At 46.0% G+C, this 128939-nt stretch overlaps 2 protein-coding genes and 5 non-coding genes across 7 annotated transcripts; 2 read left to right on the top strand and 5 right to left on the bottom strand.

The window, feature by feature from the left end:
• Positions 1 to 14410: 14410 nt before the first annotated feature.
• trnai-gau (transfer RNA isoleucine (anticodon GAU)) lies at positions 14411 to 14484 on the bottom strand. Its single transcript has one exon. It is a non-coding gene; the product is annotated as a tRNA-Ile (tRNA).
• A 508-nt stretch (positions 14485 to 14992) lies between these two features.
• trnaf-gaa (transfer RNA phenylalanine (anticodon GAA)) lies at positions 14993 to 15065 on the top strand. The gene has a single exon. It is a non-coding gene; the product is annotated as a tRNA-Phe (tRNA).
• Positions 15066 to 15416: 351 nt separating this feature from the next.
• Positions 15417 to 15489, bottom strand: trnaf-gaa (transfer RNA phenylalanine (anticodon GAA)). The gene has a single exon. It is a non-coding gene; the product is annotated as a tRNA-Phe (tRNA).
• An 807-nt stretch (positions 15490 to 16296) lies between these two features.
• trnan-guu (transfer RNA asparagine (anticodon GUU)) lies at positions 16297 to 16370 on the bottom strand. The gene has a single exon. It is a non-coding gene; the product is annotated as a tRNA-Asn (tRNA).
• A 10254-nt stretch (positions 16371 to 26624) lies between these two features.
• On the bottom strand, positions 26625 to 26698 carry trnan-guu (transfer RNA asparagine (anticodon GUU)). Its single transcript has one exon. It is a non-coding gene; the product is annotated as a tRNA-Asn (tRNA).
• Positions 26699 to 55057: 28359 nt separating this feature from the next.
• Positions 55058 to 120399, top strand: LOC147111305 (transmembrane prolyl 4-hydroxylase-like). Its single transcript, XM_086002066.1, has 9 exons — positions 55058 to 55513; positions 58372 to 58453; positions 82001 to 82191; positions 89683 to 89779; positions 93954 to 94116; positions 98544 to 98729; positions 103459 to 103549; positions 107492 to 107615; positions 113075 to 120399. The coding sequence occupies exons 1-9, from the start codon at positions 55076 to 55078 to the stop codon at positions 113284 to 113286; spliced, it is 1584 nt and encodes a 527-aa protein (XP_085858192.1). The 5' UTR covers positions 55058 to 55075; the 3' UTR covers positions 113287 to 120399.
• On the bottom strand, positions 59678 to 74347 carry LOC147111306 (secreted frizzled-related protein 5). Its single transcript, XM_086002067.1, has 4 exons — positions 73662 to 74347; positions 70193 to 70362; positions 66792 to 66881; positions 59678 to 60079 (listed from the first exon to the last, which is right to left on the bottom strand). The coding sequence occupies exons 1-4, from the start codon at positions 73982 to 73984 to the stop codon at positions 59757 to 59759; spliced, it is 906 nt and encodes a 301-aa protein (XP_085858193.1). The 5' UTR covers positions 73985 to 74347; the 3' UTR covers positions 59678 to 59756.
• Positions 120400 to 128939: the final 8540 nt, after the last annotated feature.

A 128939-nucleotide genomic window follows, 5' to 3' on the forward strand; every position in this document is an offset into this window, starting at 1 on the left:
CAGGAAATGGAAGCAGGTTTGGGGGCTGGGAAAAGGGGGAGGGGATGAAAGAACAAAAGGGAAGGTCAGTGATAGGATAGAAAGCAGGAGAGATTAAGAGACATTGAGAGACATTAAGAGATATTCAAGGTGAGAGGAGGTGGTAATGGGGCAGGTTAAGGAATTAAGGATGGCTCTAGATGGGGTGTGAGTTGCGCTGGCAGAATGAAGGACAGCTGAAGGGAGCGAAGAAAAACAAAAAGTGTGGATAAAAACAAGCGAAGAAAATATATATATGTGATAGGGGCCGAGGTTATGATCTGAAATTGTTGAATTCTATGTTGAGTCCAGAAGGCTGTAGAGTGTCTAATCGAAAGATGAGGTGCTGTTCCTCGAGCTTACGCTGAGCTTCCGTGGAACAGTGCAAGAGGCCGAGGACGGTGAGGTGAGAGTGGGAATGGGGCGGTGAATTAAAGTGACAGGCCACTGGGAGCTCGGGGTCCCCCTTGCGGACTGAACGGAGGTGTTCCGCAAAGCGGTCGCCCAATCTGCGTTTGGTCTCCCCAGTGTAGAGGAGGCCACATTGTGAGCAGCGAATACAGTATACTAGATTGCAGGAAGTACAAGTAAATCGCTGTTTCACCTGGAATAAAAATATTGGAGATGGGTAGAAAAAGCTGTTTGACTGAAAGTCAAGAATCATCCAATCAGGTAGCGAAGAGTTTGTTCGCTTTCCGATTGGCCGTGGGAAGGTGGAGCCCCGCGAGGATGGACATGTTGGGCAGTCAATGGCAGAAGATCGTGGGGGCGGGGCAGTTGGAGGTGAGAGGTTGTGTAACGAAATCTCCAGGAATACGTCCAACCAGAGTTGGTGACCCGAGCTACCCCACCCCACCAACCCCCCGCCCCGGAGAAATAAAAACGTGGGAAGCGCGCCCCTGAATTGCTGATACGCATCCCCAGCGCACTGCACTGAGGTAGCTAATATCAGAATAAGACAGTCAGTCATTTCTTGCTGGGGGTTTGTTTTTGGCCTGACCTTCAGATAACCCAGCCACTCCCCGAGCAACAACAATTAGCTTGTAATTGATTTCAGGATCTGGCCACTTAGGCCACTTTCCCAAAGGAAGTACCTAAGCAATGGCCTTAAAGGGACAGGCCAGGCTCCACACAACTAAACATTACAACCATGCTGCAGGCATTTATTAAATATTCATTCTCGGGGTTTGGGCGCCACTGACAAGTCCCGGCACTTACAGTGCCTGCTGTGGCTCAGTGGGTAGCGCCCTCGCCTGAAGATTGTAGGTTTGAGTCCCACTCCAGGGGCTTTGAGCGCAAAAATCTAGGCTGACACTCCCCAGTGCGGTGCTGAGGGAGCGCTGCACTGTCGGAGCTGCCGTCTTTCGGATGAGACGTTAAACCGAGACCCCCGCCTGCCCTCTCAGGTGGACATAAAAAATCCCACAACTCTATTCGAAGGAAAGCAGGGGAGTTCTCCCCGGTGTCCTGGCCAATAGTTATCCCTCAACCAACATCACTAAAACAGATTATCTGGTCATAATTGTAATGTATATACCCTTAAGGGGGGAACTACTTTCTACAGCTCATGTATACTGTAGTACCGGCAGTGACCACACCTGTATATAAGCTGAGTAGTAATCTGTTGTTTCAGTTGCAGTTTGAACCACCTTGAGTAAACACCTGTTGTACCGTTCTCTGCAGTCCTTTTCTTATTATTACACGGACGTAACAGTGGCGACGAGCAAGTTCAAACCTACCTGCAACTCTGCATCACCTCCCAGGGATTTGCTCCCGGAGAACAGTGGAAGGAGGTCGAGTCCAGAAGCACGGGCGTCGACCCTGGGCAACCGCCCAGTCATCCAGCGGAGATTTGAGCATCGCAGGGGAGGCTGTCGAGAGCCAGGCTTGGCTTTCCAGTCACGGTGGTCCAGCGAAACAGGCTGGCAACAGGTACTGCGCAGACCCTTCCCGGACAGCGACGGGTTAGAGCCCGACTGAGCGGCACAGAAAAAGGCCGAGCAGCGTCGACGGGGGAGAGAGAGAGGGCAGAGCGCACAGGGCGCAGCCGGTGTTCAGGACCGAGCGACGTCAATGGGGGAGAGAGGCGAGAGAGAGCAGAGCGCAGCCGGTGGTCAAGGGCCGAGCAGCGTCAACGGGGGAGAGAGGCACGCAGGAAAACGCGAGGCGCTGCCATTGCCATGAGGACTGCAGAGAGCGGCGTTGGCAGCAGTGCAGGAGCAGCGCACGAAACCCACAGGGCATCACCATTTGCCACGAGGACCGCCGAGAGCGGCGTTGGCAGCAGCGCGGGAGACGCCATTTTAAGCCGCAGCGGGGAAGAAAGGAAAGCGCGGGAGACGCCATTTTAAGCCAGTCTAACCACACCCAAAAATGCCGAAGAGTGGCAGTATCACAGCGTTCGACAATGAAGTCGAACATTGGACGACATATGTCGAACGCATAGAAGTATACTGCAAGGCGAATGAAGTGCCAGATGACAAGAAAGCACTGGTATTGTTGAATTCAATGGGTGCAAAAACGCATGGCTTACTACAAAACCTAGTAACCCCAGAGAAGCCAGTAGAAAAGGATTTTGAAAACATAGCGTCAATCCTACAGGACCACTTAAATCCCACACCGCTGCTGATAGCAGAAAGATTTAAGATTCACAAAAGGAACCAGCATAAAGATGAAAGTAATGCTGAGTATTTAACGGAACTGCGCAAGCTATCGAAACACTGCCAGTTTGGAACGGGACTAGCAGATACTTTAAGGGACAAGTTTGTGTGTGGGCTTCAAAGTGAAGGAACCCAGAAACGGCTTCTATCAGAAAAGGATCTTACGCTGGACAAGGCTTTCAGCATTGCAGTATCACACGAAGCAGCAGCACGGGGCACTGCAGAGATACAACGGAGACCGCAAGAATATGGCACAAATGAAATGTCATACGGAACAGTGAAGTGCTATCGCTGCGGCAGAACAACACATGACCATAATGATTGCTGGTTCAAGGACAAAGTGTGCAGACAGTGTGGAAAAGTAGAACACATAGCAAGAGTCTGCAGGTCGGGAAAGAAAACCAGCAGCAAGAAATCTCCACAGAAGTACAAGAAGGTACATAAGGTGACGGAGAGTAGTTCAGCCGAACAGAAGAGTGATACAGACTCCGGAAGCAAGGAGCTGGGTTGTCTGAAACTACATAATGTGATCAAAACGGAGGATCACCAAACTATCTGGGTCACGCTCAAGATAGCAGGAGTCCAAGTGAAAATGGAATTGGACACAGGATCAGCCCTAACAGTCATAAACCAAAGGGACTACAAGCGGCTATTCTCACATATACCCTTGAGAGATACAAAGATTGTCTTGAAGACGTACACGGGGCAAAAAGTCTACCCCAAAGGAAAAATAAGGGTGAACGTTATATATAACGACAAGGAAACACCAAAAATGGACCTGTATGTATTGCCAGATGGAGGACCACCACTACTAGGACGTGAATGGATCCGGAAGATACAGCTAGATTGGCATTCCATACAAGCACTGATTGTAGATGCCAAAAAGGATGACGACGTCACACCTGGACGACTGTCAAAAATGCTAACTGACGCACAAGAAGTGTTCCAGGAGGGACTCGGAACACTAAAAGGCATAACAGCGATGAGCAAAATAGAGGAAAATGCAAGCCCAAAGTTTTTTAAGGCCAGACCGGTACCTTATGCGATCCGCCCAGCCGTCGAAGCAGAGCTGCAAGGTTTCGAACATTCAGGAGTACTGTCCAAAGTGGACTGGAGCGAGTGGGCTACACCCATCGTTCCTGTAATGAAGAGGTCGTTGAGTAATACGCCTGGGGAACCAAAGAAGGTTCGCATCTGTGGGGACTTTAAGGTGACAGTGAACCCAGTCCTTCACACTGTACAATATCCGCTTCCGCGGATTGAAGATATTTTCGCCTCGCTATCTGGAGGGAAACGCTTCACTAAGATTGATCTGGCCCAGGCGTACCTGCAAATGGAGGTAGAAGAAGCCTCGAAACAGTACCTCACGATCAACACTCATAAAGGTCTCTACCAATACAACCGGCTGGTGTTCAGGGTAGCATCAGCTCCGGCTATTTGGCAAAGGGCAATGGAACAAGTCCTGCAAGGGATTCCAGGGACCCAGTGTTATTTGGACGACATCCTGGTCATGGGCGAAAATGACAGTGATCACCTCGCCAACCTGGAGCAGGTGCTCACTAGATTGAAGGAATATGGGCTACGAGCTAATCGCCACAAATGCGAGTTTTTCCAGAAGCAGATCTCGTATTGTGGCCACGTTATTGATAAAGAGGGGTTACATAAGTCCCCTGAAAAGATTGAGGCAGTAGTCAAGGCTCCAGCACCGGAAAATGTGTCACAACTGAGGTCATTCCTCGGGCTGGTGAACTACTACCATAAGTTCTTGCCGAATTTGTCTACTGTACTACACCCACTGAACACCCTACTGCAAACGGGGGTACCATGGAAGTGGAGTGACGAATGTAAATGAGCTTTCCAGAAGTGCAAAGAATTGATCACATCAAAAGAGGTGTTGGCTCATTTCAACCCAGCACTACCAATTCGGTTGGCGTGTGATGCATCACCCTATGGCATTGGAGCGGTGCTGTTGCACAAATTCCCGGACGGCTTGGAGAGGCCAGGAGCGTTTGCGTCTCGGTCACTAACCTCAGCTGAGCGTAACTACGCTCAGATTGACAGGGAGGCCCTCAGCCTAGTGTGGGGAGTGAAAAAGTTCAATCGCTATCTGCACGGGCAGAAGTTCACCTTGCTGACTGACCACCAACCACTTGTCTCCATCCTTAATCCAAAGAAGGGCGTTCCGGTGATGACTGCGCAACGGCTACAAAGATGGTCCCTTTTTCTAGGGGCGCACCAATATGAAATCGAGTATAAGGGCACGAAACAGCATGGAAACGCTGATGGGCTATCACGCCTGCCACTGCCTACTGCGGAGGAAGCACCAGCAGTGGATCCTGTCGAAATATTTCATTTGACTATAATTGAATGCTTGCCAGTAACTAACGCTGGTATAGAGAAGGAGACCCGAAATGACCCGACACTGTCTCGGGTATATGATTTGACGGTGAAGGGATGGCCAGCACATGGCGACTCACTGTTGCCAGCATTCTCATCCAGAAGAGAACAGCTGTCAGTATGCCAGGGGACCTTGATGTGTGGATCCCGAGTGGTAATTCCACCCAAGTTAAGGGAGAGAGTGCTCAATGAGCTTCACGAAGGTCATCTGGGAGGGCTGAAAATGAAAAGCCTTGCTAGGGCTTATGTGTGGTGGCCGGGGATCGATCAGCAAATCGAGGACCTGACAAAGAGCTGCTCAGGATGCCAGAAGGTCCAAAATGCATCACCACATGCCCCTCTACACCCATGGGAGTGGCCCTCATCTCCATGGCAACGGGTGCATATTGATTTTGCTGGTCCATTCATGGACTCAATGTTTTTAATAGCTGTGGATGCGCACTCGAAATGGCCTGAGGTGATCAAAATGTCCTCCACCACCACGGAGAAAACTATTGCAGTCCTACGGACCATTTTTGCCAGGAACGGCTTGCCAGAGCAGATTTGCTCTGATAACGGACCACAGTTTGTGTCCGAAGAGTTTCGAAGATTTATGAAAAGGAATGGGGTAAGGCATTACACATCTGCCCCGTATCATCCAGCCACAAATGGATTGGCTGAGAGGTTCGTACAAACCTTTAAAAAAGCAGTAAGGGCCATGTGCGATGACGACATTCCACTGCAGCATAAGGTGGACAATTTCCTGTTAGCCTACAGAAATGCGACACATGCAGTCACCAACCAGGCCCCGGCCATGATGTTCTTTAACCGAAGGTTGAGATCTCGTCTGGATTTGCTCAGACCAAATGTACGAAGAGATGTTGAGAGTAAGCAACTCCAGCACATCAATGAGAAGCCGACAAGGAACTTCAATGTAGGGCAACCAGTCTTGGCCCGCGACTACCGAACAGAGAAATGGCAACCAGGAACGATATGCACACTGCAGGGGCCACTAATGTACACAGTGGACGTTGGGGAGAGCATCGTGAGACACCATGCTGACCAGATCCTAGAGTCACAGGAATGAGTCAACCCCATGCCTCGCCCATACGTACCTGGTGATGAACCCGACGTACAGGTAGCATCTACCCCAGAAACAGTAGCATTGGAAGCTGATGAACCAACCGACGACAGGGGGCCAGAATCGCCTCCGCATCAAGAGCAAGACACTCGGGAAAGGCACTATCCAGAAAGGATCAGGAAGCCTCCCCAAAGACTGAATATATAAATAGACTATTTTCAGCTAATGTTGCATGTTAAAAGTGTTAATTGTAATTAGTTTGATATTTAATTGTTAAATGAGTGTTATGGTACTGTTAATCTAAAAGGGGAGGAATTGTAATGTATGTACCTTTAAGGGGGGAACTACTTTCAAAGCTCATGTATACTCTAGTACTGGCAGTGACCACACCTATATATAACGCTGAGTAGTAATCTGTTGTTTCAGTTGCAGTTTGAACCACGTTAAGTAAACACCTGTTGTACCGTTCTCTGCAGTCCTTTTCTTATTATTACACGGATGTAACAACTATCACATTGCTGTTTGTGGGAGCTTGCTGTGTGCAAATTGGCTGCCGCGTTTCCTACATTACAACAGTGACTCCACTTCGAAAAAAAAGTACTTCATTGGCTGTAAAACGCTTTGAGATGTCCGGTGGTCGTGAAAGGCGCTATAGAAATGCAAGTCTTTCTTTCTTTTATTACACTCCCCAGTTGCCCTGAGAAGGTGGTGGTGGGCCTTCTTCTAGACCCCTTGCAGTTTACAGCGGTTTGATCCAACTGAGTGGCTGGCTTGCTCACTTCAGAGTCAACTCGGGGGCATAGTTTCAGAATAAAGGGCCGCCCTTCTCTCAGAGGGTCGTAAATCTGTGGAATTCTCTGCCCCAGAGAGCCGTGGAGGCTGGGTCATTAAATACATTTAAGGTGGAGATAGACAGATTTTTGCAAGATAAGGGAGTGAAGGGTTATGGGGAGCGGGCGGGGAAGTGGCTTTGAGCCCAAGATCAGCCATGATCTTATTGAATGGTGGAGCAGGCTCGAGGGGCCAAGTGGCCGACTCCTGCTCCTATTTCTTATGTTCTTATAAACACGTTGGTGTAGAACCGGAGATACGTACAGGCCAGACCGGGTAAGAATGGCACGTCTCCTTCCCTAAAGGACATTAGTGAACCAGTTGGGGGTTATTATGACATTCCAGCCGCTCTCGAACCCCCCATGAGTAATACAAAAAGGGGTATCGGCTATTTTTAGATTCAAAACATTTTCTGGGGATCTCTATATTTTCTGATTCTGCTTTAGAATCCTAAAGGAATTCAATCCCCAGCTGGTTTCTGGTGGGCCGACAAACTGCCCCATAAAATGTCAGTAAACCAATGGAACTGGTGCAACAGGGTGGGGTTAAAGCACATTTTTAGGCCAGAAAGAAAAAGAAAGACTTGCATTTCTATAGCGCCTTTTGTGACATCCCAAAACACTTTACAGCCAATGAAGTACATTTTGCAGTGTTGTTGTAAGAAACGCGGCAGCCAATTTGCGCACAGCAAGCTCCCACAAACAGCAATGTGATAATGACCAGATCATCTGTTTTTGTGATGTTGATTGAGGGATAAATATTGGCCAAGACACCAGGGATAACTCCCCTGCTCTTCTTCGAAATAGTGGCCATGGGATCTTTTACATCCACCCGAGAAAGCAGACGGGGCCTCGGTTTAACATCTCATCCGAAAGGCGGCACCTCCGACAGTGCGGGACTCCCTCAGCACTGCACTGGGAGCGTCAGCCTGGATTGTGCTTAAGTCTCAGGAGTGGGACCTGAACTCATGACCATCGTGACTCAGGCGAGAAGTGAGCTTTGAAAGCAGCTGCCCGATTTAGCCTCACGCCCCAGCTTTTTCGGCACAACCCTGCAAATTAGTCCTCTTCAAGTGCCTGCCCAATTGCCTTTCGAAAGTACCACATTTTTGCAAAATTTTTTTAAGGTAGCACTTTGTTGCGTATCTTTTTGTCAATTGGTGGGCTTTCCAATTTTTAAATGGCCAGTCCGCTGCCCTCAGCAACGCTTCACGTAAGAAATGCACAGACGTCCCCTTTGCTTCAGGTGTTGCGAGGGGCCAAATTATGTAAATTATGCTGCGTAGCACATTTCCTGCATTTGCATAGCATTTGAATTAGCCCCCCCGCCCCCCGCTGATACTCTGTGCAACCCCCCCTGCCCAACCCCCCTCACCGCCCCCATCACTTTGGGTGGGAAATCCCGGAGGTAGCGGGAACAAGGATGGGTTTGGTTCTCGGATATACTCGGCCAATGCGTGCACCTCCATTTTAACAGCATGCACAAGGGATCTTGCAGCATTTGGCAAAACCCCAGAGTATTACAGAAGGCAGCATGAGGGTGGTTAAGTGCTGTAAACAAGCTACAGCTATAGAGAAATCTCTCTGAGTGGCTGTTAATCCCTTAAATACACACGAGACTGATATAATCTACGTGACCTAAAAAAGAAGCCAACCATCCCATGTGCGTGTTAAACCCAAACCGTGAGCATAGCTGTGCCATGTAAGGTTGCCAACAATGTTCCCGTTAGGCTGCGCAGCCGCATGGCGGTCTGGAGGCTCCGCTCAACAGCTGGTGGTTAAGAAGGCAAATGGCATGTTGGCCTTCATAGCGAGAGGATTTGAGTACAGGAACAAGGATGTCTTGCTGCAGTTATACAGGGCCTTGGTGAGACCACATCTTGAGTATTGTGTGCAGTTTTGGTCGCCTTATCTGAGGAAGGATGTTCTTGCCATGGAGGGAGTGCAGCGAAGATTCACCAAACTGATACCTGGGATGGCAGGAATGATGTATGAGGAGAGATTGGGTCGATTGGGCTTATACTCGCTGGAGTTTAGAAGAATGAGAGGGGATCTCATTGAAACTTATAAAATTCTGACAGGACTGGACAGACTGCAGGAAGGATGTTCCCGATGGTCGGGGAGTCCAGAACCAGGGGTCACAGTCTAAGGATAAGGGGTAGGCCATTTAGGACAGAAATGAGGAGGAATTTTTTCACCCAGAGAGTGGTGAACCTGTGGAATTCTCTACCACAGAAGGCAGTAGAGGCCAATACATTAAATATATTCAAGAAGGAGTTGGATATATTTCTTAAGGCTAAAGGGATCAAGGGGTATGGGGTGAAAGCAGGGACCGGGTACTGAATTTGGATGATCAGCCATGATCTCATTGAATGGCGGAGCAGGCTCGAAGGGCCGAATGGCCTACCCCTGCTCCTATCTTCTATGTTTCTATGTTTCTATGTTTTAAGTGGGGAAAACCCCGCGTGCACGGAAATTTGAGTGGGCCGCGCAAGCCCGTTAAAGGGGCCACGCACCCGGAAAAAATTAGCGGGAACACAGTTTGCCAACCCATCCAGGATTGCCCTGGAGTCTTTAGGAATTGAAGACCAATCTCCCGGGACACTGCAGCGAGCAAACACCCTGCAGAAAAATCATAGGGACTGACGTAAGAAAACTACTGGGCACTTGGTCTGAGTGTTAAACAGGGCTTTAATCAATTGTTTTACAACACGGAGATCTAGTTGTGTCCTTCACTAGTTCCTGTTAAAGAATGTCCTGCGCAAGCTGGGCCCGTGCCCGAGTATTTATACTCTCCCTGGACAGCGCCACCAGCAGGCCGCCCAGTATTATTTCATAAGTCATTTCCACATGAATGGCAAGATTCATGTCAGGGACGTTTCAAAAACAGGTGTGTTTTTATCATTCTGTTTGAATACTTCTGGCAGTGAGTTCCAAATCCTAGCCACTCATTGCACAAAAAACATTTTTCCTCACGTCGCCTCTGGTTCTTCTGCCAACCACCTTAAATCTCTGCCCTCTGGTTATCGGCCCTCCAGGAGAAACCTCATTACTCAAAGAGTGGAACTCGCTACCACAGGGAGAAGTTGAGGCGAACAACAAAGATGCATTTTAAGGGGAAGCTGGATAAGCACATGAGGGAGAAGGGAATACAGGGTTATGTTGGTGGGGTGAGATGAAGTAAGGAGGGAGGAGGCTCGTGCGGAGCATAAACACCGGCACGGACCAGTTGGCCTGTTTCCGTGCTGTAAAATTCTTTGTAAATCTAAGTTTGTGGTGCAGTACTGTAATTTGCAAGTCAGAAAGCTAGCTGACTGTGCACACATAACCTGCAGGATCCCTTCTCCTGCCTGCAAGCTGGCTTTCAGCCGGAACGTGCAAGACTCCATTCCTCTTCCTTATTCGATTCAGTACCTAGAGTCTGTTTGAAAATGGGAAAGGACGATTAAGCTTCACAATAGCGGAGAAAGCCACGACAGCTGACACCGCAGCTATTGCATCAGGGTTTACGACTGTGCCCTCATAAACTGGCTTGCGTCAATGATCGAAAGAACAAGGTGCTTCCTGAGCTGGCATTGCGCCAACTTAATTGGCCTTTATCGAGAGGATTAGGCACAGAGGGTACGATCACTTTGAAGCAAGGTAGAAGGAACAGATTGGAGCTTTGCAGCGAAGGTTGTTGAAGCCGTTTAGTGATGCGGCTGTTTGTTTAAAGAAAAAAAGAAAGACTTGCATTTCTATAGCACCTTTCATGACCACCGGACATCCCAAAGCGCTTTACAGCCAATGACGTACTTTCTGAAGTGTAGTCACTGTTGTAATGTAGGAAATGCAGCAGCCAATTTGTGCCCAGCAAGCTCCCACAAACAGCAATGTGATAATGACCAGATAATCTGTTTTTGTTGTGTTGATTGAGGGATAAATATTGGCCGGGACACCGAGGAGAACTCCCTTGCTCTTCATCAAAATAGTGCCACGGGATCTTTTACGTCCACCTGAGAGGGCAGACGGGGTTTCGGTTTGACGTCTCATCCGAAAGACGGCACCTCCGACAGTGCACCGCTCCCTCAGTACTGCCCCTCCAACTGTGCAGCACCCGCTCAGTACTGCCCCTCCAACTGTGCAGCGCTCCTTCAGTACTGACCCTCTGACTGTGTAGCGCTCCCTCAGTACTGCCCCTCTGACAGTGCGGCGCTCCCTCAATACTGCCCCTCCGACAGTGCGGCGCTCCCTCAGTACTGCCCCTCCGACAGTGTGGCGCTCCCTCAGTACTGCCCCTCTGATAGTGCGGTGCTCCCTCAGTACCGCCCCTCCGACAGTGAGGCGCTCCCTCAGTACTGCCCCTCCGACAGTGAGGCGCTCCCTCAGTACTGCTCCTCCGACAGTGTGGCGCTCCCTCAGTACTGCCCCTCCGACAGTGCGACGCTCCCTCAGTACTGCCCCTCCGACAGTGAGGTGCTCCCTCAGTACCGCCCCTCTGACAGTGCGGCGCTCCCTCAGTACTGCCCCTCCGACTGTGCAGCGCTCCCTCAGTACTGACCCTCTGACTGTGCAGCACTCCCTCAGCACTGCAATCTAGGCTGATTAAAGGTCCGTTAACCCAAAGCGCTAACCCAGTTTTCTAGTTGCACATAACTGACACCCTGGGGGGGGGGGCGACTTTAACCTAGGCCGCCGGTCGGGACACTGAGGGGATCGGGTGTGAGACAAGTTTTACACCGCTGCTCGATTTTACTCTGATTGAAGCCATTGGGTGAGGTGTAAAACTGACCTTCCACCCGTGGGTTTCCCGCCCGGTGGGTTAGATTAAAATAATCCCCACCCCATCAATGTTCCCTTTAATTTTGTTTGGGGTGCGCGGCCCCTTTAACGGGAGTCGTGACCCATTCAAACCTCTGGGCATGCACCGTTTTTTTTGCATTGGGAAGCCGGCAAGCGGCCTGCGCGGGACCTCGAGACACCTGCGCGGCCACATGGCTCAACGGGAACGTTGTCCCCCACCCCCACCCGCCGCATCCATTTCCACCATTTTCTGTTTCAAATCTGCAGAGATTGCAGAGTTTATTACTTCTGATGTTGTTGGACGGTTCATTTTCGAAACCAACCCTGTAAAATAAGCCTTGAAGTTTTCCTGATGTTAGGAGTGAGCACACAACCCAGGGGGCCAGGATTGTGGTGCAGGGATCCTTGCTTTAAGAAACATTGCGGCCTGGTGATGGAGTCAAGACCATGTGCAGAAGCCTGAGTGTGGTGTAGACAGACTCTGCGGGCAGTGCAACACAGCTCTGCGGATTAAAAAATCGGCAGGTCTCTGTGGCGCAATCGGTTAGCGCGTTCGGTTGTTCGAGCCCACCCAGAGACGCACATTTTATGAAATGTATCAACAGTATCCGCTGAAATAGCTCAGTTGGGAGAGCGTTAGCGGCACGGCAAGAGAGCCCCAGGTGGGCTGAGGAAATGCTTCAAGGACACCCTCAAAGCCTCCTTGAAAAAGCGTAACATCCCCACCGACACCTGGGAATCCCTGGCCCAAGACCGCACAAAGTGGAGGAGAAGCATCCGGGAAGGGGCCGAAAACCTCGAGTCTCTTCGCCCGGAGCAAGCGCAGGCAGCGCAAGGAGCCCCACCTGTGACAGAGACTGTAGGTCCTGCATCGGACTCATCAGTCACCTGAGAACTCATTTTTAATGTGGAAGCAAGTCATCCTCGGTTCCAAGTGTTTCAAGAGACTGGTCCTGGCTCACATCAAAGCCAGTGTTCCCGCCTCTCTTGACCAACACCAGTTTGCCTATCGTGCAAACAGATCAACGGAGGATGCAATCACAACTGCTCTACACTCGGCACTGAATCACCTAGATGGTAAAGAGACCTACATCAGAATGCTGTTCATAGACTACAGCTCAGCATTCAACACTATCGTCCCCAACAAGCTGGCCACCAAACTCTTGGCCTGAACACTTCCCTCTGCAACTGGACCCTGGACTTCCTAACAAACAGACCCCAGTCTGTCAAATTAGGTAACCACACCTCCCCCCCCCCGACCCTGAACACGGGGGCCCCACAAGGATGTGTGCTGAGCCCCCTCCTCTACTCCCTCTTCACCCACGACTGTGTGGCTGTTCATGGTTCCAACACCATCATCAAGTTTGCGGATGATACCACGGTAGTAGGCCAGATCACCAACAACGATGAGTCAGCCTACAGGGAGGAGGTCCAGCATCTCGTGAAGTGGTGCGCCGATAACAACCTGGCCTTTAACATCAAGAAAACCAAAGAAATCATTGTGGACTTCAGGAAGTCTAAAGGCGGAAGTCACACCCCCATCCACATCAATGGGGCTGTGGTGGAAAGGGTGGACAGCTTTAAGTTCCTCGGAGTCCACATCACGGAAGATCTCTCCTGGTCCCTCAATACCTCCTCTCTGGTGAAGAAGGCCCAGCAGTGCCTATATTTCCTAAGGAGGCTGAAGGGATGTAACCTGTCACCCCTGATCTTCTCTAACTTTTACCGCTGCACAATAGAGAGCATCCTGACGAACTGTATCACAGTATGGTATGGCAGCTGTAGCTACTATGACCGGAAAGCCCTGCAGCGGGTAGTCAAAACTGCCCAACGCATTACTGGCACCCGGCTACCGACCATAGAGCACATATACCAGAAACGCTGTTTACAGAGGTCAAGGTCCATCATCAAAGACCCTACCCACCGCAGCCACAGTCTGTTCGCCCTCCTGCCATCTGAGAGACGCTACAGATGCATTCGCACCCGTACGACCAGATTTAGGAACAGCTTCTTTCCCAGGGCTGTCATCCTACTGAACTCCACAAATAAACTCTAAAGCCTGCACATCTGCCAATGCACTTTATCATGGTTATGTTTATGTTAATGTATTACAAGCCAAATGTATGTTGAATGTTTAAATGTCTTAATCTAAATGTACACTCTCGGGAGCCGCAAGCCTACATTTCGTTGTACTGCACTTGTGCACTAACAATGACAATAAAAGTTGATTTGATTTGATCCTCGGTTCCAAGGGACTGCCTAAGAAGAAGGAGACTGAAGATCTACCTGGTTCAATCTTGGGTTTTGGCAGATGGTTTTTTTCTTCTCTTGCAGTATTTTACATAATTTTACAAGTCTAAGATTAAAGAGAAACAGGCAAGGGAAAGTTTGTTAAAAACAAAGTCACAACTTTGCAAATTTATTAAGGAAGTCATGCACTGAAGAAGATGCAAGAGGAAGTTTGTAAGAGCCAAGTCACAAGTTTTCTCTTTCTTGCAGCTTTTCTTAACTTTGCCTCTTAATGTTTGTTTATTATCTAAAGAATGAAGAACGGATGGTGACAGTCAGGAAGTCCAAGTGGAGTACAGGAGTGATTAAACCAGAAAAGGGATAATGCTGCAAAGCAAAGTGAAAATGGGACACATAAAAAGGGCCACCTCCATTGCCGAAACCCGGGATTGAACCAGGGACCTTTAGATCTATCAGTCTAACGCTCTCCCAACTGAGCTATTTCGGCTGGTACATGCAACAGACAAAGTAACGTATGTCATAGGCTGTTTCTCTCTCCACCGATGTTGCCTCGCTTGTTGCTTGTTTGCAGCATTCTCTCAGAATCTTACAGCACACAAGGAGGCCATTCGGCCCATCGTGCCTGTGCCGGCTCTTTGAAAGAGCTCTCCAATTAGTCCCAATTCCCCCCTGCTCTTTTCCCCATAGCATTAGGCTGACGATCTATGGGTCACTGTTTCGACTCCTCGTGTCCTCGTCAACTAGCATCTCTCACTCTGTAACTCTTGTGTGAAAAGGTAATAAATTGTTCCCAAGAGATCTGAGCACAAAAATGGAGCTCTGAGCACATCTTGGAGCGTCAGCCTATGACGCTCCAAGATGGGTCGAATGGCCTCCTTAAATTTCTATGATTCTATGAAACAGATGAAAGCAAACAAAGCCAAGTATAAGAGGCAAAAATATAACAAGAAAACTTCACCCTATGACATAAATTATTTTGTCTCATACACATAGCAGCCGAAATAGCTCAGTTGGGAGAGCGTTAGACTGAAGATCTAAAGGTCCCTGGTTCGATCCCGGGTTTCGGCAATGGAGGTGGTCCTTCTTATGTGTCTCATTTTCACCTCCCTTTGCCTTGCAGTATTATCCCTTTTCTGGTTTAATCACTCCTGTACTCCACTTTGACTTCCTGACTGTCACCATCTGTTTTTCATTCCTTTTAGATAATATAAACACCAATTGTTAAAAAAAACATTCAGAGGCAAAGTTAAGGAAAGGTGAAAACTTGTGACTTTGCTGTTACAAACTTTCTCTTGCATCTTTTTTCAGTGCATGACTTCCGTGATAAATTTGAAACAAAGTCTCTCTTGTCTGTTTCTGCTTTAATCTTCGACTGGTAAAATTTGAGTTAAAAAAAAAAATACTGCAAAAAAAACCATCTGCCGAAACCCGGGATCGAACCAGGGACCTTTAGATCTTCAGTCTAACGCTCTCCCAACTGAGCTATTTCGGCAGCTACCCCTGACATATTTCAGTCTCCGGCACCAAGCTACGGGAACGTGTTTATTTCCTCTTTTAATCTTTGTATTGTTTGGTATTTCTGCCCATGTTCTGACCTGCTGGTGTCTTCAATGGGTGAGAGACTCCCTGCTAAGAGCACAACACTTCCAGCAATAAAGAGATTCAATAAAAAGGCACCAAACTCCTGAACTGTAGGAAATCCTCTGAATGAAAAAAGATACATTGATCTTTCCCACGCTTCAATCCACGTGTCTTTTACACTCCAGATATTTCAGTATTTTTACCTATCAAGAATAAGCATTGTGGTTTTTTTTTAAATGACTACAGGACAAAAGTACAAAAGCCTTTTAATTTAAAAACTCACTTTCTGTCCAAATACTTTAATCCCTTAATCTTTGCACCGGGTTTAAACCAAAAGGTTGTATTAAAAAATGTGCTTCAGGCAGTTATTATAAATGAACTATTGGAATATATTAAATTGCAAAAGTATATTTGTCTTAAAACGTTTTTATTAAGTGTACAGACCAGATAGAACGTAATTATATTTAAAGAGAAACGATACGTATAATAATTCTTGGTTTTGAGGTGGTCGAGAGGATATTTTTCTTTTTCTTCCTATTTTGAAAAGTAGCAAATAATATTTTGTTAAAAAAACATGCAAAGAACGGAGGGGAAGCGAGGTAACAGCTGGCGAGAGCAATGTGTTGAGAAATGGGTTAGATTGAATTTGGGGCAAAACAAAATGCGATACACTGAACTGTTGTTCATTTATTTTAATCGTGTTCAAAGATAAAATGTGCGTCCCTGGGTGGGCTCGAACCACCAACCTTTCGGTTAACAGCCGAACGCGCTAACCGATTGCGCCACAGAGACTCTGCAGCCGGCACGTTCCGCAGACGCATTGTTGCACTGCCTGCAGAACCTTGACTCTATCACCAGGCAGCAACGCTCCTTAAAGCAAGGATCCCTGCACCACACAATCCTGGACTCACGCCCCCTGGGTTGTGTGCTCACTCCTAACATCAGGAAAACCTCAATGCTTATTTTACAGGGTCGGTTTTTAAAACGCACCGCCCAACATCAGAAGTAATAAATCCCACAAACTCTGCAAATTTTAAACAGAAATTGATGGAAATGCATGCGGGGGGCGTGGTGCAATGTTGTTTAAAAAGGGAGAAAGCGATAGACCGAGTAATTACAGGCCAGTCAGCCTAACCCCGGTGGTGGGAAAATTATTGGAAAAAATTCTGAGGGACAGGGTAAATCTTCATTTAGAAAGACACGGATTAATCAGGGACAGTCAGCATGGATTTGTCAAGGGAAAGTCGTGTCTGGCTAACTTGATTGAATTTTGTGATGAGGTAACGAGGGTCGATGAGGGTAGTGCATTTGATGTAGTCTATATGGATTTTAGCAAGGCTTTTGATAAGGTCCCACATGGCAGACTGGTCATGAAAGTAAAAGCCCATGGGATCCAAGGCAAGTTGGATTGGCGGTTAGGATCAGATCAGCCATGATCTTATTGAATGGCGGAGCAGGCTCGAGGGGCCGATTGGCCTACTCCTGCTCCTATTTCTTATGTTCTTATGGATCCAAAATTAGCCCAGAGGCAGGAAACAAAGGGTTATGGTCGAAGGGTGTTTTTGTGACTGGAAGGCTGTTTCCAGTGGGGTTCCGCAGGGCTCAGTACTGGGTCCTTTGCTTTTTGTGGTGTCTATCAGCGATTTGGACTTGAATGTAGGAAGTATGATGAAGAAGTTTGCAGGTGATACAACATTTGGCCGTGTGGTTGATAATGAAGAAGAAAGCTGCCGACTGCAGGAAGATATCAATGGACTGGTCAGGTGGGCAGAAAAGTGGCAAATGGAATACAATCTGGAGAAGTGTGAGGTAATGCATTTGGGGAGGGCTAACAAGGCAAGGGAATACACAATAAATGGTAGAACACTGAGAAGTGCAGAAGATCAGAGGGATCTTGGTGTGCATGTCCACAGATCCTTGAAGGTAGCAGGACAGATAGATAAGGTGGTTAAGAAGGCATACGGGACACTTGCCTTTATTAGCCGAGGCATAGAATATAAGAGCAGGGAGGCTATGCTTCAACTGTATAACACACAAGTTGGGCCGCAGCTAGAAAACTGCGTGCAGTTCTGGTCACCACATTACAAGAAGGGTGTGATTGCACTAGAGGGGGTGCAGAAGAGATTTACGAGGATGTTGCCTGGGCTGGGGAATTTTAGCTATGAGGAAAGATTGGATAGTCTGGGGTTGTTTTCTTTAGAACAGAGGAGGCTGAGGGGAGACCTAATTGAGGTGTATAAAATTATGAGGGGCCTAGATAAAGTGGATAGGAAGGACCTATTTCCCTTAGCAGAAGGGTCAATAACTAGGGGGAATAGATTTAAAGTAATTGGTCAGAGGTTTAGAGGAGAAATGTTTTCACCCACAGGATGGTGGGGGTCTAGAAACTCACTGCCTGAAAGGGTGGTAGAGGCAGAGACCCTCGCCACATTTAAAAAGTACTTCGATATGCATTTGCAGTGCCGTAACCTACAGGGCTACGGACCAATTGTTGGAAAGTGGGATTAAGGTGGAGAGCTCTTTGTCGGCTGGCACGAACACGATGGGCCGAATGGCCTCCTTCTGTGCTGTAAATTTCTATGATTCTATGAAACAGATGAAAGCAAATAAAGCCAAGTAAAAGAGAGGCAAAAATACAACAAGAAAACATCACCCTATGATGCACCTTGTTTCAGTCACTAAGCACACCTGTTGAAATAGCTCAGTTGGGAGAGTGTTAGACTGAAAATCTAATGGTCCCTGGTTCAATCCTGGGTTTTGGCAGCGGAGGTGGCCCTTCTTTTGTGTCCCATTATCACCTCCCTTTGCCTTGCAGCATCATCGCTGTTTCTGGTTTAATCACTCCTGCACTCCACTCTACCCCTTTGGGTTCCTTACTGTCTCCATCCCTTTTTCATTCTTAGATAATAATCAATAATTATTAAAACATTAAGAGGCAAAATTAAGGAAAGCTGCAAGAAAGAGAAAACTTGGGACTTTGCTGTTACAAACTTTCTGCTGCATCTTTTTTCAGTGCATGGCTTCCTTAATAAATGTGAAAACTTGGGACGTTGTTTTTAACAAACTTTCCCTTGCCTGTTTCTCCTTAATCTGGACTCGTAAATTTGAATAAAAATACTGCAAGAGAAGCAAGAAAAATATCAGCTGAAACCCGGGATGGAACCAGACACCTTTAAATCTTCAGTTTAACTCTCTCCCAATGGAGCTGTTTCGGCGACTCCGCAGCGCGGTGTTGCACTGCCCGCAGAGTCTGTCGACACCACACTCAGGCTTCTGCACATGGTCTTGACTCCATCACCAGGCCGCAATGTTACTTAAAGCAAGGATCCCTGCACTGCCCGTCGTGTCCGTGCCGGCCGACAAAGAGCTATCCACCCTAATCCCACTTTCCAGCTCGTGGTCCGTAGCCCTGTAGGTTACGGCACTTCAAGTGCATATCCAAGTACTTTTTAAATGTGATGAGGGTTTCTGCCTCTACCACCCTTTCAGGCAGTGAGTTCCAGATCCCCAACACCCTCTGGGTGAAAACATTTCTTCTCAACTCCCCTCTAATCCTTCCACCAATTACTTTAAATCTATGCCCCCTGGTTATTGGCTCTTCTGCTAATGGAAATAGGTCCTTCCTACCCACTCTATCTAGGACCCTCATAATTTTATACACCTCAATTAGGTCTCCCCTCAGCCTCCTCTGTTCCAAAGAAAACAACTCCAGCCTATCCAATCTTTCTTCATAGCTCGTAAATCTCCTCTGCACCCCCTCTAGCGCAATCACATCCTTCAATTCAATTCAATTCAATTTTATTTGTCATATATGCAGCAGACGTGTGTACTGCACAATGAAATGTTGATTTTTACTAGTCCTCCCAACATTGGAATAAATATGGCATAACAATGATAAAATACTAATAGAAATACAGTAATAATAAATAAAACAACAGTAATAAATAATAATAAATTAATCGTTCATGAGTCTTATGGCCTGGGGGTAGAGGCTGTTTTGAAACCTGTTGGTACGAGACCGTATGCTTCGGTATCTCTTACCGGACGGGAGCAGGGCGAAGAGGTTGTGGCTGGGGTGACTCGCGTCTTTAATAATTCTCAGGGCCTTCCCCTGGCACCTCTCGGGGTAGATATCCTGCACAGCAGGTAGTTTAATTCCTATAGTATGTTGTGCAGCTTTCACCACCATCTGTAGAGCCTTGCGGTCTGTAGCGGTGCAGTTGCCATACCAGGTAGTGATGCAGCCGGACAGGATACTCTCAATGGTGCACCGGTAGAAGTTGGTGAGAATCTGGGGGGCCATTCCAAATTTCTTCAGTCTCCTGAGGAAGAACAGGCGTTGGCATGCCTTCTTGGTTACAACGTCGATGTGATGTGACCACGTTAAGTCCTCCGTAATGAATACACCCAGGAATTTGAAGCTGCTGACCCTCTCCACCTCAGCCCCTTCGATGTAGATTGGGGTGTGTCCCTCCCCCTGCCGCTTCCTGTAGTCCACGATCATCTCCTTTGTTTTGCTGATGTTGAGGGAGAGGTTGTTGTACTTGCACCATTCTCCTAGGGCTCTTACCTCCTCCCTGTAGCCTGTCTCGTCGCCATCTGTGATCAGGCCTACGACAGTAGTGTCATCAGCAAACTTGATGATGGAGTTGGAGTTGTGCGTGGCCACGCAGTCGTGGGTAAACAGGGAGTACAGAAGGGGGCTGAGCACACAACCCTGGGGAGCTCCCGTGTTCAGGATCAGTGTGGAGGAGGTGTTTCTGCCTATTTTCACCACCTGGGGTCTTCCCATCAGGAAGTCCAGGATCCAGTTGCATAGGGAGGTGTTAAGTCCTAGCTCACTGAGCTTGTTGACAAGCTTGGAGGGGATAATGGTATTGAATGCTGAACTATAATCAATGAACAACATTCTCACATAGGTGTTTCTCTTATCCAGGTGTGATAAGGCAGTGTGCAGTACAGTGGCGATGGCATCATCCCTAGATCTGTTTGGGCGGTAGGCAAATTGGAGTGGGTCCAGTGTGTCAGGTAGTAACGAGTTGGTGTGGGTTTTGACCAGCCTCTCAAAGCACTTCATGATGACAGAAGTGAGTGCTATGGGGCGGTAGTCGTTTAAACAGGTTACTTTTGTTTTTTTGGGGACTGGAATAACCGATGTCATCTTGAAGCGGGTGGGGACTACAGACTGGTACAGTGAACGGTTGAATATATCCGTAAACACGGCTGCCAGCTGGTCAGCGCATGCGCTAAGGACACGCCCAGGGATTCCATCTGGACCGGGTGCTTTGTGGGTGTTCACTCTCTTAAAGGTCTTGCTCACGTCAGCCACGGAGATTGAGAAAACCCGGTCGTCCTGAGCCGCGGGTGTCCTTGTAACAGGCCAGTTGTTGTTGGCCTCAAACCATGCGTAAAAAGTGTTAAGCTCATCCGGGAGAGAGGCATTGCTGGGCATGACACAGTTGAGTTTCCCTTTGTAGTCTGTAATAGATTGTAGTCCACTCCACATCCTTCGCGAATCTGAGCTATGATAGTGTGACTCCACTTTGTCCGTGTATTGTCTTTTTGCATTTTTGATGGTTTTTCTGAGGTCGTACCTTGATTTCTTGTACTCATCCATATCCCCAGAGTTGAATGCGATGGACTGTGCTTTTAGCATAGCACGGATATCGCCATTTACCCATGGTTTCTGGTTGGGAAATGTTCGTACAACAATCCTCGGAACAACGTCGTCTATGCACTTGTTTATGAAACTAATGACTGAATCTGTATATGTGTTGATGTCATTGTCCGAGGCATTCCAAAACATATCCCAGTCAGTGGAATCAAAACAGTCTTGTAACATAGCGTCTGATTGATCCGACCACCGTTGTAGAGATCTCATCACAGGCTTTTCCTGTTTCAGTTTCTGCCTATAGGTGGGTAGCAGCAGGATGGAGTCGTGATCTGATTTGCCGAAGGGAGGGCGGGGGAGGGCCTTGTATCCATCCCGGAATGGAGTGTAAACGCGATCTAGTGTGTTCTTGGCTCACGTTGGGCAGGTGATATGCTGATGGTATTTAGGCAGTACTTTCTTCAGATTGGCTTTGTTGAAATCGCCAGCCACGATGAATGCAGCCTCTGGATGGGAAGTTTCAAGCCTGCTAATGATCCCATACAGCTCGTTTAGTGCCCTATTTGCGTTGGCCTGTGGTGGAATATACACCGCTGTAACGATCACGGATGAGAACTCTCTCGGGAGGTAGAAGGGTCGGCATTTGATCATCAGGTGTTCAAGATCGGGTGAACAAGAAGATGTAAGTAGTTCCACGTCGGAACACCAAGAATTGTTGATCATAAAGCATACTCCACCCCCTCTATTTTTCCCCAAGTCCTTTGTTCGGTCTAGCCGGTGAATGTTGAATCCCTCTGGTTGAATGGCCGAAGCTGGTGTCGATGGATCAAGCCAAGTCTCAGTAAAAATCAAGACATTGCAGTTCTTAATGTCTCGCTGGAAGGTGAGCCTCCCTCTGAGTTCGTCCAGCTTATTGTCCAGTGACTACATTCGCCAGGAGAATACTCGGAAGGGGGGTGGTGGTGTTCATGTCGCCTCAGCTTCACTAATGCACCTGCTCATCTGCCCCGCTTGCGCCGTCGTCGCTTCCTGATCACAGGAATGAAGTCAGGTAAGCAGGTGGGAGGGTAGATGGTAGTAGCAGCAGAATCCCAGTTCGAAAAATCGGGGGTAGGTCCTATATCTCCGGACGATCTTATGTCCAGAAGTGATTGACGGTCGTAGCGGATAAGCGAAGAAACAGTACTTACAAAATTGTTTAATAATAACAATAAAATAATAAATAAAGTGGAAAGTTGTGGACGAGCTCGTAAAACAGCGGCTACCCTCATAAGCCATACAGGTTGGTTAAACAGTAGAATATTTTTTTAAAAACAACTAAACTACTAATACTAAAACTAGAATGCTAAATACTAAACAGTAGAACACTAAAAACTAACAGTACGATATATTAAAATACAACATTAAATACATTAAATACATTAAACAACTAAATTACTAATACTAAAACTAGAGTGCTAAATGCTAAACAGTAGAATACTAAAAACTAACAGTACGATTTATTAAAATACAATATTAAATACATTAAATACATTAAACAACTAAATTACTAATACTAAAACTAGAGTGCTAAATGCTAAACAGTAGAATACTAAAAACTAACAGTACGATTTATTAAAATACAATATTAAATACATTAAATACATTAAATACAACATTAAAATACCAGTTGGGGAGGAGCTCGTAAAACAGCAGCCATACAGGTCGGCGCTGATGTCATCCTTCCTGTAGTGTGGTGACCAGAACTGTACGCAGTATTCTAGCTGCGGCCTAACTAGTGTTTTATGCAGTTCAAGCTTTCTGTTGCATGTTTTTTCAGTGCATGACTTCCTTATTGCAAAGTTGTGACTTTGTTTTTAACAAACTTTCTCTTGCCTGTTTCTTCTTAATCTTAGACTCGTAAAATTGTGTAAAATACTGCAAGAGAAGAAAAAAACCACCTGCCGAAACCCGGGATGGACCAGGGACCTTTAGTCCAACGCTCTCCCAACGGAGCTATTTCGGCGGATACCTTTGATACTGTGCTTCCCTGGGTGGGCTTGAACCACGAACTTAACAACTGAACGCGCTAACCGATTGCGCCACAGAGACCTGCAGGTCTGCTATTCCACAGCACTGTGTTACACTGCCCGCAGAGTCTGTCTACACCACACTCGGGCTTCTGCACATGGTCTTGACTTCATCACCAGGCCACAGTGTTCCTTAAATCAAGGATCCCTGCACCACAATCCTGGACACACGCCCCCTGGGTTGTGTGCTCACTCCTAACACCAGGAAAACCTCAATGCTTATTTTACAGGGTTGGTTTTTTAAAATGAACCGTCCAACAACATCAGAAGTAATAAACCCCGCAAACTCTGCAGATTTGAAACAGAAAATGGAGGAAATGCATGCGGTGGCGGGGCCAATGATCCCGTTATTCCGCATTACAAAGTTCCATTCGACCATCGCCCTGCTCTTGCTGACCTCCACTGGTTGCCTCTCTCCCCCCACCCCCTCAATGCATTCAATTCAAAAAACTCATTCTTGTTTACAAACCCCTCCATGGCCTTACACCAGCCAACCTCTCCAGCCCTGTGTCCCAATCTGTATTCTTCGGTCTTCCAACTCTGGCCCAATGCTCCTTAGAACTTATCTCTTTGACAAAGCTTTTAGTCATCTGCCCGAATTTCTCCTTATGTGCCTCGGTGTCAAATTTTGTTGTATAACGCTCCTGTGAACGTTATACTACACTAACGGCGCTATATAAATCCCAATTGTTGTTGTATATTAATGAGCCTGTCATTGAAACTGAAAACAGTGACAATCTGGGACAATGAGGAGAGATTGTGTCGATTGGGCTTATACTCACTGGAGTTTAGAAGATTGAGAGGGGATCTCATCGAAACTTATAAAATTCTGTCAGGCCTGGACAGACTAGATGCAGGAAGGATGTTTATGATGGCCGGGGAGTCCAGAACCATGGGTCACAGTCTAAGGATAAGGGGTAAGCCATTTAGGACTGAAATGAGGAGGAACTTCTTCACCCAGAGAGTGGTGAACCTGTGGAATTCTCTGTCACAGAGGGCGGTGCAGGCCAATTCATTAAATATATTCAAGAAAGAGTTGGATATATTTCTTAAGGCTAAAGGGATCAAGGGATATGGGGAGAAGGCAGGGACAGGGTACTGAATTTGGATGATCAGCCATGATCTCATTGAATGGCGGAGCAGGCTCGAAGGGCCAAATGGCCTACTCCTGCTCCTATCTTCTATGTTTCTATGTTATCTCGTTTCGGACTCTTCCAGTGGGCACTCATACATGAGATAGTGAGAGAAACTCTGCTCTTGCATTCCCAGCATAGGGTTGTCTGGTAGAAATTCACTCTTGGGACAGAGGTAGCCGGTATAATTGACAGATCTACTGGCCAACCCCTGGACAGGAAAGTCATGGGGAAATCTAAGAAACTTCCTGTCGCGGGAGAATACAAAACTCACAGGTTGGAGGTCAGTTGGGGAAATAAAATCTACTGAAGGAGGTAGGTAAGGCCGAGGCCTGTTGACCTAAAGAAGGAATCCGAGCAGGTCCAGAGGAAACCTCAGTGTGATTCAGAGATAATGTTGATCAACAGAAAGTGCTACGTAGCCCACTGTGTATCAAAACCTTTTATAAATGTAAAAACCTCGATTGAAACTTCTCTGCTCTGGAAATAGCCTTAGAATCTCAAGTCTGTCCTCATATCTATAGTCCCTCATCTTTGGCATCATTCTTGAACTCAAGCTGATTTATCCTCCATCTTGGTAATACTGAGGCCAATTGTAAGACTTTCACTTTGCCCCAGCTGAAAACAGCAAGCTCAGTCCTGACTAGGGATTGAACCTGGGACCTCCCGGACAATACCGTCATTAATGCACCAGGTGAAGAAAGGTTTCTGGGAAAGTCCATGCCAGAGGACCCTTGGGTCACCGTCTCCTTTACAACAACAACTCGCCTTTAAGGTAGAAAAACCTCCCAAGCTGCTTCACCAAAGCCTAACGACGGAAATTCGAGGCTGAGCCGAATGCTATGGGGAAAGAACAGGGGGGCGGTGGGACTAATTGGAGAGCTCTTTCAAAGAGCCGGCACAGGCACGATGGGCCGAATGGTCTCCTTGTGTGCTGTAAGATTCTATGAGAATGCTGGAAACAAGCAGCAGGTGAGGCAACATCTGTGGAGAGAGAAACAGATGGAAGCAAATAAAGTCAAGTAAAAGAGAGGCAAAATATCACAAGAAAACTTCACCCTATGACATAGCTTATTTTATCCACTACGCATGCTAACCGAAATAGCTCAGTTGGGAGAGCACTAGACTGAAGATCTAAAGATTCCTGGTTCAAGCCTGGGTTTTGGCAGGGGAGGTGGCTTGCCTTTTGTGTCCCATTATCACCTCCCTTTGCCTCGCAGCATCAGCCCTTTTCTGGCTTAATCACTCCTGCACTCCAGTCTATCTCTTTGTCTTCCTGACTGTCTCGCTCCCTTTTTCATTCTTAGATAATAAACAACAATTGTTAAAACATTAAGAGGCAAAGATAAGGAAAGCTGCAAGAAAGAGAAAACTTGGGACTTTGCTGTTACAAACTTCCTCTTGCATCTTTTTTCAGTGAATCCTAGAAAGTTACAGCACAGGAGGAGGCCATTCGGCCCATCGTGTCCGTGACCGGCCGACAAAGAGCTATCCAGCCTAATCCCACTTTACAGCTCTTGGTCCATAGCCCTGTAGGTTACGGCACTTCAAGTGCATATCCAAGTACTTTTTAAATGTGATGAGGGTTTCTGCCTCTACCACCCTTTCAGGCAGTGAGTTCCAGACCCCCAGCACCCTCTGGGTGAAAACACTTCTCCTCAAATCCCCTCTAAACCTCCAACCAATTACTTTAAATCTGTGCCCTCTGGTTATCGACTCCTCTGCTATGGGAAATAGGTCCTTCCTATCCACTTTATCGAGGCCCCTCATAATTTGATACACCTCAATTAGGTCTCCCCTCAGCCTCCTCTGTTCCAAAGAAACCAACCCCAGCCTATCCAATCTTTCCTCATTGCTGAAATTCCCCAGCCCAGGCAACATCCTCGTAAATCTCCTCTGCACCCCCTCTAGTGCGATCACATCTTTCCTGTAATGTGGTGACCAGAACTGCACGCAGTATTCTAGCTGTGGCCTAACTAGTGTTTTATGCAGTTCAAGCTTTCTGTTGCATGTTTTTTCAGTGCATGACTTCCTGAATAAATTTGCAAAGTTGTGACTTTGATTATAACAAACTTTCTCTTGCCTGTTTCTCCTTAATCTTAGACTCGTAAAATTGTGCAAAATACTGCAAGACAAGCAAAAAAACCATCTGCTGAAACCCAGGATCTTTCGTCTAAGTCTCTCCCAACTGAGCTATTTCAGCGGATACCTTTCATCCATTTCATAAAATGCACGTCCCTGGGTGGGCTCGAACCACCAACCTTTCGGTTAACAGCCGAACGCGCTAACCGATTGCGCCACAGAGACCTGCAGACCAGCTTTTCTGCAGCGCTGTGTTGCACTGCCCGCAGAGTCTGTCTACACCACACTCAGGCTTCTGCACATGGTCTTGACTCCATCACCAGGTCGCAATGTTTCTTATAGCAAGGATCCCTGCACCACAATCCTGGACACACGCCCCCTGGGTTGTGTGCTCACTCCTAACATCAGGAAAACCTCAATGCTTATTTTACAGGGCTGGTTTATAAATGAACCATCCAACAACATCAGTAGTAACAGAAACATAAAAACATAGAAGATAGGAGCAGGAGTAGGCCATTCGGCCCCTCGAGCCTGCTCCGCCATTCAATGAGATCATGGCTGATCATCCAAATTCAGTACCCTGTCCCTGCTTTCTCCCCATATCCCTTGATCCCTTTAGCCTTAAGAAATATATCCAACTCCTTCTTGAATATATTTAATGAATTGGCCTCAACTGCCTGCTGTGGCAGAGAATTCCACAGGTTCACCACTCTCTGGGTGAAGAAATTCCTCCTCATCTCTGTCCTAAATGGCTTACCCCTTATCCTTGGACTGTGGCCCCTGGTTCTGGACTCCCCTGCCATCAGGAACATCCTTCCTGCATCTAGTCTGTCTAGTCCTGTTAGAATTTTATAAGTTTCAATGAGATCCCCTCTCATTCTTCTAAACTCTAGTGAATATAAGCCCAATTGACCCAATCTCTCCTCATACGTCATTCCTGCCATCCCAGGTATCAGTCTGGTGAATCTTCACTGCACTCTCTCCATGGCAAGAACATCCTTCCTCAGATAAGGCGACCAAAACTGCACACAATTCTCAAGATGTGGTCTCACCAAGGCCCTGTACAACTGCAGCAAGACATCCTTATCCTCTCGCTATGAAGGCCAGCATACCATTTGCCTTCTTAACTGCCTGCTGCACCTGCATGCTTACCTTCAGCGTCTAGAACCAGGGGTCATAGTCTCAGGATAAGGGGCCATCCATTTTAGACTGAGATGAGGATGAATTTCTTCACTCAGAGGGTTGTGAGCCTTTGGAATTCTCTGCCCCAGAGGGCTGCGGATGCTGAGTCGTGGAGTATATTCAAGGCTAAGATCGATAGATTTTTGGACTCTAGGGGAATCAAGGGTATTGGAGATCGGGCGGGAAAGTGGAGTTGAGGTCAATGATCAGCCATGATCTTATTGAATGGCGGAGCAGGCTCGAGGGGCTGTATGGCCTACCCCTGCTCCTAATTCTTATGTAATAGTAGTGCAGCCTGCTTTGCAGTACACGATTGACTGTAATTCACCTGCGTTAAATGCATGAACAGGCTAGATCAGTGCAAGAATTAAATGCGCAACTTTTTACCATGTTTCAGCTCTAGGCCCATAAATGAGACCTGAGATCTTCTGTTCGCAACCTCGACGTCCTATTTGACACTGAGCTGAGCTTCCGACCCCATATTCACTCCATCACCAAAACTGCCGACTTCCACCTCCGTAACATCGCCCGTCTCCGCCCCGCCTCAGTCCATCTGCTGCTGAAACCCTCATCCATGCCTTTGCTCCACCATTGGCGCTCTGCCTTCAGCTGCCTATGCCCTAAGCTCTTAATGCGTCTTAAAGGAGGAGAGAGAGGTAGAGAGGTTTAGGCAGGGAATTCCAGATCTTAGGGCCTCGGCAGCTGAAGGCACAGCCGCCAATGGTGGAGCAATGAAAATCGGGGATGTGCAAGAGGCCAGAATTGTAGAAGCACAGAGATCTCGGGGCTGGAAGAGATTACAGAGATAGGGAGGGGCGAGGCCATGGAGGGATTTGAAAACAAGGACGAGAATTTTAAAATCGAGGCCTTGCTTAACCGAGAGCCAGTGTCGGTCAGCGAGCACAGGGGTGATGGGTGAACGGGACTTGGTGCGAGTTAGGGTTGTGGGGCTGGAGGAGGTTACAGTGATCGATAGGGGGGGGAAGCCATGGAGGGATTTGAAAACAAGGATGAGAGTTTTAAAATCGAGGAGTTGCCGGCCTGGGAGCCAATATAGATCAGCGAGCAGAACAGAATGAAATAGCTTTTATATTTCTATATTGGTCATTTCGAAGCATGGGCCTTACATTAAACATCCGTAAGACAAAGGTCCTCTACCAACCTGCCCCCGCCACACAGAGCTGCTCCCCAATTATCACAATCCACGACAAGGCCTTGGACAACGTGGACCACTTTCCATACCTCGGGAGCCTACTGTCAACAAGGGCAGACATCGACGACGAAGTCCAACACCGCCTTCAGTGTGCCAGTGCAGCCTTCGGTCGCCTGAGGAAGACAGTGTTTGAAGACCAGGACCTCAAACCCGGCACTAAGCTCATGGTCTACAGGGCAGCAGTGATACCTGCCCTGCTGTATGCCTCAGAGACAGGGACCATGTACAGCAGGCACCTCAAAGCACTGGAGAGGTACCACCAACGCTGCCTCCGCAAGATCCTGCAAATCCATTGGCAGGATAGGCGCACCAACGTCAGTGTTCTTGCTCAGGCCAACATCCCCAGCATCGAAGCTTTGACCACGCTCGATCAGCTCCGATGGACGGGTCACATTGTCCGCATGCCCGATACGAGACTCCCAAAACAAGCACTCTACTCGGAGCTCCGGCACGGCAAGAGAGCCCCAGGCGGGCAGAAGAAATGCTTCAAGGACACCCTCAAAGCCTCCTTGAAAAAGTGTAACACCCCCACCGGCACCTGGGAATCCCTGGCCCAAGACCGCACAAAGTGGAGGAGAAGCATCCAGGAAGGCGCCGAACACCTCGAGTCTCTCCGCCGGGAGCAAGCGGAAGCCAAGCGCAAACAGCGGAAGGAGCGCACGTCAACCCAAGCACCCCACCCACCCACCCCTTCAACCACCGTGTGCCCCACCTGTGACAGAGACTGTAGGTCCCGCATTGGACTCATCAGTCACCTGAGAACTCATTTTTAATGTGGAAGCAAGTCATCCTCGGTTCCGAGGGACTGCCTAAGAGAAGAAGAAGAAGGTCATTTGAAAAATCCAGCTGCTCAGTTACTGCAAAAAGCACAATAAATACATGAAAGCTTAAAAAATAATTGTACTGCAACTCAAAGTCAATGCAGCCCAGCACAAAGTAAGTTGATTTGCTTAAAAGCATCTTCTTGCCGCTGGTTATCACTGCTTTATCTCATTGCTGGGTTTAATTCAATCTTTCTCGCCTCAAAGGATGTGCGTGTCTCCAAACAACCGTTGCCAGGGACTGAGGCAAGTGATCCCCATGGCGATTCGCTAGTCGACTGCAAAAGGGGTTGGAGTACAAAAGTAAGGAAGTCTTGCTACAATTGTACAGGGCTTTGGTGAGACCACACCTGGAGTACCGTGCGCAGTTCTGGGCTCCTTATCTGAGGAAGGATATACTTGCCTTGGAGGCGGTGCAACGAAGGTTCACTAGATTGATCCCTGGGATGGACAGACTAGATGCTGGAAGGATGTTCCCGATGGTCGGGGAGTCCAGAACCAGGGGTCATAGTCTAAGGATAAAGGGTAGGACATTTAGGACTGAAATGAGGAGGAATTTCTTCACCCAGAGAGTGGTGAACCTGTGGAATTCTCTGCCACAGAGGGCGGTGGAGGCCAGTTCATTAAATATATTCAAGAAAGAGTTGGATATATTTCTTAAGGCTAAAGGGATCAAGGGATATGGGGAGAAGGCAGGGACAGGGCACTGAATTTGAATGATCAGCCATGATCTCATTGAATGGCGGAGCAGGCTCGAAGGGCCGAATGGCCTACTCCTGCTCCTATCTTCTATGTTTCTATGTTTCTATGAGAGATGACATGAATCAGTCATTCATGAAAGAAAGACTTATGAAATAATACTGAGCAGCCTGCGGGTGGCGCTGTCCAGGGAGAGTATAAATACTCGGGCACGGGCCCAGCTTGCGCAGGACATTCTTAACAGGAACGAGTGAAGGACACAACTAGACCTCCATGTTGTAAAACAGTTGATTAAAGCTTTGTTTAACGCTTAGACCAAGTGCCTAGTAGTTTTCTTACGTCAAGAGGGTTGCCATATGAGGAGAGATTGAGTAAATTGGGCCTATACTCTCTGAAGTTTAGAAGAATTTTTTTTTTTTTTTTTTTTTTTATTCATTGGTGGGATGTGGGCGTCGCTGGCTGGCTAGGCCTGCATTTAGTGCCCATCCCTAATTGCCCTTGAGAAGATGGTGGTGAGCCGCCTTCTTGAACCGCTGCAGTCCATATGGTGTAGGTACACCCACAATGCTGTTAGGAAGGGAGTTCCAGGATTTTGGCCCAGCGACAGTGAAGGAACGGCGATACAGGCCCAAGTCAGGATGGTGTGTGGCTTGGAGGGGAACTTGTCCAGGGAGAGTATAAATACTCGGGCATGGGCCCAGCTTGCACAGGACATTCTTAACAGGAACTAGTGAAGGACACAACTAGACCTCCATGTTGTAAAACAGTTGTGATCTCATATATAAGATTCTGAGGGGGATTGACAGGGTAGATGCTGGGAGGTTGTTTCCCCTGGCTGGAGAGTCTCGAACTAGGGGGCATTGTCTCAGGATAAGGGGTTGGCCATTTAAGGCTGAGATGAGGAGGAATTTCTTCACTCAGAGGGTTGTGAATCTTTGCAATTCTCTACCCCAGAGGGCTGTGGATGCTGAATCATTGAGTATATTCAAGGCTGAGATCGATAGATTTTTGGACTCATGGGGAATCAAGGGATATGGAGATTGGGCGGGAAAGTGGAGTTGAGGTTAAAGATCAGCCATGATCTTATTGAATGGCGGAGCAGGCTCGAGGGGCCGTATGGCGGAGCAGGCTCGAGGGGCCATGTGGCGGAGCAGGCTCGAGGGGCCTTCTGGCGGAGCAGGCTCGAGGGGCCGTGTGGCCGACTCCTAATTCTTATGTTCTTATTCTTATGCCGCTTGCCATTCAAGCTGGTATTATTGGCTGCTGCATGTTTGCCTGGTTACATCTCTGGCCAAGGTTACTCCTTCTGGTGATAGTTGGCCAGGTCGCAGCCCATTCCTGAGCCTCCCTTACGTGATCCTTTCCATGTCACTTCTCTGGCAGCACCTCCCAAACCTGCGACCTCCACCACCTAGGGCAGCAGGTGCATGGGAACCCCCACCACCTCCGAGTTCCCCCTCCAACTCACACACACCATCCGGAATTGCAACATATATCGGCCGACCCTTTGTCGTCGCTGGGTCAAAGAACTCCCTCCCTAACGGCACTGCGGGAGCACCTTCACCACACGGACTGCAGCGGTTCAAGGTGGCGGGTCACCACCAACCTTCTCGAGGGCAACTAGGGATAGGCAATAAATGCCGGGCCTTGCCAGCGACGCCCACATCCCTAGAGTGAATTTTTTTTTTAAACTTCCACCAGGTGTCGTAAGCACCCTCCCAAATATGGATTGACGCATGCAAATGAGGTGGTGATGATTGAATGACGTCACGTCGTAGTCCATTAATTCGCCCTCAGTGACACCGCACGCTCATCACGCCAGCATTTAACCAGCGTCCCGTGTTGTCAGGGCCAGCTGAACGAATAAAAACATTTAAAGGGCCCACCCCCGCAGGTGCATTAGATCGTGGGACAATCGATACGCTCTCCCTCACTGACTGATTCTGCTGGGATAACCGGAGGCCTCGCATTTCTTTCTGCCTGGGGGCAGCCAGCCCGCCGCCCCCCCCCACACTGAAGCCGCAACAATGGGCAGAGTCCGAGAAGGAACACAGGGACAGGAGCAGGCCATTCAGCCCCTCGAGCCTGTCCTGCCATTCAATGAGATCACGGCTGATCTGTACCTTAATTCCATCTACCCGCCTTGGTTCTGTAATACCCTCGCCTCATAAAAATCTATCAATCTCAGTTTAGAAAATACTGATTTCTTTCAGTTCCTCCCTTTCATTAGACCCTATGTTCCCCGACATCTCTGGGAGGTTATTTGTGTCCTCCTTTGTGAAGACAGAACCAAAGTATGTATTTAATTGGTCTGCCATTTCTTTGTTCCCCATTATAAATTCCCCTGATTATGACTGCAAGAGACCTACGCTTGACTTCACCAATCTTTTTCTCTTCACATATCTATAAAAGCTTTTACAATCAGTTTTTATGTTCTCTGCAAGCTTACTCTGATACTCTATTTTCCCCCTCTTAATTAATCTCTTTGTCCTCCTTTGTTGAATCCTAAACTGCTCCCAATCCTCAGGTTTACTGCTTTTTCTGGCCAATTTATATGTCCTCTCCTTGGATCTTATGCTATCCCTAATTTCCCTTGTTAGCCATGGTTGAGTCACCTTTTTTGTTTTATTTTTATGCCAAACTGGGATGAACAAATTCTGTAGTTCATCCATGCGCTCTTTGAATGTTTGCTGTTGCCTATCTAACATCAACCCTTTGAGTGACATTCCCCAATCAATCCTACCCAACTCGTGCCTCATATCATCGTAGTTTCCTTTATTTAAATTCAGGACCCTAGTCCTGACCCTAGGCGGAAGTCACACCCCCATCCACATCAATGGGGCGGAGGTGGAAAGGGTGGCCAGCTTTAAGTTCCTCGGAGTCCACATCACGGAAGACCTCTCCTGGTCCCTCAACACCTCCTCTCTGGTGAAGAAGGCCCAGCAGCGCCTATATTTCTTGAGGAGGCTGAAGGGATGTAATCTGTCACCCCCGATCCTCTCTAACTTCTACCGCTGCACTATAGAGAGCATCCTGACAAACTGTATCACGGTATGGTACGGCAGCTGTAGCTCCCATGACCGGAAAGCTCTGCAGCGGGTAGTCAAAACTGCCCAACGCATTACCGGCACCCGGCTACCGACCATAGAACATATATATCAGAAACGCTGCCTACGGAGGGCACGGTCCATCATCAAAGACCCTACCCACCCCAGCCACAGTCTGTTCGCCCTCCTACCATCTGGAAGGCGCTACAGATGCATTCGCACCCGTACGACCAGATTTAGGAACAGCTTCTTTCCCAGGGCTGTCATCCTACTGAACTCCACAAATAAACACTAAAGCCTGCACATCTGCCGATGCACTTTATTATGGTCATATTTATGCTAATATATATGTATAAATGTATGTTGAAATGTTTAGGTGTCCTAATCCAAATTGTACACTCTCGGGAGCTGCAAGCCTACATTTCGTTGTACTGCACTTGTGCACTAACAATGACAATAAAAGTTGATTTGATTGAGTCAACTACTTCACTCTCCATCTTAATGAGGAATTCTATCATATTATGATCGCTCCGACCCAAGGGGCCTCGCACAACAAGATTGCTAATTAATCCTTTTTCATTACATAATACCCAGTCCAAGATGGCCTGATCTCTAGTTGGTTCCTTGACATACTGGTCCAGGAAACCATCCCGTATACACTCCAGGAATTCCTCCTCCACAATATTATTACTAATTTGGTTAGCCCAATCTATATGTAGATTAAAGTCACCCATGATAACTGCTGTGCCCTTATTGCACGCTTCTCTAATTTCCCTTTTAATGCCATCCCCAACCTCCGCCTTACTGTTTGGAGGTCTATATACCACTCCCACTAACGTTTTCTGCCCCTTGGTATTTCTCAGTTCTACCCATACAGATTCCACATCATCAGAGCTAATATCCTTCCTTACAATTGTGTTAATCCCCTATTTAACCAGCAATGCTACCCCACCTCCTTTTCCTTTTTGCCTATCTTTCCTGAATATTGAATACCCCTGGATGTTGAGTTCCCAGCCTTGGCCACCCTGGAGCCATGTTTCTGTAATCCCAATCATATCATATTTGTTTACCTCTATTTGCGCAGCTAATTCATTCACCTTATTACAAATGCTCCTTGCATTAAGACACAAAGCCTTCAGGCTTGTTTTTTTAACGCTCTCACATCTTTTAGAATTATTATTTACTGTGGCCATGTTTGATTTAAACCCTTGCTTTCTCTGACTGCCACTTTTGTTTTTCTCCTTCCTGCCTTTTGCTTTTATCCTTGTTTCCCTTTCCTCTGTCTCCCTGCTCAGGTTCTCAACCCCCTGCCATTTTAGTTTAAACCCTCCCCAACAGCACTAGCAAACACTCCCCCTAGGACATCAGTTCTGGCCCTGCCCAGGTGCAAACTGTCCATTTTGTACTGGTCCCACCTCCCCCAGAACCGGTTCCAATGTCCCAGGAATTTGAATCCCTCCCCCTTGCACCATTCCTCTAGCCACTGTGAGCTATGGGGACGGTTTGTGGTGGATGGATGGTATGTGGCCACCAGATGGAGACAAAGTCCCCCTCTCACTCCAATTCAGGTGACGGCCACACCCACCTCCAACACACCTGAGGCAAATCTACCCATTAGCTCAGCAGTTTAAAAGGCAAACTAGTGCATCCCTTCAGGGCCAGTACCTGAGGAGAAGGCCAGTACCTGAGGAGAAGGCCAAGACTGCTGTTGAAAACTGGCTTGCAGCTGCCACAGAGAGGTCTACTATTGAACCTGCGTGGGATATTGTTTAGTTCTGAGAGCCTGGAATGATCCCTGGACTGGCTGAGAAAGATCCAGTGGTAAAGTAACCCTGGCTTATTGTTTTTGGGGAAAATTGATTTAAGGACTGCCTTCCTAACCACCCGGGGCGGGTGATGGTTTTGTTCTTCATTTTTCTTTTTGCACGTCATATGTTTTTGGATTTTGCCAGACGTGAACCTTTTTTCCCTGTTTCTAAAAATAAAACACAGCTAACTGCTGTTTTTCATTTACCAATCTTGTGACTGTGCTTGTGTCCTCCATCCCGCATCAACACGCCCCTCGGACTAGGTGGTGGTTGATTACACCACGTATTCATCTGAAATATCCTTCTATTTCTACTCTGACTAGCACGTGGCACTGGTAGCAATCCTGAGATTACAACCTTTTTGAGGTCCTATTTTTTAATTTACCTCCTAACTCCCTATATTCAGCTTTTAGGACCTCATCCTGTTTTTTACCTATATCGTTGGTACCTATATGCATCATGACAACTGGCTGTTCACCCTCCCCTTCCAAAATGTTCTGCAGCCACTCTGAGACATCCTTGACCCTTGCACCAGGGAGGCAACACACCATCCTGGAGTCTCGTTTGTGGCCGCAGAAACGCCTATCTATTCCCCTTACAATAGAATCCCCTATTACTATAGCTCTAACCCTCTTTTTCCTCCTGTCCTGTGCAGCAGAACCACCCCTGGTGCCAGGAGGTTGGCTGCTGCTGCCTTCCTCTGATAAGCCATCCCCCCAACAGTATCCAAAATGGTCTATCTGTTTGAGAGGGGGATGACCACAGGGGAGTCCTGCACTATCTGCCTGTGCCTACTACTCTGCCTGTTGGTCACCCATTCCCTTTCTGCCTGTGCAACCTTTACCTGCGGTGTGGCCAACTCCCTAAACGTGCTTTCCACGATGTCTTCAGCATCGCGAATGCTCCAGTATGTATCCAATCGCAGCTCCAGCACCGCAATGCGGTCTGCCAGTAGCTGCAGCTGGATACACTTCCTGCACACATGGTCGTCAGGGACACAAGAAGTGTCCCTTTTTCCCCACATAGCGCAGGAGGAGCATACCACGGTACCGGACTGTCCTGCCATAACTTACCCTTTAATTAATTCAAATTAAATTAAATCAAATCAATACCACCAATTACGCTACAGTTGAATGATAAACTTAAGGGCCCTTGTTTAACAGCACTCCCCGCTACACCACAGAGAGCTTAGAAACTATAAACCACAAAATTTAAGTTTGGAAAAAAGGGAGAAATACTCACCAACTAATCACTTGCCTGCTTTCTGGTGACGTCACACATCGATTACTTTTTACTTCTCTCTCCCGCTCTGAGATTGGTAAACCTACCTGCTCCTCGCCGCCTTTATAGCACCGCCGCTCCGCTGCTGCTCCAACCAGGTCCGCCACCGCTCACCCCTGAGCGGCCCAGCTCTAATTCTAAGGCCATGTCCCGTGTTCCCTTTAAGCTGCGTGGCTGCCTGAAGCTCCCGCGCAGGTCGCTTGCCGGCTTTACAAGAGGAAAAAACCCCGCACGCGTGGGAATTTAAAGGGGACGTGCAGCCCGTTAAAGGGGCCGCGCACCCAAAAAAAAGAATTAAAGGGAACATTTTTTTTCTCTTCTGCTTCCTCCCACATTTCCTGCGGCGGTTTCAGTATTCTCTACAAATTGAGTTAATCCCACCCACAACCCGATTAAGAAGCACAGAAGTCGCTCCAGTCAGATAACGCTTTGTCCCCGGGGCTGCATTAGCTTTTTAAGCTACATTTTAAAAGTGGTTGAAATTCAATTTTGAATCCTGTTATTACTATTCTAAGAGGCACTTTGAAGTTGGGAAATATCCAGATGTCTCCATCAGTCTCAGTTAGTTGGCCGCTTTATGCATTTACTACCTGCAAATGATATTAGGTGGACCATCGGTTAGGACAGACCAGAAATAACACTGCAGTCCTTAAGGCCAGACCCAAAACCAGACACCTCTCGAGCGCCCACTCTCGTAAATATCTATCCCATTGCTCCTTCATTTTTTCCCCACTTTCTGCCTCCCTCGGGAGCCTGTTCCACACATTCGCCTCCCTCTGTGTAAAATAGCAAAATCTAAATTGACTCTGTGCCTTCCCCCTTGTTTCTGCCTGGACGCCAGCGGCCGCCATTAAATTTGACCCCGTAACCAATGTTCCCTCTAATTTTTTTTGGGTGCGCAGCCCCTTTAAGGGGCTGCGGAGCCCATTCAAATTTCCGCGCATGTGGGGTTTTTATTGTCCTGAAACCGGCAAGGGCGTGTGCGGGACCTCTAGACAGCTGCGCGGCTTAATGAGAACATTGCCCATAACCCCGTCAAGTTGGACCCCGTAAACCCCCCCCCCCCCCCCCCCCTCCTTAAGTTTGATCATGTGTCCCCTGCTTCTGGAGTTTGAAGCAATCACCAATATATTATCAGGGTTCAATTTACCTGCTCTGTTCAGAATCTTGAATATCTCGAGTGACCCTTCTGACATGAATCAGTCTTTCATGAAAGAAAGACTTATGAAATAATACTGAGCAGCCTACGGGTGGCGCTGTCCAGGGAGAGTATAAATACTCGGGCACGGGCCCAGCTTGCGCAGGACATTCTTAACAGGAACTAGTGAAGGACACAACTAGACCTCCATGTTGTAAAACAGTTGATTAAAGCCTTGTTTAACGCTTAGACCAAGTGCCTAGTAGTTTTCTTCGGTCAAGGGGTTTTTACCATTGTGAAATCGGCAAGGGTGTGCGTGGGACCTCTAGACAGCTGCGCGGCTTAACAGGAACATTGCCCGTAACCCCGTTAAGTTGGACCCTGTAACCCCCCCCTTAAGTTTGATCATGTGTAGTGTATGTACCTTTAAGAGAGAACTACTTTTACAGCTCCTGTATACTGTAGTACCGGCAGTAACCACACCTGTGTATATAAGCCTTGAGCATGCCTATGTACCCCCAGTCTTGAGACTACCCTACTCCAGTAAATACCTGTTGATTGTTAAGTTACAGCATCCGTGTGGTTATTGAAAAACATCATACACTCAGAATCACGGATCTAACAATGTGTCCCCTGCTTCTGGAGTTTGAAGCAATCACCAATATATTATCAGGGTTCAATTTATCTGTTCTGTTAAGAATCTTGAATATCTCGAGTGACCCTTCTTTAGAGTAAACAATCCCAGGCTCTTCAACCCTCTCCTTATAGAACTCATGTGCCTTAAGGTAGGCATCAGTTGGGTTTCTTCCATGGCTTGCTGTAGTATGGTGACTAGAATTGTACACAATACTCCAGGTGTGGCCATACCACTGCTTATTGTCACCTCCTGGGATCTGTGCTCAGTCCCTCTGGTTATACATCTCAAGATCCCATTAGCTTTCCTCACCGCTGCTATACATTGCACTGTTGGTTTCAGTGAGCATTCTACTAACATCCCCCAGATCCCCCTCCTGTTTTTTGTGTCCTGTAGCCCCTGGAGCCATTTAGTTTCTACTCCCCACGGTTTTGTTGCCTTCTTTAGTCTCATTACCTTCCGTTTGTCCACATTAAACTCCAATTGCCGCTCGTCAGCCCACCTTCCCAACCCATCCAGATCTCTTTGGTTGTAGTCTGCTTATTCCCAATTGTTTGAAACAATCATCCAATTTGACAAACCTCATTGAATCGTACAGCCCAGAAGGAGGCCATTCGGCCCACCGTGCTTCTGCCAGCTCTTTGAAAGCGCTATCCCATCAATCTTGGGGTTTAGAGGGTTAAATTATGAGGCCAGGTTGCATAAACTTAGCTTGTTTCACCTTGAATGTGGAAGATTGAGGGGCGATTGGATCGAGGTTTTTAAAACGTTAAAGGATCTATTACCTCTGGTGGGGGAATCAAGAACAAGGCCACACAATCTTAAAGGGTAGTGGAAATCTGGAACTCTCTCCCCCAAAAGGTTGTGGATGCTGGGGGGCAATTGGACCTTTTAAAACTGAGATTGACAGATTTTTGTTAGGTAAGGGTATCAAGGGATATGGAGCAAAAGCGGGCCAATGGAGTTGAGATACAGATCAGACATGATCTGGTTGAATGGCAGAACGGGCTCGAGGGGCTGAATGGCCTCCTCCTGGTCCTATGTTCTAGGTCTGCTCTGTCTGTTCCTGCGTTACTACTTGAGTGGAGTCTGTGTTTTTGTATGTGTGACTGTCTGTCTGTGTGTATATTTGTTTGTGTGTATGTTGTAAGCATGTTATTTACCTGTGCTTATGTGTGGGAGTCTGCAGAGGTGTCTTTATGTGTGTAGGTATGTACGTGTGTGTGTATCTTGTACCTGTGTGTGTGTCTTTGTGCATGTGAAGATTTACAACAACAACTTGTATTTATATAGCGCCTTTAACATAGTAAAACATCCCAAGGTGCTTCACAGGAGCGTTATAAAAATTTGACACCGAGCCACATAAGGAGAAATTAGGTCAGGTGACCAAAAGCTTGGTCAAAGAGGTAGGTTTTAAGGAGCGTCTTAAAGGAGAAAAGAGAAGTAGAGAGGCGAAGAAGTTTAGGCAGGGAATTCCAGAGCTTAGGGCCCAGGCAGCTGAAAGCGCGGCCGCCAATGGTGGAGCGATTAAAATCAGGGGGGGATGCGCAAGAGGCCAGAATTGGAGAAGCGCAGAGCTCTCGAAGGCTTGTAGGCAATGTTCCCTCTTATTTTGTTTCTTGGGTGCACGGCCCCTTTAAGGGGCAGCGCGGCCCATTCACAGTTTCGCGCAAAACTTTACATTGGAAAAAGCCAGTCTCGGGCTGCGCTGGACCGGCAGAGAGGTGCGCGGTGGCGCACTTTATAGGAAACGTTACTTGTACGGCTGGAGGAGGTTACACAGATAGGGAGGGGGGCGAGGCCATGAGGGATTTCAAAACAAAGGATGAGAATTTTTAAACTGAGACACTGTCGGACCGGGAGCCAATGTAGGTCAGCGAGCACAGGGGTGAATGGGTGAACGGGACATTAAGCGAGTTAAGATACAGGCAGCAGAGTTTTGGAGGAGCTCAAGTTATGCCAATGTCATAAAAGTGGAGAAAAAAAACCAAAGTTTAATGAAACTGTCAATTTTTTTTAAGCATCTTTTGAAATTATTATCATGGGAAATGACGGCTAATTGCAGAGCCAGAATGAAAAAAATTGCAAATGATGGGAATCTGACAAGAAAACTGAAAATCTGGGAATTTCATGGCAGCTCCGTCAGCAACTGTAAAAAGGAGGGGTCAGATCCTTCATTAGTATTAGCTGAGATCAGGGTCTAATCTCTCACCCCAGGGCAGCGCTGAAACATAGAAACATAGAAACATAGAAGATAGGAGCAGGAGTAGGCCATTCGGCCCCTCAAGCCTGCTCCGCCATTCAATGCGATCATGGCTGATCATCCAAATTCAGTACCCTGTCCCTGCTTTCTCCCCATACCCCTTGATCCCTTTAGCCTTAAGAAATATATCCAACTCCTTCTTGAATATATTTAATGAATTGGCCTCTACTGCCTTCTGTGGTAGAGAATTCCACAGGTTCACCACTCTCTGGGTGAAGAAATTCCTCCTAATTTCTGTCCTAAATGGCCTACCCCTTATCCTTAGACTGTGACCCCTGGTTCTGGACTCCCCGACCATCGGGAACATCCTTCCTGCATCTAGTCTGTCTAGTCCTGTTAGAATTTTATAAGTTTCAATGAGATCCCCTCTCATTCTTCTAAACTCCAGTGAGTACAAGCCCGATCGACCCAATCTCTCCTCATACGTCATTCTTGCCATCCCAGGTATCAGCCTGGTGAATCTTCGCTGAACTCCTTCCATGACAAGAACATCCTTCCTCAGATAAGGCGACCAAAACTGCACACAATACTCAAGGTGTGGTCTCACCAAGGCCCTGTACAACTGCAGCAAGACATCCTTGTTCCTGTACTCAAACCCTCTCGCTACGAAGGCCAACATGTCATTTGTCTTCTTAACCGCTTGCTGCACCTGCATGCTTACCTTCAGCGACTGGTGCACAAGGATGCCCAGGTCTCGTTGCACTTCCCCTTCTCCCAATCTATTGCCATTCAGATAATAATCTGCCTTCCTGTTTTTGCCACCAAAGTGGATAACCTCACATTTATCCACGTTATATTGCATCTGCCATGCTTTTGCCCAATCACCCAACCTGTCCAAATCATCCTGGAGTTTCTTGGCACCCTCCTCACAGCACACACGCCCACCCAGCTTTGTGTCATCTGCAAATTTGGAGATATTACATCTAGTTCCCTCGTCTAGATCATTAATATATATTGTGAATAGCTGGGGCCCAAGGACCGATCCCTGCGGTATCCCACTAGTCACTGCCTGCCACTCGGAAAAAGACCCGTTTATTCCAACTCTTTGCTTTCTGTCTGCCAACCAGTTCTCTATCCAAGTCAATACCTTGCCCCCAATCCCATGTGCCTTAACTTTACATGCTAATCTCTTATGCGGGACCTTATCGAAAGCCTTCTGAAAGTCCAAATACACCACATCCACTGGTTCTCCCTTATCTATTTTACCAGTTACATCCTCAAAAAATTCCAGTAGATTAGTCAAGCACGATTTACCTTTTGTAAATCCATGTTGACTTTGTCCGATCCTGTCACAGTTTTCTAAGTGCTCTGCTATTACATCTTGAGGGAGTGCTGCACTGTTGGAGGTGCCGTCTTTTGGATGAGACGTTAAACCGAGGCCCCGTCTGCTCTCTCAGGTGGATGTAAAAGATCCCACGGCCACTATTTCGAAGAAGAGCAGGGGGAGCTCTCCCTGGTGTCCTGGGGCCAATATTTATCCTTCAATCAACATCACTAAAAACAGATTACAGGAAACTCTCTTTTTACTGGCACCTAAATAACCGGAAATCTCTCTTAACCGGCAAAATTCAGGAGTAGTTTCAGGTAAGTTTTACTTCATATTAGTGGCCGTGTAACTGGGGTTCCTGCACCTGTTGCCATGCAACAGGGACGCCTGGATCTGTAGCTGTGTACGGGGCTCTCGTACCTTGGTAAGTATACCTCTCTGTAAGCTGGACTTTTTGATTAACTGGCAGCACGCCGGTCCCGTCGGTGCCGGATAATAGAGTTTCCTGTATCTGGTCATTATCACATTGCTGTTTGTGGGAGCTTGCTGTGCGCAATTTGGCTGCCGTGTTTCCTACATTACAACAGTGACTACACTTCAAAAAGTGCTTCATTGGCTGTAAAGCGCTTTGGGACGTCCAGAGGTTGTGAAAGGCGCTATATAAATGCAAGTCTTTCTTTCTTTATAACTGAGATCAAGATCAAAAGTCCTTTTCAGGAAGGGCACCTGCCGCCCTTCCCGGACTAGGCCTATATGTGACTCCAGTCCCACACCAACGTGGTTGACTCTTAACCGCCCCTCTGAAGTGACCTGGCAAGCCCCTCAGTCGTATCAGGGCAACTATGGGATGGGCAATAAATGCCAGCCTTGCCAACAATGCCCACATCCCAAGAATGAATATTAAAAAAAATCAGAAAACCGAGAACCAACTCCAACCGCTATAAAGAAAGAAAAAGACTTGCATTTATATAGCGCCTTTCATGACCACCGGACGTCCCAAAGCGCTTTACAGCCAATGAAGTACTTTTTGGAGTGTGGTCACTGTTGTAATGTGGGAAACGCAGCAGACAATTTGTGCACAGCAAGCTCCCACAAACAGCAATGTGATAATGACCAGATAATCTGTTTAGTGATGTTGATTGAGGGATAAATATCAGCCCAGGATACCGGGGATAACTCCCCTGCTCTTCTTCGAAATAGTGCCGTGGGATCTTTTTACATCCACCCGAGAGAGCAGACGGGACCTCGGCTTAACGTCTCATCCGAAAGATGGCTATCCGCCGCTGTTTCACCTTGTCCCTGCCGGTTAGTGCTGAGGAACATCTAGGCATCAAGGGGAGTGTGCCAGGGCAACTCATTAACACCGGTAAATAGCCACCCCCGCTGGGGAAAGGCTGCTGATCTACAGTGGGGTCAGCAGCGTCTGATAAAGAGAAAAGCTCGAATTCTTCCTGATCGTCCTGTTTTGATCCAAACATCTGGGACCTTTCCCAAGGGAAAAAACCCCACTGTAATGCAGTAGAGTGAAGTTATTCTATGCTTGTGGTGCAGATTTAATAACTGTTGGATGTTGTCAGTGGCCACTCTTTTATACGCCTCTGGCGCTCTCTGGTGTTCTGAATTGGGAATGCAGCAAAGTGTCCCGGCAGCTGGTGAGCTGCTGGCCTCGTTAGAATAGTAACATGACCTGGTTTGTACTGAGCTACAAAAAGCTTGACACTTTGAATTGACATCCATAATTTTAAAGAATTACGATGGAATAAAAGGCTCCGAGATTCAATATTCCAATCTAGGTTGAGAGGGTTGTCCTATGAGGAGAGAGATAATCGGGGGCACACAGTACCGCCACACAGTACTGCCCCCCGATTATCAAAATCCACGACAAGGCATTGGACAACGTGGACCACTTTCCATACCTTGGGAGCCTACTGTCAACAAGGGCAGACGTCGACGACGAAGTCCAACACCGCCCTCAGTGTGCCAGTGCAGCCTTCGGTCGCCTGAGGAAGAGAGTGTTTGAAGACCAGGACCTCAAACCCGGCACCAAGCTCATGGTCTACAGGGCAGCAGTGATACCTGCCCTGCTGTATGCCTCAGAGACATGGACCACGTACAGCAGGCACCTCAAAGCACTGGAGAGGTACCACCAACGCTGCCTCCGCAAGATCCTGCAAATCCATTGGCAGGATAGGCGCACCAACGTCAGTGTTCTTGCTCAGGCCAACATCCTCAGCATCGAAGCTTTGACCACGCTCGATCAGCTCCGATGGACGGGTCACATTGTCCGCATGCCCGATACGAGACTCCCAAAACAAGTGCTCTACTCAGAGCTCCGGCACGGCAAGAGAGCCCCAGGTGGGCAGAGGAAACGCTTCAAGGACACCCTTAAAGCCTCCTTGAAAAAGTGTAACATCCCCACCGACACCTGGGAATCCCTGGTCCAAGACCGCACAAAGTGGAGGAGAAGCGTCCGGGAAGGCGCCGAACACCTCGAGTCTCTTCGCCGGAAGCCAAGCGCAAACAGCGCAAGGAGCGCACGTCAACCCAAGCACTCCACCCACCCGCCCCTTCAACCACCGTCTGCCCCACCTGTGACAGAGACTGTAGGTCCCGCATTGGACTCATCAGTCACCTGAGAACTCATTTTTAATGTGGAAGCAAGTCATCCTCGGTTCCGAGGGACTGCCTAAGAAGAAAGATGAGGAGAGATTGAGTAGATTGGGCCTATACTCTCTGGAGTTTAGGAGAATGAGAGGTGATCTCATTGAAACATAAAAAATTCTGAGGGGGATTGACAGGGTAGATGCTGAGAGGTTGTTTCCCCTGGCTGGAGAGTCTAGAACGAGGGGGCACAGTCTCAGGATAAGGGGTCGGCTGAGATGAGGAGAAATCTCTTCACTGAGGGTTGTCAATCTTTGGAATTCTCTACCCCAGAGGGCTGCGGATGCTTAGTCGTTGAGTATATTCAAGACAGAGATCGATAGATTTTTGGACTCTCACGGATCAAGGGATATGGGGATCGGGCGGGAAAGTGGAGTTGAGGTCGAAGACCAGCCATGATCTTATTGAATGGCGGAGCAGGCTCGAGGGGACCTATGGTCTACCCCTGCTCCTAATTCTTATGTTCTTGTTAATATAGATAAGTCAAACCCCAATAATCTATTTAATGTGAGGACAGGATTCGGTTTGCTGTAATCTCCCCTGCCTTTGGTCACCATCAAGACTCGCCCAACACTAACATCTACTAGCGCAGGGCACCGGAGGGCAACTGTCACACATGGAACTGCACCTCAGCATGGAGTCAACATCTAGGAGAGGAGGGAGGGGAGACAACTGCCATGAAAAGAGTAAAGGTACAAGGTATCAAAAAAACACCCCAGAAACAGAACTTAAGTAAAATATAATGAATTTCCCTCCACCACCGGCGCACCGTGGCTGCAGTGTGTACCATCTACAAGATGCACTGCAGCAACTCGCCAAGGCTTCTTCGGCAGCACCTCCCAAACCCGCGACCTCTTCCACCTAGAAGGACAAGGGCAGCAGGCACATGGGAACATCATCACCTCCAAGTTCCCCTCCAAGTCACACACCAAAAAGAAATATAGAAAGACTTGCATTTCTATAGCGCCTTTCACGACTACTGGACATCCCAACGCGCCTTACAGCCAATGAAGTATAGCGCCGTGGGATCTTTTACGTCCACCTGAGAGAGCAGATGGGGCATAAAGGAGGCCTCACACCTCTGTTTGGCAAACTATTTGAAACAAATGGGTGGTTGTAAAACATGAGGTAAGGGTTGCATTCGGCAGGAAGAGAACCATAAACCGAGATGGTATAAGAGACAGATGCCATGTTTAACTTAGTTAGAAGGAAGAGAAGAAAAGAAAGAAAGCTGCATTGGAAAACCTGGTGGGGGGTTGGAGAAACCATCTTTACGATTTCTCCTTAAATTTGCGCACAGTAATAAAATAAGAACATAAGAAATAGGAGCAGGAGTCGGCCATTCGGCCCTTCGAGCCTGCTCTGCCATTCAATGAGATCATGGCTGATCTTTTGCCTCCACTCCATTTACCGGCCCTATCGCCATATCCCTTGATAACCCTTACTAGTCAGAAACCTATGTGACTTCTGTTTTGAATATACCCAATGACTGAGCCTCCACAGCCCTCTGGGGTAGAGAATTCCAAAGATTCACCACCCTCTGTGTGAAGAAATTTCTTCTCATCTCAGCCCTGAATGGCCTACCCTTTATCCTGAGGCTGTGGCCCCTGGTTCTAGGCTCCCCAGCCAAGGGAAACATTCTCTCAGCATCCACCCTATCAAGCCCTGTAATAATTTTGTATGCTTCAATGAGAACCCCTCTCATTCTTCTGAATTCAAGAGAATGCAGGCCTAGTTTACTCAATCTCTTCTCATACGACAGTCCCGCCATCTCAGGAATCAATCTCGTGAACCTTTGTTGCACTCCCTCTATGGCAAGTATATCCTTCCTTAGGTAAGAAGACCAAAACTGTACACAGTACTCCAAGTGTGGTCTCACCAAGGCCCTATTTAATTGGAGTAAGGCTTCTTTACTCCTGTACTCAAATCCTCTTGTAATGAAGGGCAGCATACCATTTGCCTTCCTAATGGCTTGCTGCACCTGCACCTGCACATTCACTTTCAGTGCCTCATATACAAGGACACCCAGGTCCCTTTGAGCATCTGCATTCCCCAAGCTTTCACCATTTAGGAAATACTCTGCCTTTGTGTTTTTTCTACCAAAGTGGATAACTTCACATTTATCCACATTATATTCCACCTACCATATTCTCGCCCACACACTGAGCCTGTCGAGATCCCCCTGAAGCCTCTTCACATCCTCTTCACAACTGAAACTTCCACCTAGCTTTGTATCATCAGCAAATTTGGAAATGTTACATTTAGTCCCCTCATCCAAATCATTGATATAGATTGTGAATAGCTGGGGCCCAAGCACCGATCCTTGCGGTACCCCACTAGTCACAGCCTGCCATCCTGAAAAAGACCCGTTTATCCCTACTCTTTGTTTTCTGTCTGTTAACCAATTCTCAATCCATGCTAGTATATTACCCCCAATTCCATGTGCCCTAACTTTGTTCACCAACCTCTTGTGTGTGACCTTATCGAAGGCCTTCTGAAAATCCAAATACACCACATCTACCAGTTCCCCTTTGTCTACTCCACTAGTTACATCCTCAAAGAACTCCAATAGGTTTGTCAAACAGGATTTCCCTTTCATAAATCCATGTTAACTCTGCCCAATCTTACTATTAGTTTCTAAGTGCCCAGTTATTGCATCCTTTATAATAGATTCCAGCATTTTCCCAACTACTGATGTGAGGCTAACCGGTCTGTAGTTCCCCGTTTTCTCTCTCCTTCCTTTCTTAAATAGCGGGGTTACATTTGCTATCCTCCAATCTGCAGGAACCGTTCCAGAATCTATAGAATTTTGGAAGAGGACAACCAATGTGTCCACTATCCCAATGGCCACCTCTTTCAAAACCCTAGGATGTAGGTCATCCAGTCCTTGGGATTTATCGACTTTTAGTCCCATTAATTTTTCTAGTACTGTTTTTTACTAATAATAATTTCTTTAAGTTCCTCATTCTCGCCACACCCTTGGTTTTCTCGTATTTCTGGGAGGTTTTTGTGTCTTCCTCTATGAAGACAGAAACAAAGTATTTATTTAATTTCTCTGCCATTTCCTCATTCCACATTATAAATTCTCCCGTCTCTGACTGTAAAGGACCTACATTTACCTTCGCCAGCCTTTTCCTTTTCACATACCTATAGAAGCTTTTACAATCCATTTTAATATTTTTCGCTAGTTTGTGCTCATATTCCATTTTCCCTTTCTTTATCAATTTCTTGGTCCCCCTTTGCTGATTTCTAAAAAGATCCCAATCCTCAGGCTGACTGCTTTTTCTGGCAACTTTATAAGCTTCCTCCTTTGACTTAATACTAGCTTTAATTTATTTTGTTAGCCATGGTTGGATCACTTTTCCTTTTGGGTTTTTATGCCCTAGAGGAATATATGTTTGTTGCAAATTATGCATTATTTCCTTGAATGTTAGCCATTGTATGTCCACCTTCATACCATTAGTGTAGTCTCCCAATCTACCATGGCCAACTTGTCCCTCATATGTTTGTAGTTTCCTCTGTTTAGATTGAAGACCTTAGTTTCAGATTGGACTACATCACTCCCAAGCATAATGTAAAATTAAATCATATTATGGTCACTTGTCCCTAAAGGCCCCTTTCCCACAAGATTATTGATTAGCCCTTTCTCATTACACAGTACCAGATCCAGAATAGCCTTTTCTCTGGTTGGTTCCTCCACATACTGATCCAGGAAACCATCTCGCATGCATTCCAAGAATTCGTCCTCCACACCATTAGTGGTATTTTGATTTGCCCAGTCAATATGCAGATTAAAGTCCCCCATGATTAACATATTGCCCTTGTTACATGCACTTCTAATTTCTCGATTGATACTGTGCCCTACATTACCACTACTGTTTGGTGGCCTATACACAACTCCCACCAATGTTTTCCGCCCTTTGCTGTTTCTTAGCTCCACCCCAACTGATTCCAGTTCTACATCACAATCTGCCAAGCCAAGATCTTTTATCTCTACCGTACCGATCTCATCCCTTATTAACAGCGCTATGCCACCTCCTTTTCCTTTTTGTCTGTCCTTCCTAAATGTTGAGTACCCTGGAACATTCAGTTCCCAGCTTTGGTTACCCTGCAACCATGTCTCTGTAATGGCAATTACATCATACCCATTTACTTCTATTAGTGCCATTAATTCATCCACCTTGTTGCGAATGCTACGTGAGTATTGTGTGCAGTTTTGGTCGCCTTATCGGAGGAAGGATGTTCTTGCCATGGAGGGAGTGCAGCGAAGATTCACCAGACTGATACCTGGGATGGCAGGAATGACGTATGAAGAGAGATTGGGTCGATTGGGCTTGTATTCACTAGAGTTTAGAAGAATGAGAGGGGATCTCATTGAAACTTATAAAATTCTAACAGGACTAGACAGACTAGATGCAGGAAGGATGTTCCCGATGGCGGGGAAGTCCAGAACCAGGGGTCACAGTCTAAGGATAAGGGGTAAGCCATTTAGGACTGAGATGAGGAGGAATTTCTTCACCCAGAGAGTGGTGAACCTGTGGAATTCTCTGCCACACAGGGCAGTTAAGGCCAATTCATTAAATATATTCAAGAAGGAGTTAGATATATTTCTTAAAGCTAAAGGGATCAAGGGATATGGGGAGAAAGCAGGGACAGGGTACTGAATTTGGATGGGTTAGGGTGTTTTAGATTAATGGTTTGTGGGTTAGGGTGTTTTAGATGAATATTTTGTGGGTTAGGGTGTTTTAGATTAATGTTTTGTGGGTTAGGGTGTTTTAGATTAATGTTTTGTGGGTTAGGGTGTTTTAGATTAATGTTTTGTGCATTAGGGTGTGTTAGGTTAATGTTTTGTGGGTTAGGGTGTTTTAGATTAATGTTTTGTCATTAATAAATGAAGTAAATTATCAAACATATTACTGTCTCTAGTTGTACAAATCTGTTTAAGGGTAAGGAAGGAATTATCTAACATACACATACAATGAAAGGGCAGGGGAGTGGGACGAGCTGAGAGTCAGCACAGGCTCGAGGGGCCGAATGGCCTTCTTCCGTGCTGTAACCATTCTATGATTCTATGAATACAAATACACTACGTGCACACTGTATGTGCACTACATGTCCATTACATGCACGCTACATCCAGACTTCACATGCTCTGTAACATAAGAAAACTACTAGGCACTTGGTCTAAGCGTTAAACAAAGCTTTAATCAACTGTTTTACAACATGGAGGTCTAGTTGTGTCCTTCACTAGTTCCTGTAAAGAATGTCCTGCGCAAGCTGGGCCCGTGCCTGAGTATTTATACTCTCCCTGGACAGCGCCACCCGTAGGCTGCTCAGTATTATTTCATAAGTCTTTCTTTCATGAATGACTGATTCATGTCACTCTGCATATACAACACACACATACGTGACATGCATACTGCACGCCAACTACACACACTGCGCACTGACTCTGCCCACACATGCAACAACTTACATTCATGCAGAGACGTTCATGGCCCAAGACGCATTACAGGAGAACAAAGTGAGCAGGAAGTTGCATAAAAGTTACTGGAGAAAAATGAACGTCCAGTCAGGAGATGGTTCTTAACGAGGCTTATAAAGGTGGGGGAATACCAGGCAAGGCATGAGGGATTTAGGGAAAGAGTTTCAGAGGGCAGGGGCACCGGTGGCTGAGGCTCTGCAGAGGACACTTAGGCCAGAGCTGGAAGAGGGCAGGGTGTGTGCCAAGGAGTGGGGCTGGAGGTGACTGCAGAGGTTGAGTGCAGTGGGATTGTAAATGGATTTGAAAACAAGAATGAGGGTTTTAAAGTTGATGCTGCTGGAGTTAGGAAGCCAACAGTAGCATAGCAAGAACAACAACTTGTATTTATATAACACCATAAACGTAGTGAAACGTCCCAGGGCACTTTACAGGAGCGTTATCAAACAAAATGTGACACCGAGTCACATAAGGAGAAATGAGAACAAAAGCTAGTTCAAAGAGGTAGGCTTTAAGGAGCGTCTTAAAGGAGGAGGGAGAGGTAGAGAGGAGGAGAGGTTTAGAGAGCGAATTCCAGAGCTTAGGGCCTAGACAGCCAAAGGCACGGCCGCCAACAGCGGAGCGATTAAAATCGGGGATGCGCAAAAGGCCAGAATTGGAGCGCCGAGATCTTGGAGTGTTGCAGGACTGGCAGGGACAACAGTGATAGGGAGGGGTGTGACCATGGAGGTATCTGAAAACAAGGATGAGAATTTTAAAATTGAGGGGTTGCTTAACTGAGAGCCAATGTAGGTCAGCGAGCACAGGGTGAACGGGACTTGGTGCGAGTTAAGATATGGGCAGCAGAGTTTTGAATGAGCTCAAGTTTACGGATGGTGTAAGGTGAGAGGCGGGCCAAGAGAGCACTGGGAGTGCAGGTTTCTCAGGATGGGAGGTGATACGAACAGCAGAATTCTGGATGATATAGTTAGAGCATAGTGAAGTTTGAGAGGCCGATGTGGAAGAGAAATAAAACTGTGAGGTAGAAAGAAAGAAATAAAGAAAGACTTGCATTTCTATAGCGCCTTTCACGACCTCAGGACACCCCAAAGCGCTTTACAGCCAATGAAGTACTTTTTGAAGTGTAGTCACTGTTGTAATGTAGGAAACCTGGCAGCCAATTTGCGCACAGCAAGCTCCCACAAACAGCACTGTGATAGTGACCAGATAATCTGTTTTAGTGATGTTGATTGAGGGATAAATATTGGCCAGGATGACGAAAGTGTGGATGAGGGTTTTGACAGCAATGAGGCTGAGGTTGGGACAGAGGCAAGAGGTGGAAATGACCATTTTGGTGACGTGGGGCTTAATCTCAGATCAGGGTCAATCCGAACACAATGGTTGCACACCATCAGGCTTAGCCGAAGCAAGCAGCCAGAAAGGAAGATGGAATCGGTACCAGAGATGCAAAGGTTCTGATGGGAACCTAACAGAATGGCTTCCATCATGCTGATGTCACGCTGGACAAAGGTCCAGCTCATCCATTGTTTCCCCCCTCCCATCCCTTGCCTTGTCCTCCCCCCTGCACTTGCATTGTTCCCTCAATCCCTTGCATTGTTCCCCCCCTCCCATCCCTTGCATTGTTCCCTCAATCCCTTGCATTGTTCCCCCCCTCCCATCCCTTGCATTGTTCCCCCCAATCCCTTGCATTGTTCCCCCCAATCCCTTGCATTGTTCCCCCCAATCCCTTGCATTGTTCCCCCCAATCCCTTGCATTGTTCCCCCCAATCCCTTGCATTGTTCCCCCCAATCCCTTGCATTGTTCCCCCAATCCCTTGCATTGTTCCCCCAATCCCTTGCATTGTTCCCCCCAATCCCTTGCATTGTTCCCCCCAATCCCTTGCATTGTTCCCCCCAATCCCTTGCATTGTTCCCCCCAATCCCTTGCATTGTTCCCCCCAATCCCTTGCATTGTTCCCCCAATCCCTTGCATTGTTCCCCCAATCCCTTGCATTGTTCCCCCCAATCCCTTGCATTGTTCCCCCCAATCCCTTGCATTGTTCCCCCCAATCCCTTGCATTGTTCCCCCCAATCCCTTGCATTGTTCCCCCCAATCCCTTGCATTGTTCCCCCCAATCCCTTGCATTGTTCCCCCCAATCCCTTGCATTGTTCCCCCCAATCCCTTGCATTGTTCCCCCCAATCCCTTGCATTGTTCCCCCAATCCCTTGCATTGTTCCCCCCAATCCCTTGCATTGTTCCCCCCAATCCCTTGCATTGTTCCCCCCAATCCCTTGCATTGTTCCCCCCAATCCCTTGCATTGTTCCCCCCAATCCCTTGCATTGTTCCCCCCAATCCCTTGCATTGTTCCCCCCAATCCCTTGCATTGTTCCCCCCAATCCCTTGCATTGTTCCCCCCAATCCCTTGCATTGTTCCCCCCAATCCCTTGCATTGTTCCCCCCCCAATCCCTTGCATTGTTCCCCCCAATCCCTTGCATTGTTCCCCCCAATCCCTTGCATTGTTCCCCCAATCCCTTGCATTGTTCCCCCCAATCCCTTGCATTGTTCCCCCCAATCCCTTGCATTGTTCCCCCCAATCCCTTGCATTGTTCCCCCCAATCCCTTGCATTGTTCCCCCCAATCCCTTGCATTGTTCCCCCCAATCCCTTGCATTGTTCCCCCCAATCCCTTGCATTGTTCCCCCAATCCCTTGCATTGTTCCCCCCAATCCCTTGCATTGTTCCCCCCAATCCCTTGCATTGTTCCCCCCAATCCCTTGCATTGTTCCCCCCAATCCCTTGCATTGTTCCCCCCAATCCCTTGCATTGTTCCCCCCAATCCCTTGCATTGTTCCCCCCAATCCCTTGCATTGTTCCCCCCAATCCCTTGCATTGTTCCCCCCAATCCCTTGCATTGTTCCCCCCAATCCCTTGCATTGTTCCCCCCAATCCCTTGCATTGTTCCCCCCAATCCCTTGCATTGTTCCCCCCAATCCCTTGCATTGTTCCCCCCAATCCCTTGCATTGTTCCCCCCAATCCCTTGCATTGTTCCCCCCAATCCCTTGCATTGTTCCCCCCAATCCCTTGCATTGTTCCCCCCAATCCCTTGCATTGTTCCCCCCAATCCCTTGCATTGTTCCCCCCAATCCCTTGCATTGTTCCCCCCAATCCCTTGCATTGTTCCCCCCAATCCCTTGCATTGTTCCCCCAATCCCTTGCATTGTTCCCCCCAATCCCTTGCATTGTTCCCCCAATCCCTTGCATTGTTCCCCCAATCCCTTGCATTGTTCCCCCAATCCCTTGCATTGTTCCCCCAATCCCTTGCATTGTTCCCCCAATCCCTTGCATTGTTCCCCCAATCCCTTGCATTGTTCCCCCAATCCCTTGCATTGTTCCCCCAATCCCTTGCATTGTTCCCCAATCCCTTGCATTGTTCCCCAATCCCATGCATTGCTCCCCAATCCCATGCATTGTTCCCCAATCCCTTGCATTGTTCCCCCAATCCCTTGCATTGTTCCCCCCAATCCCTTGCATTGTTCCCCCCAATCCCTTGCATTGTTCCCCCCAATCCCTTGCATTGTTCCCCCCAATCCCTTGCATTGTTCCCCCCAATCCCTTGCATTGTTCCCCCCAATCCCTTGCATTGTTCCCCCCAATCCCTTGCATTGTTCCCCCAATCCCTTGCATTGTTCCCCCAATCCCTTGCATTGTTCCCCCAATCCCTTGCATTGTTCCCCCAATCCCTTGCATTGTTCCCCCAATCCCTTGCATTGTTCCCCCCAATCCCATGCATTGTTCCCCAATCCCTTGCATTGTTCCCCCCAATCCCTTGCATTGTTCCCCCAATCCCTTGCATTGTTCCCCCCAATCCCTTGCATTGTTCCCCCCAATCCCTTGCATTGTTCCCCCCAATCCCTTGCATTGTTCCCCCCAATCCCTTGCATTGTTCCCCCAATCCCTTGCATTGTTCCCCCAATCCCTTGCATTGTTCCCCCAATCCCTTGCATTGTTCCCCCAATCCCTTGCATTGTTCCCCCCAATCCCTTGCATTGTTCCCCCAATCCCTTGCATTGTTCCCCCCAATCCCTTGCATTGTTCCCCCAATCCCTTGCATTGTTCCCCCCAATCCCTTGCATTGTTCCCCCAATCCCTTGCATTGTTCCCCCAATCCCTTGCATTGTCCCCCCAATCCCTTGCATTGTCCCCCCATCCCTTGCATTGTCCCCAATCCCTTGCATTGTTCCCCCAATCACTTGCATTGTTCCCCCAATCCCTTGCATTGTTCCCCAATCCCTTGCATTGTTCCCCAATCCCATGCATTGTTCCCCAATCCCTTGCATTGTCCCCCAATCCCTTGCATTGTTCCCCCAATCCCTTGCATTGTTCCCCCAATCCCTTGCATTGTTCCCCCAATCCCTTGCATTGTTCCCCCAATCCCTTGCATTGTTCCCCCAATCCCTTGCATTGTTCCCCCAATCCCTTGCATTGTTCCCCCAATCCCTTGCATTGTTCCCCCAATCCCTTGCATTGTTCCCCCAATCCCTTGCATTGTTCCCCCAATCCCTTGCATTGTTCCCCCAATCCCTTGCATTGTTCCCCCCAATCCCTTGCATTGTTCCCCCAATCCCTTGCATTGTTCCCCCAATCCCTTGCATTGTTCCCCCAATCCCTTGCATTGTTCCCCCCAATCCCTTGCATTGTTCCCCCCAATCCCTTGCATTGTTCCCCCCAATCCCTTGCATTGTTCCCCCCAATCCCTTGCATTGTTCCCCAATCCCTTGCATTGTTCCCCCCAATCCCTTGCATTGTTCCCCCCAATCCCTTGCATTGTTCCCCCCAATCCCTTGCATTGTTCCCCCCAATCCCTTGCATTGTTCCCCCCAATCCCTTGCATTGTTCCCCCCAATCCCTTGCATTGTTCCCCCCAATCCCTTGCATTGTTCCCCCCAATCCCTTGCATTGTTCCCCCAATCCCTTGCATTGTTCCCCCCAATCCCTTGCATTGTTCCCCCCAATCCCATGCATTGTTTCTTCCTTTTGAATGTTGTCCCATGAGCACGTGGTCGTCTCCACGTACGGCAACGCGATGACGTCACTGCAGGCGGGCCGCACAGCAGCTCGGCGAGATGACGTGGAGCGCGGCCAGCTCCGTGTCCCGAGCCGGGTTTGGAGAGAGCGGCCGGCCGGGGGGAGGGCCGGAGCGGAGCGCAGTCGGTGCTGACGGGAGGCCGGCGCGCCGCTCCCATCCACTGACCGCCGGCGGGGAGGCCGGCGAGCGGGGGCTGAGGATGTCCCCGAAGGACAGCGTGTGCTCGCGCTCCTATTTCGTGGTTGTCATGGTGTTTGTTCACGTTTACATCCTCAATGTGATGGCCCTGCTGCTCTACGTCTACTACACCAGCGAGAGCGCGCACCCGCCGGCCGCCCAGAGCGCCGGCCCACCGCAGGGTCAGGGTCAGGGCCCGCCCGAGCCCCAGCCCCAACCGGCTCGCACCCTGCACCAGGCTCGCACTCTGCACCAGGGCGCCGCGCTCGGCCGCCTGCACCGCCTGGAAGGCATCAAGGTGAGGGGGCGGGGCGGGCCTGAGTGGAGATAGGGCCGGTGGGGGTGAAGGAGGGGGCGGGGGGTGAAGGAGGGGGCGGGGTGGGGGGGGTGAAGGAGGGGGCGGGGTGGGGTGAAGGTGAAGGCGGGGGAGAGGGGCCGGGGTGAAGGCGGGGGGGAGGGGCCGGGGTGAAGGCGGGGGGGAGGGGCCGGGGTGAAGGCGGGGGGGGAGGGGCCGGGGTGAAGGCGGGGGGGGAGGGGCCGGGGTGAAGGCGGGGGGGGAGGGGCCGGGGTGAAGGCGGGGGTGGAGGGGCCGGGGTGAAGGCGAGGGGGAGGGGCCGGGGTGGTGGAGGGGGAGGGGCCGGGGTGGAGGGGGAGGGGCCGGGGTGAAGGAGGGGGAGGGGCCGGGGGTGAAGGAGGGGCCGGGAAGGGGGGGAGGGGCCGGGGTGAAGGAGGGGGAGGGGCCGGGGTGAAGGAGGGGGAGGGGCCGGGGTGGGGGAGGGGCCGGGGTGAAGGAGGGGGAGGGGCCAGGGTGGGGGAGGGGCCAGGGTGAAGGCGGTGGAGGGGCCGGGGTGAAGGCGGGGGAGGGGTCGGGGTGAAGGCGGGGGAGGGGTCGGGGTGAAGGCGGGGGGGGGGGGCCGGGGTGAAGGAGGGGCCGGGGTGAAGGAGGGGCCGGGGTGAAGGAGGGGGAGGGGCCGGGGTGAAGGAGGGGGAGGGGCCGGGGTGAAGGAGGGGGAGGGGCCAGGGTGAAGTAGGGGGAGGGGCCAAGGTGAAGGGAGTCCAAGTGAAGTTAATTGTTTTCTCGGTGAACTAAATGGAATGTCAGAGGGTCAGATGGCCATGACTGCGTTGGTGTACCGCCTAACTGCCAGTTACTAAAGGGTCCTGGGAACAGGCTGATCACCCATCTGCTTAGCCAAGAATGAATGCTTGATATGAGGAGAGGCATCTTGTGGGGGATCAATCAACAGACAAAAGATATAGCAGTTTATTTCTATTGAGAAACCTACGTGAAGGAGCCAAGCCCGTGTTACAGGAAATGACCAAGATTCGGAGAGGTGGTGAGGTAAATCGAAGAGTGTTGGTGGTACAGTATTGGGTTTGGATTTTAAAAACCTGTAGGTTGTAGGGGGGGGGAAGAAAGATTGAGGGAGATGAAGAGTTCCAGAGTTGAGGTCTTGCGAACATACGAACAATGACGGACAGGTAAAGACCCTCTGGTCCATCCAGCCCGTCCCACACAATTGTGATACCTTGTGTATCACAATATATACACTCTCCCCACCCCACCTCACCCCAAACCATGTGATCTCCTGGGAGAGGTGAAAAACCAGATTAAAAAACCCAGGTCAATTTGGGGGGGGAAAATCTAGGTACGTCCTCTCCGACCCATCTAGATGATCGAAACTAGTCCAGGAGATCGCTCTGGCCCTGAATTCACTGAAGTAGCTACCTTTTGTAAGAGGTGATCTCCGCCCCAGCCAGAAACAGGTCCAGCTCTCGCTTGAAGGAATTCAGCGAATGAGCGTCCATCGCACCAGATGGCAGCCTGTCCCAGAGATCCACTATTCTCTGGGGGAGAAGAACCATCTCCTGACGTCTAACCTAGATCTGGCCTTATACAACTTCAAATTGTGATCCTTGGTCCTCTCTAACCTATTTAATTGGAACAAACTGTCAGCTCGAACACTCCATTCCTTCATTATCTTAAACCTCAATCAGATGACTCCTAAGTCTACGTTTCTCTGAAGTGTAAAGTCGTAAAAGAGTGTGTTAGCGTAGGGTGCACCGTGATGAGTCTTCATTTCAACTTAGTGCTATGTAAGGAGGAGTAAAAATGTAATTGCAAAATACTGCGGATGCTGGAAATCTGAAATAACAACAGAAAATGCTGGAAATACTCAGCAGGCCAGGCAGCATCCGTGGAGAGAGAAACAGAGTTAACGTTTCAGGCCTGGGACCCTTCATCAGAACTGGAAAAAGCTGGAGATGTAACAGATATTAAGCAGGTGCAGAGACAGGGGGGCGGCGGTGGTTAGGAGGGGAGGAAGAAATAGAAAGAACATCCTGTACTTTTGTAAATCGGAACAGCACCTCCTCTTTCGAGTGGGCACTTTGCAGCCTGCCGGACTCAACATTGAGTTCAACAATTTCAGATAATTATCCCTGCCCCCATTTTTCATGCAGTATGATTTTTGCCATTTGCAACATTTTATCTTTCCTGCCTCTTTACAAAAGTACAGGATGTTCTTTCTATTTCTTCCTCCCCTCCTAACCACCCCCCCCCCCCCCCCGTCTCTGCACCAGCTTAATATCTGTTACATCTCCAGCTTTTTCCAGTTCTGATGAAGGGTCCCAGACCTGAAACATTAACTCTGTTTCTCTCTCCACGGATGCTGCCTGGCCTGCTGAGTATTTCCAGCATTTTCTGGAGTAAAAATGTGTTTGATGGCATATTTGGAGCTGAGGAGAAACATGAGGGGGTAAATTCAGAGGAGCGATGACCATAATAGTATTGATAAAACAGAAACAAGAAAGGTTGTAGTGGAGAGAGGAGTTGGAGATTTGAGGTGAGAGAAGGATCACCAATCAGATCATGAGTTGTTTCCCTTCTATCTTGACCAGGAATGCAAGGGAAGTGTCAGGAGTGATCCCAGTGGGCTAGTGCTATTGGGAGGGTCGCGAATTGAAATGCTAATCGCATTATGCTCACGTGCAAGACACTTCTTATGTGAGCAGTTGCTATTAAGGACATATTTATTTTCTGTTACATTCGCTCATCGGTAACTGGTTCTGTAGCCTTAATTTCCATCCTTAGGATCCATATTTTTGTCACTGTTATAATTACTGTCACATTACATTGTTTTTCTTTCTTTGCAGGTTGGTCACATGCAAAAAGTGGATCTAGTTCCTAACAAAGTACACTACTTGAAAACGCTGAGTCTAAAACCACTTCTGTTTGGTAAGGATTTGAATGGTGTCTTCAGTGATCTTGGGCAAGTGGAAGTTGAATCCTTGTCTTGGTGTGTTTTGAAGTTGGAATCCAGAGTGATAGCTTTAACACAAGTGGCAACAATTTGCAAACCCCTAGTGTCATGAATCTCATCATTCATGAAGAAATGACTCATGAAATAACACTGGGCGGCCAGCTGGTGGCGCCGTCCAAGGAGTATAAATACTCAGGCGTGGGCCCAGCTTGCTCAGGATGTTCTGTAACCAGGAACTAGTGATGTAACTAGAATCTCATGGTTGTGAAACAGTTGATTAAAGCCTTGTTTTATACTCAACCAAGTGCTTAGTGAATTTTCTTACGTCACCTAGTATCAAAAAGTTTGCATTATATTAGTAAGGACAAAATGGTCATTTGTAATTTAGCCTGACCAATGATTTCAAAAAATCATAGAATAGTGCAGCACAGAAGGAGGCCATTGGGCCCATCGAGTCTGCTCCGGCTCTTTCGAAGAGCAATCCAGTTAGTCCCACTCCCCTCGCTCTTTCCCCAGATCCCTGCAATTTTTTCTCCTTCAAGTATTTATCCAATTCTCCTTTGAAGGCTACTAATGAATATACATGCACCACCCTATCAGGCAGTGCATTCCCAATCCTAACCACTCGCTGTGTTTATAAAAAAAAAAAAGATTTTCCTTAACTCGCCTCTGGTTCTTTTTTGCCAATCACCTTAAATCTGTGCCCTCTGGTTATCGACCCTTCGGCCATTGAAAAGTTTCTCTTCACAATTTTAAACACCTCTATCAAATTTCCTCTTCGCCTTTTCTGCTCTAAAGAGAACAACTCCAGCTTCTCCAGTCTATCCATGTAATTTATCCCTGATACCATTCTAGTAAATCTCTTCTGTACCCTCTCAAAAGCCTTCACACCCTTCCTGAAGTGTGGTGCCCAGAATTGGACACAGTACTCCAGCTGGTTTAGCAATACCTCTTTGCTTTTGTACTCGTGGTTGTCTCAGTCTGTCTGCTATTCGTGTAGGCTGTGAATAAGCAGGTTTTCAATAGGAATTTCTTGCTTGTGCAAGTAAGGAAATGCTGCTAATTTCATACAGTTTTGCAAAGTCTCCATCTAGTCTGACCTTGTGGTAACTGTGTAGAAAGACGCCTGCGTTCACTGTTTGGCGGACTTCTACATTTCTGATTTCTGATTGGAATTTGCTATAAAGAATAGACATCAGCAGTGAAAAAGATAAAGTACTTTATAGGATCTTTACACTTGCATAATAATATATATTTACAGATATATAATGTTCAGTCTCAGTATTGCGTACGGCACCTGTAGTGCTTCCACTTCCTGACGGCGAGCATGAGATTTTTGTCACGCTTTTGCCATAAGTACACCTTGTTCACCACAATTTTGCCGTTCTGGATCCGGCCCACAATCATGTAAGTTCCCGCACGGCTGCCTCGTGTCATGTTCTGGACGCAAGTTGCATCCAAGTCAAGCCAGCGCTGAAGCTTGGCATGAATCTCTGTCTTGAGAAGGGGCCCGTGCTTGAGGACCTCCAGCTTGCTGTCCATGTCGAAATCTGAGATCCGGGAAAAACTCGCGTTTTTCCTTGAGATTCTGATTTTCACAGCTGCGGGAGGTGGAATAATATTTTGAAGAGTAAGTTTTCAGCGAATCATTCACAACTTAAAAACAGATACTAACGCCAAATAATGAGAATCTTGCCGTGTTATTGAGGAGCCAGTGTAATATACAAATAATATTGGCAGGCGGATGGAGTTTGCAGAGATTTTATCATTTATCTTATTACAACAGTATCTAGTGTAACAACAAGCCATATATCCTGGATGGTTCCATTTTCAATTCCTACTCGGTGGTAAAAAGACTTGCATTTCTATAGCGCCTTTCACAACTACTGGACGTCCCAAAGTGCTTTACAGCCAATGAAGTACTTTTTGAAGTGTAGTCACTGTTGTAGGAAACGTGGCAGCTGCTAATTTGCGCACAGCAAGCTCCCACAAACAGCAATCTGATAGTGACCAGATAATCTGTTTCAGTGATGTTGGTTGAGGGATAAATATTGGCCAGAACACTGAAGATAACTCCCCTACTCTTCTTCAAAATAGTGGCCATGGGATCTTTCACATCCACCTAAGAGAGCAGACGGGGCCTCAGTTTAACGTCTCATCTGAAAAATGGCATCTCCAACTGTGCAGCGCTCCCTCAGCACTGCACTGGAGTGTCAGGTATGGATTTTGTGCTCAAGTCTCTGGAGTGAATCCACAACCTTCTGACTCCGAGGCAAGGGTGCTACCAACAGAGCCATGGCCGACATTTAACCGATCTACTGGATTTCTGATATAATCAGAGTTTCTTTGTGCAGCAAACCAGAGTACACCATCTATTGGGTTTCTGCCTTATTCCGGTCATTAGAACGAAATAGAAAAATACAAGATAGTAAACAGCTGAGTTTATATAATGTAGAGTACTGAAGTTAAATTGCTACCTTAAATTAACTGGCTATTGGTTTGCTATCTTTTGCCAAATCCTAAACTGGACAGAGGGTGGGCTGGGACCATGAGTTCTGAGGTTTACTTTGCTGCTGCTGAAAGTTAATTGAAAACCTTAATTAATGTCTCCAAATCAAGATAAATTTGTAAGTGGAAAATTGAATTTAAAGAGAGAGTTTTGGGCTCGCGTTTACATTTCAGAAGTCAGTGATTAAGGGTCATCGGTACAAAATTATCACAGAGAGTAGGCGAGAGATTTTGTTGTGCAGAGAGCTGGAGTATGGAATGCTTTGCTACAGGGAGTAGATGAGGCAGAGACCACTGCTGCTTATAGGGAAGAGTGGATAAATATTTGAAGTAGAGGAATATACCGGGCTATTGGGAGAGTAGGGGGATTCGCTTTGAATTGCTCCAGCACGATGATCCAAATGGCCGCCTCCTGTGATGTAAAGAAATATCCAGACAGCCCACTCAAATATCAAACTGTCTGGTCCGAAACAGGACAAGTGGCAACCCTACTATCAGCTGTTTGAGAAACTTTATAATTAAACATTATCTAAAACTCCCTCGCTTTACCCCAACCTTTTTGGTGTTAATGCAATAACTGAGCAGTAGTGAACCACTTTGTGATCATTACTAATAATGAATAATAATGTAGCTGCTGCAAATCTTAAAGGAGAGCAGCACAGAAGGGGGGGGGGGGGGGGGGGGGGAGAACTTTATAAGCTTTCTAATTTGCTCTTGCGATGGGGGTGTCCCTGTCAAGGCCGTATTTATTTCCCATCCCAAGTTGCCCTGAGAAGTTGGTAGTGGGCCTTCTAGTGATTGTTTTTACAATTGAGTGGCCTGCAAGGCCACTTCAACGAGTATTAAGAGTTCACCAGTGTGGACTAGAGCCTTGTACAGACCAGACTGCAAAAGACAAGGCTGAAGTGTTTGCAACCATCTTCAGCCAGAAATGCCGAGTGGATGATCCATCTCGGCCTCCTCCTGAGATCCCCACCATCACAGAAGCCAGTCTTCAGCCAATTTTCAATTCACGTCACGTGATATCAAGAAACGGCTGAGCGCACTGGATACAGCAGAGGCTATGGGCCCCGACAATATCCCGGCTGTCACGCTGAAGACTTGTGCTCTAGAACTAGCCGCGCCTCTAGCCAAGCTGTTCCAGTACAGCTACAACACTGGCATCTATCCAATAATGTGGAAAACTACCCAGGTATATCCTGTCCACAAAAAACAGGACAAACCCAATCCAGCCAATTACCGCCCCATCAGTCTACTCTCAATTATCAGCAAAGTGATGGAAAGCAGCACTTACCAATAACTTGCTCAGTTTGGGTTCCACCAGGACCAATCAGCTCCAGACCTCATTACAGCCTTGGTCCAAACATGGACAAAAGAGCTGAATTCCAGAAGTGAGGTGAGAGTGACTGCACTTGACATCAAGGCAGCATTTGACCGAGTGTGGCATCAAATAGCCCTAGTAAAACTGAAGTCAATGGGAATCAGGGGAAAGACTCTCCACTGGCTGGAGTCATACCTAGCACAAAGGAAGATGGTTGTGGTTGTTGGAGGCCACCATCTCAGCCCCAGCACATCGCTGCAGGGGTTCCTCAGTGAAGTGTCCTAGGCCCATCCATCTTCAGCTGCTTCATCAATGACCTTCCTTCCATAAGGTCAGAAGGGGGGAGGGGGGAATGTTCGCCGATGACTGCACAGTGTTCAGTTCCATTCGCAACTCCTCAGATAATGAAGCAGTCCATGCCCGCATGCAGCAAGACCTGGATAACATTCAGGCTTGGGCTGGTAAGTGGCAAGTAACATTTGCGCCACAAGTACCAGGCAATGACTATCTCCAACAAGAGAGCGTCTAACCACCGCCCCTTGACATTCAACGGCATTACCATCGCCGAATCAGTCAACATCCTGGGGGGTCACCATTGACTGGAAACTTAACTGGACCAGCCACATGTACTGTGGCTACAAGAGCAGGTCAGAGGCTGGGAATTCTGCGGCGAGTGTCTCACCTCCTGACTCCCCAAAGTGCCTTTCCACCATCTACAAGGCACAAGTCAGGAGTGTGATGGAATACTCTCCACTTGCCTGGATGAGTACAGCTCCAATAACACTCAAGAAGCTCGACACCATCCAGGATAAGAACATAAGAAATAGGAGCAGGATTAGGCCAATCGGCCCCTCGAGCCTGCTCCGCCATTCAATAAGATCATGGCTGATCTGATCCTAACCGCCAATCTACTATCACAGAACCATCTCCTGAATCTAACAGAATTAGACACACGAAATAGGAGCAGGATCAGGCTACACGGCCCCTGGGCCCGCTCCGCTACCCACAGGGCCATGACCGATCCGAACCTAGACTCATGTCCAAATTCCTGCCCGCTCCCCATAACCCTTTATTCCCTTTACTTCTAGGAAACTGTCTATTTCTGTTTTAAATTTATGTAATGATGTAGCTTCTACAGCTTTTTGGGGCAGCATATTCCATGGACCTACCACCCTCTGAGTGAAGTAGTTCCTCCTCATCTCAGTTTTGAAAGAGCAGCCCCTTATTCTAAGACTATGCCCCTTAGTTCTAGTTTCACCCATCATCGGGAACATCCTCCCCGCATCCACCCGATCCAACCCCTTCACAATCTTATATGTTTCAATAAGATCGCCTCTCATTCTTCTGAACTCCAATGAGTAGAGTCCCAATCTACTCAACCTCTCCTCATATGTCCATCCCCTCATCCCCGGGATTAACCGAGTGAACCTTCTTTGTACTGACTTGAGAGCAAGTATGTCCTTTCTTAAGTATGGACACCAAAACTGTACGCAGTATTCCAGGTGCGGTCTCACCAATATCTTGTACAACTGAAGCAATACCTCCCTATTTTTATATTCTATCCCCCTAGCAATGAAAGCCAACATTCCATTGGCCTTCTTAATCACTTGCTGCACCTGTATACTAACCTTTTGAGTTTCGTGCACCAGGACCCCCAGATCCCTTTGTACTTCAGTACTTTCCAGTTTCTTGCCATTAAGATAATAACTTGCTCTACGATTTTTCCTGCCAAAGTGCATAACCTCACACTTTCCAGTATTGTATTCCATCTGCCAAATCTCTGCCCACTTACTTAGCCTGTCTATGTCCCCTTGCAGGTTTTTTATGTCCTCCTCACTCACTACTTTCCCTCCCATCTTAGTATCATCTGCAAACTTTGATATGTTACACTCGGTCCCCTCCTCCAAATCGTTAATATAGATTGTAAAGAGTTGGGGACCCAGCACTGACCCCTGTGGAACACCACTAGTTACTGATTGCCAGTCCGAGAATGAACCATTTATCCCAACTCTCTGCCTTCTGTTAGATAGCCAATCCTCTATCCATGCCAGAATATTACCCCCAATCCCGTGATTTTTTATTTGAAGCAATAATCTTTTGTGTGGCACCTTGTCAAATGCCTTTTGGAGGTCTAAATACACTACGTCCACTGGTTCCCCTTTATCCACCCTATATGTTACTTCCTCAAAGAACTCCAGCAAATTTGTCAAACATGACTTCCCCTTCATAAAACCATGCTGACTTTGTCCTATTAAATTATGATTATCCAAATGTCCTGTTACTGTCTCCTTAATAATGGACTACAATATTTTACCTACCACAGATGTTAGGCTAACCGGTCTATAGTTTCCAGCCTTCTGTCTACTGCCCTTTTTAAATAAGGGCGTTACATTAGCAGTTTTCCAGTCTGCCGGGACCTTTGCCGAGTCCAGGGAGTTTTGGGAAATTATTACCAATGCATCCACAATCCCTACCGCCACTTCCCTCAAGACCCTAGGATGTAAGCCATCAGGTCCAGGTGATTTATCCGCCTTGAGTCCCATTATTTTACCGAGTACCACTTCCTTAGTGATTTTGATCATGTTTAGCTCCTCCCCCCCCATAGCCCCCTGTTTGTCCAGTGTTGGGATGTTCTTAGTGTCTTCTACTGTAAAGACTGATACAAAATATTCATTCAGTGTTTTTGCCATCTCCATATTTCCCACCATTAATTTCCCGGTCTCATCCTCTAAGGGACCAACATTTACTTTAGCCACCCTTTTTCTTTTTATATAACTATAAAAACTCTTACTATCTGTTTTTGTATTTTTTGCTAATTTACTTTCATAATCTATCTTCCCTTTCTTAATCAATCTTTTTGTTATTTTTTGCTGTCTTTTAAAGTTTTCCCAATCCTCTCTTCTCCCACTAGATTTGGCTACCTTATATGCCCTTGTTTTTAGTCGAATACTATCCTTAATGTCTTTACTTAGCCACGGATGGCTGTCTTTTCTTTTACACCCTTTTCTTCTCAGTGGAATATATATTTTTTGGAAGTTGTAAAATAACTCCTTAAATGTACACCACTGATCATGTATCGTCTTACCCTTTAATCTATTTTCTCAATCCACTCTACTCAATTCCGCTCTCATACCTTCATAGTCTCCTTTATTCAAGCTTAGCACGCTTGTTTGAGATCCAACCTTCTCACCCTCTAATTGAATATGGAATTCAACCATGTTATGGTCACTCATTCCAAGGGGATCCTTTACTAGGACATTTTTAATTAATCCTGTCTCGTTACACAGGACCAGATCTAAGGTTGCTTGCCCCCTGGTCGGTTCAGTTACATACTGCTCAAGAAACCCATCCCTAATACACTCAATGAACTCATCCTCAAGGCAGCCCTGCCCAATTTGATTTGTCCAATTAATATGATAGTTAAAATCCCCCATAATTATAGATGCTCCCTTATTACAAGCCTCAACTATTTCCTGATTGATACTCCGTCCAACAGAGTTGCAACTGTTCGGAGGCCTATAGACTACGCCCACTAGTGTTTTTTTCCCCCTTATTATTCCTTACCTCCCGCTTGATTGGCACCCCATCCACCACCTTAAACATTCACTCCCTCCACCGTGGCTGCAGTGTGTACCATCTACAAGATGCACTTCAGTAACTCGCCAAGGCTTCTTCGACAACACCTCCCAAACCCACGACCTCTACCACCTAGAAGGACAAGGGCAGCAGGTGCATGGGAACACCATCACCTGCAAGTTCCCCTCCAAGTCACACACCATCCTGACTTGGAAATATATCGCTGATCCTTCATCGTCGCTGGGTCAAAATCCTGGAACTCCCTCCCTAACAGCACTGTGGGAGCACCTTCACCACACGGACTGCAGCGGTTCAAGAAGGCGGCTCACCACCACCTTCTCGAGGGCAATTAGGAGATGGGTGATAAATGCTGGCCTTGCCAGTGATGCCCACATCCCAGGAACAAATTTTAAAAAAAGATTGGGGTGGCAGGTACCCTTCCCTAAAGAACATTGTCAACCAGTTGGGGTTTTTAATGACCAAACAACAGGTTTTGTGGTCATTTTTCTGGTGCCAGCTTACAAGTAACAACATTTATTGGTTTTATTTTCATTACTTGCTTTGGTAGGATTGGAACTTGTATGCTCTGGGTTGCAAGGGCTGTTACCATAACTACTGCACTACTGAAATGTATTTTCCTCTCTAAATAAAAATCTCCGACCTTTTGAGAAATTTCTATGGAACCGTGAGAAGTTGGACTGCCAGAAACTCTCCACATCAAGAGGTCCAACATGCTCTGCCACCTATGATGCCTCAAAATCTCATTCCTGATTTTGCAGATTCAGGCAAATGCTGCAAACGGCACTCTTGACGACAGGCTCGTTAAAATGCCAAAATATTTCTAAGATAAAATAGCTTCACGCAGGAAGAGGTTTTGTGAATCAATGATCATCCTGTACTGTACTTACCAAAATCATGTGAGCAAAACGTATTCAGTATTTCTTTTGATGAGGTGGTTTCTTCCAATTCGCAATCTTGACAGCTTGCTTGGGGCACTGCTGCGCAGTGAACGGAAATGTATATTTGTTAGATGCAGGCAGTACAGATGCAAATCTACAATGAACTGACCCCGCCATTTCCTAGCTTTGTGATAAAGGGGAGGGGGGGGTGGGGGGATTGATATTTTTAGGTCTTTGTTGACTATGCTGTTGATCCATCTGCTGCGAGAAGCACAAAAGTGGCCTGGAGTAGGTTTTTTAAAAGCAAAACTAAAAGGGCATTATTTATAGTGATTCAACAGACGAGCTTTTTTCTAGCGAGAGAGAAAATAAAGAGTTTATATTTCACATTTCACATTCTGAGGACATTCCAAAGTCAATGAATTTCTTTCTTGAAGTGTAGTCATTGTTTTTTACTCTAACATGGCAGTCAATGGTCCCATGAACAGTAAATGAGAGTCTGTTTGTTGGTGTTTAAGGGCTGAATGTTGACCTGTACTCTGAGGACTGCATGCTCCACTTTGGGTGGGGGGGGGGGGGGTGGAAAAAGTCATCAGATCTTCCAAATCCATCCGAATAGGCAGACAGAGCCTCAGTTTAATGTCTTATCCAAAAGATGACATCTCCAATGAAGCAGCCCTTCAGTGCTACACTGAAGCGTTTGCCTAGAATATGTAATAGGATTGTATTGCCATGGAATGCAGAATTTGTTTAACATAAAGTTGAAAACCTATACGTGCTTAACCTGAGATTGATTGGGTTGTAACAAAAATAGAGTGCAATTTATTGGAGGAGACTAGGGAAAAATATGATTCGCAACACCCCAATGGTTTCGTGGACAGATGCACTACCATGTAGGGTACTGACTTATACAGACTTAAGGTTCTACGTTCAGTCTCTGGTCTGTACTGAGGTACATGATCTCATCCATGGTAGCAACAGTGCTACTACAATTGGCTTTAGTGCTCCAAGACTTTGGGGGATGGGGGGAAATTGCCATGACTTCCACTATCTAATGATCCCTACAGGAGAGTATGCCTGCATGGATGGAGGGTTAGGAAAAGATCAAGCTTGGGTTCCATTTTTCAGCATTTGCATTGGTTTACTGTACATTCTGTCTCTGTACAAAGAGAACCCATTGAAATGCCTATGTTAGAAACGCTTCTATAGACCTGAATTACCAAACTGGCACTTACAGGAATAACAAAGGTCCGGAGAGGGATACAAATGTAATGTAATGTTGGCCATGTTTATATCGAAAGTCCACTTTAAATGGTATTTAACTCATTCCTGTTATTTACTGCAACTACATCTTTATTGTAAAAAGTGCACACTGTAAATACCATTCATATTTAAATATTGGAGACCAACACAATGGTGGTGTAGAGCATGGAGAGTGAAGCGGTGTTGTTAAAATGAATTCTTGGGACGTTGGTGTCGCTGACCAGGCCTGCGTCTATTGCCTATCCCTAGTTGCCCTGAGAAGTTGGTGATACAACTGGGTGCCTTGCTAGGCCACTTCAGTAAGAGTCGGTGAAGTTGGAGTGGGACTGGAGTCGTGTATAAGTCAGACTGGATAAGGACAGAAGATTTCCTTCCCTAAAGACATAGGCCCAGTAATTCCTGTCCCAACGCGTGAGTAAGGACGGGGTACTCACGCGTGTGCCCGGAGGAATTGCCGGTTTTCACCATGCACAGCGCATGCGCTGAAAACCGGCATTTCCTGTCCTCTGACCCAAGGGGTTAAGAGGCAGAACGCGCGTGACTTGTGATGCAGCGCGTGCGCAGTGAAATTCCTTTTTTTTTCCCCCAGAGTTGCCCGAGTGTAAAGGCCTCCGGTTTTTACGCGTGGAAAAACCAGACGTAAGTACTTAGTTTTACAGGTAAGTGGTCTTTTAGTACAATGTAGAAATTTTTTTTTTCCACAGGTTTATTATTTTTAAAGAATTTACAGTAAGGTAAGTTTAGTTTTAGACCCTATTTTTTAAAAATTTATTTTTCAAAAATTTGATTAATTGTTTAAAACATTTTTAAAAACTTATTTATAGTTAATATAATCAGTGGGATGTTTTTAAAAATTTTATTTAAAGTTTAAGTAGTGTTTTGGGGCCAGGAGTTTTCATGAGTTTGACAGCTCTTACTGTCAAATTCATGAATGAGTTTCCCCTCCCCTGATTGGCTGCACAGTGCTCACCTGATCCCAGCCGGCACATCGCACTAACTACGCCGCTGGATCAGGTTAGCACATCGCGCCGACATCTGAACCGGGCCAGTGACAGGAAATGCAAGCAGGCCCAGGCTTCAGATGTCGGCGCGCCGGGTGAGTGCACATCGGGGGCTTGCACGCGCGGCAAGCTCCCGATCCGAATTTCAGGGCCATTAACTAACCAATTGGGTTTTTGACGACAATCCAACAGGTTCCAGGCACTGTTTACTGAGACAGTTTTTCATTTCCGGATTTTAAAAACTGATTTCAAATTCTCAAACTGCTGTGCTGAGATCTGAACTCCAGGCCTCTGAATTATTAGTACAGTAATGTAACCACTACACTGCATTTAACCATGCATGGTGTCTGGTAAATTAAGATGTGCTGCACTTGTCTGAAATTACAATCAACAGTGGCCTAGTGAGTTTACCCAGAGAGGAGCCGAGCGATATAGACCAGGTTTGATCACCAATCTGTGCTGTTACCTGATCAGCCAGTGTGCCTGTAGGGTTTCTATAACTAGTCTCTGGATTAGAGGGTCCTCCTGCTTAATGCATTATTTCCTGCCGAGAAGCTAAGTTGCTTCCAGATTTCGAATGGAATGCAATAACAGCAGAAGAGCAACACAAATGATTCTCACTTTTTCCTCCTCTTGAGGACACGCATCATTTCTGCCCACTGCCTCAACCGGACAGGATTTGTCATGTGGAGAATTGCAAGCGAGAACTGGTATTGGTCCACTTTGTGGTTTAGCGAATACATGCAATGAACAGTGCAGATATTCTAAAGTCCTTCCGAAAGAAACAGGCTGGATGATCCTAGTAACTTTATTTTGCATCTTATGCTTCCTTATCTCCGTATTAATAATTTTAAGAGTACTAGAAAGTAGATTGAAATAGTTTTGAAGGTTATAACCGGAACATAAGAAATAGGAGCAGGCGTAGGCCATTCGGCCCTTCAAGCCTGCTCTTGTATTCAATAAGATCATGGCTGATCTTTTGACCTCAACTCCACCTTCCCACACTATCCCCATATACCTTGGTTCCCTTAGTATCCAAAAACCTATTGATGCCTATCTGAGGATTGATATGAATATGTTGAGTGTGGTTTTGTTGTAATGATATACCGTTACATGAAAATCCACCGTTCAATCAAAACCACTTACTCCTTCTACGCGATGCTGTCTTGTTGCCGATAGTGGAGATGCACATGCCGTGGTCTGCAGGGAAATTGTTGCAGTTCAGTATTTCTGGCCATGGGTAGCCATAGCAGGCCATGATGGGGGCACAGCTGTTCCTCACTGCTACACACAGGCTGTGACAAGGGTATATAAACCTTAAACAGGGCACAAATCAAGAGGAAATTATAAATTATTTCCTGCATTATTCTTCCACAATAAATTCTCTTCCAACGAGTGCACAACGGATTCTCATGTGGCTTAATACATTTATATACACGGTGTCATAGATATTGGACGTAAAGGGGTGACGTTTTCTTTTAATGATAAAAGGGAAAATGCCTGTTTTTTTTCCAAGTTACTGACCCGTTATAAAATCACATTCTCAAATAGTATGTTTCAAAGCTGTGCATTCTGTGATTTCATTAGCCAGTCATCAATTAGGGAGGAAAACCATCATTTTCCTGCTTCTCGCTAAGAGGAATTTTCCCCTAGAATTTCTCTAATCAAATATAGATTGTTTTTCAATACACGTGCATTAATTGTGTCATAATCAGTAAACCCCATTTGAATGTGTTCCTGTCCTCGGGATAACACTACATTGTAATCAGATGCTTTAAAAAAAAAAAAAAAACAAGCATTTACTATGCTTTTCTTCATCACTGAAGAAGCTTCTTTAGCAGCACCTAGACATTGTGTGTTCTGGCATTCCTTGTTTGTGTTTAATGCTATATTAATGACAAGATCCTGCAAATCCATTGGCAGGATAGGCGCACCAACATCTTGTTCAGGCCAACATCCCCAGCATCGAAGCTTTGACCATGCTCGATCAGCTCCGATGGACGGGTCACATCGTCTGCATTCCCGATACAAGACTCCCAAAACAAGCGCTCTACTCGGAGCTCCGGCACGGCAAGAGAGCCCCAGGTGGGCAGAGGAAACGCTTCAAGGACACCCTCAAAGCCTCCTTGAAAAAGTGCAACATCCCCACCGACACCTGGGAATCCCTGGCCCAAGACCGCACAAAGTGGAGGAGAAGCATCTGGGAAGGCGCCAAACACCTCGAGTCTCTTCGCCAGGAGCAAGCGGAAGCCAAGCGCAAGGAGCGCACGTCAACCCAAGCACCCCACCTGTGACAGAGACTGTAGGTCCATCCCGCATTGGACTCGTCAGTCACCTGTGAACTCATTTTTAATGTGGAAGCAAGTCATCCTCGGTTCCAAGGGACTGCTGAAGAAGATTAATGACAGTACTAATGGCACCCCCTTAGAGCCACCTCTAGAAGTCATTTTTCCTTTATCCCGTTCATGTTGAATAGCAATGGTGTTTACCTTGTGTTAAAGGAAAGCCCGTGACCCAGAAATTAAAGATTGTGACTTTTAAATAACTTTGTCGCACAGTTTACCTATTGTGGGATCGCACAGCAGTGCAAACTGGGTGAATTCCACAGCTCCGACAGCCAAGACATAACAAAACAGTTCTGTATAAACTAACGGTAGCATTAGATTTCTTGGTATTTCAAATAAAGCTCTTAACTAATAATATAAGAAGTGCCTTGGCGTGCCTCAGTCTCCTACATACCAGTGACCGATACCTGCACATTTCTGATCTCCAATGAGGCTTCACGAGGGGGGAGTGAGATGCCAAGAGCAGGAGTATCGTGGCTGCAAGTTCGGCCTCTGATGAAGCAAAGCAGGGAGTGGGGGGGGGTCAAGCAGTAATCCAGAGACAGGAGGGTGCAGGCTGGGATGTATGTGTGAATAAGATCACTGGTCAGATGGGTGTGCGGGAGTGCTCTATGCTGACACCACTGCCTGCAATGGGAACGCGATAGAGGAAATGGGTCACCAATTCTGGATCGGCTGAAGTTTGAAGGGTGGAGGAGAGGGGAGTGCATTTTAGAAATCGATCCTGGAGGTTATGAAAACATGGGTTAGGGTTTCAGCGGAGGAGGAAATAAGGTAAAGGGCGCAAAGAACCAGAGGCAACATGAGGAAAAGCTTTTTACACAACGAGTGGCTAGGATTTGGAATGCGCTGCCTGATAGGGTGGTGGATACAGATTCAATAGTAGCTGTCGAAAGGGAATTGGATAAATACTTGAAGGAGAAAAAATTGCAGGGGTATGGGGAAAGAGCGAGGGAGTGGGACTAACTGGATTGCTCTTCGAAAGAGCCGGCGCAGACTCGATGGGCCGAATGGCCTCCTCCTGTGCTGTAGTGTTCGATGATTCTAAGTGAGCATTGTCACAGATGTGAAAAAAAGTGTTTTTGTGGCTGACCGGGTGTGTAATCAGGTGGACAGCTTTGGGGGGTTGAACAGAAGCTCTGCACCACCTGGCTCAGCCTAAATGGGCAGTGGGGGAGTTGAAGCAAATACTTACAGGCGCTGGCGTCAACCCAAGAGGGTGGCTTCAGAATGCTAGCGTTGAGCTGAAGGAAATTTCCACTCGGGCAGAGCTTGATGTCAGGCAGGCAGTCAGACAGAAGGGCAATGGTCATGTTGACTTTGCCAGAACAAATCAATATTCAATCATAACAAAATAGGTCAGACACTCAGGATAATACTGTGTGATCCAGTTCATAGCTCTGGGAGCATATAAGCCAGCTTAATAAATAAACATGCTGTGTAAATGTAACTCATGTTACTGGGATTAATGAGCTTTCACGTGTGCGAATATTTTAGATGTTAAAATACATTTATAATTTTAGAAATCTGAAGATCACCTATGAGCTTTTGTGCAGCGTCCCATGGGTGAGTTGGGACTGGTGCTTGGGGTGCTAGAAAGGGCAAAAATCAGACAGGGTTACTGTTCCTGACTTCAGCTCAGTGACCCCTTATTGGAAAATGTATGACTAGATGTCCAGCCAGGACTAGGAACTTCAAATTCTCCCACAGGAAAGAATAGGGTGAGATACCAGAATGTGGCTGGAGGCCCGCAGACTCGATTGGACCAAGGATGTTGGGGAAGTAGGAAGAGATGGAAAAACGCGTTCCAAAAATACAGTGGGAACTGCTCTAAATAAAAAATCAACTGAAAAATGGGTTGCCTAACTGGAGGCAACGATCTTGTAAACTGGAATAATCGCATTTCAGTCTCACTTTCAGAAAATAAAACAATTCAGCGATTTTAGATTAGCCAGTCGTTTAAACAGAAATGTTCTTTTATCACACACACAACTCGAATTGGACTAATGTTCAACTGATTCCCAATTTGTGAATTGACAAAAATGTCAGTTTCACGCGGTATTAATTTAAATATTTAATTAAATGTGGTATTGGACATGAGTGACATTTTGCAGCCGCTGAACCGAACTCAAAGCAAAGCCTTTCACAAAGCAACTTTTATATGTCCGTTTTCATCTGCTATTTAATGTCATTTTGATTTAAAATATGCTCAAACTTTCCCGGCTGTTGCATCTGGCTGTCTGTCGGGAGTACGATGAAATGCTCCTTACCTGTCTAAGCAGACGGGTGCGATCAGAGAGCAAAGGAAGACCCTGGCGTCTGGGTGACACTCTCTGGCCAGTAAAGGCAGCCAGCTGGAGGACTGCTGGATAACCTCGGCGACCGTTTCATGTTCCAGTATGTTGGGGATTCTCATCTCCGCATAGCCAATGTCGTAGCACAGGGCCATCGCCTTGGGAATGGGCAGGCATCTGGTGGAACTGCCCAGGTTGACCAACAACCCGCGACAAGCCACGGGCAGCAAGTAGGCTACAACGAACGACAGGCTCAGCAGCTTGCGTGTGATGGGACTTCCAATTGCCCCGAAGCCCATCTTTGGCTCTTTTGGTTCTATGTGACTTGAATGAGACCAAAACAAAAATCAAGCGGATCTCGGTATTCTGGCCCAGTGTTGTGTTGGCTATTCCCAAGTTTCCATCGGCCCTTTATAGAAGAGAAACTCTGCCTAATCCCTTGCTCATTAGGTCGAATAAGGACAATGCCATCGTTTTATTTACGAATTACTCTTACTGTTTGGAGTTTTCAGGGGGGCGAAGCTGGGACCAGCAGGTACCTTAATGAGAGCAGGAGGGGGCTGGCTATTGTACATGCCTCCGAATTATGAAATCAGTTTTCCTTATGTCGGAGCAGTTGGTGACTGTGCCTTGTCTCGGCCCCTCCACACGCTGCTCGGCAATTATCAGGCAGTAAAATGTTACATCTGTAAATCTGTTTGTGTTGGGAAGAAATCAAATTGGATAAATGAAGGCTTGTTTATTGTGTGCATTGACCCACACAAATACTAAACTTGGGTTAAGCCGAGTTGCAATCCTAGTTACAGTGTTGCACCTTTCTGCTTTATGACTTGTTTTGCAAGGAACGTGTGGCAAGATTGCTCGTTTTCATTTTAAGTTTTTAATGTGTTTTGAAAGTCAGGCAATTGGTGATTTGCAGACTCCATTCGGCTTTGTGGTTGATCTATTTACAAATAAGACCAAAACGTGTCGGTGCCGCAGAAAACTGGACGTTTAAACGTCCATCAACATTTTAAATTTTTTTGAGAGTTCGATTTCACCGTGACTTTGAGCCATAAATCCAGATGGGGTTTTTTTAATGTGAAGAACTCTCAATTCTGCAACTAACAAAAGCATTGCAGGTTTTTGTAAGTAAAACTAAAACAACACCCCGAATAAAATAACTTGTATTCCAAAGTCTGAAAAGTTTTATTCTGTACTTTCTCGATGTAGATCGACTCCAATCTCCTCAATAATTATTTTGACATAAATCATTACTTGCCATTACCAAATTAACAGCCCTCTGCAAACTGCTCTAAGTGACACATTTAACGTTAATTATATTGGCAAATGATGTGTTTCGTGTAAATTGGATTTTCTGCATCCAATTAGCACTTTGCGTTTTTAAAGTTTGGTCTAGTTGAGATTTAGAGAGTAACCATATATTCCCAATGCAGACAATCAGACACGCTGCATTTAAATACTTTTGATTCTTTTGTCGATGCGAAAACGCAAGCTGGCAATGTTGGTGTTGTAAAGTTCTGCGTTTAAATGTTCTTGATACCAATTGGACTGTGTTAAAAATAAAGCTAATATTTGCAGCAAAACCAGCCCAATCCTGCATGAATTTAATATTTTAAATATCGTGTTTGAAAGAACATTCGTCATGTCCTCTGGATTGGGAGTCGAATGACTTTATAGATAGCTGGATAATGTATTTATAATTAAAAACCTTTCTTTTACTGTTTTGATGCAAAACAGTTTGCCCCGTTATTTAAAATCCTTGATGGAGTTAGTCTGCAGTCAAATATTTACAAATAAAGCGAATTCCAATTAAATATTCAGACGAACGTTAATTTGGATATTAAAAGTTTGCTTGCTTGCTGGTGCAATTCGCTTTCTGTAATGATGGCTTTATTGTGATATAGTTGAATAACTAAACACAATGTATTTATGTGTTTTGTTCTTCTCCACGGAAGCAACAAGATTTCTTCCGGAAAGTACAAATCCCACTTTCTAACCAGACTGAAGCTTGCCAGGGGAGAGAAAGCATGGCAGTGAAAAACTCTTTAGTCATTTTAATTTTTTGACGACAGTAATTGAGGGACTCTCCCCGCTGTTAACGATTGTCGAACAAAAGGGGGCCTCGCTGAAAACTCCGGAATGAATTCTGAAAATGAGTGATTGAGAAAGTTAGGTTTCCATTATTTTTAAATTATAATGGAAATCGGGAGTTTACACTCTAGCAACTCTGGCATCGCGTCATTTTATAAGAGCTGTCACCAATCTGTGCTTTCCTTCCCGTTCTTAAAGATGTGCTTGGCGCCAGTTTTCCTACATTAATGTAACAGTTCTGTTGTTTGAAGGCATTGCCATGTAATCAATGATGTTATTTGTAGGAATGATCCACAGTGCTGTAATTATTTGGTTGAAATAGCATTTAATGATGCCAACTTTTAAAAGAGAAACTGTTTTGAATTTCATGACAGGAATCCTTTCCATTTTTTGCTAGAGACCTGTGTTAGGGAAAGAAATGCCATTTGCTTTGCTGAATGCTTAACTAGTAATCTTGAAGTTGGCAATGAAATAGTGTTTTAATATTGGCATGCATTTAGTTTAGATTCTGGTAGATTAGCAACTGTAAGCCAGCTCCCTGCATTTACACGAGTAAATTCCAACCCCCTAATCCTAAAGGGAGAGTTCTAGCTGAGCGGTATTATAAAGGCGGTTTTAAAAATACTGCGGATGCTGGAAATCTGAAATATGAACAGAAAATGCTGGAAATTCTCAGCACGTCAGGCAGCATCTGTGGAGAGAGAACCAGAGTTAATATTTCAGGTCGATCATCGACCTGCCCCATTCACTGCCACTCCTCTTCTAGGGATGCCCACCTTGAAGAGGTTCTGCTCTTCTCTCCGACGGGATTTCCGTTCCCCTACACTTGCTTAAAAACCTGTTGCATCTCCAACTTTTTCCAGTTCTGACGAAGGGTCATCGACCTGAAACGTTGGGGTAGATTTTCCTGAAGGAGGCGGGACTTCATCTTTCGGGTTTTAGTCCCGCCTACATAGACGTCCGGCCAATCCGCGCGATTTTCCCTTGATTGACCTTGTTGAGCCCGCCCAGCAGGCTCAGCAGGCCAATTAAGAACCACCCGGCAACAGGTGACGTCACAGACTGAAATTTCATCTCGAGTTCTTGACAGATGAAATATCAGCGTTTCACAGCTGTTTGAAGCTGTCAAACACTGACAGTCTGACTTCTAACCTGAGTCATTCTCCACAGACTCAGTTAGAACTGTCACCGGCAATGAAAGCTAAAGGCTGTCACTTTTGACAGATCGCAACCATTTTGCTTCCAGTGCCGGCTGAGTGATGGACTCCCGACGCCTAGAGGAAGGAAGGCTGTAAAGGTAAGTACAGGTAATTTAAACTTCTTTAGACACACCACACACTTACCTTTGCACTTATGCACCCATCACTCACCTGAACACCGACATCGCGACCCCTCCAAGTCCTTCAACCCGACGGCCCGCCTGCTCTAACCTGGCGTGGTTTGGAGCCGTCGAGAATCCCACACGACACCCCTCAAAATAGGGATTAGGCTAAAAACTGCCTGTTAACAGGCAGTTAATTGGCACTAATCCCTTCCCGCCTCAGGTCGGCAGGTCCCAGTGCGGGGTGGGTACCCGCCTCCTGTGAAACTTGCGTGGAGGCGGGATGGTGTCGGGACCCCGGAATTCGGGATTCCCCCCCCCCCCCCCCGCCACACGCCTGAAGCCCCACCTGATGGCTCCTGGAAAATCTACCCCGTTAACTCTGTTTCTCTCTCCACAGATGCTGCCTGACCTGCTGAGCATTTCCAGCATTTTCTGTTTTTATTTCAGATAAAAGGATGTAATGTATATAGATTTTCAGATGGTGTTCAAGAAGGTGTTTTGCAAGAAGTTTGTTAGAAAAATTCCAACATATTGCACAAGAGGAAATGTAATGGCATTGATAGAAAATTGGTTAACAGACAGGAAACCAAGAGCTTGGGTAAATGGGTATTGCTCAGACTGGAGAAGGGTTTTAAGTGGTGTACCCCAGGGGTCAGTACGTGGACCACTTTTATTCTCCATATGGATGATTTGGGCTTGAATGTAGGGAACACCATCTTAAAATTTGCTGGCGATACAAAGTTTGGCAAACAGTATGGGGACTGTAAAAGACCTCCATGAAGACCCAGACAGGTTAGCTGAATAAGAAAACAATACGAAATGTAATTTAATGTGAATATGCGTGAGGTAATACATTTTGGGAGGGGGTGGGGAAACAAGGAAATGGAGTATATACTTGATGGGAAGGCACTGGAGGGTGTGGAGGATCAGAGACACTTAGGGGTTCAAATATATAATTCCATGAATATGAGTGTCTTGGTAAATAATGCATAAAAAGGCCATAGAATTTGGGGTTTTATAAATTAGGCCATAGAGTACAAAGAATTGCATTTATATAGCATCTTGCACATCCTCAGGACATCCCAAAGTGTTTGACAGCCGTGTGTAGTCATTGCTGTAATGTGCTCAGTATTGCTTTGAAGTGTCAGCCTAAATTATGGGTTCAAGTCTGTGACAGGTTGGGTGATTGGGCAGATGCAGTATAATGTGGATAAATGCGAGGTTATCCACTTTGGTGGCAAAAACAGGAAGGCAGATTATTATCTGAACGGCAATAGATTGGGAGAAGGGGAAGTGTAACGAGACCTGGGTGTCCTTGTGCACCAGTCGCTGAAGGTAAGCATGCAGGTGCAGTAGGCGGTTAAGAAGTCAAATGGTATGTTAGCCTTCGTAGCGAGAGGATTCGAGTACAGGAACAAGGATAAGAACATAAGAAATAGGAGCAGGAGTAGGCCAATCGGCCCCTCGAGCCTGCTCCACCATTCAATAAGATCATGGCTGATCTGATCCTAACCTCAAATCTACTATCACTCTCCATCCCACCCGAACCCATGTGATCTCCCGGGAGAGGCAAAAAACCAGCTAAAAAAACCCAATGGCCAATTTGGGAGAAAAAATCTGGGAAATTCCTCTCCGCCCCATCTAGGCAATCGACACTCGTCCAGGAGATCACTCTGTCCCTATATTCTCCACAGTACTTACCTTCTGTAAAGGCGATCTCCACCCCAGCCAGGAACAGTAATAAAACCATCTCCTGAAATCTAACAGAATTAGACCCCAAGAAGTAGGAGCAGAACCAGGCTACACGGCCCCTGGGCCCACTCCACTACCCACAGGGCCACGACCATTCCGAACCTAGACTCATGTCCAATTTCCTGCCCGCTCCCCGTAACCCTTAATTCCCTTTACTTCTAGGAAACTATCTATTTCTGTTTTAAATTTATTTAATGATGTGGCTTCCACAGCTTTCTGGGGCAGCAAATTCCACAAACCTACCACCCTCTGAGTGAAGAAGTTTCTCCTCATCTCAGCTTTGAAAGAGCAGCCCCTTATTCTAAGATTATGCCCCCTAGTTCTAGTTTCACCCATCATTGGGAACATCCTCACTGCATCCACCCGATCAAGCCCCTTCACAATCTTATATGTTTCAATAAGATCGCCTCTCATTCTTCTGAACTCCAATGAGTAGAGTCCCAATCTACTCAACCTCTCCTCATATGTCCACCCCCTCATCCCCGGAATTAACCGAGTGAACCTTCTTTGTACTGACTAGAGAGCAAGTATGTCTTTTCTTAAGTATGGACACCAAAACTGTATGCAGTATTCCAGGTGCGGTCTCACCAATACCTTGTACAACTGCAGCAATACCTCCCTGTTTTTATATTCTATCCCCCTAGCAATAAAAGCCAACATTCCATTGGCTTTCTTGATCACTTGCTGCACCTGCATACTAACTTTTTGAGTTTCGTGCACCAGGACCCCCAGATCCCTTTGCACTACAGTACTTTCCAGTTTCTTGCCATTAAGATAATAACTTGCTCTATGATTTTTCCTGCCAAAGTGCATAACCTCACACTTTCCAGTATTGTATTCCATCTGCCAAATCTCTGCCCACTTACTTAGCCTGTCTATATCCCTTTGCAGGTTTTTTATGTCCTCCTCACTCACTACTTTCCCTCCCATCTTTGTATCATCCGCAAACTTTGATATGTTACACTCGGTCCCCTCCTCCAAATCGTTAATATAGATTGTAAAGAGTTGGGGACCCAGCACTGACCCCTGCGGAATACCACTAGTTACTGATTGCCAGTCTGAGAACGAACCATTTATCCCAACTCTCTGCTTTCTGTTAGAGAGCCAATCCTCCACCCACGACAGAATATTACCCCCAATCCCGTGATTTTTTATCTTGAGCAATAATCTCTTGTGTGGCACCTTGTCAAATGCCTTTTGGAAGTCTAAATACACTACGTCCACTGGTTTCCCTTTATCCACCCTGTATGTTACTTCCTCAAAGAACTCAAGCAAATTTGTCAAACATGACTTCCCCTTCATGAAACCATGCTGAGTTTGTCCTATTAAATTATGTTTATCCAAATGTCCTGTTACTGTCTCCTTAATAATGGACTCTAAAATTTTACCAACCACAGATGTTAGGCTAACAGGTCTATAGTTTCCAGCCTTCTGCCTACTACCCTTTTTAAATAAGGGTGTTACATTAGCAGTTTTCCAATCTGCCGGGACCTTTGCTGAGTCCAGGGAGTTTTGGAAAATTATTACCAATGCATCCACAATCCCTACCGCCACTTTCCTCAAGACCCTAGGATGTAAGCCATCAGGTAATGGGGATTTATCCGCCTTGAGTCCCATTATTTTACCAAGTACCACTTCCTTAGTGATTTTAATCGTATTTAGCTCCTCCCCCCCCCCCCCCCCCAGAGCCCCCTGTTTGTCCAGTGTTGGGATATTCTTAGTGTCCTCTACCGTAAAGACTGATACAAAATATTTGTTCAGCGTTTTTGCCATCTCCATGTTTCCCACCATTAATTTCCCGGTCTCATCCTCTAAGGGACCAACATTTACTTTAGCCACCCTTTTTCTTTTTATATAACTATAGAAACTTTTGCTATCTGTTCTAATATTTTTTGCTAATTTACTTTCATAATCTATCTTCCCTTTCTTAATCAATCTTTTAGTTATTTTTTGCTGTCTTTTAAAGACTTCCCAATCTTCTATCCTCCCACTAGATTTGGCTACCTTATATGCCCTAGTTTTTAGTCGGATACTATCCTTAATTACTTTACTTAGCCACGGATGGCTATCTTTTCTTTTACACCCTTTTTTCCTCAGTGGAATATATATTTTTTGGAAGTTGTTAAATAACTTCTTAAATCTACACCACTGATCATGTACCGTCTTACCCTTTAATCTATTTTCCCAGTCCACTCTAATCAATTCCGCTCTCATACCTTCATAGTCTCCTTTCTTCAAGCTCAGCACGCTTGTTTGAGAGCCAATCTTCTCACCCTCTAATTGAATATGGAATTCAACCATGTTATGGTCACTCATTCCAAGGGGATCCTTTACTAGGACATTTTTAATTAATCCTGTCTCATTACACAGGACCAAATCTAAGGTTGCTTGCCCCCTGGTCGGTTTAGTTACATGTCTTGCTGCAGTTGTACAGGGCCTTGGTGAGACCACACCTTGAGTATTGTGTGCAGTTTTGATCGCCTTATCTGAGGAAGGATGTTCTTGCCATAGAGGGAGTTCAGCGAAGATTCACCAGACTGATACCTGGGATGGCAGGAATGACGTATGAGGAGAGATTGGGTCGATTGGGCTTGTACTCGCTGGAGTTTAGAAGAATGAGGGGATCTCATTGAAACTTATAAAATTCTAACGGGACTAGACAGACTAAATGCAGGAAGGATGTTCCCGATGGCGGGGGCAGTCCAGAACCAGGGGTCACAGTCTAAGGATAAGGGGTAAGCCATTTAGGACAGAGATGAGGAATTTCTTCACCCAGAGAGTGGTGAACCTGTGGAATTCTCTACCACAGAAGGCAGTAGAGGCCAATTCATTAAATATATTCAAGAAGGAGTTAGATATATTTCTTAAGGCTAAAGGGATCAAGGGATATGGGGAGAAAGCAGGGACAGGGTACTGAATTTGGATGATCAGCCATGATCTCATTGAATGGCGGAGCAGGCTCGAGGGGCCGAATGGCCTACTCCTGTTCCTATCTTCTATGTTTCTATGAAGTAGCATTTGAACTGACATCCTTAAGAAATGATCAAACATAGACCATTATAGTTGTAGTTTGCTAATATTTTTTCTGTATATTGTAAGCCTTGGTCTTCCCAGTTATTTGTATCTCCTATTATTTTTCCCTCAGAAATCGCAAACTTCCTTTCAGAGGAAGAATGTAAACTGGTTATCCATCTCGCGAAGTTGAAGGGTCTCCAGGAGAGCCAGATCATGCCATCTGACCTTCAGCAGGAGGTCATCGATGAGATGGATATCAGCAAGGAGGAAATCTTCAACCTACTTGACTACAACCAAGACGGACAGCTACAGATGAAAGAGGTATATAGTGTTACTTAGGACAGTACCTCACTCTTCTGTAGCTATTGTGGCTTTTAAAGTCACTTATGGCCCCAAAAATATTGTGAATATTTGCTAATCAAATTGAGGGCTACTAGTACAATAGCAAAATACTGCGGATGCTGGAAATCTGAAATAACAACAGAAAACGCTGGAAAAACTCAGCAGGCCAGGCAGCATCCGTGGAGAGAGAAACAGAGTTAACGGTTCAGGTCTGGGACCCTTGCTGGGAGTAGTCGGGGTCAGCGTAACGTACTCTCAGATCAGATACAGCATTGATTAGATACAAAGTAAAGCTCTCAACACTACTCGAATCTCACAAGAGAATTCCCTTCCAACTGTTCTAATATTTCCATTTCCCACATCAGCCATCCTGTGGCCCTCTGAGTAAGTTTGCCTATTAGGCCCCCTTGGAACTTGTTTTCAAATCCCGCCATGGCCTTGCCCCTCCCTATCTCTGCAATCTCCTCCAGCCCGACAACCCCCCCCCCCCCCGAGATATCTACGCTCCTCTAATTCTGGCCTCCCTGATTTTATTCGCTCCACCATTGGCAGCTGTGCATTCAGCTGCTGAGGCCCTAAGCTCTGGAATTCCCTCCCTAAACCTCTCCGCCTCTCTACCTCTCTTTCCTCCTTGAAGATGCTTCTTAAAACCTACCTCTTTGACGAAGCCTGCCCTCATTTCTCCTTATGTGGCTCGGTGTCAAATTTTGTTTGATAACGCTCCTGTGAAGCGCCTTGGGATGTTTTACTATGTTAAAGGTGCTATATAACTACAAGTTGTTGTTGTTGGAACTGGATTGAGACTAGTCAAACCCATTTTAGAAAGGACTTTTGTAGCAGCCACACACAGGAGACCTTTATCACACGAGCCAGGGCTACATTTTAACCCAGTCCATGGAGTAACGGTGTCTTAGTTTTAACATTCTGATGCAGGATGGGTCCCAGTGTTTGAAACTTCAGAATTAGATAATGTAAATCTTACACAAATGATGGTAACTCCCTCTTAAGTGAATGTTCCACAGAATGATGTCAGAATGAACACTACATGGCTAAGGTTCAACAAGCAGCACAGATCGGTGGGGAAAGGGAGCAATATAAATATTATGATTAAATTGAAGGACTGTGTAATTTTGTCAGCAAGGGGGAGACTGTAGAATCTGAAGCAGTTGTTAATGATCAGGAAAAATTGTCTGGGAAAAGTCACTGCCTGAAAACATCCCCAAAATTATACATCTTGGGGTCAATGTTTCCCGTAATTTTTTGGGGGGCCACTGGCCCCCTTTAACAGGTCCATTCAAAAGTCCGTGCATGCGCGTTTTTTTTTTTCAATTTAAAAGCCAGCTCACTGGCTGCGCGGGACCCCTGGAGCGATGCGCAGCTTAAAGGATACATTGCCTGGGGTAGGGTTTCCGCTTTGGGCACGATCAGGAAATTGTGCCCGAAATGCGCTTGGAATTGCGCTGGTTAGATTACACTTCAAGTTTCTGCCAAAGTTCATTTGCATAATCATAAACGTAAAATCTTCCATGAACCAGCGCAATCAGGCAGCGTAATAAAACATAATTTTATTTCCATTAAAAAGTATTCCTTTGTAGGAACTGGGGTTCCTAGCTGAAGAATTGAGATTGACTCAGAAAATCAAAAACAATCAAATTTAATGAACAAACGAAGCTGTACAGGAAACTGTAGGATACAATGCAAATAGGTCTGGTCTGCTTGAAAGCCTCTCTGGAAAACTGCTAGCAGGTTCCGAGCTCAACTGCTAGAAGGTTCCGAGCTCTACTGCTAGAAGGTTCCGAGCTATGACGTCATCACGCGGAGTACAGGAAAGAAGCCCTAGTACAGTTAACAGATACATTAAAGGTGCAGCCCCCAGCTGTACTACATTGCTGTAAAAGGAATTGTATACAATTGTCCGTAATCCTCTGGTGGTTCCGCCACACCTTGATGTATTTAAGAGTGGTAACCTGCTGCAGATTTATTAGTACAGCTGAAAATGGATTTTTAACCAAAGTAAGCATTTTCAATAAGGGTGTCCAGTCCTCCACTTGTGAGTAACCTGATTTAAAATCACTGAAAACAAAGCTATACTGAACCGTTTAATAGTTTCATTGGTGTATAAGGTCTCCCCTCAGCCTCCTCTGTTCCAAGGAAAACAGACCCAGCCTATCCAGTCTTTCCTCATAGCTAAGATTCTCTACTCCCGGCAACATCCTTGTAAATCTCCTCTGTACCCTCTCTAGTGCAGTCGCATCGTTCCTGTAATGTGGTGACCAGGACTGCACGCAGTATTCTAGCTGAGGCCTAACTCGTGTTTTATCCAGTTGAAGCATAACTCCCCTGCGCTTGTATTCTATGCCACGGCTAATAAAGGCAAGCATTCCGTATGCCTTCTTAACCACCTTATCTACCTGGCCTGTTACCTTCAGGGATCTGTGGACATGCACTCCAAAGCACCTTTGTTCCTCTACACTACTCCATGTCCTACCATTTCCTTGTTAGCCCTCCCCAAATGCATTACCTCACACTTCTCCTGATTGAATTCCATTTGCCACTGTTCTGCCCACCTGACCAATTTATTGATATCTTCCTGCAGTCTACAGCTTCCTTCTTCAGTATCAACCACACAGCCAATTTTAGTATCATCTGCAAACTTCTTAATCATACCCCCTATATTCAAGTCTAGATCATTGATATATACCACAAAAAGCAAGGGACCTAGTACTGAGCCCTGCGGAACCCCACTGGAAACAGCCTTCCAGTCACAAAAACACTCATCAACCATTACCCTCTGCTTCCTGTCTCCGAGCCAGTTTTGAATCCAACTTGACATTTTGCCCTGAATCCCATGGGCTTTTAACTTCATGACAAGTCTGCCATGTGGAACCTTATCAAAAGCCTTGCTAAAGTCCATATACACTACATCAAATGCACTACCCTCATCTACCCTCGTTACCTCCTCAAAAAATTCAATCAAGTTTGTCAGACACGACCTTCCCTTAACAAATCCATGCTGACTATCTTTGATTAATCCGTGTCTTTCTAAATGAAGATTTATCCTGTCCTTCAGAATTCTTTCCAATAATTTTCCCACCACTGAGGTTAGGCTGACTGGCCTGTAATTACTCGGTCTATCCTTTTCTCCCTTTTTAAACAAGGGTGCCACATTAGCAGTCCTCCAGTCCTCTGGCACCACACCTGAAGCTAGAGAGGATTGAAAAATGATGGTCAGAGCCTCTGCTATTTCCTCCTTTGCTTCGCTTAACAGCCTGGGATACATTTCATCCGGGCCTGGGGATTTATCCACTTTTAAAGCTGCTAAACCCCTTAATACTTCCTCTCTCACTGTTTATTTCATCTAATATTTCACACTCCTCCCCTGATAGCAATGTCTGCTTCGCTCCTCTCCTTTGTGAAAACAGACGCAAAATATTCATTAAGAACCCTACCGACGTCTCCCGCCTCCACACACACATTACCCTCATGATCTCTAATAGGCCCTACCCTTTCTTTAGTTATCATTTTACTCTTAATATATTTGTAAAACATCTTTGGGTTTTCCTTGATTTTACTTGCCAAGAATTTTTCATGCTCTCTCTTTGCTTTCCTAATATCCTTTTTAATTGCACCCCTGCACTTTCTGTACTCCTCTAAAGATTCTGGAGTATTTAGCCCTCGGTGTCTGTCATACGCCTCCCTTTTTTTCTTTGTCCTACCCTGTATGTCTCTAGACTTCCAGGGGGCTCTAGATTTGTTAGTCCCACCTTTTTTCTTTAAGGGCACATATTTGGTCTGAACCCTCCGGATCTCCTCCTTGAATGCCTCCCACTGCTCTGACACTGATTTACCTTCAAGTAGCTGTTTCCAGTCCACTATGGCTAAATCTCCTCTGAGCTTAGCAAAATTTGCTTTTCCCCAATTTAGAATTTTTATTCCTGGTCTATCCTTATCATTTTCCCTAACTACCTTAAATCTAACAGAATTATGGTCACTAGCACCAAAATGCTCCCCACTGATAGGCCTTCTACCTGCCCAGCTTCATTCCCTAAAACTAAGTCCAGAACCGCCCCCTCCCTTGTTGGGCTTGCTACATACTGGCTAAAAAAGTTCTCCTGGATGCATTTTAGGAATTCCGCACCCTCTATACCCTTCACTCTAATTTTACCACAGTTAATATTGGGGTAGTTGAAATCCCCTACTACTACTGCCCTATAGTTTTTGCACTTCTTAGAAATTTGTCTACATATTTGTTTTTCTATCTCCCTCTCACTGTTTGGGGGTCTGTAGTACGCTCCCAGCAGTGTGATCGCCCCTTTTTTGTTTTTCAATTCGACCCATATGGCCTCGTTTGATGATCCCTCCAACATATCATCCCTCCTCACAGCTGTAATAGTTCCTTTAATCGATACCGTGACCCCCTTCCCTTTTTACATTCCTCTCTATCCCGTCTGAAAATCCTGTAACCAGGAATGTTGAGCTGCCATACCTGCCCCTCTTTCAGCCACGTCTCTGTAATAGCTATAATATCATAGTCCCACGTATCTACCCGTGCCCTCAGTTCACCTGCCTTGTTTGCTATACTCCTTGCATTGAAGTATATACCATTTAGTACAGGCAAACCTCCTTGTTGACTACTATCTAGCCCTTGATTCCTCTGTCCTTCCAATTTACTTTCTACGTTCCTAAGTGCCCAAGAATCTATCGATCTCAGTCTTGAATATACTCATCGACCGAGCATCCACAGCCCTCTGGGGTAGAGACTTCCGAAGATTTACAACCCCCTGAGTGAAGAAATTTCTCCTCGTCTAAAAGAAAGAAAAAGGGAATTAAGGGTTACGGGGAGCGAGCAGGAATTTGGACATGAGTCTAGGTTCGGATCGGTCATGGCCCTGTGGGTAGCGGAGCGGGCCCAGGGGCCGTGTAGCCTGATCCTGCTCCTATTTCGTGTGTCTAATTCTGTTAGATTCAGGAGATGGTTCTGTGATAGTAGATTGGCAGTTAGGATCAGATCAGCCATGATCTTATTGAATGGCGGAGCAGGCTCGAGGGGCCGATTGGCCTACTCCTGCTCCTATTTCTTATGTTCTTATGTTCTTACTTGCATTTCTATAGCACCTTTCATGCCACCGGATGTCTCAAAGCGCTTCACAGCCAATGAAGTACTTTTGAAGTGTAGTCACTGTTGTAATGTGAGAAACGTGGCAGCCAATTTGTGCACAGCAAGCTCCCACAAATAGCAATGTGATGATGACCAGATTATTTTTTTTGTTACGTTGAATGAGGGATAAATATTGGCCAGGACACCGGGGATAACTCCCCTGCTCTTCAAAATAGTGCCGCGGGATCTTTTACATCCACCTGAGAGCAGACCTCTGTTTAATGTCTCATCTGAAAGACGGCACCTCCGAGTACTGAGACGAGGGTCCCACCAACTGAGCCACGGTTGATGCTGTAAAAAAGAGATTATCTGGGCATTTACCTCTTTGCTATTTGTGGGACCTTGCTGTGCACAAATTGGCTGCTACGTTTCTCTGCAACAGTGATTGCACTTTATTGACTTGAAGCGCTTAGAGATGTCCCGAGGTCGTGAAAAGCGCTATATAAATGCACTGGCGTGTCAGCCTAGATTTATGTGCTCAAGTCCCTGGATATGCCCACAACCTTCTGACTCAGAAGCGAGTGTGCTACCCACTGAGCCACAGCTGACACTAGTCCTAAATGGCCGACCCCTTATCCTGAGACTATGCCCCCTGGTTCTAGACTCTCCAGCCAGGGGAAACAGCCTCTCAGCATCTACCCTGTCAAGCCCTGTAAGAATTTTATATGTTTCAGTGAGATCACCTCTCATTCTTCTAAACTCGTGAGAATATAGGCCCATTCTACTCAATCTCTCCTCATAGGACAGCCCTCTCATCCCAGGAATCAATCTAGTGAACCTTCGTTGCACTCCTTCTAAGGCAAGTATATCCTTCCTTGCGTAAGGAGACCAAAACTGTGCACAGTACTCCAGGTGTGGTCTCACCAAAGCCCTACATAATTGCAGCAAGACTTCCTTACTCTGATACTCCAACCCCCTTGTAATAAAGGCTCGCATACCATTTCACTTTCTAATTGCTTGCTGTACTTGCACTATTACTGGTGTAAACAAGCAGAAACTCTACCCCCTTTAATTCAACTGGATATGAAGGGAATTGTTTTTTTTAAAGTACTGTAATTATTATTTGGTGAAAATAGGAACTCCCACCATTGGCGGCCGTGCCTTCCACTGTCTCGGCCCGAAGCTCTGTAATTTCCTCCCTAAATCTCATTGCCTCTCTCTCTCTCCCCTCCTTTAAGATGCTAAAACCTACTTCTTTGACCAAACTTTTAGTCACCCCTCCTAATATCTTCTCCTTTGGCTTGGTGTCAGTTTTTGTGTGGTTACACTCCTGTGAAGCACCTTGGGATATTTTCCTGTGTTAAAGGCATTATATAAATGTAAGTTGTTGTCGAATGTGAAATAGGGGCAAAAGTAGTTGGGCTGTCTTTAACTATAAGAGAATAGCGGCTGCTGATCAGTGCAGACTTGAGCATCTTCCCTCGTATTGCTGGATCCTGTACCCTTCCCACTTGGCGTCCCCAGGGTTCTATCACCTTTCCAGCATCTATCTGCTTCAGACTCCCCCTTTGTGATGCGCTACCAATCCCCCTTGGTATTACTCATCCACTGCCTCAATAAAGCATTCTCTATCCTCAGTTGAAATGCACCGTTTCCTTCACTTATGCTGAGGATGCCTCGTTAGCTCGGCCTCAGTCGAGCTCCCCATCTGAGAGTGAGGCCAAGAGGGAGACTCGGCACCAAGGCAGCGAAAAATCGGATTAAGTATGCAGGGAGCATGCTGGCCATTTGAAGCTGATGTTAGGCAGTGATATTTTGTGGTGTGGATTGAGACCGATGTTCGGTGGCAGTGCAACCAGACACAGTCATCGGGTAATCAGCCCAGCAGGTTGTTGCAAAATATGACTTGTACTAACTTCAGATATTAGTCAGAAAGAGTAGTGGTCCACAATTTAAAAACAAAATGAAAGACTTGCAGCCAATTTACTGGACACCAGGGATATCTCCCTTGCTCTTCTTCGAAATGGTGCCATGGGGATCTCTTATATCCACCTGTGAGAGCAGACGGGGCCTCGGTTTAACGTCTCATCCGAAAGACGGCACCTCCGACAGTGCAGCACTCCCTCAGCACTGCACTGGAGTGTCAGCCTAGATTTTTGTGCTCAAGTCTCTGGAGTGGGACTTGAACCCAGAACCGTCCGACTCCGAGTCAAGGGTGCTACCCACTGAGCCACAGCTATAGGTTACTATATAGTAATCTCATCAGATTTGTACTCCCCCTACCTGTTTGTCTTTCTAGCTTGTGTGGTTATGTAGTACTGTACGGCATGTTAAAGATTGTTTTTGAACAAAGGCTTTATTTTTAATGACAGGTTTTGACACATACACGTTTTGGTGACGGTGTCTGGATTACTCCGGAAAATATTCGGGAGATCTACACGGGACTCCAGGCTGACCCTGATGGAAACGGTGAGAAACGTTCAAGCTGGTGGAGCGACTAGAGAAACTGGGATCATTATCCTTAGAATAGAGAAGTTTAAGGGGAGATTTAATAGCAGTGTTTAAAATTATGAAGGGTTTTGATAAGAGTAGATAGGGAGAAACTGTTTCCACTGGCAGGAGGGACACAGATTGAAGATAAAATTGTCAAAAGAACCAGAGGGGAGCTGAAGAGAATTTTTTTAATGCAGAGTTATGATCTGTATGATTCTGTGAGATCATAAAATTGTTACCGGTTAATAAGTATCTGACTAAAGATGAGTAACTTCATCTGATAATATTATGACAGACTTAAAAACATTTTGGAAACAGGCATGTGAGGAATTCATCTCCCTTAGATTCTAGCCCCCAGGTCTTCCCCGATACTTCCAAAAGTTCAGCTGGGGGTAGCTGAGAAGTACAGGCCGGGTAGTTCCTAAGTTGGATGCTTGGGCTCTTCGGAGTTAGCTGATTTCAGGAGGGTTGCAGTTGGCCTCTGTGTACCCAGGTTCAAGAGGGAAAGATTAGCCAGAGACCCTTATCTTGATTGCTGTCCAGTGAGCCAGCATGTAATGCGCTCAGCATTTAAATAGCCCACTGACTTTCAGTTTAGGCTTACATATAAATAATGACCTACTACTAGTGGGTACAATAGTGTAGTGTTATGGTACTGGACTAGTAACTTTGAGATTGCGGCACTAGTGTCCTATAGGGAAGGGGACTTGCCATCTACCCAATCTGGGTTGGCCCGCAATATTCAGCTTGCATTAAGAGTCAATCAGTCAGTTGTGCAAGCGATCACTGCGTTCAGGGCAACTAGGGATGAGCAATAAATGTGGCTTTGCCCACATCCCAAGAACAAATGGAAAAGAAAAACTTGGGACGCCTTTGCAGCACCAGTCGCACGAGGGGGAGGGATGAAGTGAGTACGTGCAAGGAAAACTAAGGTGAGGGGTGGACAGGAAATTCTTTGTTATAGGAAGGTATTCTGTGGGCTGTACACATCTAACCAAAACCTTAATGAGATTTCTTTGGTAAAGTAATGTTTAGCTAGTTTAAGCAAATGTTTATATCACAGTGGACTCGTTTACAGTTTCACTGTCTTCGATTTACTCCAGTTGGTTTTGGACTATTGCTACGCACTCGTGTCTAACCAGGCTTCAGTAAATTGTCATATTGCCTCGGTCCTACAGAAAGATGGGTTCATAAATTGATTGTCATTTCTGCTCACTAATTGCTGATGATAAAGCTGTAAAAGTGCTTGTTTGATCAGGACCACAATGGATCCTGGTGTTCCTACACTGCTGGTACTGGAGAATGACACGATTGTCAACTAAATACAACCGCTGTTACAAATTTGTGTTGTTCAGTGGAGAAAATAATTCTGAAGCAAGCGGATGCAAGTTTAGATGTAAACAGCCGTTCAGGAAGCTACATTCCACTGTCTCATTTAAAACATTCTTACCCAGGCTTTTCTCGGATCAGTCTTTGCATTGACCCACATCAGTCTAGTGCCTTCAGCTGCCTGGGACCTAAGCTCTGGAATTCCCTGCCTAAACCTCTCCGTGCCTCTACCTCTCTTTCCTCCTTTAAGACGCCCCTTAAAACCTACCTCTTTGACCAAGCTTTTGGTCACTTGCCCTAATTTCTCCTTCTGTGGGTCAGTGTCAGATTTGTTGTCTTAAAATACTCCTGTGCAGCGCATTGGGACGTTTTACTGCGTTAAAGGCGCTATACAAATACGAGTTGTTGTTGACGTTACTATCCGCTTTACAGTCTACAGTTTTCTCCTCCAGATTAGGAACTGGGTGACACTGATCAGGTCCCCTCAATGTGGAATTGTCCGGACTTTCCATTTTCTGTTGTATTTTAATTTTTGTCTGGGATCCATTCACACACGAACGGATATCTTGTGTGCTAAAGATATATGCATACTTAATGTATATCATTTATTTCACACTTGCACCCCATGCTATGGACCATTTCATGCTCCATGGTCTCTGCTTTTGCTAGAGATAAAAAGAAAATCTGAAACAAAAACTCGGGAGAAACCGCAGGATCTGAAAGAGAAACGTAGGTTAGGATTTCAGCTGGGATACATCATCAAAGTTTATTCAGTCCTAGGCTTTCTCTTCACGAGGGGGTTCTAAAGCACATTGTTATCTAGCCCTGTGCTTTTACCTTTAACTGGAAACTTGACGTTAGCTTGCAAGACCCACAGCAACACTCTGCTCTCCAGAAGTCAGATTATTTCGATCAGAGTACCTTTGACAGCAGGAGTACTGTGCATCTGTCAACAGCATTACATCTCTGTAAACGCACCTTTACATGCTGATGCATCACCTCTGAGCATGTAAACTCATCAAAACTTTTGGGAGTTGATTTCGTATGAATTTATTTAGTGTGTATTCTGACTTAGGGCAAAACTTTCGATTAAATCTAGGGTTCTTGTATGGCTGTTTACATCTAAACTTGCATCCACTTGCTTCAGAAATCTAGGGTATCAAGGTCCACGAGGAGTCTGTTATGTGGGGCGAATCTTCAAGGTCATCAGATTTGGGTCCACTTGCCATCAGCTTTCTATATTTCCTGCTGTATTTGTTGGCTTACTTTTCTGTCACTATATAGTAATAAAAATGTTTTCCACACCGTTTTCCTTTGGATAGCCCTTTCGGAAGTCAGGACAGGGGGTCGTTGGGAGCATGCCAATATTTGCCAGGGGTTCACCACACAGAAAAGTTTGAAAACCAATGGTCCTATTCAGTGTTAATCATCCTCACCTCAACTGAATAGTCATGCGGAGCAGATAATGTAAAGAAGGTATTAGGTGGAATTGACGGTGTATGTTAAACTTTAAGCCCCCATAGTGAGTTACAGCCTCGGGGGTAGCACATCCATTATGACGTTTTGCACGTCCACTTTTCTTTGCACCGAGGGAGGGCGTACTTCCCACTGCTAGCTTGCCTTAATCCGCTGCTGTGACTTCTGACCTGCTGGGTTTCAGCTAATTAGCCTCTGATTATCTTTTTTGTTTTGTTTTGGAGTGTTGCAATTTACAGGAGAGATTTTGCGAACCTTTCTCTCTCTTTTTTCGACATGTATCTTCCTCTTTCCCTTCCCCACGCCAAAAATTTTCTCCTAAATTTTTTTTAAAGAGCAACTCGCGCTGAGGTGCAGTTCCGCAAGCACCAGCTGCCTTTCATTACTTCACCCTGTGCTCATCCTTCATATGGAACCATGGGGAGTGAGTGCTGTCAGACCATTAGACCGCCTGCCCAAGCTGAGGTAATCTGGCTCAGCACAGAATGTGGCAGAGTGCACCCTGAGCTACAGATAGAAAAATAGCCAAGTTTCCTCATCTCTAACAAGTCACCCTTGCCAGAACACGTATTTGTGTAAACAGGATTGAGCTGCAGTCCGATGTCCCTCGCTGTCGAGTAGCCTTCCAACACTCGCTGTCCAGCCTTGTACGGGAAGAATGGTTGCTGTGGTGAGGTACAGGAGGGTGACCAACGCTGGTGGAACTTTAAGACTTTAAAGACTCCAGAGACTTGAGCACATAATCTAGGCTGACACTTTAGTGCAGTACTGAGGAGGTGCTGCACTGTTGGAGATGCCGTCTTTCGGATGAGATGTTAAACCGAGGCCCCATCTAACCCCTCTGGCGGGCGTAAAAGATCCCGTGGTACTATTCGAAGAAGAGCGAGGGAGTTCTCCTGGTGTCCTGGGTCAATATTTATCCCTCAACCAAAATTTCTTCACTGAGACAGGATATCTGGTCATTATCTCATTGCTGTTTGTGGGACCTTGCTACACACAAATTGGTTGCTGTGTTTCCTACATTACAACAGTGACTATACTTCAACATTACTTCATTGGCTGTAAAGCGCTTTGGGACATCCTGAGGTGGTGAAAGTTCTTTCTTTATATTTTTGTTAGCTAAGGTATCGAGGGATATGGAGCAAAGGCGGGTAAATGGAGTTGAGGTGCAGATCAGCCATGACCTAATTGAATGGCGGAGCAGGCTCTAGGGGCTGAATGGCCTATTCCTGTTCCTAATGTTCCTATGTAACTGTACCTCAGCAAGAGACACTGCCTTCAACAGAGAAGAGGAGAAAATTGAGGTTGGAAAATGGGAAGGAGTAAAAATGATTTTGTGTTTCAGGTTTGCTAAGCCTGGAGGAATTTAAGGAACTTAACACAAATGCTTTCCAAACATACCTGCGACAGCGCGGGGTGCAGAAGACCGAGTTGGTTCGCAACAGCAAGCACACGTGGCTGTACCAGGGTGAAGGGGCACACCAGATCCTGAGAACTGTTCGACATAGGTGAGCTTCCAGATGAAAGAAAAAAAAACCTTATTGGGCTCTTGTATTTGCCAAGATTGCTATTGTAACCGGGGTGACTTGCAAGCCAGGAAGGCAAGTGCAGGAGGCTTTTTTCAAGAATGCATTTACTTTAGTTGTCAGTAACAAATTCCTGACCATGCAACCATAGTGTTATTTGACCGCAATGCTTTACATTCCAGAGTTGAATTTGCTCAAATCATTCCCAGTAGTATGGCGCTAGTGCTGCATTTGTACCGCCGCACTGTTGCCATTGTAATTATAAATGAGGCAGTGCTCGTGCCTTCAGCAGTAGTAACCTGCGTCAAGGTGTATCTCTCAGGGCTGCCAGCAGGAGTGTAAATGAGTGCCACTCGTGGCAGTGGAGCAATGTGGCTTTTCCTTTTTGCTGACTTGTATGGACCTTCTCCCGATGTTGGGTAGGTCCGCTGTCAGAAACTTGTCACGTGTGATTGAGAAGCAACTGCGCATTCGCAGGTTTATACTTCTGGTAGTACTCCGAAACCCACTCTGCAGAGTAAACTGGATAAACTTGGAGACGAACAGCTGTAACATATTGCAGAAGCCCTTTCAGTGGAAGCGGTCCAGTAAAGTAAAGGTGAGATTAGTATTATGTTCCCACTCCAGAACTTTACAAATGCAACCATGACCCCTCAGTGGGTTATCAAACACTTCTGCAGCTCCATTGATAATGGGGTGTGAATTGAAAAGTCACAGTACATAGAATTAAGAACTGAGTAAATGCAAATGCAGTTGGAAGGGAGCCCATGGTTATGCAAAGTAATTATCTGGTTGTTTGCTTACACTGTGGCACATTATGAGATTACAGGTAATTTCTTTGTCACGCACACAGAATCAGGTTATTTTCCCTGAATAAAGTGTTTAATTAGTTAAGTGTAGTGTGCCAAGTAACTGTTTTAAGCTATTATTGGTGAGTGCCATCAGTGACAGTCGTGCAGTCCTCTCACTGTCGTTGGCACTTGAAAATATTAAACAGGTGCCCTCTGGAGATCCAAAAGTGTTGCAGGCTTAGATAGGTGTCTCCTGGTTTGGGCTGCAGAAGACTTGGAGCCCGTTCTGTGGGTTGTCTGCTTGTTATGCCATGAAATGGCACCATGGTGCAAACAGACGGGCACACACAACTGGCTCTGCATTCTTTCCAGGCATGTGTTGTACAAATCCACTTCCAACAGGCTTACAGTATAAATTAGTTGGAGCAATGCATGGAGATCTTTTGAGCTCTTGTTGACTCAATCAATAAGGTAAAGGGACCACCAAACACATCTTCCCCCTCCCCTCCCCTCCCCTTTCAGCATTCCGTAGGGACCGCTCCCTCCGAGACGCCCTAGTCCACTCCTCTATCACCCCCAGCACCCCTTCTCCTTCGCCCGGCACCTTCCCGTGCAAGCGCAGGAGATGCAACACCTGCCCTTTTGCCTCCCCCCCCCCCCTTTCCCCACTGTCCAGGGCCCCAAACACCCCTTCCAGGTGAAACAGCGATTTACGTGTACTTCTTGCAATCTAGTATACTGTATTCGCTGCTCACGATGTGGTCTCCTCTACACTGGGGAGACCGAACGCAGATTGGGTGACCGCTTTGCAGAACACCTCCGTTCAGTACGTATGGGTGACCCCGAGCTTCCGGTCGCTTGTCACTTTAATTCACCGCTCCATTCCCACTCGGACCTCACCGTCCTCGGCCTCTTGCATTGTTCCACGGAAGCTCAGCGTAAGCTCGAGGAACAGCACCTCATCTTCCGATTAGGCACTTTACAGCCTTCCGGACTCCATATCGAGTTCAACAATTTCAGATCATAACCTCGGCCCCTATTATATTTTTACATATATTTTTTATCCACACCTTTGTTTTGGCCCTTCCCCCTTTCTTTCTCTCCCACATGGCAGCTGTCTCCCATTCTGCCAGCACATTTCACACCTAATCTAGAGCTGTCTTTTGTCTCCACTAGTCCTATCACCATCTCGCCTGGTTTTGAATACCTCTTAATGTCTCTTCATTTCTCTTTTGTTCTCTCCCAGCCTGGCCTCTCAATCTATTTCATTTCCTGTGCCTTTCCAGTCTTGACAAAGAGTTTGACTCGAAACGTTGACTCTATTTCTCTCTCCACGGATGTTGCCTGGCCTGCTGAGTTTTTCCAGCATTTTCTGTTGTTATAAAGGGACCATTAGTTGGGCTTTGCAAATCTTTTGACTGAACCGGAAGGACAGATTAGTGATGGACTTCTGTGATCCCCAACCAGAGGATTATGATTTCAGTTGAACTCACTGGGCCAAAGTGGCAGTTTTGTTACTGATTTTCCTACTTTTTCCTTGGCTCCTCACCTAATTTTGATGACATTTGGTGGTATGCGATTCTATAGGCACTAGCAGCTCTCTCCATCTCCGCTGACCACAATCCTACACACAAGCACTTCTCAACACTGGTCACTGGATAGTGTCCAGGAGGGATATTCTGGATGATTCCCCGCCCCCCCCCCCCACCTTTCCTGAGCTCCGAGATGCTGAAGCCAGTTGTAGTACTGTACCTGTGACTCCAGCTGAGATCAGCCCACTGACCAAAATATCCCACCTCAAGGTAGCAGTTGACTGCCATCCAGGCCCCAATCTGGGAGGCCACTGACAGCCAGTATAGCTTCCCCTATTGGCTTAATGCACAGTGTGATGTGAAGCTGAGCCAAACATACCAGGAAGGTCCTAGGTTTAATTGTTGCTCCAGTTGAAATTGATGAATTGATCAGTGAGTCCACTGAAATTGATCTGAGCATCCCTGAGCAAGGGAGGGGGAAAAGTCAACCGGGGTTTCCATTCCTGATCATTATGCAGCCCTGCAGAAAGTGCACATTGGGTGCAGAGAGTTTTGGGTTTGGCTGAGATGGCTTGCTGGTGCTCTGTCCAGACTCGTACAGTAAGAATGATCACTTTGGCCCGTGGATCGACAAACGCAGCACGAGTTGCAACTTTCAGGAGAGGAGGGAGAAAAGTGAGCAAAATTAGAGTTGGCAATAGGCCCTCGTAGGAACAGGGGTAGGCTATTCAGCCCCCCCCCCCCCAGCCTGTTCACCATTCAGTTAGATCATGGCTGATCTGTATCTTAACTCCATTTACCCAACTTGGTTCCATGCCCCTTAATAGTAGCCTTCCCTAACAAAAATCTATCAACCTCAGTTTTGAAATTTTCAATTGACCCCCCCAGCATCAACAACTTTTATGGAGAGAGAGAAAGTTCCAGATTTCCACTACCCTTTGTGTGAAGCAATGCTTCCTGACACCACCCCGAGCTCTAATTGTACGGTTATACCTCCTGTTCTGGACTCTCCCACCAGAGGGAATAGTTTTTCTTTACTCTAGCAAATCCTTTAATCATCTTAAACACCTCAATTAGATCACCCCCTACTCTTCTATATTCAAGGGAAATATAAGCCTAGTCTAGGCAACCTGTCCTCATAATTTAACCTTTTTAGTCCCAGTATAATTCTGGTGAATCTATATTGGGCTCCCTGAATTGGATTGCAGAGGAGAGCCATAAGATTGATCACTGGTATTACAGGGATGGGCTACAAGGAATTAATTGACAAGTTGGGGCTCTCCTGTCTTGACAGGAGATGTATCTCAAGAGACATTTATAGAGAGATATATAAGATGCTTAACAGAGAAAGTAACCCAAGAACGTACTTTCAGATACCCTAGGACAACAAGACAAGAGGACCCAGATACAGGGTTGTAATGGGAACGTTTAAAGGGAAGTATTTCCTTACACTGAGAGTGATTAACACTTGTAATGGGAAGTCAGGCTGGCTGAATTCAGAACATTAGACTCAACAACAACAACTCGTATTTATAGAGCCCCTTTAACTTAGTAAATCGTCCCAAGGCCCTTCACAGAAGTGTTATAAAGCCATATAAGGAGAAATTCGGGCAGATGACCAAAAGCTTGGTCAAAAAGGTAGGTTTTAAGGAGCGTCTTAAAGGAGGAAAGAGAGGCGGAGAGGTTTAGGGAGGAATTTCCAGAGCTTGGGGCCCAGGCAGCTGAAGGCACGATCGCCAATGGTTGAATGATTAAAATCAGGGATGCTGAAGAGGCCAGAATTAGAGGAGCACAGATACCTCGAGTGGGGAGCTGGAGGAGATTAGAGACCGGGAAGGGCGAGGCCATGGAGGGATTTGAAGACAAGGATGAGAATTTTAAGATTGAGGCGTTGCTTAACCAGTTAAGACCTCTTTAGATGCTGTATTGAAAGACGATTGGGTTGATTCCTTGGAGGGATGAGAACAAATGGGCTTGTTGGCCTTTCTTCTTCCAAACCTCCCTACCTCATGGGAGAAGGCAGTGGTCTGTATGGGTTACTTAATTTCTTACTGTATGACCATCTTTAAATGCTTTCTCTTGTCAGGATGATCAGATTGACACAGTTACCGCCAGAGATAGTGGAGCACAGTGAGCCACTGCAGGTGGTGAAATACGATCAAGGTGGGCACTATCATGCTCACCACGACAGTGGACCAATCTACACAGAGACCAGCTGCTTCCACACAAAGCTGGTAGCAAATGGATCCACTCCATTAGAAACCTCCTGTCGGTTAGTGACAAATTCTAACAAAATATATGCTTTGTCCATTTTTTAAAAGGCTTTCTATGTTCTCCTGCAGCTACCCCATTCCTTCATGTTTCCTTTGAACGACAATTTCCCCTCAAAAGGAGAGGAGAGATTTTAATCCCCTTCTAATCCATTTTATTTCTTCTTCCCAATGTGCCATGCATAGTTGCTCAATTGAGACTCGGCTTATAGAATCATATAATTTTACGGCACAGAAGGAGGCCATTTGGCCCATCGTATCTGTGCTGACTGAAAAAGAGCGATCCTGCCTAATCCCATTGTCCAGTTCTTGGTCCCTAGCCCTGTAGGTTACGGCACTTCAAGTGTATATCCAAGTACTTTTTAAATGTGATGAGGGTTTCTGCCTCTACCACCCTTTCAGGCAGTGAGTTCCAGATCCCCACCACCCACAGGGTGAAACATGTTCTCCTCGGCTCCCCTCTAATCCTTCCACCAATTATTTTAAATCTATGCCCCCTGATTATTGACCTCGCTGCTAAGGGAAATAGGTCCTTCCTGTCCACTCTATCCAGGCCCCTCAATTTTATACACCTCAATTAAATCTCCCCTCAGCCTCCTCTGTTCCAAAGAAAACAACCCCAGGCTATCCAATCTTTCCTCATAGCTAAAATTCTGCAGTCCTGGCAACATCCTGGTAAATCTCCTCTGTACCCTCTCTAGTGCAATCACTTCTGCCATGTTACGTTGTCGGTTACAAAGTGCACAAGTGACTTTGTTACAATTCATCTCCACTCCCTTTTGTTCTCCTGTCCTTTCTTAAGGGACAGACTTGCCCTGACGAGGCCAAATTATAACATATTGAAAACCTGGTAACATTTTGAAGATGTTGCACATTAAAATATGCTTTCTTTCTGTATCATAGTATGAATATTAACTTATATCCTTGAGCATTGTTCTTACTATACCTATCCCTTTTTAAAATAGGTTGGGAGGCTGATGGACTTCATTAAATTAGGTCTACAGAGAACTTGGTTGGGAATAATTTGTCGATTTTACAAGGTGCCTTTAAATATACCCTGGTGTCTAGTGTGCGAATGTCGCATCTGAAAGTGTCACAACTACATATGCAAAGTACATGTAACACTTGCACCTTACTGGTTCAAATGCCATTCATAAAACAGCAATAAATCACAAATGAATAGGTAGAGGACAAGTAGTAAACAGGAATGAGAAATGGCAATCAAGGAGGTACAAAATTGAGAATCGGTAGTTGGCAAACCGCTCCCAATAAAGCAGCTAATATTGTTGTATGATTTACAGCAAGACTGGCCATTTACAGAGCGTACAAGGACCTGCTGTTTTTAAAGCCTGCCCTCGGCCCTGTGTCCAACTACAGTAAAAGCCCGACAGCTTTAAAGCTAGTTGGAGCGGGACATGTGCCAGAACGGTCATCTTTGATGGGGGCATTAAACGGGCGATATCAAATTGGCTAATTTTTACACACCCTGCCCGAGCAGGGTACATAATGGGCAGTTGATCCAATATTGCCCATTTTACATTTGTAATAAGGTAGACAAATTAACAGCGCAAATAGATGTAAACGGATACGATATAATTGCGATTATGGAGTCATGGCTGCAGGGTGACCAAGGCTGGGAGTTGAATATCCAAGGATATTCGATATTAGGAAGGACAGGCGAAAAGGAAAAGGAGGTGGGGTGGCATTGTTAGTAAAGGATGAAATCGGAGCAATAGTGAGAAAGGATATTGGCTCAGAAAATCAAGATGTAGAATCAGTCTGGGTGGAGCCAAGAAGCACCAAGGGGCAGAAAACATTGGTGGGAGTTGTCTATAGGCCTCCAAACAGTAGTGGTAATGTAGGGGATGGCATCAAACAGGAAATTAGAGATGCATGTAACAAGGGGTACTACAGTAATCATGGGTGACTTTAATCTACATATAGACTGGCCAAACCAAATTAGCAATAATACTGTGGAGGATGAATTCCTGGAGTGTGTACGAGATGGCTTTTTAGACCAGTACGTTGAGGAGCCAACTAGGGAATAGGCTATCCTAGATTGGGTATTGTGCAATGAGAAGGGGTTAATTAATAATCTTGTTGTGCGGGGTACTTTAGGGAAGAGTGACCATAATATGATAGAATTCTTCATTAAGATGGAAAGTGAAGAAGTCCAATCCGAAACTAGGGTCCTAAATCTAAACAAAGGAAACTACGAAGGTATGAGGAGTGAGTTGGCTATGATAGATTGGGGAGCTTCATTAAAAGGCATGACAGTGGATAGGCAATGGCTAACATTTAAGGAATGAATGCATGAATTGCAACAGTTATACATTCCATTCTGGCGCAAAAACACGAAAGGAAAAGTGGCCCAACCATGGCTAACAAAAGAAATTAAGGATAGTATTCGATCCAAAGAGGAGTCATATAAAGTTGCCAGAAAAAGTAGCAAGCCTGAGGATTGGGAGCAGTTTAGAGTTCAGCAAAAAAGGAACAAGAGATTGATTAAGAGGGGATAAATAGTGTATGAGAGTAAACTTGCAAGGAACATAAAAGCGGACTATAAAAGCTTCTACAAGTATGTAAAAAGAAAAAGATTAGTGAAGACAAATGTAGGTCCCTTACAGTCAGAAATGGGAGAATTTATAATGGGGAACAAGGAAATGGCAGAACAATTAAACAAATACTTTGGTTCTGTCTTCACGGAAGAGGAAACAAATAACTTCCCATAAATGCTAAGGAACCAAGGGTCTAGTGAGAAAGAGGAATTAAAGGAAATTAGTATTGGTAAAAAAAATAGTGCTGGAGAAATTAATGGGACTGAAAGCTGATAAATCCCCAGGGCCTGATAATCTACATCCCAGAGTACTAAAGGAGGTAGCCATGGAAATAGTGGATGCATTGGTTGTCATCTTCCAAAATTCTCTAGATTATGGAACAGTTTTTGCAGATTGGAGGGTGGCAAATGTAACCCCACTATTTAAAAAAGGAGGGAGAGAGAAAACAGGGAGCCTAATATCAGTAGTAGGGAAAATGCTAGAGTCTATTATAAAGGATGTGATAACAGGACAGTTAGAAAATATCAACAGGATTAGACAAAGACAACATGGATTTATGTAAGGGAAATCGTGTTTAACAAACCTACTGGAGTTTTTTGAGGATGTAACTGGTAGAATAGATAAGGGAGAACCAGTGGATGTGGTGTATTTGGATTTTCAGAAGGCCTTTGATAAAGTCCCACATAAGAGGTTAGTGTGCAAAATTAAAGCGCATGGGATTGGGGGTAATATACTGGCAAGGATTGAAAATTGGTTAACAGGCAGGAAACAGAGTAGGAATACATGGGTCTTTTTCAGGGTGGCAGGCGGTGACTAGTGGGGTACTGCAGGGATCAGTGCTTGGGCCCCAGCTATTCACAATATATATCAATGATTTGGATGAGGGAACCAAATGTAATATTTCCAAGTTTGCTGGTGACATGAAACTAGGTGGGATTGTGAGTTGTGAGGAGGCTGCAAAGAGACTTCAAGGCGATTTAGACAAGTTGAGTGAGTGGGCAAGTACATGGCAGATGCAGTATAATGTGGATAAATGTGAAGTTATACACTTCGATAGGAAAAACAGAAAGGCAGAGTATTATTTAAATGGCGATAGATTGGAAAATGTTGATGTACAGAGGGACCTGGGTGTCCTTGTACACCAGTCACTGAAGGCAAACATGCAGGTGCAGCAAGCAGTTAGGAAGGCAAATGGTATGTTGGCCTTCATTGCAAGAGGATTTGAGTACAGGAGCAAGGATGTCTTACTACAGTTATACAGGGCCTTGGTGAGACCACACCTGGAGTACTGTGTGCAGTTTTGGTCTCCTTACCTGAGAAAGGATATACTTGCCATAGAGGGAGTGCAGCGAAGGTTTACCAGACTGATTCCTGGGATGGCAGGACTGTCTTGTGAAGAGAGACTGGGTCGACTAGGCCTGTAGTCACTAGAGGTTAGAAGAATGAGAGGGGATCTCATTGAAACGTATAAAATTCTGACAGGGCTAGACAGACTGGATGCAGGGAGGATGTTTCCCCTGGCTGGGGGGTCTAGAACGAGGGGTCACAGTCTCAGGATACGGGGTAGGACATTTAGGACTGAGATGAGGAGAAATATCTTCACTCAGAGGATGGTGAACCTGTGGAATTTTCTACCACAGAAGGCTGTGGAGGCCAAGTCACTGAATATATTTAAGAAGGAGATCGATAGATTTCTAGACACAAAAGGCATCAAGGGGTATGGGGAGAGAGCGGAAATATGGTATTGAGATAGAGGATCAGCCATGATCATATTGAATGGCGGAGCAGGCTCGAAGGGCCGAATGGCCTACTCCTGCTCCTATTTTTCTATGTTTACACCAATATTGTATTGAAGGTCCAACCCAGAAGCCTAAATTGAAGCAGGCTGGCGAAGACTAAGCTAGCCACTGGCAGCAGGAAACTCTTGAGCTGAACCTGGCAGCGGAGGCATTTGCTGGAACTAAGGCTGGGAGCTTGGTCGTTCCTGGGGCTGAGGGAATAGTGCTATATTGCAGAAAGTTTTTATAAATTTCCAGACTGTTTAAAGTTTGCTTTGTCCAGTTTAGGAAAGTAAAATATTTTTGCATATTCTTGACTTTCACCTTTTTTCAAAATTATTTAACAAAGTGATGTCTACCTTCTTACCCTGTCTTCGACCCCACTTCTGTTCCAGGTATGTGACAGTGCTGTTTTATTTGAACAATGTTTCTGGAGGAGGGGAGACTGCTTTCCCTGTAGCAGACAATAGAACCTATGATGAACTGGTAAAGAAAAAAGCCTTTGCTTCTCTTATTGACAAGTCATTATGTTACAAGAACCAAAATGTACTGAGTTCACAGCACCTAAAATGACAGGTTTATGGTACAAGTTGAGCCCAAGAGACCCAGACATGCCTTTGGTACGTTTTTTTCTGATTTGTAGGGTTCTCTAGTTTTGTTGTCATCAAAGTATTAGTCCCGACCAAAATGAATGCTGTGATGGTTGTTTTTATTTCCATGTTCTGCCTCCTTGCCTGAAAGTATGGAGTCTGTCACTGGGATGCAATTCCACAGGGACTTGGCACCCACCAATGCTTTGCCCAAGTGGTCATTGTTTGTGCGAGCCTTGACGGCAGGCTATCCAACTATGGAGGTCATCACATCACAGCCCAGCCCAGCCCAGCATTGCTGAAGCCAGCATCTGCAATCATGCAGTCCCAGTAGGGATTACTATGTATGATCAGGTGGAAATCTAGCCAGTTTATTTCTTTATTTCCCTTCCCTAATCCAGGATTACTGCAGCAAATGTAGCACCTTGACATTGCTCGGACTGAGAACCTATCGTAACTGGGGATTGACCCTGGGACCTTCCTACCTTCCTGATCTGTACGGCTCAGAGACGGAGACTTTACTTCGGAGCCATCGGGGGAAGCTGTTATATTGGCTTTTATCCGGAATATAATGGTTAGGTGATCAGGAGCCAGTCAGCCATCCTCTCATCTGAAAGACAATGGCATGGAGGCTAGAAAGAAAGAAAGACTTGCCTTTCTATAGCGCCTTTCACAACCTAAGGAAGTCCCAAAGCGCTTTACAGCCAATGAAGTACTTTTGAAGTGTAGTCACTGCTGTAACCGGGGAACCCATGAGGTGATGTGTAGATTAAAGAAATGCTCATCACTTTCTTTCATCCCCTTTACCAGTCACAGTTCTGAGCAATGTTCCCTGTCATTTTTTTTTTCATGCATGGTCCCTTTAAGTGGCTGTGCGGCACATTCAAATTTTCGCGCAGGCGCAGTTTCTTCCGTTTAAAAGCCGGTGAGTGGCCTGCGCAGGGCCGCGCAGCTTAGCAGGAGCTATTGCAAAGTTGTTTCAATGTTTATTATGTATTTAAATCTAAATATACTCGCTGTAAAATCATTTGGTTTTTATGGATGTTTCTCAACATTTGCATCTTTTAAGATACACATTGATGGCGATTTAATGTGATACGAGGCATATATCGAATCACATGTTTTTCCTACATTTTTCTCCAGCCTTTCCTAAAGGTGCTGCCCTGTGCTGGTGTTCTTGACATTATAGGGTTTTTTTTCTTGAGAAACGTAGATGCTTTCTTGGGAATCCTTGAAGAGCCAAGGCCCATAGAGCAGGATACCACCAAGAGTGAGAACCATAGGACAATTGATGAGGTAACTTGAGTGGTTAGGGGACTGACATGTTGGGAAGATTAAGGGCAGTAAGGTATCCCACAGATTTTTGAGGTCCTGCGAAAGAATGATAGAAAAGAGAAAAGACTTTCATTTATATAGCCCCTTTCACAACATCAGGACATCCCAACATGTTTACAGCCTCTCGAAGTGTAGTCACTGTTGTAATGTAGGAAACGCGACCACCAATTTGTGCACCGCAAGATCCCACATAAACCAATATGATAATGACCAGATAATCTGCATTCGTGCTGTTGATTGAGGGGTCAATATTGGCCAGGACACCGGGAAGAACTCCCCTGCTCTTCTTTGAAATAGTGCCGTGGGATTTTTAACGTCCCCCCTGAGAAGGCAGATGGGGCCTCGGTTTGACGTCTCATCTGAAAGACTGTACAACAACAACTTGTATTTATATATAGCGCCTTTAACGTAGTAAAACCTCCCAAGGTGCTTCACAGGAGAATTAAAAGACAAAAAAAACGAGGAAGGTTCAGAGGAACTGGTGAGAATAGTATCAATAAAAACGAAAGACCCGAGAGAGTGTTTGTGTTCTTATGATAGTAAAATATAAGACTATAGAGGTAGTTGAACCTATTGGTGAAGCAGAACATTGTGTTGTATCCAGTTTGCTTCTGTACTTTTGCTGATGTCCAGTGGAATAATCGGCATTACATTTTCAAACCGAGTGGTTTGAACTCAAGCTACCAGGCTGTGCAGACTTGTATCCATTTAAGCACGAGGGGATGTTGGATGCCATGATATCACTAAGTTGGCATCTTTATTGGCAGCCATCCACCTTGTTTGACGCCATTGTGACTTTGGGCAACCATTTGCACAATGCGGAGTCTCCCATGATGGGTATAGAGGAGATTTTCTGTCGTAGGATTGCTTCCAAAATACATTACAGTGCTGTACATCAGCACTCCATCTCTGCTGGGTTCATTCCATTATAACTCTTCTGTAAATTAGGTAGTAGTTTATAGCATCAGCGAGGAGGGAGATTTTGTTCAAATCCTAGCAGTGTCTTAACAGTAAACTGTCCATTAAGGCACTTTACTGGGGTGAAGTTTCTGCTTTGGACGCTATTGAGAAATCTGGGGCCGTTTGTGCTTGAAACGGCGCTGGATGGTTACAGTTCAGGTTTCCGTAAAAAATGCATTTGCACAATCTCAAATCTTCCAAGAACCAGTGCATTCGGGCAGCGTAATAGAACGTAATCACTTTTTTTTTCTTTCTATTAAAAATATTCCTTGCTAGATTTAAGAGCGGTAACCTGGTGCAGTTTTATTAATACAGCTGAAAATGGGTTTGTCACAAAAAAAATAAGCATTTTTAATAAGACTGTCTAGTCCACCACCTGTGAGTAACCCGATTTTTAAATCACTGAAAATGACTTAAAAACAACCACTACCATTTACTAGTTTCATTGGTGTGCACTAGTCAGTTTCTTAGTAAATTAAATATTTTTGAATATGTAAAAACTTTTAAAACGTGTCTGTACGCCAAAGTACACTAGCTCAATTTGCAGAGCCTCCTCTAACGGCCGCAATCGGCGGTAACTTGCTATCCTCGTTATTTTGATCTGGGCGTGGCCAGTGTTGTGGGCGGGGCCGACTTTAGGCAAAATAATTTCTAAACCAGCGTTGAAGATCATGGAAACTCGATTTACGCTTGACATAACTTGCGTTTGAGTTTCTGCGATCTGTTGCACTGGTTCGGCCGATTTCACCCGGCATATGCTGACAACACAGGTGGAAACTAGCGGAGCCTCTACCCCTCTGTGTTAGCACAGCTGATGAGCACCATTAGCGGTTTTATTAAACCTTCAAGACAAAAGTTTTTAAAACTGTACTTGCACTGCAAAACTAGCACAGTGGCTTTGCAGCAGAGCAGGCTGTTCTGGAAATTTATCCTGTTTGTAAATCCCTTATTATTTAGGCTTGCCCGATGGCTTAATGGAAAAATACATCGCCTGACTTGGAACTGAGCCATACAGATCAGAAAGCGTCCAGGTTGCTCCCAATGTCCCTTGGACTAGGGAAGGGAAAATCGGCCCAGTCTTTCCTACTCTGATCACTCTCCACTGACCCCTTCTGGATAAATGCCTGTGTGAGGATGTTGGGTGAAGACAGGATTGAAGTCAACGATGATTTTGCCTTATCCCCATAGTTGAATAGCTTGCTGACATTCAGTGCCTTGAGGAATGGCTGCAAGAGGAAGTACTGACAGACGCAAGTAACTATATCCCAGTATTAGTCATTCATAACAGAAATAGTGTGGGGGAGCCCTTGATACTGTGACACAAACTATAAATATAGCTATCATCCACCAGTAAAGGATTAATGGCTGATATTTTTGTCAGCACTATGTTCAGTATGCAGTCGTGTATTTGCAGTCCAGCGAGTTAAGTCCCCTCAGGTAATTTATATTGGATTCCAAGAATCGTCAGACTAAAAAAAAAAGTTGAATTGGCACTGGGAACTCTTGACATGCACTGTGCTCTTGTCTCCAATTCTTTCCTCAGTCTTTAATCCAGAACGACGTGGATTTACGAGATACACGCCAGAACTGTAACCGAGCCAACCTGCTGGTGAAGCCTGTGCAAGGCACCGCTCTCTTCTGGTACAACTACCTCTCTGATGGTGAAGGTACTCGCACCAATCTGGATATGCATTAGTTCAGAGTTACACCCCTAGAGTAGACAGTAAGGCTCCACAAAGTGTTTATTAATTAAAAATACGTCCTGTTCCAAGTGGTATTTCAGATTGTCCTTGGGGGAGTCACCACTGTTGCATTGTTCTGAAACTGTTGCTTGTGAAGTGAAACATAAACATAGAAGATAGGAGTAGGAGTAGGCCAATCGGCCCCTCGAGCCTGCTCCGCCATTCAATGCGATCATGGCTGATCATCCAAATTCAGTACCCGGTCCCTGCTTTCTCCCCATACCCCTTGATTCCTTTAGCCTTAAGAAATATATCTAACTCCTTCTTGAATATATTTAATGAATTGGCCTCTACTGCCTTGTGTGGTAGAGAATTCCACAGGTTCACCACTCTCTGGGTGAAGAAATTCCTCCTCATCTCAGTCCTAAATGGCTTACCCCTTATCCTTAGACTGTGACCCCTATTTCTGGACTCCCCGACCATCGGGAACATCCTTCCTGCATCTAGTCTGTCTAGTCCTGTTAGAATTTTATAAGTTTCAATGAGATCCCCTCTCATTCTTCTAAACTCCAGCGAATATAAGCCTAATCAACCCAATCTCTTCTCATACGTCATTCCTGCCATCCCAGGTATCAGCCTGGTGAATCTTTGCTGAACTCCCTCCATGGCAAGAACATCCTTCCTCAGCTAAGTCTATTTATTCAATTTAAAAACCAGTTCAGGGGCTCCCCCGACTGCCCAGTGGGTAATTGCACTGCCCGGTGTTGTACTGAGTCATATAGATTAGGAAGATCCCATTTGTGTTGAGTTAGCCGATCTGAGCCTGGGTGCTGCCTCTGTGCCCCTGGATTAGGGACAGGAAAAAATCAACCAAGGTTTGCTTTATTAAAATTCATTTGTTTATTTTAAAAAAAAACTGCTGTAGCTTATTAAGGGCTGTTATGATCAAAGCAACTGACCACCTGAAAGTATCTCAACTCATGACATTGGAAAGAGCAGAATTCAGTAGCCTTGCATGCTGGGTTAAGTCTCAATGAATTCTTTGTGTGTCCCACTATTCCTGAGCTGTTTTTTCTATTAATGTTCATCACACCTCCAGAAACTTGACTCACAGAATATATAATATAGAATATAAAAACAGAAAAATGCTGGAAACACTCAGCAGGTCAGACAGCATCTGTGGAGGGAGAAACAGAGTTAACGTTTCAGGTCGGTGACCTTTCGTAGAGTGGTCACTGACCCGAAACGTTAACTCTGTTTCTCTCTCCACAGATGCTGCCTGACCTGCTGAGTATTTCCAGCATTTTTTGTTGTTCTTTCAGATTTCCAGCATCTGCAGTATTTGGCTTTTCTCTCAATATATACAGGAAACTTTCTGGTATCCGGCACTGACGGGACCGAGCTGGTGCCGTACCATCAAAACTGCTGTAGAAACCAGCGCTAATGTTAAAACATACGGAGCTTTTGAGCTCCGTATCTAGCAACAAACCCTGTTGCTTAGCAACAGCTTCAAAACAGTCGGCCGCAGCTTAAAAGCGTCTCTGTAGCTAAGCAACAGCTTCGGCTAGACCTTGCAGAGCCTGACTGGAAAAAAAAAAAGCAACGAGAAGTAAAAAAAACTTATAGGAAACGGCTCCTGAATTTTGCCGGTAGATAGAGCTTTCCGGACATTTAACCTCCGGTTAAACGAAAGTTTCCTGTACTTGCAAATTACAACTTCACTGCCTAAACTGAGCAAATAAAATCTCCCAAACTATATCTGCCTTTAATAATAAGCTTCAAAATATGTGTTGCAGTTTATTACACGCCGTTATAAAAGAACACACTGCATCTGTATTGAGGCCTGTGTTGTTTCCACATGATTGCTCTGCTAAGTGCAGTGTGACTACACGTTCTTTATCTTTTAATTGCAGTCAGCGCCATAACCTCACATTCCAGTTGTTTCTATGATTCCCATTTTTTTTTTTGTTCCCTCATCCTTTTATTTCCATTTTCAATATTTTGCTCCCTTTGGCACCCCTTTTCCAAAGCAGTGGGAGGTAATCGTTCCCAACTCTGTTCCTGTGTTGCTCTATAACCACCCACTGGGGGGGGGGGCCATGGTTGTCTTTCCTCTGAGTTATATTTCACCCTCTTCCTTCTTGTGCCTGTTTGCGGCACCTCTCTCAGTAACCCCCAGCTGAGGAGCTGGGACTTGCCTTGCCAGCGTAATTATTTTTGGTACAGGACGTTAGTGTGCCCAGTTCCCACGCCGCTCTATCATCTGCCGTGTTGGACTCTATGGGGGAAAAATTGAGTTGTTTGCGCCTCCCGTTAGCGCCTTAAGAGGGCGCTAATGGGGCGCAAAGCAACTTGCGCCCGGGCGCGGCGATATTGCCGCCGCTCGCGAAGTTAACTAGACATTTTGCGGCGGCACTAAACACTACCACCACGATCTCCTGCGCCGGCAGATCGTGACGTCAGTCCAGTGCGCAACGCCCCGGACCGGATATTGAGTGGCGGCCCCTGCCTTACCGCCTGCCGCTAGCAACGACAGATTGAGGGGAGCGTTTTGCAGTCGGGAAGGGACTGGGGGAGCGCTATTTAAAGGCGACCGCTTCCTGCCTTTTTTTGTTGGTGACATTTTTGCACCACGCATTCTGAGAGAGAGTGTGAGAGAGAGAGACTTCGAAACATAGAAACATAGAAGATAGGAGCAGGAGTAGGCCATTCGGCCCCTCGAGCCTGCTCCGCCATTCAATGAGATCATGGCTGATCATCCAAATTCAGTACCCTGTTCCTGCCTTCTCTCCATATCCCTTGATCCCTTTAGACTTAAGAAATATATCCAACTCCTTCTTGAATATATTTAAAGAATTGGCCTCTACTGCCTTCTTTGGCAGAAAATTCCACAGGTTCACCACTCTCTGGGTGAAGAAATTCCTCCTCATCTCTGTCCTAAATGGCTTACCCCTTATCCTTAGACTGTGACCCCTGGTTCTGGACTCCCCGACCATCGGGAACATCCTTCCAGCATCTAGTCTGTCTAGTCCTGTTAGAATTTTTAAAGTTTCAATGAGATCCCCTTTCATTCTTCTAAACTTCAGCGAGTACAAGCCCAATTGACCCAATCTCTCCTCATACATCATTCCTGCCATCCCAGGTATCAGCCTGGTGAATCTTCGCTGCACTCCTTCCATGGCGAGAACATCCTTCCTCAGCTAAGGCGACCAAAACTGCACACAATACTCAAGATGTGGTCTCACCAAGGCCCTGTACAACTGCAGCAAGACATCCTTGTTCCTGTACTCAAACCCTCTCGTTGCGAAGGCCAACATACCATTTGCCTTCTTAACCACCTGCTGCACCTGCATGCTTACTTTCAGCGACTGGTGCACAAGGACGCCCAGGTCTCGTTGCACTTCCCCTTCTCCCAATCTATTGCCATTCAGATAATAATATGCCTTCCTGTTTTTGACACCAAAGTGGATAACCTCGCATTTATCCACATTATACTGCATCTGCCATGCATCTGCCCAATCACCCAACCTGTCCAAATCATACTGGAGTTTCTCGGCATCCTCCTCACAGCACACACGCCCACCTAGCTTTGTGTCGTCTGCAAACTTGGAGATATTATATCTAGTTCCCTCGTCCAGATCATCATTAATATATATTGTGAACAGCTGGGGTCCAAGGACCGATCCCTGCGGTACCCCACTAGTCACTGCCTGCCACTCGGAAAAAGAGCCGTTTATTCCAACTCTTTGCTTTCTGTCTGCCAACCAGTTCTCTATCCAAGTCAATACCTTGCCCCCAATCCCATGTGCCTTAATTTTACACGCTAATCTCTTATGCAAGACCTTATCGAAAGCCTTTTGAAAATCCAAATACACCACATCCACTGGTTCTCCCTTATCTATTTTACCAGTTACATCCTCAAAAAATTCCAGTAGATTAGTCAAGCACGATTTACCTTTTGTAAAGCCATGTTGACTTTGTGCGATCCGGTCACTTTTTTCCATCCTTTACATCCTTTATAATGGACTCTAGCATTTTCCCCACTACCGATGTCAGGCTTACCGGTCTGTAATTCCCCGATTTCTCTCTACCACCCTTTTTGAACAGTGGGGTAACATTAGCTACCCGCCAAATCCATGGGTACTGTTCCAGAGACTATCGAATTTTGGAAGATGACTAGCAATGCATCTACTATTTCTAGGGCCACTTCCTTAAGTACCCTAGGATGTAGATTATCAGGCCCTGGGGATTTATCGGCCCTCAATCCCATCAATTTCCCTAACACCATTTCCCTACAAATACTGATTTCTATCAGTTCCTCCCTTTCATTAGACCCTATGTTCCCCGACATCTTTGGGAGGTTATTTGTGTCCTCCTTTGTGAAGACAGAACCAAAGTATGTATTTAATTGGTCTGCCATTTCTTTGTTCCCCATTATAAATTCCCCTGATTCTGACTGCAAGGGACCTACGCTTGACTTCACCAATTTTTTTCTCTTCACATATCCAGAAAAGCTTTTACAATCAGTTTTTATGTTCCCTGAAAGCTTACTCTCATACTCTATTTTCCCCCTCTTAATTAATCCCTTTGTCCTCCTTTGTTGGATCCTAAACTGCTCCCAATCCTCAGGTTTACTGCTTTTTCTGGCCAATTTATATGTCCTCTCCTTGGATCTTATGCTATATCTAATATCCCTTGTTAGCCACGGTTGAGTCACCTTTTTTGTTTTATTTTTATGCCAAACTGGGATGAACAAATTCTGTAGTTCATCCATGCGATCTTTGAATGTTTGCCATTGCCCATCCACCGTCAACCCTTTGAGTGACATTCCCCAATCAATCCTACCCAACTCGCACCTCATACCATCGTAGTCTCCTTTATTTAAATTCAGGACCCTAGTCTCTGAGTCATCTGAGGATGTGGATGGAGTGCAAAATCAACCCTCCCCTTTAAGATAAAAACAGAAAAATGCTGGAGACACTCAGCAGGTCAAGCAGCATCTGTGAAGAGAGAAACAGAGTTAACGTTTCAGGTCGATGACCTTTCGTCAGAACTCCCCTTTAAGAACTGGCCGGAGCCAGTGTGTCTGTGTTCATTGCTGACTGACATCACATGAGCTTCGCCAGCGCTCTGAGGTAGCGCCTCGCTCCTCGGCATTAGTGCCTTAAGACTGGTGTGAAGCGCCTGATTTAGCGCTCCATTCACCTCCAGGGGTGATGAAAGCCAAGTTTGCCGTCGGAGGTAATAATTAGCGCCAGGCGCTAAACTTTGCGCACGGCCGCTAATGGTGCCCCAAACGGGGCGATACTGAATTTTTCCCCCCCTTGTCTGTGACGGTCACCACCTTCTGACTGCAGTGAGGAGGACTACTTTTCAGCTCTCAAAGGTCAGGAGCGCGATACCTCCAAAACGTGTCGGTAATTGTTTTCTCCCCATTCCTGCAGGCTGGGTGGGAGAGCAGGACGAGTACTCGCTGCACGGGGGCTGCGTCGTCACCCGGGGAACCAAATGGATCGCCAACAACTGGATCAACATCGACCCAGATGTGCAGCGCCAAATCCAGTTCCAGCAAGCAATTTCCAAATACACGAATGAAGACGCTCCTGCAGAGTGGGCAGTTGATAACATTTATCAGGATCTGCATGTAGAGCTCTGAATCGGTTCCTCTAAAAACAAAACGGAATGCCTTTGAATGCTTTGTAAGGACAAACTTCCCTATTTATTGCTCCATCCTCAATCAGGGTCTAGAAAGAAAAACACTTGCGATCAATTGCTTTTGTTCATGAATACAGTACTTTAATTTTACCTTCCGACGACGAGCGCCGGCGGGCTGTTTGACTGCATGTTGCATCACAGCCCAGCCTGATCCTGTCCTTGCCTGACTCGCGTGCGCTTTAGAACACGGCTCAACGGCTAGTGATTAGGAGTGGCAACCTTCAAGTCATTTTGATTTTTGGTTCGGTTATTTTACTCTTTCCAGTTCACCTCTAACCTGCCCAGCCCCTGGCTAAGAAGGTGGGCAGGCAACCGACCTGCTCACACACCTCTTGCCAGGAGAGGGGCTCGAGGGCAATTGACTTTTTTTTGGTTCTATCAGAGTGTCAGACCCAAAATATTAATTGTGGTTCTATTTCAGATGCTGTGCATTTCCAGCATTTTTTGTTTTTATTTCGGATTTCCAGCATTCGCACCTTTTCTTTTCAACTCTTTTACCATCCACTCTTCCTCCTTTTGATGAAATGTCTCAACACTGTGCTATAATGCACTCCGCTAATATCTGAGCAAGTTTCACCCCAGGGAATTACCGAGCCCTACGGACCAGGAAGTTCCCAGCTCCAGTCCCTGGTCTGTGCTGTGTTCGCTAGTCTGTCAGGATGGCGATGGGGGAGCTACAGTTGGCTTTAGAGTGACCGCTATCGGGCAGGCTTCCTGCACCTTGTCACTATTCAGCAAACCCTACTGGAAGTGTCTGTATCTGTGGACATGGGGCAAGGATTGGGCTTGGCTGCAATGCCCTTGGTTCTTGAATAGCCTGCTGACAGACCCTAGGCTCGGGTGAAGAATGGCTTCTTTGGTCAGGAGTGGCGTGCCTGTGGAACCGCACTCTAGCTGGTAGTCTAGATCTTCAGGAAAGGAGGGGAGAAGATCGACGAGTGGGATTTCTATGATTTTGTGTAATAGGAACTTGACAGAACAGAGCTGCTTCCAATGACTCTCAGCAGTGGACCTCTATCTTACCCCCACCCCACCACATTTTCTTCCCTTCTCTCCTGAAGACAGTGAGCCATGCTGGAATACGCTAGGTGCCCTCTGGTACCTCACCCAAGCAGCCTTGTGATCCATCACAGCAACATTAGCAAGCTGTTTCACCAGAGGCAGTATCGGAGTCGAATCCCACCTGCTCCTTACTGATGTCCACAGACGCGTGCTCCAGCAAGGGTCACTGGGTAGGGATCAGGCTCAGAATTTTTTGGCTGTCTCTTTCCCCCCCCCTGCCCTAGATAGATGGTTCAGATCAACTGCTGTGCCACCACCACTGCCCAAACTTTCAGCACAGACCAGTGATCAAACCTGAGGCCATTCACGGCTCGGTACCACACCAAGTGGTGTATTCATCCACCAAGCCATCATGGGAGATCGCACAACTCCACTGTGACCAATTCTTGAGTTGGATCAATAGTTCTCGGACTTTTGGATACGTGAACTATGACGCACAGAAAAACCGGTTACCTAGGTGTCATGTGATGCCACCATTTAATTAAGAGAAGAGAAAGTCTCTCAATGTACAGTATTTAGAAAAAGAGCTTTAAAATAATATATATATTTGCCCAAAGTGCACAGATATTTAATTTTTTTAAATCTGCATGTCGCAAATTTTCTGCATTGATACACAAAGCACCATGTTTTTCACTTTGTATGTTGGGTTGGCGGTGGGGAGGGAGACAGAGTTTTATTCCTATTTGTATGCCCTCTCTTCCCCCTCAAATGGTCATCTCCACTAGAGGGCAGATCAGGGGCTGAGAGAGGGGAAGGGCACCTCGGCAGAAACTACCTATGCTCATCCTCTTGTGGCAAAGAAGCTAATTTGATGGGCATACTCAGACTTAAAACTGTTGCTGCATGATAGGAAAGTCAGGAGCCACTAGGTTCCCTGCCTTCTCTTCCTCAGTTCCCTCCATTGTCCTGGGATTAAGCAGACATGAGTTTGTTTCCCGATTTATTTATTTTTTCTTCTCTCTTTCAATTCCTCTCCTTTAGGCGTTGCCTCCTGCTGGAGTTCGGTTCCATGGCCTGGTTGCCCCCAACACCTCACCCAAGTGACCATTACTCATACGTGAGCCTAGACATTGTGTGTCAGCTGGTTGTTGCACTATGGATGGCATCATAGCTGAGCCAGGTCCTGATCCTGTCCTTGTCCACTTTCCAACAGAGCTCACTGGAAAACGATGGGGAACAGGGAACTCCTGCTGGCTTTCCTCCCGTCCCTAACTAGGGCTCCTGGGGCCAGATGGAGCTCCAGTTGTTGCCCCAGATGAGATTAGTTAACTCGGCGCAATCAGGAGTTCACATATTGTGTTACCTTTAGTTAATTTGAGAGGGTCCCAATAGCAGGAGTATAATGGGAGGGAAGAGAGTTTTTCACAAGTGTGAAAGACTTCCAGTTCACAAGCTATGAAGATGTGAAATAATTCACCAGCGTCACTTTTATTTTTAGCAGCAGATTGTAAGACACTTACAGTTCTGTCTGCATCATGACACTTTTATAATTAAAGCAACAGCCCAGCACCTCCGTCAAGGATGTTTTCACAATTATCTTAAAATAAAGACAGGAAATGCTGGATATACACAGCATCGAAAGAGAGGGGGCAGGTTAATGTCCCAGGCTGAATCTTTCATCATAATAAGCATTTTGAGCGAATATTCCCACTTTCATAATCTGACTGGCACGAGAACATAAGAATTAGGAGCAGGAGTCGGCCATACGGCCCCTCGAGCCTGCTCTGCCATTCAATGAGATCACGGCTGATCTCTGACTTCCATTCCACGTTCTCAACTCCGAAATGCTGCGTATTTCTAGCAGATTCTGTTTTTACTTCAGATTTCCAGCGTCTAAGGGATTTGTTTTCCTTTTCCTGGTTTCCTCACTCAGACTCTGGTTTGTTAGCCGCTTGGATGATCCATGGAAACTACCAAAGCAGTAATAACTCCTGTAAAAATGGAAGGACTGAAGGCTGAGCCTCCATCCTTGCCCTTTCTTCACCTCAACACACGTTGCTTTGTTTAGCGCCTGTGACGTCTCCGGTGTTTGGCAAAAATACGTAATTAACACCAGACCGACTTCTTTCCCTTTCAATATAAATGCATTTCTGACCCTTGCAGGCACTAGTGTGAAATTAATTACAGTCGCATTATTTATCTATTGGGGGAGTGGTTTCTTCACTAGTATTTGGAATGTTCTGTGGTTTGCACAGATGCTAACTTTTTAACAAGGTTTTGCAGGTCATTCTTCCCCGCCACCACCCCTCGCCCTGCCCCTGCCCCGCCAGCGCCCCTCGCCCTGCCCCGCCAGCGCCCCTCGCCCTGCCCCGCCCGCCAGCCCTGCCCCGCCACCACCTCGTGAGAAAAAAAGTCACTCAGCAAATTCCATGGGTTAAGAAGTAAAAATATTCCACACACCAACATTAAAAACTCATTGGAGGGTTTTATTATTTGTTTTCTAGACACCTAGGTGAAGGGTCGAGGGCCACTCAAATTTTTAAAAAAAACTAGGAGAGAGGATGAGCTAAATCAAGGAGGTTAATTGACGCCAAGCTTGAATTTGAAAGGTTTGCAGGTTTTAGAAGGAAGGGAACACTGAAGGGGGTGAGGAGTTCCACAGTTTGGAGGTCCTGGGAAAGTGAGTAGGAGAAGATGGTGCTGAGTACTGAAGTGGTTTGTTACTGCTGTAGAATCTGACATTTTTATTGTCTTCAGGACTCTTGCAGTACTTGGGCGCTAAATTGTAATGCACATGCTTACTGTAGATATTTGTGGGATCTTGCACCGTGCCAAATTGCCCCAGTCACGAGTCTTGCTTTCAGTGCAGGGAGGATGGCAGATGAATGTCTCGAATTTAAAATATAGTTGAGGGATCTATATTTTAGAGAACTGAGAGCTTGCACGTACCAGGATAGACACTCTCAGTTTCGATAAGTTAAACACCAGCCTGAACAGGGAATGTCGGGTTAACAGGCATCAGTGAAATTGTCCGTTTCCATAGGATGAACTCTGTCAGCATTGGCAAGAAGGACAGGAAAAGACCATCTGACTCATCAAACCTGCCCCAAGATCTGATAAAGAAATGATGAATCTGGATGTACCCATTGCTGGTGAATTTACATGTTAGGGAAGCTCTGATTGAAAGCCATGTGCTATAGGACCTGTAAAATTGTTTGTGTTTTTAAGGTTGTGACTCTCACTTGGGTATGGTTTCCCAGCCCACAGCTCTTTTGATATCTGGCCCATGTGGCCACCCATCCTGAGAGTGTCCAGGCACACTGATGTTCTGCCTGAGATTCACACATGCCCTTTCCAACAAGGCTCACTAGTTACCGATCAGGAGTGGGAGCAGCGGCTGAATTTTCCTCTTTTCCCTCCAGGCCAGGCTCACCAAGAACACTTTGAGCCCCAAATACTACCTTGGGTAAGATTGGCCAACTCAGTACAGACAAAGGATCAATCCTAGGTCATTATAGTTCAGCACCACATAGAGCAGTGCATTTACTTACTGGAGTAAAGAAAGCCAGGATTGTGCAGCTTTAATAGCCACGTCTGGACAAGGAGAAGAAGGGCGAGTTCTCCTGTTCACTATTTACAATGAAACCTTAAGTGCATGTACAAAGAACCTGGTCACAGTGTGACAATAGATAGCGAACGGCCTGACTTTCCCCTAAGGTGAGTGTAGCAGAGAGTGGGCAACCCAATCGTTGGGTGGTGCCAGTCCAAAAAAAATAAATTGATAAGCTTATTCTTTGTGATTCCATACATATTTCATGAAATGAATTTCATTAACTACTACAGCAATATAAAGCAGATCAAATACCCAAACAGAGTCTTAATTCTCAGGTTAGACAGTTACAGTATATCATTTTGGACCTGGGTGTGTACATAGAAACAGTCAAAGAAAAGATAAGTATGTATTTTATGATTTTTCCCCTCCGTTCCTGAACCCTGACTTCTAGGGTTTGGTAGTTACACTTTGGTATCTCATCCAAGTGGTTTTTAGTGTATCGCTGGGCTATTCAGCAACGGAGGACATCACAGCTGAGCTTGATCCTGTCTTCGTTTGTACCCACACATGCACATTTTCTAGTGATCAGGAGCAAGAACACTGGTGTGTTATTTTCCCCTCTCTCTAGCCTAGGACACTGAAGCTCGTAAACCCTTCCATTGCTAGTCTGATTGAACTCCTCCGAGCCTGAGAATCGAAACTTGGACTTTCTGCTTCATAGAATCATAGAAATTTATGGCACAGAAGGAGGCGATTCGCCCCATCGTGTCTGTGCCGGCCGAAAAAGAGCTCTCCAGCCTAATCTGACTTTCCAGCTCTTGGCCCGTAGCCCTGCAGGTTACGGCACTTCAAGTGCACATCCAAGTACTTTATAAATGCGATGAGTGTTTCTGCCTCTACCACCCTTTCAGGCAGTGAGTTCCAGACCCCCACCCCCCTCTGGGTGATAGAAGTTCTCCTCAACTCCCCTCTAATCCTTCTACCAATTACTTTAAATCTAGGCCCCCTGGTTATTGACCTCTCTGCTAAGGGAAGTAGGTCCTTCCTATCCACTCTATCTAGGCCCCTCATAATTTTATACACCTCAATTATGTCTCCCCTCAGCCTCCTCTGTTCCAAAGAAAACAACCCCAGCCTATCCAATCTTTCCTCATAGCTAAAATTCTCCAGTCCTGGCAACATCCTGGTAAATCTCCTCTGTACCCTCTCTGGTGCAATCACATCTTTCCTGTAATGTGGTGACCAGTTTGTTTGTCTCTGTACCACAGCATATGATGGATTTACCCAGTGAGCCCCACGGTGAATTGGCCTGCGTTTTCACTGGAATGGTGCTGTAGTTAATGTGCTTTGTTGGCTGTACAGTGGTAGATCTGAGGTGGGACTGTAGTAACACACACACTGGTCACGCCTGCATTAAAGACACTGCCATAACATACAGGCAATAACCACTTATATTTATACCACAGTCCATCTACAAAAGAGCATCTAGTAATCCTAATCCTGTGTCTAGCCTTCTCATACAACACAGAAGGAGGCCATTCGGCCCAGTGTGCATTCTATCCCCTTAGCCCTGCAATTTTTTTTCCTCCCAAGTATTTATCTAATTCCCTTTTGAAAGTTATTATTGAATCTGCTTCCGCCACCCCCTCAGGCAGTGCATTCCAGATCACAACAACTCGCTGTGTTAAAAAAAAATTCATCTCCCCTTTGGTTCTTTTGCCAGTCCCCTTAAGTCTGTGTCCCCTGGTTACTGAGCCTCCTGCCAGTGGAAACCGTTTCTCCCTGTCTACTTTATCAAAACCCCTCATGATTTTGAACACCTCTATTAAATCTCCCCTTAACCTTCCTGCTCTAAGGAGAACAATCCCAGCTTCTCTAGCGATCAACCTGAAATTTCTCAAAAAATGGTTCAAATCTTAGTTTTTGTTTTGACCATTTTTAAACGATTACATTTAAAAGCAAAGTTAAAAATAATTCTGTTTAATGGTCATTATCCTCACTGTGTGACATTGTTTATTTATATATTCTATCTCAAGACATTCATAGCTTATTTATATTTCTAATGAGTATCTCCTTCAATTTGTGACACTTGTCTTTTTTTGAATATTGTATTAAAGAAGTCCATTCTATTATTTATTATCTTTCACCCTCACTTTGAGACACTGAATTATTTAGTATTTATTAAAGTATGTCAGCATTTTATTTATTTTCTATTTAATTTGTTTGCTCTGTTAGGGAATGTGTCTGGGCGTCTTCCCAGTGTATTTATTATTTAATTGTAGATCTTGCACTCAATTTCCCCCAAGATTCTCTTGGATTACTCAGGTAACACGTGTCAGCTTGGTCTGAATAAGGACAACACGTTTCTTGTCTGCACTGCATGTGTAAACTCACTGAATTAGTCTGTCTGTATTGTATTCTTCAGCCTGCCTGTCTCTATGTCGACTTGAAAAAAGCTGTGCAATCTTCACCAACAATAATTAAAAGTTTAAAACTGAACTCGCTTGGATTTTATTAATCTCCGCAATTGCATACCCATCTATCTGGTTTTCTTATGTAGAAATTCCAGCCCAGTGCAGTGGCTCACAGCAGGGGGATCCAATCTGCGGACCTAGTCCTACACGCTGATGCCCATCACCGGCAACCTAACCCTCTGAAGTCCAGGCAACTCGGTCCTAATTGTGCTTATATTGCTGATTTACTGGCTTGTTTGAATTTTGTGGGCTTGGAGGTTTGAAAGGTGCCATTCTCACTGCTAGATAAATCTTAAACCAGAATTCCAAGATCTTTTGGTATCAGCAGCTGGAGATATCTGGAAGTTAACAGGAATGTGGATTTAAACTCTCTCCATGATACACACCTATGCAACCCATGAAGATAAAAGTTTGGAAATCCCCAGCTTGGGAGAGGGGATCTGCTAACAAGTGCACAGTGGAGGTTGTGATCTGTGCCCAGGTGGGTGATGCTAAGTGGAGATGAGCACTTCTCCAAAGATGGGGAAATTAATTGCCATAAATGGTGTTGCTCATAGTAAGTTTATGAATAAAAGTTTTTATATATTAAATGTTATTTCAGAAACTGGATCCACAGAACCATCGTGCTCACAGGCTGCAACTACATAGGGACAGTTGACACCAAAATTGAATTGGAAATAGTGACAATAGGAGAGTATTCCAGCACACTCCTGACTTGTGCCTTGTAGATGGTGGAAAGGCTTTGGGGAGTCAGGAGGTGAGACACTCGCTGCAGAATACCTAGCCTCTGACCTCTTATTTATTTGGCTGGTCCAATGAAGTTTCTGGTCAATGATGACTGCCAGGATGTTGATGGTGGGGGATTCAACAATGGTAATGCAATTGGATGTTAAGGGGAGGTGGTTAGACTCTCTTGTTGGAGATGGTCACTGTCTGGCACTTGTGCAAAGCGAATGTTACTTGCCACCTATCAGCCCAAACCTGAATGTTGTCTAACAACAACAAAACAGCATTTATATAGCGCGTTTATCATAGTAAAATGTCCCACGGTCCAGGTCTTGCTGCATGTAGGCACAGATTGCTTCAACATCTGCGTGGCACAGATTCACCAGACTGATACCGAGGTTAAAAGGGTTAAATTATGAGGACAGGTTGCATAGACTAGACTGGTATTACCTGGGAATAGAAGATGAAATTCAAAGCAGAAAATTATGAGGTGATACATTTTGGGAGGAATGAGAAGAGACAGTACAAACTAAATGGTATAATTTTAAGGGGGTGCAAGAAAAGAGAGACCTGGGGGTGTTTGTGTACAAAGCTTAACTGTCCTGCCCCCTGTAAACAAAACATAATGGCCCAGAAATTTGTGTCGGGGGCTTCCCACGGGTGCAAGCCCCCGACCTACACTTACCTAGCGCGCCGGCAGTTGAGGCCTGGGCCTGCGTGGATTTCCGCTCAGTGGCCCAGTCCAGCTCCCGGCACGCTGTGCTTGCGTGATCCAGCGGCGTAGTTAGTGCGATGCGTCCACTGGGATCACGTGAGCACTGGGCAACCAATCGGAGGAGGGAAAAGTCCATTCATGTAACGATTCTGAGAGGGGTGTGGATAGCACATTTAGTGAGTTGGTCACACCGCAGGTTAAGGCCAGCGTAGACAGTACATGGGTGACCAAAAGGCAGAGCAAGGGCAGGAAGGTAGTGCAGAAATCCCCTGGGGTTGTCTCCCTTAGCAACAGGTTCACCGCCTTAGGTACTGTTGTCGGGGGGGGTGACACATCGGGGGAAGGCACCAGCAGCCAGGCTCATGGCACCATGACTGGCTCTGTTGCAAAGAAGGGAGGGAAAAAGAGTGGCAGGGCTATAGTAATAGGGGATTCGATTGTAAGGGGAATAGATAGGGGTTTCTGTGGTCGCGACCGAGACTCCAGGATGGTATGTTGCCTCCCTGGTGCAAGGGTCAAGGATGTCTCGGCGCGGGTGCAGAACATTCTGGAGGGGGAGGGGGAACAGCCAGTTGTCGTGATACATGTTGGTACCAACGACGTAGCTAAAAAAAGGGAAGAGGTCCTACAAGTAGAATTTAGGGAGTTAGGAGCCAAGCTAAAAAGTAGGACCTCGAAGGTAGTAATCTCTGGATTACTACCAGTGCCACGTGCTAGTAAGAGTACAGAGAACAGGATAGTTAGGCTAAATACGTGGCTTGAGCAGTGGTGTAAGAGGGAGGGTTTTAAATTTTTGAGGCATTGGAACCAGTTTTGTGGTAGGTGTGACCTATACAAAAGGGACGGTCTACACCTGTGCAGAGATGGAACTGATGTTCTCGGGGTAATTTTTGATAAAGCAGTTCGGGAGCATTTAAACTAGTATGGCAGGGGGCTAGAAACCTATGTAGTGAAATAGAGGAAAGTGAAAGGCAGACAGAAATAAATGGTAAAAGGGTGAGGAACAAAAAACAAAGGGCCAAACTAATTCATAAAAAATGTGAGCATAAAAAAAGCCTGAGGGTTTTATACCTTAATGCGAGAAGCATCAGGAACAAGGTAGATGAATTAGCTGTGGAAATAGAGGTTAATAATTATGATCTAATTGGGATTACGGAAACATGGTTGCAGGGTGAGCAGGGCTGGGAGCTTAACATACAGGGGTATTCAGTATTTAGGAAGGATCGACAAAAAAGAAAGGGAGGAGGGGTAGCATTGCTAGTAAAAAAGGGGATAAATGCAATTGAAAGGAAGGATATTAACTCAGTTAATACAGAATCTATATGGGTGGAGCTAAGAAATAGCGAGGGGCGAAAAACATTAATAGGAGTGGTATATAGGCCTCCAAATAGTAAAATAGAGGTTAGGGAGGGCATCACGAGGGAAATTAGAGAAGCGTGCAATAAGAGCACAGCTGTCATCATAGGTGACTTTAACTTACATATAGATTGGACTAGCCTAATCAGTAAAAATAATGAGGAGGAGGAATTCCTTGAGTGTTTAAGGGATGGTTATCTGGATCAATATGTCGAGGAACCAACTCGGGAACAGGCTATATTGGACTGGGTACTGTGCAATGAGAAGGGACTAATCAGTAATCTTGTTGTACGGGGACCCTTGGGTCAGAGCGATCATAACATGATCGATTTCTCACTCGAAATGGAGAGCGAAGAAATTGACTCAGAGACTAAGGTCCTGAATTTAAACAAGGGGAATTATGATGCCATGAGACGGGAACTGAGTAGGTCTGATTGGACAACGTTCCTGGGAGGACTGGAGGTAGATAAACAATGGCAAACATTTAAAGATAGAATGACAAAATTGCAAAAATTGTTTATACCAATCTGGCATAAAAGGAAATCTAAAAAGGTGACTCAACCGTGGATAACAGGGGAAATTAGAGACAGCATAAAATCCAAAGATAGGGCGTATAAAATAGCCAAAAAAAGCGCCAGAGCGGAAGATTGGGAACAGTTTAAGATAGAGCAAAGGAGGGCAAAGGGCATAATCAAGAGGGGGCAAAATAGCTTACGAAAACAAGCTGGCGGAAAATATAAAAACTAACTCCAAAAGCTTTTATAAGTATATCAAAAGGAAAAGACTGGTGAAAACCAAAGTTGGTCCATTGCAGTCAGATACGGGGGAATATATAATGGGAAATAAGGAAATGGCAGATCAACTAAATGCATACTTTGGGTCAGTCTTTACGAAGGAAGACACAAAAAACCTCCCTGGGATATCGGGAAAAATAGGGACATTGGCAAAGGAGGAACTGACGCAAATCAATATCTCTAAGGATATGGTGTTAAGGAAGCTAAAGGGATTGAAGGTGGACAAATCCCCAGGGCCTGATAACATGCATCCTAGGGTACTGAAGGAGGTGGCCCTAGAGATAGCGGATGCACTAAGGATGATTTTTCAGAATTCATTAGACTCGGGAACAGTGCCCATGGATTGGAGGGTAGCTAACGTTACCCCACTATTCAAAAAGGGGGGTAGGGAAAAAGCAGGTAATTACAGACCTGTAAGCCTTACATCAGTTGTGGGCAAAATGCTGGAGTCCATCATTAAGGATGAAATAGCGGAGCACTTAGCAAATGGGGACAGGATAGGACAGAGTCAACATGGATTTACAAAGGGTAAATCGTGCTTGACTAATCTATTGGAATTTTTTGAGGGAGTAACTGGTAGAATAGATGGGGGAGAGCCAGTAGATGTGGTGTACCTGGACTTCCAAAAGGCCTTCGATAAGGTCCCACATAAAAGATTAGCATGGAAAATTGAGGCTCATGGGATAAAGGGGAAAGTATTGGCGTGGATAGGGAACTGGCTGTCAGATAGAAAACAGAGAGTTGGAATAAACGGCTCATTTTCTGAATGGCAGGCAGTAACAAGTGGGGTACCACAGGGATCTGTCCTGGGCCCCCAGCTGTTCACAATTTACATTAATGACCTGGATCAGGGAGTCGGATGCAGCATTTCCAAATTTGCAGACGACACTAAACTAGGAGGGGGGGTGGGCTCAGAGGAAGAGACCAGGAAGCTCCAGAGCGATTTGGACAGACTGGGCGATTGGGCGGATAAATGGCAGATGCACTATAATGTGGACAAGTGCGAAGTTATCCACCTTGGGTGCAGGAACGGGAGGGCAAATTATTATTTAAATGGCAATAGATTGGGAGAGGGGGAAGTACAGAGAGACCTGGGTGTTCTTGTACACCAGTCACTGAAGGCGAGCATGCAGGTGCAACAGGCGGTCAAGAAGGCAAACGGTATGCTGGCCTTCATAGCAAAAGGGTTAGAATACAGGAACAGGGATACCTTGCTGCAGCTGTACAGGGCACTGGTGAGACCACACCTCGAGTACTGTGTACAGTTTTGGTCGCCTCATCTGAGGAAGGATGTTCTTGCCATGGAGGGGGTGCAGCGGCGATTCACCAGGCTGATACCAGGAATGGCGGGAATGACCTATGAGGAGAGACTATGTAGTTTAGGGATGTACACACTGGAGTTTAGAAGATTGAGAGGGGACCTCATAGAAGTGTATAAAATTCTGACAGGTCTAGACAGACTGGATGCAGAAGGAATGTTTCCCTTGGCGGGTGAGAACAGAACTAGAGGACATAATTTAAGGATAAGGGCTAAACCATTTAGGACAGAGATGAGGGGGAATTTCTTCACTCAGAGAGTGGTGAACCTGTGGAACTCATTGCCACAGAGGGCAGTGTACGCCAGCTCATTAAATATATTTAAGAGGGAATTAGATATATTTCTACGGGCAAAAGGGGTTAAGGGTTACGGAGAGAAGGCGGGGACGGGATACTGAATTAAAGGATCAGCCATGATCTCATTGAATGGCGGAGCAGGCACGAAGGGCCGAATGGCCTACTCCTGCTCCTATCTTCTATGTATCTATGTATCTATGAGAAAGGATTAATTAGCAATCTTGTACGAGGCCCCTTGGGTCGGAGCGATCATAATATGATAGAATTCTTCATTAAGATGGAGAATGAAGTAGTTGACTCAGAGACAAGGGTCCTCAATTTAAATAAAGGAAACTACGATGGTCTGAGGAGCGAGTTGGGTAGGATTGATTGGGGAATGGCACTCAAAGGGTTGACAGTGGATAGGCAATGGCAAACATTCAAAGACCGAATGGATGAGCTACAGAATTTGTTCATCCCAGTTTGGCATAAAAATAAAACAAAAAAGGTGACTCAACTGTGGCTAACCAGGGAAATTAGGGATAGCATAAGATCCAAGGAGAGGACATATAAATTGGCTAGAAAAAGCAATAATCCTGAGGATTGGGAGCAGTTTAGGATTCAACAAAGGAGGACAAAGGGATTAATTAAGAAAGGGATAATAGAATATGAGAGTAAGCTAGCAGGGAACATAAAAACTGACTCTAAAAGCTTTTATAGATATGTGAAGAGAAAAAGATTGGTGAAGTCAAGCGTAGTTCCCTTACAGTCAGAATCAGGGGAATTTATAATAGGAAACAAGGAAATGGCAGACCAACTAAATACATACTTTGGTTCTGTCTTCACAAAGGAGAACACAAATAACCTCCCAGAGATGTCGGGGAACATAGGGTCTGATGAAAGGGAGGAACTGAAAGAAATCAGTATTTGTAGGGAAATGGTGTTAGGAAAATTGATGGGACTGAAGGCTGATAAATCCCCAGGGCCTGATGGTCTACATCCCAGGGTACTTAAGGAAGTGGCCCTAGAGATAGTAGATGCATTGCTGGTCATCTTCCAGAACTCGATTGACTCTGGGACGGTACCCATGGATTGGAGGGTAGCTAATATTACCCCACTATTCAAAAAAGGTGGTAGAGAAAAAGCGGGGAATTATAGACCGGTAAGCCTGACATCGGTAGTGGGGAAAATGCTGGAGTCTATTATAAAAGATGTAATAGCAGAGCACTTGGAAAGCAATGACAGGATCGGACAAAGTCAACATGGATTTACAAAAGGTAAATCATGCTTGACTAATCTGGAATTTTTTGAGGATGTAACTGGTAAAATAGATAAGGGAGAACCAGTGGATGTGGTGTATTTGGACTTTCAGAAGGCTTTCGATAAGGTCCCACATAAGAGATTAGCGTGCAAAATTAAGGCACATGGGATTGGGGACAAGGTATTAACTTGGATAGAGAACTGGTTAGTGGACAGAAAGCAAAGAGTTGGAATAAACGGGTCGTTTTCCGAGTGGCAGGCAGTGACTAGTGGGGTACCGCAAGGATCGGTCCTAGGACCCCAGCTGTTCACAATATATATTAATGATCTGGACGAGGGAATTGGATGTAATATCTCCAAATTTGCAGACGACACAAAGCTGGGTGGGAGGGTAAGCTGTGAGGAGGATGTCGTAAAACTCCAGTACGATTTGGACAGGTTGGGTGATTGGGCAGAAACATAGCAAATGCACTATAATGTGGATAAATGTGAGGTTATCCACTTTGGTGGCAAAAACAGGAAGGCAGATTATTATTTGAATGGCAATAGATTGGGAGAAGGGGAAGTGCAAAGAGACCTGGGTGTTATTGTGCATCAGTCGCTGAAGGTAAGCATGCAGGTGCAGCAGGCGGTTAAGAAGGCAAATGGTATGCTGGCCTTCGTAGCAAGAGGGTTCGAGTACAGGAACAAGGATGTCTTGCTACAGTTGTACAGGGCCTTGGTGAGACCGCACCTTGAGTATTGTGTGCAGTTTTGGTCACCTCACCTGAGGAAGGACGTTCTTGCCATGGAGGGAGTGCAGCGAAGATTCACCAGGCTGATACCTGGGATGGCAGGAATGACATATGAGGAGAGATTGTGTCGATTGGGCTTATACTCACTGGAGTTTAGAAGATTGAGAGGGGATCCCATCGAAGCCTATAAAATTCTGTCAGGTCTGGACAGACTAGATGCAGGAAGGATGTTTCAGATGGCCGGGGAGTCCAGAACCAGGGGTCATAGTCTAAGGATAAGGGGTAAGCCATTTAGGACTGAAATGAGGAGGAACTTCTTCACCCAGAGAGTGGTGAACCTGTGGAATTCTCTGCCACAGAGGGCGGTGGAGGCCAGTTCATTAAATATATTCAAGAAAGAGTTGGATATATTTCTTGAGGCTAAAGGGATCAAGGGATATGGGGAGAAGGCAGGGACAGGGTACTGAGTTTGGATGATCAGCCATGATCTCATTGAATGGCGGAGCAGGCTCGAAGGGCCGAATGGCCTACTCCTGCTCCTATCTTCTATGTTTCTATGAGATTGACAGAAAGAACTGTCAAACTAATGAAAACTCCGGCCCCCAAAACAGTACTTACCCTTCAAATAAATATTTTTAAAAATCACACTTTTTAAATAAAGTATAAATAACATGAAATAACTGTTCCTGGGACTCGGGACAGGGTCACTGGCAAGGCTTGGAAGCTAAGCAGAGCCAGGCCTGGTTAGTACCATGGAGGGGTGACCATCAGGGAAGGCCAGGTGCAGAAGGTCACGGAAGGAGCCCCGAGGAGGGGCGGTTGGTGAGAAGGTCACGGAAGGAGCCCTGGGAGGGGCGGTTGGTGAGAAGGTCATGGAAGGAGCCCCGGGAGGGGCGGCTGGTGAGCAGGCCCGGGCGTTGGGCTGAAGATTGTCGGACAGGAGGAATGGTGGAAATGGAATGGCGGCACGCACAGACGCAGCGGCTTTGCTTCTCCCAGGACAGTGCTATTTACTGTTAATGTTATTTGTACTGGACTCATGGGAGCTTGCAAGATCACATTTCGTTGTTCATGTACTTGTGCATTGTGCAATGACAATAAAGTTGAATTATTATTATTATTTTAAACAATTTAAATTTAAAAAAATAATAATTTTATTAAAAAATGGGGCTAAAAATACACTTCCCTTACTTTAAAGTATTTAAAAATAATAAACCTGTGGAAAAAAATTCTAATTTTAATTAATTGACCACTTACCTTTTAAAATGAAGTCCTTACGCCTGGTTTTTAAATGTGTAAAATGTAGAGGCCTTCATGCACGGAAAAACCTGTATAAAAAAAATAAAGGAAGTTCAACGCGCACGCGCAGACTCCTGCGCGCACGCGT

This window comes from Somniosus microcephalus, chromosome 11 (genome assembly GCF_052327205.1).
Source record: "Somniosus microcephalus isolate GS21.2 chromosome 11, FLI_Smic_1.0, whole genome shotgun sequence".
NCBI classification, from domain to species: domain Eukaryota; kingdom Metazoa; phylum Chordata; class Chondrichthyes; order Squaliformes; family Somniosidae; genus Somniosus; species Somniosus microcephalus.

What these genes read in the sequence shown, in the direction of transcription:
- LOC147111306 (XM_086002067.1), bottom strand. Translation starts at nt 73,984, where the DNA reads ATGGGCTTCGGGGCAATTGGAAGTCCCATCACACGCAAGCTGCTGAGC. An exon ending in GACAGCATCGCGTAGAAGGA is followed by an intron (nt 66,882 to 70,192) that starts GTAAGTGGTTTT and finishes TTCACTGCGCAG; the next exon opens with CAGTGCCCCAAGCAAGCTGT. An exon ending in GTTTTGCTCACATGATTTTG is followed by an intron (nt 60,080 to 66,791) that starts GTAAGTACAGTA and finishes CACCTCCCGCAG; the next exon opens with CTGTGAAAATCAGAATCTCA.
- LOC147111305 (XM_086002066.1), top strand. Translation starts at nt 55,076, where the DNA reads ATGACGTGGAGCGCGGCCAGCTCCGTGTCCCGAGCCGGGTTTGGAGAG. An exon ending in ACCGCCTGGAAGGCATCAAG is followed by an intron (nt 55,514 to 58,371) that starts GTGAGGGGGCGG and finishes CTTTCTTTGCAG; the next exon opens with GTTGGTCACATGCAAAAAGT. An exon ending in ATAGAACCTATGATGAACTG is followed by an intron (nt 103,550 to 107,491) that starts GTAAAGAAAAAA and finishes TTCTTTCCTCAG; the next exon opens with TCTTTAATCCAGAACGACGT.